The sequence below is a fragment of the Anas platyrhynchos genome, chromosome 15, assembly GCF_047663525.1.
Source record: "Anas platyrhynchos isolate ZD024472 breed Pekin duck chromosome 15, IASCAAS_PekinDuck_T2T, whole genome shotgun sequence".
In the NCBI taxonomy this organism is placed as follows: Eukaryota; Metazoa; Chordata; class Aves; order Anseriformes; family Anatidae; genus Anas; species Anas platyrhynchos.
Genome location: NC_092601.1, coordinates 16553681 through 16678113, shown reverse-complemented (window position 1 = coordinate 16678113; position 124433 = coordinate 16553681). Strand labels below are relative to the sequence as shown.

Genomic DNA, 124433 nt, shown 5'->3' with positions numbered 1-124433 from the left:
AAACCTAGAGCTGCCAGTCAGGAAACCCACCGCGTCCTGCGCATCCCCCTGTCCCCGCGCCCCAGCCTCGAGGTGGATCGTGCCTTAGAGATGCAAACTCATCCCATGCCCGTCCCGCCCCGACCCCATCGCTCTGCCCCCGCGGCAGCACCCCTGTCCCACCGTCTGCTGCATTTTGGGCTGCTGGCTGGTTTGCCTTTTGCTATGCCACCAGGCGAACCACGCCGTGCATGGGAAGCTCCCTTTGCACAGAGGGAAGTTGGGCAGATGCAGCTCACTGCTCCCTAAATCCTGGCACTGTTTCTTATCGGTGCTGCGGGAAAGGCTGTACCCAACTCGGGGGGGTGCAGGAGGGTTGGGGAGCAGGGTCCTCAGCAGCAATTCGGCTCCATGGGCTCGTGGCTCTTTCCTCTGGGGGTTGGAACTCAGCAGCGTGTGCCCAAATATCAGCAGCGCAGGCAGGGTTTGTCCTCTGCCCCCATCTCCAGCTCTTTTTGGCCAAGAGGAGCCGCTGCCCCCTGCCTACCCCTGCCGCACAGCCTCTCACCATCTGGATGGGGTCCCCACAACATTCCCTCCTCCCTCTTCTCCCACCCTTCATCCCACAGCTTCACCCCCGCAGCCCCACGCTGCCCACCCAGGGGCTGGGTTATTTTTGGCTTCCCCTAACCAAAAAAACGCGGTGAAAAACCATCCCTACCTTGGGCACCACTGGGAAATAGCCCGCTGTTTTGGCACCGAGTGCCCCAAACGGGCTGACCCCAAACCTGGGGACGTGTCGGGATGTGCCATCAGGTGCTGGCCACGACATTTGTGTTTCCAAGACTGCAACCATGGGCACCATCCCATTGCTGGTCCCTTTGCCCCTGGGGGGGATGGTTTTTGCCACCCGCTTTTTGCCCCACAGCATCTGAGGGGGGTGGGTGGGCAGGGCGACAGGGGGGGCGGAGAGATTTTGTGTGCGCACTACTTATTTATTTTTTTAAGAAAAAATGCTTTTAAGTGGTTTTAGGTTCTTTTGAATAAATAATAACTGTGTAAAAAGGTGCACATCTTGCTGCTGTAGGATTCTCAGAGGGTTAATTTCTTTATAAATATATATATATATATATCTCACAGTAAATATTTGTACAAAAATGAAAGAGAAATAGAGATGTCTTTAAGTAAATTATTGCTTTTAAAGAAACTTATATGATTGTACAGTGTTACCTGGGAGAATAGAATAATATATACAGATGTATTTTTAAACTATCGCATAGGGGGCCATGGGGGGGCTGGGAAGAGCCCGGAGAGGCCAATTTGGGACCCTCCCCAGCTCCCGTTCACGTGCCCCCTCCCCAAACCCCGCTAGTGAGGCTCTAGCTCTGGCGAGTCGTCGTATCTGCACTGTATAGTCCTCGTCCCGGCCATGGGCGTGCTGGCACATGGTGTATAAATATTATTTTTTGCCTACCCGTGAGTGCTCGGAGCTCTTGGGCGTTTTGCTGCGTGGTGAAGGCTGCCCGGGAGGCTTCCTTCTGGCGGCTCCTTGGTGGTTTTATCACACGCAGCGTCAAAGAGAATGGGGGAAAAAAAAAAAAAAAACAAAAAGAAGCCCCAAAGCGGTGGGTGTTCCTGGGAGGGGGCTGAAAACGCACGGGGATGCTCTCAGGGTGCGGGGTTTGGTGTCTGAATGGAGTGAGGGCAGAGCAGGACCTGCGGGGTGGGAGCTCAGAGCCAACCTTGGGGGGCTCATCCCCCAAAACCGCCCCCAGCCCAGGCTGCTCCTTCCACGGAGCCCCCGCTGGCGTTACGCTCGATCCTTGCAGGATCAGGGGAGCGACCCCGCTAATCCTCTTGGCCAGCACCCCGCACAGCTCGCCCCTCGCCTCCGAAGAGCACCCGCTGCCTCCAGAAAATGCTCGCCCCGAGCCTCCCCCCGCGGCCCCGTGCCGTGGCACGAGGTGTCCCCACTCCCTGGGGTCCCCGGGAGCCGTCGGGACGAGCCTTAGCTTCTCATCACCGAATTTAGTGCACTTAGTCTTTAGGGCTGGGACAATCACTTTAGCGCTTAACCTTTCGCGACGCGGTGCCTGCTTGACCTTCAAACCTTTTGTAGGAAATGAATTCAGAGCCACCTTTTCTATCTTTAATAAGGCAGAACAAATACGTTTATTTTTAAACCCTCCTGCTCTTTCCTTCCCTCTCGTGCTGACAACCAAAAGAGCCCCCCCTCCACCCCCCCCACCCCACCCTTTGCCATTTCTCGCACGCCGAAACGCAGCGGGCGGCCGGATCCTGCTCTGCCCCCAGCCCCAATTCAGGGATGCTGCCACAGGGGGTTGGCGCAGGGCCGGGTCCGGACGCCCACCAGCCGTGCACATCTTCCCCGCCGTCCCCTCCCGGGTGGGACCTCGGAAAAAGCCCCATCTTTTCCTCCCCCCACCCCAAAAACGCTCCTGGGGGCACCCCCAGGCTCAACCCCAACGCGGTTTGGGGACCGAGGCAGGCCACCGGTTCGCACGGGCAGGTTGGCAACTGGGAGCACTGGTTTCCCAGTGCCATAAAAAGGCAGAGCCCGTTCGCTGGGGCTGCGGTGCCGTGCAGCGGGAGCGAAGCTGATGGATGCAATGGAAGTCTCTGTACCTTCTCCACCTCCGGTGTTTCTCTGTCTCATTGCACATATATTTGAGATATATGTGGCAATGTATATATATATTTGTAAAATGTATTTCAGATGACAAAACTGGCCAATTTTATGTTATTTTAAATATATTATATATATTATATATAAGTCTCCAAAAGATATAAATAGACTAGAGAAAATAATATAAATATGTAATAAATGTATTTTGATCTATTTAAAATATCTCGCGTCATGCTGTATATTTTAAAGATTGCAGGGACTTGTCTGGCTGTAGCATACCTGAAGTGGGATTTATCGGCTGTCAGTTGTCACAAATATATTTAATACCTGCAGCAAACTTTGACCAAGCTTTAGGGTCAGTGGGACAGCGCTGCCCAGAGCTGGCTAGGACAAAAATGGGTGGGTTTTAGGAGTTTTTAAGTAAATGCCCATCTGATGCTTCTAGCTAGGAGCAGAAACCCCAAGTTTAATGTCAGCCCTTTCCAAGGGGAGGGAGCTGGTGCCTGGGAATGTGATGGGATTATGGGGTGTGCAGGGCACCAGCCTGATGGGACAGAAAGGATGCTGAGGACGCATCAGCGAGATGCACCAGCGGGTTTGTGCGGCCCCAAATCAGCTGCAGGGAGCGGATTTGAGCAGCTCAGCCATGCAGGGAGCCCGGAGATGGGAAAACCGTGGCTGGCGGCCGGGCAGAAAGAGCCCAGTCATCCGAAGCTGGCCCAACAAATCTTCCCCGAGCAACCTTGGCCGCCCTTGAGCTGCACGAGGATCTGTTTCCTAAGGGCACTGCCTCCTCCAGGGATGCCGTGCCGTGTCCAAGTGCCAGCTTAAATGTCTTTAGCAGGATGTCACGGGCGGAGGAAGGCAGAGGGGGCGTGCGGGGCACGGTGTGCAGGGAGGTTAATAGCCTGGTGGATGGGGAGCCCCCCGGATTAGCCATCCTGGCTCCCCCTCCTCGCTTTGCTTCTGCAGGGAATGCTGCTTGTGTGCCGAGGTCGTCTCGGAGGAGTTAATTCATCATCATTTCTCCAGCTGGCCACCAAATGAGGCTGGGCAACCGGTGACCGACAGCTTCCAGCTGCCGATGCTGGGCTGGGTCCGGCCGGCTCCTTCCCTTCCCCCACTGGGAGATTTCTGCTCATCAAAAAAAAAAATAATAATAAAAAATTATCTCTGCCAGCCACTCGCTCTAATCACCAAAGGTAGGGCCTGGGCTAAGCATGATTTAAGAGCGCAGCCTGTTTAATTTATCAGGGGGGAGACTGAGAGGTGACTTGATTACAGCATTTGTCATGGGCAGAAAACACTGGTACAAAGAGGTAACTTAATCTACCAGGGAAAGGCATAATAACAACCTCTTCCTGGAAGCCCAAGCCAGACAGATCTATCTTAGAAATAAGGAGCGATCTTTTAATAATGATTAGCTATTAGAACAAGCTACCGATCTCTGTCTCTTAATGCCTTTAAATCTGCACCAGATGCTTTTCTGGAAGCTTTGCTCTTGCTGAGGAGCAGAGCAGGGCTAGTTGGGAAAGGTAATGGGCTGGTACAGGCACACAGGAGGTGAGACAGAAACCTCCCTGCTCTCCTCGAAAACACAGGCTGGATTTTTTGGGGAAAAAAATGCCCCGGGGAGGGCAGGGGGGGGTCCTGCAGGCTGGTCCTGGGGACGAGCCCCAACCTCACCAAGCTCCTGTGCCTCTGCTCCCAGTTTTTGCTCCCCCCCTGTTGCAGCGAGTCCTCACGCACTACAAAAGCCATCGCTTCGTTTGTGGAAGCATTTAATGATTCGGGAGCCAGCAGCTCCCTGGGGACGGTTCGCACTGCCTCGATAATTCCTCCCTCGGTGGCTGCTTGTAGCAGAAATCCCTGGGGAGCCGAGCTGACGCTGGCACCGCAGGAAAGTGGCTACTGGGAGGCTTGGTCCTTGCTTCAACTCCCACTCCGACCACCCTCATCTTCAGGGCAGGCAGGGGCAGGGTGTTTTTTGGCAGGGATGCTAGCGAATACCCCAGGGATCGCTGATGGGCTGCAGAAGGGAGGCTGCGCAGCTGCCAGAGACATTGGGGCTCTTTCTTAGATGACAAGCTCTGCTTTCGATAATCAAGATGTCTTTAATTGCTAAAGCCCTCTCTTCTCTTACCAACGTAGCAGGCTGACCGCCCTCCTGCCTCTTTCCCTTTGGTTTCAGAGGACCAGAGCCCTGCAGATTTCTGGTATTTTTATGCCCTTGGATGGGCTCGGCTCAAATATTCCTCCACTGAACCCTGGGTGTGCTGAGCCCTGGGCCAGGCAGGGAGCAGGCAGGAGGGGCTGTGAGCCTCTGCTAGCTCAGGATTCCCACCAGGATGGGGCTGGTGAGGGGCTGTGTGCTCTGTGCTGTGTGTTTGCTCTGTGCTGTGTGATGTGGCAGGGCTGGGTCGAGCAGGATCACCCCCGCGGCTGTGGCTCCTTCTTGCAGGCAGGGATCAGTCCCATGGGCTCTGCCATCCAGCATGGGCATTACCATGGGTGTCCGACTCCTTTGGTTCAGATCAATGCCAGGCAGAAGCTTTCTGAACCCAATCCCTCATTTCGGAAAGGTGGAGGCAGGAACCTCACCCTGACCCCGTGGCAGCGCAGCTCCTCCGTGCATCCCGGGTGCACGCATCCTCCCTCCTGACCACACTGCAAAGCCCAGACCCTCCAAACCTCTCCTCCTTTGCTCCCAAATTGCCCCTGCACCAGCCCAGGCACCCGGGAGCAGCTCGGGTACCGCGGGGCGATACCCAGGGATGCTCGCTTGGCGCTGGGGGTAGCCATGGCAACGGAGCAGCATCCCTGCTCTCCTGCCAGCAATTTGCTTTTTCATCCTGCATTAAGGTGGACCCTCGCCGGCTCCTTTCTCCCAAGCCGAGAGCTCTCCCACTGAGGGTTTTGCTCTCCAGCTCCTCATCTCCCATCTCACCCCGTCCCACGCTGGTTTATCCCTGCCCCAAAAATGGGGTGCTGATGGGGAGCCGTCCCCTGCAGCCTGCGGGGTGTCCGGGAGCACGGCGCCTGGAGTTTGTCCTTAACACACGTTTATGAGTGTCAGTGGGACAAAATTAAGGGTTTTCCTGAGAGTTGTTGCTAAAAGGTCGCTGTCAAGGTTAAAATCTTAACTACTTTTATTATTATTATTATTTTTAATTGTGAAAGGCCTCTGTTCGTAACAACCCACTGGCTTATTAATATGGATCGGATTTTTCAGTGCTGGATGTAATTATCGCCCGTTAAGTACTTTGTTCACCTTTCACATTTCTCTCCGCCTGGGGAAGGCAAACACATGAGTCAGCGTCCCTTTTTCTGTCGGTTTTAGGCAGTTTCTGTGACAAGCCGGCATGAATCAGCACAACGCTGCCAAGTTCAGGTCGCAAACGCTCGCCACGAGGCTGCTCCTGGAGAACACGGCGCGTTAACGCAGGCGAAGGAGAGACCCCTCCCGGTCCCGGGCTCTGGGGAAAACCCCTAAACCAACAGATTTTGGAGTCAAATCGGGCATGGTGGTGCTGCTTTAAGGGAAGATGCTCAGGAGGGTTTCTGATCGGATATCAGGGCTGCGGATGGGGAGGGAAGAGGAGATATGTCCGGGCTGGCAGAGCAGAGCCCTTTCCCCAGACACTCAATGCTTCCCCTCCAGCTGGCACGTTCATTTTGGCAATTCCCCATCAGCGTGTAATTAACCCTCCCCTCTTTGCTGCCCGATGACCCCAAGCAACCCATCTGTCCCCCAGGCTGGGGCATTTTTTGCTGTCCCCTTCCAAAGCAGGGTCCCTGCTTGCAGCACCCGCGCGGGGTCTGGGATGGGGACACCGGGCACTCGGGGACATCATTAGGGTGCCGAGACGGGGGTGACCCCGTGGGGCTGGCCCTGGCAGCCCGTTCTCTGGGGGGGTGGCACCCCTGCCTGGTGGGCTTGCTGTCCGTTTGGGTTCGTGGCTGACTCAGCCCCAGATGGTTGCTGCGAGCGCTTATATAACGGCGTGTTTTGGTGGGGGCCGGGACGCGGTGAGCGGCGAGGAGGTGGGCGCGGGGGCGAGGGAGGGAACAGAGCTAAAGATAAGCCTGGCAGCTCTGGCACTGCTTCGCCAGGCCCCCGGGAGCCGGCAGGGGAAAGGCGCTGGGGATCGGGCGCTGAGCTCGCAGCCACGTCCCCTCTCCCTGAGACGGAGCTCAGCATCCCTCTGCCAGCGCCGATCCCCTCCCCAGCACAGAAATCACCCCCGTTCCTCAAAACTTTTTAATTTTATTATTTTTTTCCCCATGTTCCCTCACCTGGGAGCCACCAGGGAGTGGTTTTGCCCCGTCCCAGGGCTGCACCAAGCTGCACAGAGCCCCCCGCAGCCTTCATCCCCACCGCTCTCCTCCTCCCGCACCTGCCGACCAGCACTGAAGCGCGCGATTGTACCCGAAAACTGATGTTTATTTCTCTTAAAGGGATGTTTTGGGGTGACCTTTGACCTCTGTAGAAGTCTTCCTCTTTTGCCCAGTTTACAACTTCAGCGTAAACACAGAGCTGACCCCTTGTTGTTTTTATTTTGGGAATTTTATTTTAATGCTCTGGAGATTTGCTAAATAAAAAAATGATTCCAACGTGAAGGACGTGCTGGGTGATGGCTTTTCTCTTAGAAAAAAAAAATTGGGCTTGGGCTGGGCCATGAATAACCACAGCCCCTGCTCCATGCTGGGCAACCAGTGCACAACCCTCAGTAGCGGGGCTGACCCCAAAACCCCAGGGGTGGCTTTTATTTGGCTGGACCTGCCTCTGGAGGAGAATTCCCCAACCCTGCTGGGGCTGGGGCTGGATTTGATCCCCAAACACCTTCCCTACCCTTCAGCAGGTGCCTGTTGGCCAAGCACACGCATACGGAAGCACCATAAAGAAGTTTTGGAGGTGAGCCCTGGAGCGAGGCGAACCCGGATGCCCCCAGTTGGGTTTTTTGGGTATGGGGGGCCACCAGGAGCAGCCCCCGGCCGTGTCCCACCAGCTCGACGGCTCCGTCCGAGGGCTCCATACGGCAGCAGGGCGCTGATGCCGTGCGGGGGCGACGGCAAGAACAGGCGCTCGGTGTCGGCAGGAGGCAGGAGGAGCTCTGCGGGCTGGTGGCAGCGCTCAGATGGTGGGGGGAAGTCCGCAGCTCCTGATAATTAGGAGAAAGACTAAATAAATCGCTTCGGAAAGACAATGTGGGTTGGGGGGGGGGGGGAGAAGCTCAGCGCTGGGCTCCTGCCAGCCGTGGATTTGCAGCGTGCTCCCTCCCACGCTGGGTGGGAAGAGAGGGGCTTCGTCCCCACGGACAGGTCGGGGTGGCCAGGCTGAGGGGCTGCGGTGACAGCCGGCATGCAGGGGGCTGGCGGTGGCATCGCTGGCCGTGACAGCACTGTGAGGATGGGTAGGGGGGTGTCTGGGTGCCCCCTGCCATGCAGGTCCCCTCATTGCCCCCCCAGGACACGTCTCCATCCCGCAGCCCCTGACACGGAGAGGACTGGCCTTACGGGGAGTGGGGATTACGCTGCCAGGGTCTGACCAGCCAAAAATTGTTAAAAATCAGAATATCCGTAGCTCAAATCCAGCTTAAGAGTCAAACCAATCAGCCAAACCATCTGCCTCGCCATCGAAGATAATACTACTTTTATTGTTTCCGTAAGCTGCTAAGCAGCTTTTCAGCAATAATAAAAATAATAATAATAAAAAAAAACCCTCTCTGCTGGGACATTTGCTGCGATGGGACAGCACGGTGTGGTGACAAGGGGGATATGGTGCCTGGGGGACAGCAGGGACGACGCTGGGGCGCATGGCATTGCTCCCACACCACGGGGAACGGCTGCTGCCCAGCTGCCTCCCCAGCAAAGCGGCTGCTGGAGGGGGGGGGGTCACAGCACCAGCTCCCCTCCAAGACATCCCCAAAGGTCTCGGGAGGCTCTGGCAGCCGGGGGCGATGCGTGACAGCCTGTAATCGGAGCCACCCTCGCCGCTGCCCACCTGACCTTCTCCCAGGGGTATTCTTAGCCCGCCGAGAGCAGCCGGGCAGAGCTGCGAGCTTTCCATCTGCAAGGCGGCCCCGGCTGCGGGCCAGGCGCCGGGCAGGGGAGAGGATCTGTGCCTGATCCTCCCCAGCCTCAGGGAGAGGCTTCGGGCCACCCTCCAAACCCATCCTCTGCCCCTCGTGCTGCCCCTTGCTGCCTGGGCTGTCCCGTGGGGGCACCTGCCCCAGGTTCCCCTCTCCAAAGCCCTCTCCTCCAGCAGCCTCTTGGGGAAGACGAGCTGCGGGCCCTATTCCCATCTCTGGCTGCTCCTCTTTACAATAGCATCACGAATTTTCCCTTAATGGCATCCTTCCTGACAAATAACACCCCCCACGGAGCATGGATTTCAAAGCAGGACGTTGGTGGTGATGGAAAGGCCCCCGTCGTGTTGTTTGCCCCATGCTGAAGGAGCAGGACCCGTGCCTCAGTTGAGGACATGTCTGGGGTGAAAATTCATTGCTGCTTGTGGTACAACTTGTGAGGTGAGAGCAGGAGGGCTTCGTAGTGAAACCAGCCCAAGGCACTGGGGTTCTGTATCCGTCCTGGTGCCTGGCTGCTCCTCCTGGCTCTGCTTGGGATGAGCTTGCTTGGAGAGGTTATTGCGCAGCAGAACACACACCTGAACCAAAATCAGGTTGTCTTCACGTGGAAATAAGGAAGGAGAAGAGCTGTTGGATCAGCAAAGGCTCCAAAGGCTTCCAAGCTCTCATTTTCAGTGCCTGGCCCTTCTCTTCCCCAGGAGAGGAGTGGTGCTGCCAGCTCCCTGTGTCCACCAGCAGCCCCAGGGGGGCTCTGGTCTCTGTGCCTCCCCCCAAGGACCCTCTTGGACACTTGGCTCCTTTGTGGAGTCCCCAGGGCCGGCCCCATCCCTCCCCACTGCCCGGGGCTCACCCAGGGCTTGCAGCTGGCAGCCACACCACCGCCTCCTAATTAGGGAGAGCTGCAATTAGTGGCACACCAGCACAGTGAGAGAAGCCCTGACCTGTCAGTCTCGTCCGCCTCATAGTGTTAACCTATGAGGTCCCTGACACTTCCCCAAAAGGTTTGAGCAGGGCACACATCTCGCTCCCAGAACTGATCCCTCCCGTGGGTCAGCTCAGCATGAAATGCCTGCAGAATTTCACCCTGAGGGTGAAATTTCCTACAGGGTCATTTCCTACATGGGGACACTGCCGGGTGATACCCACCAAGGTTATTTTGTGTGTGCCTTTTTGTGCTTTCTCCATACAGAGGGGCAATGTTCGTGTTGGCAGTGCCAAGGAGGGCAGTTCTCTGTGCCTGTCCCCCTTCTGCTGCGTGTTTCCAGCCCTCTGCATGAACACAGCCCCTTTCATCTCCACATCAGAGATATCCAAAACCAGCATCCAGGGAAACGCAGCTGAAAGGCACCGGCAGGGTCAGTCCCTTGGCGCTGCGTTAGGATCGATGCAAGCACTGCCGGAGGGGTCTATAGATTTCCATATGCCACAAGCCATAAAGCAGCCCCCAAAGCCCCTGCGTCAACGCAAATCATCTGCTGTGTACATGACAGCGAGCCACAGAAACCATGCCGAGCAGCAGGCAAGGCCAGGATTTGCTCCACATCCACATCCAAAGACCTGCTCCGAGCAGGTCTTTGACTGCTGGTGCCGTGCCTGGGCACCCCGATGCCATTTCCGAGATGCTGGCAAGCACCCCGCAGGAGGAAAGCAGCGCAGCCAAGCCTGGAATGGCCTGCTGGGGAAGAGGAGGCTCCTTCCACACGTGCATCACGTGCTGGGATTTATATAAAAGGGCATTCTTCAGAGGCTCGCAGCCTGCAGCTTGAATCCCCCATGCTCAGGAGAGCCCCAGGTGCTGCTACGGGGCACTTGGCTCCCTTTGGGGTCAGGCTGGAGCTGTGCAGCAGGTGACACGGCAGGGTTCATGGTCACTCGTGTGTGTGTCAAGTGATGCTGCACGTGCCTCTAGCACTGCCTGCACCCCCCACTGCGGCACAGCACCCTGGTCCCTCTCCTGATATCTAGCTTGTAAAATTCAGGTTTTGTTCCTTGTGTTCCCACGTCCCCACTCACTGAAAAAAAAAACAGCCCCATGCACGCCCCAGCTCCCCAGACCCCAGTGCAGCTCTGCTTCCCTGTGAGCTTCCTTCAGCCGTGGCCACTGCTGTGCGCTCCCCAGGCTTTGATTAACTCCAGGCTCCGCTCTCTCCGCAGCCCCCTGGGAAATAAAAGCCTCCGGTGATGCACATCGAGCCTGAGGTTGGCTCCTGGCTGTTGCCAGCTTCACCCACTCCTTTTAGGGGTTGAGGGAGCAGGAGGCTCCAAAAATCCCTGCTCAGGACCAAGGGCAATCCAAGCACCTCATCTGAGCACCCCTCAGGCAGGGCACGAGCATGGACCCAGCTCCTGCCCTGAGAAATTTGAGTTTCCCTGATGTATCCCAGGGACCCTACACATTTATTGTGTCCAAGCCTGCTGAGATTTGGCCTCCTAGATAAACTAGCTAACACAGAAGTTGTCTCATCTGCCAGGCCGGTGGCTCTTCTGGGATGGGATGGGGCTCTTGGTCGCTGCCCAAACCCAACCTGGGGTGGAAACCACAGGGAAAGGAGGAGGCAAGCTCGGTGATGGAGACTGCACCGGTCACTGGGAAGCTGGCCTTCCCCCGCCACCACCTTTACACATCACCTTGGTCACCTCCCTTAACGCCCATGATTTAACTTCCCCAAAACCTGCTTTCTGGGCCCTAAATCCACTGGTGTTGACTCCCCAGGCCAAGCTGCAGAGCCCCGTGCTGCTCTCCCCGCTCCGCGGTGCCAAGCGCTCCTCGGGCGCCGTCACCTGATCTCCGCATCCCGCTCCAAGCCCGGACAAAAATAAATCCGGGAGCGCTCTGGCAAGGCGGGCACAGGCTCAGCCCATTGTTCCAGCGATAATGCTGGTTCCCAGTGAGTGATCGAGCAGAAATGCAGATCTTCCCCGCGCCTCGCCAGCCTCCAAACCGCGCCTCAGCCTCCAGGAGCGGCCGGAGGCGTTCACTGCCCTGCAGCCCTCAGCTGAGCAGAAAAGGATGTGTTGTTTTTTTCCCCCCCTGTGTGAATTATCTCGTTGATGGAAAGTTCCTTCCTTGCGGGCACGGCTGAAGTTTCCACACGGATTGTTTTTTTCTTTGGGAGCTCATTTAACTGGAAGGGGAAAAATGCCCTCACCTTGAATGCCGGGAGGGAGAGGTCCGAACCTCCAGCCCCCAGTGCTGCTGGGGACATCACCCCGGTGGGGCAGCATCCTTAAAAATGCAGCTACAGGGAACTGGCACCTCCTTTCAGCCACGTCACTTCCAAGCATATAGAGAAAGGCCCATGGAAGTTCACAACAAGACCTGCCCGACTCATTTTAGTTGTGACCTCAGGCAGCGGTTGGTGCTGGGGGGACACCATGAGTCCCCATGCAATGGGGAGGACTGGAAATTTGGGGTCTTCCTCAGCAGCCAGCCAAGACACCTACAAGTCACCTCTTCCCTGGAACGTGCTGGGTTTCCACGTGCCCTTGGGGGTTTGCAAAGTTTTCCTCACATCCCCGGTTCCTCCGGTGATGCTGAAAGTCTCTGCTCAAAAGGATCCTCTCCTGCCACCGCCGCAGGCACAGAGCCAGCCAAGCTCAGCCCCTTCCTAGACCCTGCACGAAAAGCCCTGTGAAGGCTTTGCCACAGGAGCCTCCTGCCAGCAGAGCTGAGACGTGGGCTTCAGCTGCACCTCCTGGTGCTCCAGGTGGCCAAGCGCCTTCCAAGACCCCTGCCCGGAGCTGGAGACATCAAAGTCCCCCCCCACACGCACACTCCTTCCAAACAGCCCAGCGTGCTCATGGCCTGGCGTGGTGATAAAACAGGAGAAAAAAGCAGTGAGCTGAGAGAGGAGGCTGCAAAAACAGAGCCGTGGAGAAAGCAGGAGCACAGCCCCTTGGCATCCCGTCCCTGCTGCTCCCCTCGCTTTGGAGAGCGCCTCAAGCTCCGCGTGCCTCGGCCTTAGAAAGGGACGGTCCCCTGGAGCCTGCGGGGCCCCATCCTGGCCACGTGCACGGCGGTTTGGACTTCGGTGCACCCATCGAGGAGCCTCCCGTTCCCACCACGACATGCCAGGGAGAGCACAAGGCACCAGGGGAAGCGGCTCCCCTTTCCCAGCACGGCCACGGGACAAAAGCCCAGCCTGTCCCCATCCCATTTTGGCTTTTACACCCCGCTCCCCCAGGCCTGAGATCCCTCACCCCCTCCCCAGGCCATACCTGCTGCTTCTTCTGAAGGCGTCATGACTTCACTGCCTATTTTTATCCAGCCCACTGCTAAGTAAAAGCAGAGTTGACACTGGCTTTTGTAGAAAAAAAAAAAAAAAAAAAAAAAAGTCATTTTTCTTATTGTGTGGGAAAAGATCCATGGGTTGGGTTTTCTTTTTCTTCCCCCTTAACTTGGAGATCTCCCAAAGCAAACAAGTGCGGTTAACTGGAAAATAGGATGATTCACCAGTCCCCTGGGCAGATGGTACCCGGGTCCTCTATTCTCCAGCTCCTGGCAAGGGAAAATGCCCCCTGTAAAACTTAAAATAGACGATCCTGCATTCATCACGGGATCTGTTTCGCAAAGCCGGCGTGTCTCCAGTGACCTCCTCCACACACCCACACCGCTTGGCTCGCTCTGTCCTGGCGCACCAGAGGGGTACTTTGGGGTCTGTGGGGTACTTTGGGGTCTGTGGGGACAGACTGGGGACACGGGAGGTTCCCAAAGGCTGCAGCCAGCCCGGGGATGCTCAAAGCCCAGCAGAGCTCTGGGTGACATCCCCAAAGGGCTGGAGCAGCCTGGAGCTGCCCCAGGAGGTGCTGTGGCTGTGTGATGTGGATGCTCGTCCTTGTGGAGCATCTGCTGCACGATGCCCTTGCTCTGGGGTGCTGAGAAGGTGCTGACACATGGAAAAGCTGCCCGGGAGGTCCCCACGGGTGACCAGAGCGATGGAGCAACATTTGTCTTCCCCGCAGCCTCCGCTACGTGCCACGTGGAGATGGTTTCTCCACGGAGTGACCCAAGCCCCATATGGGCAGGGCGGTGCTGCCCTTCCCGGAGAGCCAAGGCCTGTTCCTATCTGCCCTCTCCCATGGGCAATGGGATCAGGCTCGTTACATCTGATTGCTTTCCCCTTAAGGACACCCAAATTTTGGCCTCCCAGACAGCAGGGCTGTCACTGCAAGGTGGCCTCGTCCTGGGGGCATCCTGAGCCAGCCATGGGATTTTGAGGGGCTTTGGGCATCGCAGCCCCAGAAGCACATCCCGTGGGGAGGTGTTGGCCGTCACCAGCACCCTGCTGAGTCCTGGGAGGTGGAAGAGGCTGGGGAGAAAGCGGGAGCTGAGCAGATCTTGGGGTGACAAGCCTGAGCTGCTGGATCCTGCGCTCAGGCTCTGCCTTTCCCTGCCCGGGCATTACAACGCACAGGAGCCCGATGCACAGCCCGAGAGGCCAAATTCCCAGCACTTTAAAACTCCCCCTTGGAAGCTTTTTGGCTGCTTGAGGCCTGGGCTATTTCTGGCGGCACTCGGCAGGGTGTTTTTCTCTTGCTTGGTAGCGAGGCTGGGCTGAACAAAGCGCTCAGCTCTGCCTCCTCGGGGACAGCCTGGCCGGGGCTGGCAGTGCCACCACGAGCCCGGGCCCCCTGCCCGCTCCCCAGGCCAGGGACGATCTCCCTGAGATCTTGAACCACTCATTGCGTGAGCCACAAACACAGAAAGTTTCTTCCTGCCTCTCGCCCTTAAAGCAGGACTTTTCAACCCAAAAAAGCCGCAGCCCCCGCTCTTCGCAGCGGGTCTCGTGCCGCGCCCTGGGCTTTCTCCTGCCTCGCTGCTGGAGGCAGATCAGAGCCTGCTGGGCTGCACAAGTACTTCAGCTCCTAAGAGGGCCCTTGGGACAGGAAGAATGAGCTTTTTTTTTAAAGCCAGCCAGAGTTGATAAGCCTCAAAACAAGTGGCAGCCGATAGCGGCGTCACCTCGGCCACGTTGCCGCAGCTGCTCTGGGCATTTTGATCAGCGTTGCCCTCCTCCTGCTGCCTCCGTCGTTTATTCAGAGGCACCCACTCACCCCCCTCGTCCCTCGGGGTAGGCAGCGACCTGCTGCTCTGGTACCCACTCCTCCTCCCCTGCCCACATCGGAGGCTGTGACAGCCTCCTGGGCCACCCCTGGGCACGCCCGGAGAGGGATTAAGGGGAGGAATCCCATTTGTGATGCCAAATCAAATACCTTAAGTCGTGCTGTTTGAAGAAAAGCAGCAAAAATTATTAAAAAATATACTTTTTTTTTCTTTTTTTAAAGGAAAGAAAAGCAAGCACGACCCAGGTGTTCTGGTTTGGCAGGGATGGGGGCACCCTAGGGGCAGGAGGTGCTTTATGGGGTGGGTGAGGGATGGTTTTACGGCTGTGATTGCTCCTCTGAACCCCGTGCTCCTGATGAGGGGCTGGGATGTGCCGGCTCTGCAGAAGGCTCGGATTTTGCACAGATGTTCGACAGAGCCAGGGTGTTGAGCATCATTCCTCCCCACCAGCTCATGTCTCTCCGGAGAGCAAGGCACCAGGACCCCCGGGCACCCACACACCTCTCTGATCACCCCACAGGAGCTGCTGCCTTCACCCTGCCTCCCCCTCACCTTATTCAGAGGTTTCCCCATGCAGACCCCAGCACATTTTGCTGCCACAAGACCTGGGCATGCAGGAATCCCCCCCCAAAAAAAGTATCACCCTTCTGCACCCGCCTCTCCCCTCGCCTGCCGTTCTCCATGGAAATTTGCAGTTTTTTCCCCCCGAGAACAAACCCTGCCCAGCACCGGGTCTGGCTGGAGCTGCCCCGCAGCCCTTCAGCCCCCCGGCACCAATCCATCTCCGGGCTCAGTGTCACGAGTGCATCATGGAAAAGGGTATCGATCCCGCGAGGTGGTGACTTAATTTGAGGGCTCTAATGAGGCAGTGATTTAACCTCATTGCGCAAAGGTAAGCGGAGCTCTGGGTGCCCTGTGCCGGGGTGAAGCTGGCTGTGCTGTTGCCCAACTCTTCATGCAGGAAGGTGCCTCCAAGGACACGTCGGTTTTAGGGAAGGGCTGCTGTGGAGCCGAGCCAGCACCTCGTTGTTCCTGGGGCTGGAGGAGCCCAGGCTTTTGGCCACGCTCACGGTCAGAGGGGAGCTGAGATCCAGCACAGCCCCGGGAGAGCCGCATCAACGTTTGCTCGCTGTGTGCTTCCTTCCAGCTCCTGGCTTCTCCATCCCCACCTGCTTCTAAGAAGGCACTTAGCGTGGAGTTAATGCACTGCCTGAAAGCAGCACATCCTGCTTCACCATAGGGCAGAAAACCCAGGGGATGGCGCCCATTAGGCAGACTGAGAGTCTCCACCAACTCCCTTCACATCCTGGTCAAGCCATTTAATTCGATTTCCCCATTAATGCGCCACACTACCAGGAGCGCCCCTCAGCCCTGAGATATTTGCCTTCTCTGTCCCCAAACCGGGCAGCTTTGCTCTGGACGCCTCCTTTGGATTTCTAAGGCTCTTGGGACGCAGCCAGGGCAGAGCTGGGGCTCCCCAGGATGCAAACATTGCTTGGAGTGGGACTAGAAGTGTGAGGGGGATCAGCCTGCGCTGTCCCGTGGCTCACACTTCCCAGGACATCCACCAGCAGCTCAGCTGTACAAACCACCAGGACGATGACTCCTGCTGATGGCCGTGATTTTCCAGCCACCCCGACCAGAAAATCACAGTGCCAGGCTGTGCCATGCTGAGCCCAGCAGAGCCCTGGGCTTTCCCGGACCCCTGAGACACCACCACCACGCTCTCCCCCCCTCCAGAAGCATTTCCTCTCCTCGGCTGGAAGCAGGTGCAGGTTCCTGATATCTCTCCTTTCTGTCCACAAAGGAAACGGGGCGTGAGAACAACCCTGTGCACAGGCAGGGTAACAGCCCTGCTCCCACTGATCCGCACCGAGACCCGCGGGTGATTCTTCCCTGCTCTTTGCCGGGCCTGGGAAAACGAGACAGAAAACAAACGCTTGCATCTCCCTGAGCCAAGGATCCCGTCGATGTCTCAGCTCAACCTAACAGCAAGGATTCCCTCCTCCTCACAGCTGGTGGAGGCAGGACACAGGCACACTTTGCGACGACTGTTCCAGCCCCCAGGACTGTCAGTGCGGCTAAAAGGGGGTCCCAGCACGTGCAGAGTAGGATATTGCTCTTGCCAGTCGTGGCAGGTGGTGGTATATTTGGGACATCGCAGAGCTACGTTGTCTGATGAGTTCTTGGTGTAACCAGCCTCAGCATCGTGTGCAGGTACAGCCTCACCAGGTGCAGGTGGCTGGAAGCAGCATCCCGAGGTTTGGGCGCTCTGCCCAGCCAGGTGTGAGCATCTTCCTGGCTCTCCTGCTCCAAGAGGTGTGGGCAGTGTGTGTGAACCCCCACGGAGAAGAGTAGCACACACCAGGCAGCTGCAAGTGAAGGAAAATAAAATAAAATAATAAAATAAAATCCTCCTGGAAACTAGGAAAGAATTGTAGAGTAAAGGGAAGGCGAGAAAAAAAATCTCTGCCTTCCAGTCATTCAGGCAGGTACCACCTATAGCAAACAAAACCTACAAAACCTGGGCAATTTTCCTGTGCCCGTATATGAGATGGGATGAAATGAACCCCACGAGAGGAGCAAGGAGGGATTGCTGCCTCCACTCCTTCCTCCCACCCATCCCCAGCTGGCAAGGACAGGGAGCGGGGCTGGTGGCCTTTCTCCAGCAGGGACTGGAGTCCCCCTGCCAGCAGCAGCTGGGTGACCGCTGATCCCGACCCCGTTGTCTCTGCACGTTCAGCAGGCAGCGAGTGCCTCCGACACATTCTCTCCCAGGCAGCCTCCCCTCACCGCCTCCTGCGTGCGGGCTCGAACGTCACCGCGCGTGGAGGAGAAGCGGTGGGCTGGGGACCGAACTTTGGGCTGCGTGGGAAGCTCCCCGCACGCAGCAGGAGGGGCGAAGTTGAAGGAGGATGATCACCGGGATCCAGCAGCTGAAGACACCCCAGGATCTCTCCCGTGAGGAGATGATGGGCTGCTCTAACGGAGTGGTTAATGGCAGAGCAATGCCAAAAGGAAAGGTTGGGGGAAGCAGGGAGGGGGGGAGAGGAGAAAAGGAGAAAGAAAGAGGCTGGAGAGCTGCTGTCCCCTGCCCTTTCCCACTCTTTGACATGCAAATTACATTTTCCTTTCAAGGAGCAATGAAAAACCTCTCCTTCTTGCCAGGGCTTGGAGGGAGCAGGCTCAATCAGACCCATGGGGTAACTGCCCCCTGCAGCCAGCCCAAAATCTACCCCAGCACCGACCCCATGCTCCTGCCTCTGTCCCCATCAACCCCCATTTTAAACTCAGTCAGCACTGGGATTTCTTCGCAGCCACAGGAATTGCAAATAGGTTGCCGGGAGAGATGGATGCCAGGGGAGAAAGGTTAAACAGGCTTTGCACTCCGAGGGAAAAAAACGAAGGATCCAATTCAGCTTTGCAGTTTCTAAAACGGTCTCATTAGATCCTGACTGAAGTGCACGCAAGCAGTTTTGGCAAGGAGAAACAAAAGTCCTGAGAGGAGCGAGAGGAAGGATGAAGGAACAAGAGACAGGAAAACTGCACAGGTTTTCAGTCCCTGACGTTCGCTCGTCTCTCTTTTAATGCCCAAGCACTTTTCTTCACAAGGCACCTTTGGGAAAGGTAGGGGACGGGGGTGGGAGATTTACTACTACCGGATTTCTCAACAGATCCCATTAAATAAAAAGAATGAGAGTGAGGAGAAATTCCCAAGGCGAGAAAAAATCCATCATTAATTACCAGCCCCCCCCCCCACCAACGGGTGGGTTGGAGTGGAGATGTTGGGCTGAATTCAATTACAGAGCCGGTCAGAATGGGGCAGGAAGATGTGGCTTCTTTCACCGTGTCAATTAGGGGAGTGACTGGGAGCGATGGGCTCTGACCCGTGAGCCCATCGTGCTTCCATCCGGCGCTGCCTGATGGCTCCGCGGCTCCTGCGGGGAACATATGGGCTCTGGGCAGCGCAGGGATGCCAGGAGGCATCTTAGCAGGCTGGGCTCTCGCTAAAACCGAGCCTTATGCCCTCTGCAGAAATTGCTGTGCTCTGCAGGAAGGTGGCATCGTTAATGGTAATTAATTTGTAGGCACCGTCCTTCTCCCTCGTGTTACCTGAGCAGGAGGGAGGGCACGGCTCAGCTGCGTTGCTGAGCTTGGTGCAGCCCCACAGCCTGCTCCTGAGCTCTGGGTATGTAATAATTGCTCAGGTACCTGCTTAGCACTTTGCTCAGGGAGCTAGGGGTTGGCTGGCTCTGTGAAAAGCGAGGGAGACGTTTTCCTGAGGTGTCTGGGGACTGCAGATGTGCCTGGCTGATGGCAGCAGGAACAGCCCCAGTCACCTCATCAACAGGCATTGATAGAACCAAAACCCAGGATGTGCCCTGGAATAGAAAGAATTCGCTAGGTGATGCCTTCAGTGCAAAGCAGGGGACGTGCGTCAGGGCAAATAAACGGGAAAAGCCATGAAAACTGGAGAAGAGCAGTAAGGGAATCCCAAGCACAGCCCCAAAACACCTGTGCTGGGCACTGACAAAGCAGGGCAGAGGTGTGAGTGTGGCTGCTTCTGATTCCTACTGGGTTCGGGTGAGCAGGAGAGTGTCCTTTATTATATTTTTTTAATTTTTTTTTTTTTTTAGGACCAGAGCACATCAAAGGAGCCTCCACTGCATTGCCATTCCTCCTATCTGGGGTAACCTGCAAGTCCTCCCACTTCCAGCTCAGTGCTCTGATCAAAGCGGTGTCGGTGCTCTGTTCCTACCGACACCTTTTCACACTTTAAAAGGATCTCTCTTTCTCCGGATTTCCCTTCAAGGACTGAAAACATCCTTTCTTCTGCTCGTTCCTGCTACATTCCCTTTACTTTGAAGACATTTATGTTATCGAGCAGTCACCATTGCAACAGCTACAGCTTAGTTCTTACCATCCTGGACCCACCATGCCTGACCAGGTCACAGGATGCTGCAAGCTGTTCCAGAACCACCTTGGTGTCCTTAAAAATTCCTCCAACAACAAAAAAAAAAAGCAAGAAAAGTGAAGCCCAGAGGTCAGATTCAGCATGGCCCAGAGCACAGGAGTCCCAGCGCTCTCCATGGACCAGCTGAAAGCACCATAAATTCGGCAGGAACAAAACCTCTTTCCGGGCATACACAGGCACGTCTGTGTGGCTCGAGTGCTCCTTTCGTCTTGGTGCTAAAGTGGAGTTGTGTCTCCCGGGGAAGGAGAGCCTCTAGAGATGGGCTAATTGATGGTTCATGGCTAGTTAATGGATAACTGCTAATTGGTGGAAGAGGCTGAGCAGGGCGGTGGGAGGTTGGAAGAGCTTCTCCGAGGCATTGGGAGGGAGGAAGAAGCCGAGAGCAAAGGGTCTGTGCAGTGTCGGGCAGGGATTTCTATTTCTTGTGCTCTTGGCTTATTTATGAAGATTCCTGTGTCCCCCATCAGTGATGAAATGGAAAGGACAGGCTGTGGCTCTAACAGACACTCCAGGAAAGAGCAAGGATGGAAAACACCATGTCCCTTCTACCTGGAAGCTTTTGGGTCCTTCAAATCGCTTTTCCACCCACTAGAGCATCCTCATGTCTCAAGGCACTCCCAGCACCTCTCCCTTCCTTCCCAGCCTTCCCTGAGGCTCAGAGGGTATCAAGAAGGCCTGGAGCTGAAAGAGAAGCCCCTAAAAAACGCTCTCCTGCCCTAATCAACGGGCTCATTCCCACCAAGAGGCTGTGGAGCCGCGCTCAGCCGCGTGCCAGGGAGAGCTGTCAGCGGGAGGGGAAGGAGGGAGAGAGGGAAGAGGCACGTGCTGTGCCCGCTGGCGCTGACTAAACCCGCAGGCTTTGTTTGCTTGGTCTCTGCAGCCCTCATAAAAGTCAAATGAGCTTCCTCGCTCGGAGCCAGGGCTGGGATAAGTGAGGCAGAGGGGGGCCATTGCCTCCTGCCTCTCCCTGTCTGGGGCCCAGGGAGTTATTTCGGTGCTTGCAGGAGTTCCTCGCTCTGCGGCTCCTGCAGTGCTGTCCCTGCAGGAGCAGAGTAAAAGCCATTAAATGGCCAAAACCCAGATGCCCCGAGAGGCTGTGGAGAGAGATGAACTTCTGAAGGTCCCAGCTTGGAGCTGAGCAGGGACCGAGGACACACAGAGAGGAAGGAGAGCTCACGTCCCCTTCACCTGCCCCTTCCCAGCGCCTCCTGCCAAGACGTGGGGCAGCAGAAGCCCCAGACAAGGAGGGTTTTGGAGCAACGAGGCACTCAGCACAAACCCTCCTGACTCCGTTCCTCCATCTGGGTGCTGGAACAGCAGCAGGAGCAGCAATTTCTCCCATCAGGAGGAAGGGAAGGAGAGGGAAGTGCTTGGCAGGGAGGTGTAAAGGTGTAAATCATATTTTACAAGGGCCCAGGCAGTCCAAGAGACAAACCCAACGGGAGCATTTAGTGACAAAACACACTCGGTGTCTAGAGGGTACAAAGCTACAGTGGGGACCGAGCGATCTCTGCCCCACCGGGTATTTGGATGCTGGGAGACAGCTCCCAGGTAACACGTGGGGCTTTTTATTTGAAAACTGCTCCCTTTATTATTATCTTTCCTCCCACTGCAAGAGGCAAGGAGAAAAGAGACAGGGAGAGGGAGAGTCGCTTGACAAGCTGAAAACTTTTATGGGGGAAAAAAAAAAATTGAATAAGTGGGAAAAAAATGAATAAGTGGGGTTAAAAAAAAAAGAATTAGAAGTACAAGTCACTTTGTATGGAAGGAAAAACAAAGTCAAAAGGCTCAGGGCTGAGTCAGTGTGTGGCAGGGCTCGTGAGGGAGACTCTTGTCTTTTGGAAATCAGTAATCCGAAGGGCTCTGTGTGTGTGTAAAGTTATTGACTGACTGCATTATACCCACTTATCCCCCATTAAGCAGCAGGCTTCAGTTTGATCCCAAACAGCGAGGAATTAGAGTAAGCCTACCCTGCATTTCTAGCAAGGTTTCCATCCCCGAGGAATCCCAAGAGCTTTGGCAGCCCTCCGGGGGAGGCAGGACTGAGAGGCAGGTGCTTCTGGGCTGGGGGCTGGAGGGAAACCCTCACGCTGCTGCTAAAAGCTCTCGCCTCTCCCTTATGCAAGCAGCGAAGGAAAGGTTTAGCTTCCAAGGACAGAGAATATAATTAGCCTACCTCCCAACAACCAGCAATTCCCTTCTCCCAGCTCAGCTTCAAACAAATCATCTCTCCTCCCTTCCCTGCCTAGGTCTGCTGGCTGTGTCTCCGCACACCCGAGCGGTCTGGGAGGGACACGGGCTCAGCAGAGCACCGGGATTTTCAGCGGTGGAGCTGACTTGCAAAGTTTTTGCTCCTTTCTGCCCCCACTTCGGTTTTCCACCCCCTCAGCTGCACTGATGCAACTGCCTGTGGATCTGTGGGGAAATCAGACCACATAAATGATCTTTTTTTTTTTTTAATTAAATCCTTCATTCTTTTTTTTAATTTTTTTTTTTTTTTTAAGATACATTCACTCGCATCACTTCAGCAGAACAGGTCCCTCGCAGCCCCCCAGCCTCAGAGCAGCACAGAGATTTTTGGGAAGAGGCTTCCAGGGGTGAAAAGGAAAGAGAAGGAGACATCAGGGACCCTCCACCAGCTCCTGCTGCCCCGGGGTTCTCTGCTACAGACCCCCCCCTGTGCTGCATTGCCCCGGTGACCCCTGCAGCCTCCACTGAGCCAGCTCCATCCAGATGTCCCTGCAGCTGGCACAGGGGCTGCTCGGGCTCTCTTGCTGCAGAGATGCTTTGCTTTGTGTCCCTGGCATCCCTGCCACGAGCCAGCTGACTTTCAGCACAGCAAAGCCGCTTTGTAATGGATGCCACTGGAACTGCTGCTTCTGGTGGAGCTGAAGAACCGGGCAGCTCCAAAGGAAAAGGACACTGCAGGTCCCTCAAGGGGAAACGGAGTCAGCTGAAAGCGCTGAAATCACCCCAAACCTCTAGGGCAGACCCAGGGAAAGGCCTTGAAGGAAGAGGTGAAATATTTAAGTGTTTAATCCCTGCTGTGACAGCAGCTGTGGAGGTCCCAGCACCTGCACCCTGTGCCTTAGCTGTCCCCTCCCAACACCGCTGGGATCCTTCCCTCCTGCTGCCACCCACTGCGGTGGTCTTTGGCCACGTTGCCTCTCCCCAAATCATCCATCTGGGAGCTGGGCTGGTTGTGCTTGTTGTGTTGAAAACAGCCGGTGCTCCAACACCAACTGGTCAAAGAGGGATCTGTCAGACTTCCCTGCGCACCCTTCTGCACCCTCCAGCCCGTGCGACTGAGAGGCACCTCGTTCATGGGCTCGACACTGGGTATGACTTAACCAGCTGTGACAGGGGTGAGCCTATTTATAGGAGGAACTCCTAATGCTTCTCGTTCAATGTCATGTTTGGGAAAAAGTAAAAAAATGAAGCACGAATGACCCCTGAATTTCTGCCTCCGCTAATGGAAATTGCAGCTGCTGACCTGGCCAGGACGGGCAGCGTTTAGCCAGCTTCCTCAAGGTCACCCAGAAGTTGGCATCACAGCCCAACTTCCCCACTCTGAATCTCCCTCCCCTCTTGGCTTGGCACTCCTGAAACATTTCAGGTCTGGATGCACACGCACACACACTCCCTCCATCTCCCCATCCATGACAAAGACTTGGGCTGAGGTCTGCAAATGAATTGTTGGGGTTTCTTGTTTGTTTTTTTCCCCATAGGAAAAAATGTGTTATTTCTTGCTTTTTTTTTTTCTTTATTTATTTTTTTTTCCTAGCATCCCGAGGGATGGCTGGCCACATATTTGGCCACCAGTACCAGCCCTCTCAAAACCTCTCTGGTCATCTCCTGCCTTGCTGGGCAGCGGCCAGGAGCCAAGGAAGGTGCACTGCTCTGTGCTGAGCCGTGCCGGAGATGGCACGCGTGCATCTCGAGCTCCAGGTGGCTAGGATGAGTCAGAGCCAGTCGCCTTTTTCCCTGCGGTGCAATTGTAGCGGGCCCTGACAGCATCAGCTGGCTTCTATCATTGCTCCACATCAGAGCTGTCAGTCCTGAAGACAATGGAAGGTGTGTGGAGGGGGAGGAATTGAGCATCTCCGCGCTCCGTTGGCTTCCCAGAATGATGCCAAAGTGGCGAGCAAAGAGTTTTTGATTAGCAGCCTGCTGCCGCAAGAGGATTAGCGAGGACGTCAGTGACTGTGGCAGCACTGAAATTAAAAAGCAATACTTCTGGAGCTTCCTCCGCTGCTGTTTCATGGGGAAGAGCTTGACTGATGGTGGGGAGAGCTCGGGAGGGCACGTAGCCTCTGCAAGTCTCACCTGTGCTCTTGGCCCCACGCATGGAAAAGGTTTTTATCAGATCTGCTGGCACAAGGGGGGTGTGCAAAGGGCCGGCACCACCAGGATTCAAGTCTCCCCCGTGCAAATTCACCTTCCCCTGTGTGTAACTCAGGGTGGGAGAAATTCCTCTCAAGCTCACATGTTGCCGTGGCAGTGACAAAGAAAAAGCAGGAAAAAAACCGACTCGAAAAGCACGGCCCGGAGGCATTTAGCGAACAAACAAGTGAATGAAAAGATCAAATCTTGCCAGCTGAGTTCTGTGCGAGGAGAGGGGGGTGGCTGTGCCTCCCTCAGGCATATCACGGAGTCTCCCGTCCCCCGAGCACCCACGTGGATTCGCAAACTTGTGCGCCGTGTCCCGTGCTCCTCCCTCGCACCCGGGGGTAGCTTCCTGCGAACGCCCACGGCATGATTCGTTCTCTCCCTCGCATCCCTCCCCGGCGAGATGCCTTTGGCAATGCTGGCAGCTGGTGGGCAATGCCCGGGGTCTCTTTGCCAGCCAGCTCTCTGCCTCGTTTCATTGCTTCTCGGCAGACTTGCAGCTGCCTGTCGTCTCTGTCTTGTGCTTACACACTGAATTCCCCCCCAGCGCAGAGATCAGCTTTTTGTTCTGTTTGTAAAGCACGTAGCACGAGGACTTTGGTGTGTTCTAGACACTAGGCTTATCTCCTGAAAGCCAGAGGTAGGGAAGGCATTGCTATTTTGGTTATTTTCCATTTACAGAAGCTGGGTTCAAGGCAAAGTGATTCGACAAAGGTCCCTTGCAATCTGTGAGCACTGTCAGGACAGAGTCCATTTCTCCTGGATCTCAAACCCATACCTGCAGCGTGAGTCCACCCTTCCCTCCAGCACAGAATTTTAAAAAGTCTTATTCCTTAAAGTACATGGCGCTGAGGCAGTACGCAATATAAATTGGCTTGGTGTGCACAGGGCCAGGTACGATGGGTTTCTAAATTAAACCCTTCTATATGGAACGGTGAGACAGGTGTGTGAGAGAAGATACCTCCAGCCTGGACAGCTTAATCAGGAACAAACACTGCCAAACAGGCCAGAGAGAGTCATTTTGGCAAGAATCCCACTGTGTTGCTGCAAAACAGCAAGAAAATGGCTGTTGCCTTGATGATGCCATGCAAGGTGCTGTGCCCATATTACAGACATACTCACGTGCTGTGTCACCAGGCTCCTGTGGCCTGTTGCAGTGACAGAAGTGGCCAGCTGGCCTAGGGCACCCTGTCCTAGGGACCCTGTAGGGTCCCAGCCTACGAGTCCCCATCCAGCCCCCCCAGGTAAAGCGCCTGGTGACGGCTGAGTGGCATTTCACCTCCACAGCATCCCTCTGGAATTGACACAGGGAGGAAAGAACACGCTCAGCATCAGGACAGGAGCCATAAAATAAGCAGAAAGGGAGGAAGTTTAAAAATTAATCAGAGCTTAAAGTGCTGTCAGGGTGCTCCACCTCTCTCCCTACACAGACACACAGCTATCACCAAGTATTAAAACTGATTGACTGGCCAGGTCAGGGTAGAGAAGTTGTGATAATAAGGCAGTTTCCCAGTAATTGGCATAGACTAAGAAAAATCCTTGTGCCAAGCACCCCGTGCAATGAAAAGGTACAATATATTCATCATCCGCTGGGCCAGGGCCAGGTTAGCTGAACAAAAACTCTCAGCACAGGACAGGCAAAAGCAGGCTTGGCCTCCCTTTGGTAGGACCATGCGAAGCCAAACCTGAGCAGCTTCCAGAGCGTGGCATTAAATTCTCCTAGAAAACAATTTGCAGATCTCTCCCTCCTCCCCTGTAACTAGTTCCTGTTCCCGTGCTATGAAAAGTTTGGTTGTCTTCTCCTTTTTTTTTTTTTTTTCTGGCTGAATCTTTCCACAGCAGTTAGCTGCCATGGTGATGGAAGTTACAGAAATTAGTAAGAAGAAGAGTCATAATTAACAATTGACTGACAGTCCCATCTGACCTGAGACAGCAGCTGAAAGCTGCCTCCCACTTCAATCTGCTTGCCACAAAACAGCCAGGAACACACAGATCTGCTAGCCAAGGTGGCTTGGCTACTTGGCTGTGTTCCTGCGGTGGCTGTCCTCGGCTGATTTGGTGCTCGGAGCGCCGGTGGGGATGTGGCACCATTGCCCTCTTCTGGATCCACATCCCAATCTGCTCCCAGGTTTGGGGGATGTTGCTGTCTCACAGCGACAGCACAGGGTGACTCCAAGGAGGATGTTTTGTAGGTCACCATTGGGACCTCAGGCAGGTGCCCTGCAGGATTTCACCCCAGGATCCTGAAGTTCTCCTGCGTTTCTCCTCCCAGCACAGTGACTACGCTGGGTGCAGCTTTACAGATTCAAATGGATGGAGAAGGGAGAAAAACTTCACCACTTAGCCACCAAACGCACCGCTGTTAGCTAAGATGCTGGGGCTTCAAAACCTCATGAGAACAGGGAGATTTCAGGCTCAAATGGCAGGAGATGTGTGGTTAAGCTGAAGGACTCCTTGCCACAGGATATTGCGTGAGCTAAAAATGTATATAAACTTAAGGGAAGTCTGGAAAACTTTGTGGAAGAGAAATCCATAGAGGGTTGCTAATTACATAGAACTTCTGCCCATTTATATAAGTTATAGTTCCAAATGAAATGCATATTTATGGAGGAAGAGTCTTCCTGGCCCTTCCTGGGTACCTGCTTTTGGGTTATATATGACAGGATACTAAATCAGACGGCCCTTTGCTGACCCAGTATAAGCACACTTCTTATTTTATGAATATGGAAAAGCACACAGATCTAATCAGGGGTCAGGTCCTGAGCTTCTGATTCAAGGTTTTATTCAGCTTGAGGCAGGCAGAGACTCAGTAATTGCTCAGCGACACACTTGGGGCCTGGCCCACCATCAAGCTCTTGAGATCTGGTGTTTTTGTAATGCTCAAAATTATGCAGAAACTGCACTGTTTTATATGGGGAAGAAAATTAGCCAGACTCAGCGAAGCATGTTACTTACGGCCTGAGCAAGGCAGTTTTTCACACTCAGCTGGAAAGCATTTCTCCCCTCGTCTCTCTGCTGGAGTACATGCGATATGGCAACAAGGAGCATCAAACCTAATTGATGCCCAAAATTACGGGGCCGTTGTCAACATCCAAGGACTGTAAATAGGCAAAAATTGGGGTGCAGAGCCCCAGGAAACTGGTGAGGAGTTTCAGTAGCTTGTCCCAGAGGCAAGAGCAGGTTGATGATAGCTGTTAATGTATTCATGTATTTCCCAAACAGGGAGGAAAATGGGAGTGGGCATCCCCCCCTCCCCTCTGATATTGGGGAAAGGAAAAATCAGGAAAATTGTAAGTCCCTGGCAAAAAAGTAAAGAGAATGACGGGTGAGAGAGGCAGGGGATGTGCGAGTGCCTGGCACATGGAAGGAGAATGGTTGACCCTGGGTGAGTGGGTACAAGTGGGGACATGATAGGAGGGCACATATATCCCCTATCCAGGGATATAGGGAAAAGGAGGGCACACAGACCTCTTGGATCAAGGGCTGGATCAGAAGGTTGTAGGGTGTCTCTGATATTGGACTGGCAGACTGGGACTACTCAGAAAAATATGAATGGAAAGCATAGTACTCCAATTCCAACACAGTCAGCCCCAGCATGAAGCTCTAAGTCTTAACAGTGGGTTAGAAAGAGAGAAACCCACAGCTGGGGTATCCCAATGTCATCTCCGATGGGTCTCTGCCAGATGAAGACCCAGACACTGCACTGCAGAGCTCTGGAGAAGACCCTGTGAGATGGAGATTTCCCTGTTCATTTTTTAAGGGTGATAAATGGGATAAAAGACAAGCAGCGCACAGCACGCATAAAAGACCCTCTTTAGGGTCAGGATGACCAAATGCATGGCAGGTAGATCGGGGGCCAAGAGTCAGAATTCCTGACACCTGTTTAAGCTTTGGCACGTGCAGATTTATGCAGGCCAAAATACGTGCTCTGTTCCACTTTCCTGCTTTCCAGTGAGTGTAGCAGTTGCTGCCTGCCCTAGCAAAACAGCATTCTCCATTCATGTTTGGGGAGCTCCTGGATAGCAGAAACCATGCAAGTGCAGAGCATTATCTCGTCAGCATCCTGCAGGAGCACACCAGCAACACTTAACCTCCCCTCAAATCCGGTGGCAGGTCACAGCGATTGGTGGGTCCCGCATGTGTGTGACTGTGAGTCACTGAGCATTACTGATCTTCATATTAATCTATTGTTGTAAGTGACTTGGAGCTGCCTACAGACAATCCTTCAGAATACGGAACAATGGAGAGCCTGCACATCTGAAGAAAGCCTCCTCTGCATGGCATCTTATTGCCATCGTAACCAGCATAAACAAGAGCAATTAAGACAATTTCAGAGCATCACCTCCTCCCTCTGGGGTCTTAATGAGAGCACGCTCAGAAGGGGGCTGAAGAAGAAGCAAGCAAGGGCTGGGAGTTGGCTTGTGTGGGAAAAGAAGGGTAAGAGAGTTTTAGATTCAGAGGGTTGCTTCCTCTCCACCCCATAGCATAACGCAAAGGGCAAGGAGGGGGAGAGATTAAAGCATCTCTGTGGTAGATGGAAAAGCTTCAGAGAAGCAGAGCTTTGCTGCTGCCTAACCCTCACACCAGGAACCTGCATCTGGAGAAGGAAATTTTTGCTGACATACCCAGGTAACTAGAAGTAGCCAGAATGGGTGAGTGCCATGGGCATCACTCCGTATAACAGGGTTCAGAGCCAGAAGTCTTGGTAGAAAAGGGTAGGATTGGACTGACGGACTTTATAAGCAAAGCATTAGGAAGAAGCTCTTCTAGAGATGCTGATTATCCATCCCAGAAAATAAAGACAAGCCTCAACACAGTGCTGTTGGATTAGCATTTGGGTTGTTTGCTCATGCTCTGTAAAGCTTTGCTATATGCTGGTGATCTACAAGCATTCAGATGACTGAAAAGCTGTTTGTGGGTGGCTATGCAGTGAGGAGAGAAGGGAAATTGGGACACTCTCCTATGAGGAAACTGCCAGGCAATGAGAGCTTATGTATTAGAGGAATTAATAAATACTCCAGGGAAGGAGAGAGGATGGCTCCTATCAGCTTGGTGATGACACCTGTTCTTTTGGCAATCTGGCTGCTTGCAGGGGAGAAGAAATGGATGGAGCTATAGAGCAGAGCTTCTCTTAAGGTACTGATGTGATCTAACACTGCAGGAACTATATGATTTTCAATTTACTCTTCTCAGGTTTAAGGCAGAAGTCAGAAACTAGGCTCTGGCATTCTTACTGTGTATAAATAGCCCTGATGGAAGTGTAACAGGAGCTCAGTTAGGTTTTACCCAGCACTGCAAATGATATATCATAGAGTCAAATATTTTGAGGATCACACATCTGGTCTGATAACCTGTACATAAAATAGCCATAGGATTTCATCCAGCTACTCTTGCAGCAAGCTCCCTAGCTTCTATTTAATGTGTGTGGAATGACAGCCACCCATGCCTCAGGTGGATCACTGAGCTTACCCTAGAGCCAAAATGATTCCTTCCATTCTCTGCAGAGACAATCTTTTCCTCTTATCTTGAAATTTGTTATCACAGATTTGATTGTCTACTAAAAAAAAAAAAAAAATGTGGCACTTTAACTTGCAGAGAGAAGAGAGGAGCTAAATCTGAGACCTCTTATCTGAATCTTCCTGATGCCTAAGTGCTGGATAATTGGAAATGCTGTCTGAACCATAAACGCTGTTTTGCTCAGATTTTGCCAACCTCACACAGACTTCTCCTTTCTGCTTTCCTAGTACATCAGAACCCCGGTTCTGGGATCTCAGGAGATACCTGAAATTTTCTGACCTTCAACAGAGAGAGACTGTACAGAAAATTCCTATAAGCCAGCAGGAAATTAGTTGCAGTTTGAGAAACCCACTGGCTCTGTGGTCAGGAATTGTTCAGAAGCAAAGCTTCATGCAGCCAAACTACATGGACCAATTTTCCCTTAGCTAAGATTTTTGACAACTGTATTTCAAACCCTCTCAGTAAAAGACTTCATATCATCGTGTGGGTCTTTTGGATGGACATGTGAAATAGCCACACCACTGTTAATAGCAGTTCAGGAAATTGGAGCTATTTGATGTGGTCCTTCTTGTCCTGTGCCGGTTCTGTGTGCATCAGACTGGATGGGTGTGCAGAGCTAGAGTCCACCTGCAAAAACATGAGTGCACAAGTAGGAATAACTGTTAGAGGCTGCTGATGTTCAGGACAAGACAGCTTTCCCCCATGGATATCTTGTTTAGGTACTGCCTGGGGGGGAACTAGTGAGCACTCAGCAGTTCTGAACATCAGGTTACATATTTAGGAGCCTCGTTTCAAATGTCTTCTACAAAACAGCAAAAATGCCATTTGACAGAAAAACGGTGAGATGTGAACAGCTGAATCTGTTCTCTCCCACTGACTCACCCAGGGACGTGGAGCAAGTCACCTTATTTCTCCATGACTCAAGTACTCCTCTGTGAAATAAGGCCAACAGAAGAGCGGGTGCAGCATTTTCTGTAGCGCCCTGGTTTGTACCTGCTGATCTATGTGTCTGGCTGAGCTGGAGTACACAAGAGTTTTCAGTTCAGAAGAAAGGCCTGTAGAGACATCTGTGTTAATTAACCAGTGCTTTATAATTTGCTGATATCTGGAAGGGCAGAGCAATGTTTTTGTTGTTGGGATGATGACCACTGTTTTCCTTATTAAAAGGAAATTAAAAATAAGAAGCAGTTATAATTATCATTTTGGACACCGTTCCAGTGGCATTATTCTCAACAGGGTGTCAGGATCATAATGTAGTAGCCAAGTGAATGCCACCCTACAATTCCTTTATTCTCTGTGAGCCAGTAAGATCCCCGCTATCTCCTCCCCTGACATCCAGCCTCGCATTTCCCAGTAAGGCCAGCTCCCTCTCTCTGAGGGCCATTGTAACACTAACAAAGGCAGCCAAGTGGTATTGTTAACATCCAGATGATGGAAGGGGACATGGAAAAACTCCCCACTTCTCTAGAGATGAAAACACTCAGCTTGCACCATTCCAGAGGAAGCGAAGAATTTCCCAGATAAAGATTTATCACCGTCCCCGTCTCCTGCTCTAGGGCCAAGTGCTGTTGCTTGTTCCAAGCTCTCCAGTTTTGCATGCTGCTCCACGCAAGGAGGAGAGAACCTGCCTTTGAAATCCGCTAGCCTTCTGCATTGAAAACCAAATGAATGGTTTTGTTTGGGAAAGGCATTCGCTGGGATTCATAAAAAGCCATTGTCGACGTGACAGGCCTTGTTATTGACTCGGAGCCAAACCTTGAGGTCCTCGCCTGAAGGATCAGGAGGGCTTGAACCCAGAACTGTTATTAGCCTTGACATCATCAGCTCCTGACATGGGATAGTTTTCCAGTGAACTTGCTTGAGATTGTTTAGAAATGTCAAGTGGCCGAGCCACAAGGGCACAAGAACGAGGTGTCAAATTCGCCCAATTGAACAGGAGAATTTCAGTCCTCCCCTTTGCTCTCGTTGGCGATGGCAGGGCTGCTGACAGCGTACGTCAGGGTTACACGGCGTTATCAGACCTCCTCTCGGCGCAGCCATCCCTTGTCAGCACAGTCCATGTGTGAGATCCCTGCTAAGCAGGAGCAATGGGATCCCTGTGGAGCCTCATAGAGCACTTTTTCAGCCCTAATTGCATCGTGGTGGATGGAGCTTGTACCAAACCTGTTTAAGCAGAGGATGGACTCTGTGTCAGCTGGACAGGGGCCTACAAGTTCTGGTTGTGTGGTAGCATTTTGCCAAAGGACACCCGGTGTCATGTCACACTGCCAGCTTTGAAGTCAGGAAAAGAGAAGGGCGGAGGAGGCTAAAGAAGCCAGATAGCTGCAAGCAATCTGGCCTACAGGTGCAGCAATCCCCGCAGGTTTTCTCCTACTTCACAGAGGCAAGAGTTCAGTGTTTGAACCCCAGCTGAGGGAAGAAAGTGTGTTAAAACCTCTGGCCAAACTCTCCACACTGGGACCAAGCACAGCACTCTCTGTAATACTTGCAGAGTACTTCAGCTCACCAGGGTTTAAATCAACCTCCTCAACATCCTTTTCCTTTCTCCACGGTCTTCACTGCTTTCAGTGCTGCCAGCTTCCCCTGGGTACACCCACAGCCTGCATTAGACAGCAGTCTTACCCCTGTGCTCATGGACTCAAACCACCACTCTGGGTGTTGACACTAGTCAAGGCCTAACAAATCTACCATCCACACCTCCCAAAACCATATACCACAGAGGCGCCATTAGCCGGTCACAATCACATTGTTTCAGGCAGTTAAAACCAGTTCCACTAACAAAAATGATAAGGGATCAGAACAGTTTCTGTATTGATCATATACCCACCTATCCATCCCATCATCTCTCCGCATTTTCTGCAATCCTCGAGGGCACCACTTGTTTCTGTGCTACAGGAACTCATCCAAAATGCTTTAAGACCCCTAAATTAACCATGGAGGATTCACCCCCCTTTCCATCAGGGAAAAAAAAAAGTTTAAAATTCCAGGGGAGGGCTGAAATCTACCCAGCCGATTGGCTGGAAGATGCCTTCTCACCCACACGTCCCGCTCGGTAACATTTCCAAATATTTTTGAGCAAGCAGAAAACAATTGTGTTGGAGGGGCAGAGAGGGCCTGCTAATACCCTATCGGTTTCACATTCCCAGGAGAGTTCCCAGCCCACCGATGTGCTGTCCTATATCAGGCAATCAGCCTTCAGCTGGAAACTTTACCCTGGCTCTACCTATTGTCCAACGTTTTCCTTCCTGCCAGATGATTGGAATCGCACCAGTTGTTAATTTTACACCTGCTGTTTGTTAATATCCCTGGGTGACCTTTCCGAGGACAGCTAGCAGAGGGAATTTCTCGGTGGAGAGATGCACATACGTGCATGTGGGAGCAGACAGAAAGGGAACAGGAAGGGGCCTCCCGATGAATGATGAGGGATTAAAATAGTTCTTGCTGGGGCCAACGTGGGATATTGGACGGCAGGAATGGTGAAGCGGATGTTTAAAACAGATTGAAGTGTTGATCTAAGCACAGAGGGCAAAATAGTGTTATCAGATCCCTTCCTCTTTGCAGCTCCCTCCTTGTGCCCAGTCTGCTGAGCAATGCCACCCGTGGAACTTCTTACAAAAGAGGAATGTCTCCCTGAGATGCTGAAGCCAAGGTCTGGACAGCCAGAAAAGTTTTTAATTTGGGAAACAGAGAGGCATATCTGCCCTACGGCCCTATTCATCTCTTCCTTACCTTGGTGTAACTGATCTTACTGCTATCTCTGGAAGTTATTAATCACCAGGAGAAGGATGTGTCAGTGCAGCATGAACAGGAAAAACCATTGGCTTCACAGTCCTGAATTCTAGCTGGTCTGAGGAAGTCACAGGTGCTCAGATATCACTGCAACCAGCTTTGGTACTCAGATTAGGTTAGACAGATCTAGCCCACATTAGAACTGCACTCTGGTTATTAAAAATGATTTACGGGATCAGTGGAGAAATTGGCCATGGGCCGTAGCCATGTCATCTCGAGGTCTCCTACAGCGGGCAGGTTCAGGCCTAGCAGGTACTTGGCTGTAAGACGTGGAGTTAATATATATGCAGGAGCAGGAGATGGCACATTTCTCTCTGAGGGAATACTGAGTATTGCATAAACGTCTCAACACAGTGGTGGATATCTGCTGAGTGGTAGCAGATGCTCAGGGACAGGCAAGCCTGACCCTTGCGGAGGAGAAATCACTGATGTATCAACACGATTCTGTGTGAGTGCTGCTCAGTCTCAGGCCTCCATCCATCCTTCCTGGTACAGCAGCAATCAAACAGCAAATCAAACAGCAAATCAAACAGCAAATCTTGCTGTTCACACAGTTCCTCTGCCCTCTAAACAGGTCAAGCACAACCCAGACAGAAAAAGCCTTCTCAGAGCTAAAGACCAGGTCCCAAGCAAGCTGGAGGGGCCTGTGGCAGCAGCCCATGACTCCTGTAACTTGTCACAGCAGCAGGATGAGGGTACCCTGTGCTCTTCTACATGTGAGCTTGCAAGTGAAGTTCTAACCACACCTAAGCCAGCTATCAGCCCCACCGCATCTTGTGCAAAATGGGAGATTTGGGAGTTGGCCACTTCCCAGATTGAAGAGCACCATGCCAACAATCTAAATTCCTGCTGTTTTTTGACCCCAGAGGACATCGCTCACATCTCCTCGCCAGGTGTGGAAGACAGAGCTGTACCCTCAGAAAGCCTCTCTACCAGGTGAGTGATCTCAACTGGCCTGTGATATGGCTCTCAGAAGAAAGGATGTTTCTGACTTAATTGTTTTGCTGTGGAGCTCTTGTGACTCCTGTTCCTGTGACTTTCAGGCCAGCAAACCATGACTTTCTAAATGCTCTTGGCCAGAAACTCACTCAAATGCACAGGCAGCTGCAAACAGTACAATGCACCACAGGCAGCATTGGAAGCGGTCTCCGTGTCAAGTTTCTCCAAACGCCAAAAAAATAAAGCCTTCAGCTCAGTGAAACCCATCTTTGAAGATCAGGGATGGCAGATGAGCTTCTCTACACAGCTTTACAGACACACAAGCAGCCATCTGCATCTCTGGATCCAGTTCTGTCCTTGGCCAACTCAGTTTAGGAAAGATTTTGTTTTTCTTGGGCTGTTTTTGTTTACAGCTGCTTGACCGAGGCAGAGAGTTCACCAGCAGATGAATGCAGCCCAGGCTCTCCCAAGTGTAAGTTCTCCAGTGAAACATCTGGCTACAAGGCAAGGTCATATGGGCCTGAAATGGAAGAGGGCCACAGTCTCTCCACAGAGATGCAGCCAGCTGGGAAAAGAACAGGCTTTTCTGGGTATGTTTGAGCATTAGGCTGGGAAAAATAAAAGAAAAAGAGGGAAGGATGCTGCAGAAGAGCCAGGGATCAAGAGGTTGGTTCTTTTATTGGTTAAAAATCAAGACCACCCGAATTGCTACATGAATTGCTGAGTCTTATTTAGCAGGAATTGAATTGTTCCCGAACTGGCAGAAGGTCTCTTCAAGTCCCTCATTTTTACATATTTACCAGTGTACATACATGAGCTTCTTTCTTTCCCAGTGTCCTGGAATTACCTCAGGTAACCATGAGAGGTAGATAACAGAAAGAGTGGCTTCTCAAGCAGAAGACCCTCTTCCCACTCTGCTCTTTCTATTATTTACCTCTCATGATTGCACTAGAGCTGGAAGGACAAAGAAAGGTCTTGACCTGCAACCTACCACAGATCCTGATTCCTTTTTCTTTTGATCCTAAGTTCCTTAGGACAAGGACCACCTGGTCCTCTGTGTTTGTACAGCAGCCAGCACTGCTGGTGCCCACGTCAGTGTCTGGTTGCAATAAGGACACATAACAACATTGTTCTTGGATGGTGCAAGAGCTCCCGAGAACCAAAGAAACCGTTCAGGAAGCATAAAGAACGAATCCTTCCCTGCAGCCCCAGGAAATGTTAACAGCAATCTAACATCGAGGTTTTCTTTGTTTTTAAAATGAGTCTTGTTGTTCCTCTGAAGGAGAATCAGGATAACTCCCATGTGAACCTAATGACCAGGCAAGCACACACAACGCCTACAGAGAAAGAGCTTATCATGGAGACACAGCGGGAACTGTTTGGTGTGATTGATTTGTGGACTACCAAAAAACAGCAGAAAAGACTAAATTCACCTTATAGTGCTTCTACTGCACAAGCCGACCAATCATAATAACAATAATCCCTAGTACATGATTTTCACAGAGAAATAGGTGAAGAATAATTGTCTGTTTCTGAGCTCTGCCTCCTTTAGGTACCTTCACTAAATCTCTCAGCCTTTTTTTGTGCTTGAGCATCCTTCTCTACAAGGATAAGGACAATAGCAGACACTCACCTACTTCACCGGGTAATGAATGATTCAGATAGCTCTCATCGACCTCTTCAAGTCCTATACACAACATCCGATGTGTCATGCAGCCGTTCGCATCAGCCAGAAAGCTATCGGTTCTTAATGGGACTGAGTTTCAAGGGTGATGGACAGGGCAAAGCCTGTGGAAGGACCTGGCCTCTGAAACTTCTTCCTCTGCCAGCTCTGTCCAAGCTGGGACTGGTTTGCAGCAGGATCCACTTTCCTGTGGGGGGAAGCAGGGGGGGAAGGAAAGGGAGACAGCTCGCACTGAGCGTGTGACTGCTATTGCATCCGGACGTCAGGGGCAGAAGCATCTTTTGAGGCACAGCACATCAGCTGCTGCCTTCCTGCACCAGAAATACAAGGCTCCAAATCCAAACCTGGAAGCCGACCAAAATACCGAACAATCGTCGTGCTTCTCATGTGCATAATCTGATGCCTAATTTGCACTGCTTGTGTATCTTAATCCCAGCTTTCCAGAGCTGTCCCATCCCTGATCCCACCAGCAGACGGATGACATCTGCCCGAATGAAAGCCACAGTTTCACCCTACTCAGATGTTTCCCACCAAACTGTTGGACTGCAGCTGTTGGGTACAGTTGGATGCAGGCCCCTGCCTCGTACAATCTTTGGTCTGAAGGCACAGATTTCCTTCCACAAGCTTGTTACCATTTCAGTTACCCTTCAGGCTGCCTGTACTTGAGCAAGCTCTGACCTGGAGTCACCGTGCTCCGGTGAACACAATCAGCAGCTCTGAGCACACAGAATTGCTAATGTTTGCCTGGCCTGGAGCACAAATACTGCCCAAAACCTCACAGACTATCCACTTATTGAGTCGTCTGTAAGGTACATCTGGATTGGAAATTTATTCAGACTTGTTAGGGAACCCAATGTAGGCCATTTCTCACTGAGCACCCACCTTCAAAAGATTGCTCGTAACCCTCCTAAAATCCAACTTTCTACACCCCTCATCCTATAGGTAGGATCCAAAGAAAAGAGGCATTTGCTCTGACAGCTGGTATCTGCAACAGTATTAGTGGAGTAAAATGAAAACCGGTCCCATGCTTTTACCAGAAAGTCTCGGGGATAACCCAAGAAACCTATTCCATCCCCTAAATAACAAGAGCAGAGAGAATCCCACCCTCTGCTGCCATCCCTGTGGCTCTCATTCAGGAAGCACCATCCCTGATCCGAGACCAGGGTACCTGAGGGTACCTGTGGGTGCCCCTCCATCACCTACTCGTAACAATGGTTTAAGGGTGATGACAAAACCTCCAAAAAACTGTGACCAGGCAGCTGAATGCAGGCTCAGCTGCACTTCCATGGGCTAGGATCACACTCCTGGATCGCAGCGTAGCCAGCCCTGAGCTTTCACTGGGCAAAATCCTCAGCTAGGGAAACAGTCCCCATGAGCTTGTTCCCTCTCTGGTTATTCACAGCAGGGATAAGTAAGGCCTCATCTATAATCACCTAAAAACCTCACATGATTCATGCTCTCACAGTACAACAGCTGAGCACGCTGCAGGATACACAGCAATATACACTGGTGATGCACCATTACCCACTTTCCCATCGCAAGCCCTGTTGAAATGCTGCCATCAAATTATTTCAACTGATCAAAGTAGGAAAAAAAATAGAATATTAAAGCCCCAGATAACAAATTAATAAGAATAAAAGCATGTAGGTGAGAATTAAGAAGGCATTAACATTCTGATGGCATCTGCTGCCTAAATTAAACTACAGGAAAAAAAAAAAAAAAAGGAAAAAAAAAAAAAAACGAGTTCAGCTGACGCTCAGGATCAGGACAAATAGTTCTCAAATGGAAATTACAGTTTTGAAAATTATGCACCAAAAAAGGATCCAATTTAGGACATTTCTGATTTGTGAAGTTCTTTCTCCAGGTGGGGATCTCAGGCTTGACTGGAGGGCTGGCAACACGATTGGCAAGATGCTGAAGTCGCTCAGTGCCTGCATCCCGCAGCAGGACCAAACTGGCCCATAGCCCAGCTGGGCCAGTGTCTGGTCACATCTCCAGTCCCCGTGGGGCTCTGTCCCCTTTTGGAACAGGACCACAGGGTTTTGGTGTGTAAAGTGTGTTTCATTCATGCAGACACCGACATGGAAAAGGAGGAGGAATTAGGCCTCGATTTTCAAAGGAGCTTAGTGTTAAATTATGTGGATAAGTGCATCTGTAATTTACATGAGCAGTTACTGTGACAACTAATAGTGAATGTCATAAGTAGCCAGTTGAGCATGTAATGACCTGAGTTATATGCACCATCATGTCTCCTTGGCACACCAAATTAGGTGTGCATACATATTTTGCATGCCCCAAAGGACTCCTAGCTCAGCAAAGAGCCCTAATTTCACAGCACAAGCCTGGTCTCGGCAGCCTAGCACAGCACAGACAGTTCATGCGATGCAAAGAGCTGGCACAAGCTCCACGGCCCAGGTTGGAATGGATCCTCAGACAGCTAATTAATTTTTACTGCTCCTTTGTGAACTGTAAATTACCCTTCCTTTCCTAGATTTCTGTCCCATTTTTTTTCCCTGCCTTTCTCTAGTGAAGCAGTAAAAAAGGAGAAGTGCCAATAATGGGCTCTCGTCGTGATAAAAGCAGCCACCGCTCACTCGCACATTGAACAGAGCTCTGCTTCTGACCAGAATACAAAGGCAAGAAGCTGTCCAGAGATAATGACTTTTCCTGGAGATGGGAGGATACAAGGGGTATTAAAAAAAAAAAAAAAAAAAAAAAGGAGAAGAAAAAGAAGGGGGGCCATTGTTTGTTTTTCCAGGACAAACACAACCAAGCTCCTCTCTTGTATGGGGTTAGAAACAAGATAAATAATCCTCACTTAGAGAACAAATTCATCAGTATTGCCTGCGCAAGAGCGAAGGGAAACTGCTTACCACGCTGAACATTAACAGCCTCCCCTTCCCACTCGGAGAGGAAAGAAAAGCTTCTCTCCGAGAAGGAGTGACCTTCAGACCACACACACACCGCAGCCTTTAGAGCAGCCCCTGAGCAAGTGGTGCCGGAGCAAGGGTGGGCAGCTTCTTTTCACTGCGGCTGTGACCCTGCTCAGCAGCTCAAGCTGCTGACTTTCTCCTTGAATCTTTGCACCCTGCCAAGGGAAGACGGACTAGGATAGACAAGACGTGGTTCCAGCGCGTTTTCTTTGCTGATGCCGCCATCCTCCAAATGTGTTACCCATCGGAGGCAGACACAGCTGCGGGGAAGAGATCGTAACACACCTGAGATGAATTGCGCAGGCTCTGCTGAAATTCGGGACTGCCTCAGCATGGTGAGAACCACCACTTCAACCTTGTGTCAGGACACCAGTATCTGCGTTAAATCTGTGATAACAAGAAGATATGACTGGAATTTTCATGTGGTTGCATTTACCAAAAGCCCCTTGAAAGGCCACAGCCGCAAGAACATATGGAAGATCTCCGGGTCCATGCTGTTGGGATGCTGCAGGAATGAGAACACAGCATTTCTGGGGTGCCTTTACGGGGCCCTCAGCATATTAGGTACTTGTATTGCAAAACACCGCATTCCTCAGCTCTGACAGAGCCTCTTTTATCTCAGCTGCAGATTCCTGAGTCGAAATCGCTGCCAGATGACTGTACACAGCGAGTTAATGGCCACAGAACCTGAGCGCCTCTTGCCTCAAGTCATTTATCCACAGCATCAGTGACGTTATCATGTTCAGCCCATATTTACTACAGCTACAAACTGATTCAGAGAAACCTGGAGTACAGGATTAATCATTTCTCTCGGGATGTTGAAAATGGATACCAGAACGGACTTCCAAATTAGGCATCTAAAAGTCCTGCATCTCCCAGGAGAGCCCCATTACATCTCCCCACTCGTTCTAATGGAATCTATACTATGTGAGCACGGCTTTGCCTCCCACCAGCCCTCCCTGCATAATTAGCCCCAGCTCAGGCTGCTGCTTTCCTTAATGGCTGGAGAACCACTTTCTTCAAGCTGCTGAGATGTACAGAGGAAATGTTTACTGCAAAGTGCAAGCCAACCACAGCCAGTGGGTCTGGGCCATGGTGGAGGGATACAGAAATGGCTTCTTCATTTTTTTTTTTTAATTTTTTTTTTTTTTTTGCCTCAGAAATAGAACTCACTAAAAATAGCAGTTCCTCAGGAACAAGACTGCCTGAAAATAGCTGTTTCTCAGGAGCAGGGCTGGCTGCTTCTGAAAGAAGTAGCTATTAATGTATAATTGTCCCTGAGGCTGGTTTCTGAGAAAATGCTGTACATACAGAGGGCTGTAATGAGATATGTTCACAGGCGGGAAACATAGGCACCCCTCTCTTGTCAGAGGTCCTGTAAACTCCAACAGCTCACATAAGTTCATTTGACTCACAGATCTTAGTCACAGCTCCATCACAGCACTGGGAGGTATTTTCCTCCGTACTGGTTACAGCAGCACTTTGGGCGGCTGTTACTATCTAGACCAGTGAATGACAAAACCTCCATCAGCTGTAATCAAACTACACTGGTTCTTCTCCCAGGACTTAGAAAGCTTTACAAGGTGGAGCCAGTGCTGTCTTTCCACACCAGGTCCAAGAACTTTGTGGACTTGCGGATTGTGCAACCTACTTCCAATTTTCTGCTCTTCTCGGCACTTCGTTTTTCCAAGCAGATGCTCCAGGGCAATAAATCTTCTGAAGAATGGTCCTACGGTTCTGCCACTATGGTTTTGCTTTATAATGAGAAAAGAGAACTTGCTTGTGAGATTCGTTGATTGGTTGGTTATTCCCTAAAATGTCTCACTCACCCCTCTCATCTCACCAGGAGTTCAACAGTTCATTTCTCCTGTCTTCTTTATCCTTCCTGGCACAACCAGCTGATGCCTGCATAGAGGCCATTCTCCTTCTCTTCTTTCCTTCACGAAAACTCTAGATGATGAAAAGAAATTAAAAAAGATCTGGAACAGGTGAATTTTGCAAAGTAGCAGCTTTATGGAAACAGCAGTGCAGATGAAGTACCAGGGACTTTGACTGATTGTTCTCCTTCTTTCAGTCCTACACCAGTGCCAGAAATCTGTGTTTAGAACACAGTTGGGTCCCAAAGGCTGGGTAGGACTGGGCTGTGTTGTCACTGGATGGGAATATGTAGACTGCTTCTTCCAGGCTGTGTTGTAAGTGTTTCTTCAAGTAGTATCTCTCCTCTGTTCACTGCTGACATGACACTTTAACAGTCTGGTAACAGCAGAAGCAGCCTTCAGAAGGAAGTGTGAGGCTGAAGATCTAGCCACCAAGTAGCCCAAGGCAGCTCTTTCAGCTCAAGAAATTGTTCTCCTGACTAAATTGCAGCAAAGTAAATGGCACTCTGCTCACAATTACGGCAGGCTGCAATTTTCATTATGGAAACTACCTTTAGTTCTGGGGGAAGGTTTACATTGCAGTGTGCAACAAAGACGGGCATTCCCAGACTTAATTTTAACCCAGTTTGCTTAGGAGGGAGCACCAGAGAAGCTGCAGCCACACTGATTTCACATACCCACAATTGTGGGAAACTTGTAAAACACAAACTACGTGGTGCCAGCATCCTGCTGCCTGACACGGCCAGGCAGAACCAGAGCAGGTACACATCCCCCTGCCACACAGCCGTGACATCTCACCGCTCTGCGAACTGATCTCTCCCTTCCCTGTTGCTAAGTGGTATTGTTATATAATCTAAGCTGCATACACAAAAGGAAAAATCTATAATATATATAAATATATATACACGTATTGGCTGTGCCTTTTAATTTGTTAAAATTTTGGAAAATGCCTTGGGACCCTCAAACCAAATAGCCCATGAAAGACAGACTGCCTGGCATCGTTTCTGCTTGGTAGCAGCAGGGCGAGGATATTTTGCAGCTCAGATCGGTTTGATTAAACAAGCATTTTGTTGCAGCCGTCATAGAGCGCTCATTAAAAAATACTCTACATTTGTATAGCATTTATCATCCAAGAATCTCATCATGTTTTACACAATGTAATTAATTAAACTTTACAGCTCCCCTTGGAGAGGGATAAGGAAAAGGAGAGTTGCTTTAATCCATCACTGTAAGGCAGCAGACACTGGGTTAGAGGGAAGCAGCTGTTCAACAGCATGCAGCAGCTCCAGGACAAGAAGAGAAGACTCCAGGCAAAGTCACCCAGGGAATGCACTGCACACCTTGTGTTTGCCTGAATTGTGTGCTTCCACTGCAGCTTAAATCCCAGCTCCTGCAGAAAAGAGCGATCCCCCCCAGACCTCAGGTTTACAGCTGAGACACCTGCAGCACGGCACGCCTTGTCTCTGCAAGAAGTATGCCACCTATTGAATACCCAGCACGGCTAAAAAAAATAAAAAATAAAAAAAAAAAGGGCAGCACAACCCTGGCCAGGACCGAGAGAGGCAGAAGACACAAAGCCACGCAGCCACAAACTGCCTCTCGCAGTGCTGGAATGCTGTGCAAGCTGCTGCTTAAAGGGGAGGCAGGGTAAAGTCCCCTTAATCCCTCGCTTACTTCCCTCTCCCCTCCCCACCAGTAAATCCACACCTGTTAAAGGTCACCCTGAAATGAAATGTATTCAGGCGCTGCCGCTCCAGCTTGGCTCCCCGTCCCTGCCGCTCGCAGCCCCCCCCCTAGGTTGGGGACGGGGGTGCCCTCGTGACCTGCTTGAATGTCAGAGTCGCAGGGCTGAAATCCCACCCGACTCTTAGCTGATCTTTGGAGAGGAATCTCTTCCTCACCCTGGCTTTAAGCTCCTTTCTCGCCGAGCGTATGGGATAACAGGCCCACTGGGCAAGCCCGATTAGACAGATCGGTTGTGCCACTTCCACTGCCTTGCAAAAAGCTGGAATCTGAGCCGGTGCAAGTCAGGAAAGGGGTGCAAGGCATCGCTCGTTTGGGAGCAAAGTATGACAACAAAAACACAGAGATATGTGTGGGGAGAGAATGGTGAAAATTGCAACCCCACAAACCTCCTGATTTCTTAGTGTCTTCTCAGAAGATGCTTAGCTCCCTCACTGAGCTTCTTCCAAGATGCAAGCCAGCATCTTGAAAGAAAGAAAAAAAGGAAAAGTACATGGATTGTGCTGGAGGAAATGATGGTGGATTCAAAGATGGTAGCAAGGTGATTTTTTTAAGCCTCCGTCACGTTATTTAATTGGTCTCCAAATCTTTCCAAGAAAATATGAGGCCTGTTCATACAGCTGTGCTTCTGGGCCATTCACCTGTAGCCCAAAATGGGCACTTTAGTAAGCTGAGGTTCATCACACATGGTGCTCATGAATGGAGCTCTGCTTGCACAGATGGGATGTGTTCTTTGGGATTGATACCACCATGGTGCTCCCAGTGGGTACACCTCTTTCCTCTTTTCAGCATGAAGAGACTGATTTTCACTGGTCCTTGGTTTTATTTTCATGTTTGTGTACGGGAAGCAGGCAGCCTCAGATACAGCTGTCGCTGCAGCAGATTTATCTTAGTGAGAATTCCTGCTTTGGCTTTGCAAGTGTTTTAATTAACGTAAATTATTTTACTACACTTTACTACTGATAGCATGTAATTATCTCCCCACAGGTATAAATTTAGCTAACCAGACGGCTGATCAAAGACCTACAAAACTAGGTACTTCTGCAACTGACACCAGATACAAGCGAAGGCTAGAAAGACAGGACCAAAGGAAGAAGGAGAAACCCCCTCCCCAGTTCCAAACACAGGGCTTAAATTTCCCCATTTAAAAAGATAATCATAACATTAACTTACACATCTTCTCAGAGAAGCATGAAGATGCATTGATACTTAAGTGCTGTGAAGGAGAAAGGAGCTATGTGCATGTTAAACTGTTAATTATTGGTAAGCAATCTCCTTTGCAAAGTGTTTTGAGGTTGACTATGGAAAATGGCTCTGTAATAACACAGAGCAAGCAATCCGCTTACAGTCATAGGTTAATTCTCTCAACTGCTTTTGCTGGGTCAATCCCTAGGTATTATTATCTGTGCAAGGGAATTCGTTTTCCTGAGGAAGTCTGGCCATGGAAGAGATTCCAAACTCCACACCCATTTCTCATCCTATTCATTTCAGCAGCCTGCTTTCCACTGCAAGCACATTTTTAGATGAATGAGGTTGAGATCTATGCAGAGCAGCTGTACCAAACATCAAACTGCTCATACAATTCAAAAATAACAGGTTGGATCAGGCTACCTGAGATGCCTGTACTTTTTCTCCAAATTACCAGTTAATAAACATGCATCTCTCCCTTGAGCTTCTGCAAGTGCTTGTAGCCCATGATTTCTTTTTCTCTTTGGTGGCTGCAGCCGCCTAACCTGTGCGAGTGGGAAGACACCAGATGGAAATAAATGTTTAGGAGCCAAGAGGCATCCTATGCCAAACCGCATGTTTCAGAACTTTATCTGTCCACTTGTGTAGGTTTGATCCTTTATTAAAAGCACTGGGTGCTTTGTCATCAGTTTGAGTGGGCGTAGGATCAGTTAGGTAAATCCTCGTCTCTTGACCTTCCTGAAGGCCACTCTGTGCTACTTTATACACCTATGGATAGTGTCTGCATGTTACTATAACATCACTGACCACCAGTCCCAGGTGAGACCCTTAATTTTCAAAGGGTGGCACACAATGAAAATATGATTCCAGCCTCTAAGATCTTATATTCCAAGGGAGGTTGTGTTATGCTTTTTGTTTCTCTTTTTTTGGTAACTTTAAGGAAGGTAATGAAGAGTGTTACTTAACTTTTCAGCCCACAACTGAATCTTTGGAATAGAAGAGGCAATATTATGTGTTATATTTGCCACTGGAAAAAGGAAGAGTCTTTCATATTTATTGACGTCCTTTGCAAAATACTTTTTTTCTCTTCTTTTTTTTTCTTTTTTTTTTTTTTTTCTTTTTTTTTCTGAATGACGTACTCCCTATTATTTCCATGCCATTACTTATAAATTTCACAGCATTTTCTGGAGGGGTCTTCAGCAAGATGAAAAACCTCAGGGCAACAGTCCATTAGGCTTTTATTTTTATAGGTTGGGTTAAACCTTCTTGAAACTGGTATATTTAACTGCATTCTTTATTTAGGGTAGCTGAAGGAGACATTAAGTCCGTATTTCCACCCACAATGCAAGATTGCTCAAGTACCTGAAGGCTCTGAGAGGACAGTTCTCGGGTAGGATGTTAAAAGGAAAGAAGGTTTTGTGTGGATGGACAATATGGTTCAGGTGGAGGAGGAGACAGAAAGAGCATGCTGAAACAGTCAGGGAACGGAAACTCCAAACAGCCTGAATAATCACTGATACAAAACCTGGACTGAATACAAGAAACAGAGGGCTACGGGGTCACGATGCTGCCTGGAACAGGTGTGGAGCTATAAGCAAGGAAACTAGCTCTCAACTGTGTGATTTCTTCTGTGTTCAGGAAAGGAGTGCCATGGGCATTCTTGTAAGTAAACAGAAATACATCAGAAATACCTTTCTTCATCACCTCGCCTCCTCCAATCTGGATCAACCAACAATACCTTGAATTTTGGCCAGGAGCACAGGTCAAAGGGAGGAAACATGCTGCAAAACCTCCCACACATCTGTACCATTTAACTCTTACTGCTTGGTTTGGGATTAAAATGGCCTAAAGAGAAGGACACCACTCCCTTAGTTGACCAGAGTGGGCAGTTCAGGCCAAGGTTTAGGACACTGCTGTCCCTAATTGCTTTGGAGTTGTATCCTTTTTATGGACTTCCATTCCTAGCGTAACAAATCACACTTCCCCAGGCCTTACTATAAGCAGTTTGAACAACTCTGTGTGCTCTTCTACTCTGCAGGGAACTCCTTAAAATGAAGCACCTGCCATTGGCTTTTTTCCTGTAGGTGAGTTAATCTGCCTTGCATGAGTAATCCTATTTACAACAATAGGTTGCCTTGCAAGAATGAGGGAAGCAAGTCTGAAGCATGCTTCTATGCAAGTACTGTAAAAAGGCCACACAGTAGTTCATGAGGGGACACTTCTGCAATAAAACTACAGTTACTGGTAAAGTGCAATAACAAAATAAAGAATAATTTAATAAAGGGATTTTTAACTCATTTAACAGCAACTAAATTCAGAACCCTCTCTTTAAGTGACCAGGCACACTGTATTCTCCTAATCCTACTTTCTGTTAATGAGGAAAAGAAAAATAGCAGGCAGTAATCTACTCCTCCTGATTCTATTTTTATGTCACGGGAGAGCATTATTCATGTAAATAAATCGATTTCAGTAAGATAAAGGATCAAAATACAAGCTGGACATCTAGACTGGCCTCGGAGTAGGATGCCTAATAGAGTACCATCTATGTAGAAATGACAGAGGTCCCATGCCACAACTCATTTAATACCAGGTAACACAAACCCTACAGATTAAATGCAAGAATTCCACAATGGCAGGAGGAAAGCATGTGGAATCAGACTCTATGACCTAAGGGAAGTAAAAGCTTCAAAGATCGGGAGCTCAGTGTTTATGTAGGAGCCCCGCAGGCCCCCTTCAGCATCCTTAATTTTGTCTTTATCATCTCCGATCCATTCTAACAGCCCCCCGCGGGACGGAGATTTAATATCTAGGAGGTTGACCCGCCAGATAGAGTGGTGGATGCCTGCTCCCCGTTTACTGCTGTATCACTTTGCTTTTCGGATCCAGCCCAACGAATGGCAAAATTCTAATGCTGTTTTATGAAGAAAGATGCGATTTGAGTAAAGCCTCTAGAGGTCAGGCCGGCTCGCAGCCTCCCTCAGCAGAGGCATTGTGCTGCGTGCCAGTGACACCTGCTGGAGCCCACCCCCGGCCGGCTCCTCAGGTGCCCCTCGGCCCCCAAGGGGGTCTGCGGGCACCAGAGCCCCCCCAAAAAAGGCAGAGGGTGGCGTGAAGGGGATCCTGGTGCCCCCTGCCCTCTGCGGGGAGGCAGGAGGTGGCTTCACCCGCACAGCCTGGTGCTTGGCCACCTCCAATGCTCTGGTTTGAAGCTCTACTTCCATAGCCTCCCCTTTTGGTCTGTGACATCCCTCCAGGGGAAGAAGGACCCTTCATGGGTGCTGAAATGGGAGCACGCAGCCGTTTTGGCACCTAAACCGTTGTGTTTCCACCTAAAAGCTGTGGAAAATAGGGGCTGGGGTTCCTCCTCCACCTGACAAGACCGCATGAGAGGGCTGCTTACCCCAGCGACCCCTCACAACCCACCCTGCAATGTATTGTCATAAATAGGATATATTTGTACGTGTGTGTGTATATATATTTGTATATCTGTACGCAATGTATTTTAAGTTTACACCCAGGTGTGTGTTATCTATGAATAAACATGCACAGCACTAGGGCTGCAGCTCTGGGCCCCACACTGTCAGGCCTCAGCCCCGTGCCCGTGGCAAGCGAGGCTACCCCCGCAGCCCACACTGCTGGCCACGCTCCATCCCTCAGGAGGCAACACGGCGACTCGGTGACAACGGGCTCGGTCGCGACATGACACCCCCTGAGGGAGGCAGCGGGGGAAGGGGGGGGCAGAGACACACCCAAGATGGCGGCGCCCCCTCCCCCGCTTCCCTCCCGACCTTCTTCCCGTGAGCCTCAGCGGCCCGTTCCCGCCTCTCCCCGCCTCAGCGACAAGATGGCGCCGGTGCCGGGTGAGTGCCGCGGGCCGCCAAGGTGACCGCGGCCCCCGCCCGGCTCCTCGCCCCCTGACCCTGCCTTGTTTCTGTGTCTCTGTCCCGCAGTGCCCCTCAAGGACATGAAGCTGATGGACGTGAAGCTGGGCCAGCTGCCCACCTGGCTGGCCATGAGGGACTTCACCCCCGGTGGCATCGGGGGGGCCCTGCGCAGAGGTGAGGGGGGGCCGCGGTGTGTATAAACGGTATTTGTGAGTGTATAAATATCATTTATGGGTGTATAAACGGCATTTTTGTCTGCATAAACGTTGCCTGCTGCTGCAGCAGATGTTTGCAGTGGCAGGCTGCAGGGTCTGCTTCACAGTTTTTGTGTTGTTGAAACCTCGCCTCACGCAGTGCCCTGTTTGGCCTTTGGTAAACCTGCTGCTCGCCTGGGCTGTGTGTGCCAGAGGTTTGTTTTCAGTGACCCTTCTTCTGTAAGGAGGAAATAAGGTCACCACCACGTTCTCTGAAGATAAGTAGGGACACAGGGCTCCTATGGATCGTTTAGCAAAAATTTTGACCAATGCCTTTGCTATAGATGTAGATATGCCCTTTAGGCAGACTTAAAAATACCAAATACAAGTATCTGTGTACTGCATATATAAGTATTAAAGTATCTATGTGCTGCATATATGTTAGTATTAAAGCATGAATTAATTCCTAAGCAGCTTGAGCTTGTGAAGTCATTGTAATGTTTTGGGGAAAATGATAAATAGCTCTATGTTAATTTTGCTTAACAAACACACCGGTTGCCTTTTCTCTGACTTGATTCTGAGACCTTTGCATGTTTCATCTGAAACACTTTCCTGGAGGCCTGTGAATCCAGCGTGCTTCTTTCTGACACAGGAAAATACACAGCCCCTCTGGCTGCTATGAAAACCGCTTTTCTCCTACACAGGGTATGAGAGGTATTACAATAAATACATCAATGTGAGGAAAGGGGGCCTTGGTGGTATCAGCATGGTGCTTGCTGGATACGTTGTCATCAGCTACATGTGGAGCTACAGTCACGTGAGTAAGTAAACGCTGTACAGCTGAGTGTGCACAGGGCAGCTTGGAAGGTTGCTTGGGGCAATTAAAACAGCAAACCTGTTAGTGCTTTTAGAAATTAAGTGAAAGACTGTGCTAACCATTGCCACTTCAATCTAAGACTGTCTGTGGGCAGGCAAAGCTTGTTTAGCTCTAGAGCACCTGAATAACTTTTAATAGATTATTTAAATAGCCAATATTTTCATGTGATGAAGAAAGTGTAAATCTTGTTGCCTGTCTGACCTGATGGTGCTTAGAAACTGCACTTAAATTTCTTCTAGAGTGCTTTCTTTCCTGTAGCTTCAGTATTATTTTTCTTGTGACTTCAGTAAAATTGACTTGTTTTACATTGATACAGAGCACGACCGTCGCAGGAAGTATCACTGAGGCATGAATTTCAGAAAGTGAAGGTGCAGCTCCTGACTAGACTTGGCTACTGGAACAGTTACCCGACAGGAGACATCAGAACTGTTCATAACAAACTCTGTACTATTATGACCAATAATAAAGTGCGTACACTTTACACCCACTGAGCTGAGACTCTCCTAACTCACTTGTTAATTGTGCTGCGTGGGTTTGTCTTCTCAGCTTTATGTCCCTCGAGAAGTTCAGAGATGGCTGGAAAATTGTCGGTGTGCTATCTAGGCTGCAATATGAACTGGGGAAATTACTACAGCTGATTGATATTGATTCATCTTTAACTATGTGATAAGAAACAATCCAATACTTTTTTTTACTTCTAATGACCTAAGTGTTACTGATTGGACAGCTTGCTAAAAGGTTATATTTTAATTTGAAAGAAGAATAGCTGAGCTTTAAGTTTTCTTGTGGCAGATAATTTCTGATTCACAGTTTGACTGTCACTTGGGACTGGAGGTATTAGAACAATTTTTCCACTGCAGAGCACTTTCTGAGATCAGTTTTAGCTTTGTTACCTCTGTTAGCCTATCAAAACTCCAGCTACTTTCCTTACTAAGCAAAGCTGGAAGGTTATTTTGGGTGGGTATAAGCCTCAAAGACCACTAATATAATGAAAGTCCGTGAAAAAAGGGAAAATCTTTGCTTATTGACTTAAAGGCAGGGGTGAGAGTACGTGTACAAATGCAAGTTAGAGCAGCAGCTGTGTATTTGTCCTTTAGCTTCCTCGTGCACTTCAAGCGAGGGCATCTGAGTGCCACAGCACTACCTGCTGAAGCTTGTGACCAGCTGGGTGTTGCAGGTACGACCTGCAGTGTGCTTCTGTCAATAGGAGTAAGAATGAAAACCACTTGTTACGGGATACAAAGAATCTCTTCAGCTTTATCAGTAACAGGAAGGCTTTCAGTTTCCAAAAACAGCAGTTCAAGGAGTGAAGACCTTAAACTTCTCTGGACTAGATGGGAAAGGGAGCTAGACACTGAAGGGTTTGTTCCTTTTCATACATACAGGTAACACATCTCAGTGTGGCTACTACTCAAAATCTGGGGGCACAAGGTGTTATAAAAACTGTTTAATGGTCTGTCATACCATAGTCACTTAGTCTTGAAACTTGTATTTGGACTGACGTAATATCCACAATAAAACAACAGCTGTCATTCAAACCAACATAGGCTCTGGTCACCTCTCTTATATAATCATGTTACTCTGTTTAAAAAAAAAAAAATCATAGCTTTTTCCATCAGTACATTTCAATAAAAACAAAGTATAAAGGCAGCCAGCAAATAAGAGAGGGGTTAGACTCAATAAGGCTCACGTTGTAGGTGCAAGTTTTTTTTTTTGTTTTTTTTTTTTTAATTCACATTTTGTCATTGGCCCTTTTGAAATACTCTCACAAAATGAATGGGTTTTGGCTTGGAGTTTCTCAGAAGAATGTTCTACCACTTCTAGATGCAGTGTTCCATAAAACTATAGAGCTCCACTTCTTGGGTCTTCTCTTGGCTATGGAAATACTTGCTCAGTGTGAGCTGAAGGGCGGGTGCTGAGAAAAAGCTCCCCTATTCCTACACTTTAAGCTGTGTTCATTTCCTACCTGCTTTGCAAATGGAAAATGAGCACAGATGTGAGTTTCCTAAAATATTGCTCCTCATTGTCTGGCTAACCAAAAGAAATGCCAATTTATTATCCCCCAATTTGTTTTCACCCAGAAGATTAATTTCTAACCTCCAGTATAGCAAGAAACATAGAAACAAAGTTAAGTGGACGAGAGTTTTGCAGCCTGGTGTGTGAGGCCTTAAGTCAGCCACCAGGACAGGTTTATCGGGATCTAGGAACACGACTTTGCTTTGTAAGAGCTATGGGACAGCAGAATTCCTGCTTCCTCACTGAAGGGAAGGCATTTCAAGTGTTAATTTTCCCAGTCAGTCTTCCTGCTTCCACAGGGAGGGCTGAAACGCTGCAGGTTCTCCAAAGAGAAGTGGCAGAAGGAAAACACTTTAGAGAAACACTGGAGTTAAGATGAGTTTACGTTGAACGCTGCACCGGTGAGGGGTTTGCATATCTATTTGCTTTTAGATCTACCTTTCAGCAGGGCTCAATGAAAGTAGACGGAGGCCAAAATCTATTTTAAAAAAGGTTAAAACATAAAAAAAGTTGTGGACAATTACAAAAATCTTGCTTAGCAGCAACCAGCCTCTGACCAGTTCTTTCCAGTAATGGCATTAAAAAAAACAACCTGATTAATAGTTCAAGAAATAGTGCTAGGCAGAAACCTTTTCTCAGTGTTAATAGCTCCCTTGCGCTCTTCTTTCTGCTCTTTCACTGTCCACTGAGAAAGGCCAGATGTCCTTTGGTGCATCTGTTGGCATAATGACCTTTTTCACCACACTAAAAAAAGAAAGAGAGAGGTAAGTTAGGACGGAGTTACAGCTTTTTCCTCCTGCTGCCTTTAATAATGCAGCCAGCAACTGTTCAATTCCAAAACTTTATCCAGGTATGGAAGATGCAGGTTCAGAAGTGAAGCAAAACTTGGTGTCCCAAGGGTCACCACGACTTATGGGCTGCTCCCACTCCTCGGAGCAAAAGCTGCTGCTGTGCTGCGATCAACCTGGCACCACATTATTATAACACACTGCAAAGGAGACGGATCTCAGAGAGTACAGGGCTGTGACACACAAGGAAAATTTCAACGTTTGAGGCTTCCAGGACCACTCCACCTGATAAGCACTGTGACACAGATATACTGGGGGCTCTGCTAATCAGCTATCCTAGATTAGATTCATGACTCTGCACCTTAGGGCTACTCAAACACAGAGAGAAACGTCAGTATCTGATATTACAGCATTCTCCACATACGTAATTTATTTGCTTCCTTAAGTCCTAGCTCTACGCTGCTCATTTACTGGAGATGAAGTACAATAACGTAGCCTCGGGCAGAGATGTGACTTTTGAAACCTGCAGTTGCAAAAAACGGGAAAGGCAGGATGAAAATTCTCTGTGCTTTCTCACTCACTGTAACATTTTGCTAGTTCCAGTTATAGGAGCTCACGTCTCTGAGGCTGTCACTGTCACAAGATGCCTTCAGTGGAGTGGGTTTATGTTGTCAGCATTTACTAAAACTTTGTTTTGGAACTGAATAAACAGCTACTAAAGGTTTTCAGTGAAATGGATCCAGCTTCTTAAATACCTTTGTCTGGTCACAGTAACTTCTACCCAGACAAGCACATAAGACACAAAGTTGGCACACACAATGATGTAACTGTCAAAGATGATGGGAAAGAAAGGTGGTTGTTTTTTATGTGTTTTTTTTTTGTTGTTTTGTTTTTTTTTTAAATCTTTTCTAGTGGCTAGGGTTGTGGCTTTCGGGGAAAAATGAGCAGAGATGGAAAACCGATTGTGTCAAACTATTTCCCATGATTCTGAATGAGAAACCAAGGTGAACAGTTTATTTTTTGGTTTGACAGTGAGGGCTTGCTGAAATTACAGCTGAAATACTGAACAGTCTGAAACAGAACAGAAATTTCTGTTCATATCTGAAATTGAAATATTCAGTATCTGTTACTCACAAGGACCTTCCACACCAAAGTCATCCCCAGTCTCTGGGTGTAAGCAAATTAACTTGGCAGATAAAACTAACATTAATCCTTATTTTGAAGCATACAGTTTGATCGTCTCCTTTAACCATCATTGTGGTAGGGATCCTGTTTATTAGCAGACAAACTTAAGTATGTCCTCCAACAGTCTTAACTGGTTCTTTATACTCTGATACTGAGCTGGCAAACCAGCAGTATCTAGGTTTAAGAACTCAATAATAACTCCCACAGCTATATCCACTCGCTGAAAGTGCAATGTTTAATGAGCAGGGCACGTTTCACTGTGAAAAAACCCTTTGCAAGACCAACTCCACAACCACACCAGTCCATTTCTTTGCCTGTGCCAAGCAACCAGCAGCAAAGCAGTGTGAGGCAGTCCAGATGAATTACCTTGTAACAGGTTACTTGCTCCAACGGCCGGGGTCCTCTGTTCCCAGTGTTGTTATTTTGAGACTGCATGACTCCGATGACTTGGGGCGTCCTCTGTTGGTTGGGAGAAGAGTTCTGACTCGTTAAGTGCATCAGGCATGATGACCTTTACGGTTGTTATTTTGTTAAGAAGAAAAAAAGAACACCCCACATATCGAATGATCAATTTTCTTCCAAATCTATGTGTGGGTGATCTGCCAGCTGGAGCACCAGAGAGAAGAAATCAAAAACTGAGGCTTACAAAGCCCAGCAATCCTGCTTTTTCTCTGAAAAGCAAATTTAGAGTTGGTTTAGGCTGCTAAAATATCATTGCCATCACCAAGAGATGTCATGAAGATTCCAAAAACTGGCAGATTGCTGCACAACCACGTATGATGTGCTTCTAGGTAATGCAGGAGTGTTCTGTGACTAGATTTTCATGTAAAGCTGGAGCAACCTTCATGACTATAATGGCACGCAGGGCTGCTAGCTGCTTAATTCTTGTGTAGCACTTCCCCTCCTTCCAGGCAGCCCCCTAGGTAACAGAACTGCCACTGCTGGCCTCTGAGCTGAAAATTGTAACAATGACTGAAAAAGTTGGCCAAGTTGAGGGGAGAAACAGAACAAAGCAAAACGCCATGCTCCCAGGACAAAAGCAGCAGCAATAATCAGATGGCAGACATGAGAGGGCTGGGAGGAAGGCAGAGAAGGGGCAGTGCTTCGTGGTTCATTAGGATTTTTCTCTAAGTCCTTATTAAGAAAAGTATATCACACACACAAATAAAATAGGAGAGGTTTTCCCTCATTTAGTAAGTGTTTCTCTACGTTTTTCCAGGCAAGTCAGATCCAGGAGTCCAGGTATCCTGTTTTGACCATTAGAGACTATAACATCTTCTAAAGCAATGTTTTGGGGGTGGGTATGAAGGGGAGGCAGGGAAATTGTGTACCTTTTGCTGTGTTTGTGTCGGCTGAGGCAGTGGTGGTTGTTCTGTGGTTCCCATAGGCAGTTCAAACCGAGGGCTGGTTTAGACCGAAACAAAAAGATTCTCAAATCATATGCCAACATTTTACCATCAGCTCAAAAAACACCGAAAAAGAAAACAAACATTCAGCTAATTAACTTAGGTTCATGGGAAACAGGCCTCCCCCTCCCCACTTCTCTTCACATTTTGATGCTCAGTACTTATGCATGCTAAAATGCTAAACCAGTACGCAGCATCTCCCTCTAGCTGTGAAGTCTTCTGGAACCTAAACCCATGCAATCTCACTGCACTGATGGCATCCGAGCACCACTCCAGACGCCTACTGGTAACAAACTCCCTGAGGAGCCCCAGCCCCATACCCTCCAAGTGAAAACACAACAAACTAAATGTTGGCCAACTTTCCAAACCCATTGGGAAGCACTAGAGCACCCTCATTTGACATATATCAGATCACGGAGGAAACGAGATTACAGGACAAGCCTGGAAACATACTCACTGCATGAATTTACAGGTAGGTCCCTCTGGACAGAATCCTACTAGGTAATTCACACAAATGACTCTTCGAGTGTGTCGGTGTCTGCAGAGGGGACCTGCAACACAAAGCTCCATGGGTCAGGTATCATAAATGTGCACAGCAGCACTCACTAGCAGCAGGTACACAAGCAGATCGTGCCAAGAAAGAATGGCAGCACCCTACCCTTGATTTACAGCCAGAGAAGCAGCAACTACACAACATACATACCATGTTTACAGAAGCCTCTGTCATACCAGGGACAGTCTTTGATCTTAGATTCCGGGTCGATGTGCAAGAATGGGCATTCTTTGTTACTGCATTCCCCTGTACCAAAGGCAAACACACTTCTTAGTCAATTGTACGAGTTCAAGACTAAACCGCTCCTAAACCATTACCTGGATCGTGTAGCTCCCACAAAGCTGTTACCAACATTTACACGTTCAGGCACAACAGTCTTACTGCCTGCCTTAACCTAGGGGATGAACACCAAGCACTCACCCCCAGTGAGCCAAGTTCTACCAGGCTGGATTGTTTGTGTGTGCTTTTAAAAACAATGCAGAAACTGAATTTGAAAGAGCAGTCATGATAACAAAAACCAAACATATAGTGCACCAAAAGTGTGGAGAAACTACAAATTGCGCACTAACCTCACAATCCAAGGAAACCTACAAGACTGTAAGTTTCTGACAGCAAGTTGCCTCATTATGTCCAGATCTCCAGAGCTGGAAAGCAAGTGCATAAAAGTTTTGCACCCCCATTCCCTCTGCTGCTCATCAACTCCCCAAAACAAGAGTCATGCAAAGACCACCTGCTCAGCCTACTCAACTCATAACCAAAACAGAAAATAAAGAACAACACCCAGAAACAACTTTGAACTTCCCCCCTCTTCCCCCAAGGGACAAGCTCTTGAGAGAGAAGACATCTACAACGCATGGCAGACTTAGGGGCATGAGATGAAGCGCTAACCAGATCTGAAAAGCTCCAGCCTAACAGTATCAGCAGACTAAGAAGAACTGCAATGTTCTGAAGACAGTACAAGAAGGATGTACCAGGATCCTCTTCATCAGACTCCCACGCTTGCAAGGAATGCTAAGTAGGAGCTACAATGCCCCTTACCAAATTTGGAGTAGAAGTAACACTCAGGCATCTTGGTCATGTCGTACTCGTGCAGAAACTCGCACTGGTCTCCCTTTTTGCACAGTCCTCGTAGCCAGTGTTTGCAAACAACTGTCTTTTCCCCGCTGATGTGTCTGAATGGGCACATGCCTCCTGCAGAAGGATGGGGTGAGCAGAAGGAAAAAGAACAATTAAGATCTGCAGCACGAGCAGGCACACAGCAGCAACAACACTTCCCTCGCCTCTGCAAGAGGGGCTTCAGAAGACTTTACTTTTGTTTATGACTTTAGCATTTAATGGCAATGACAAAACAGGGACTTGCAGATAAGTCCTATTTTACCCTCTAACGAAGTGAGCAGTGTAGTGTCCAGCTCTTAAAGCTGACAATCACAACCCACAGCTACTAATACAGACACAACCACACAGGCCTGCTTGTGGTAAATTCAAGCCTTCCCTTACTGGTAGATTTTCTCATTCATCTCCCAATTCCCACCTCCTCTCCCCCCCCAAAAAAACAACAACAACAACAACACCCAAAAGAACAACAACAACTCCAAAATAAACAAACTATCACTTCACAGTTACTGGAGTTAATTCAGTATCCTTCGTTTTTATGCTCAATCTTCGTTACCTGGTGCTAGCAAATCTAATTTTCTTACCCTTCATATGTGTTTAACAATACTGGACAGACTACTTGCCTTTTCCACAGGCCGCTTTTAAAAAAAATTCACAGACAGCTGCACCTGATTCTGTGGAGAGAACAAAGAAACATAATTAACGGCAATGAACTTTTGTAGCAACTTTCAAAACATTTCCTTTCCCAAGAAGCAGTCTGGTCCTCAAACCCAAAAGAAAAGCAACATTTTGGTTTGGTGAATTTATTCTCCTGCATGAATGCTTTGCTAAGGTCTGGCCGTCACAAATATCTCTGTTCTTGGTAAATACACAGCAGGAGAACTTCTGCTAGGTTGGTGGTGCGTGTTTGAACTTTCAGAGATTTAGGTTTTGCCTCTGCTGTTTAGTCAGTCACTGCAGTGAAACTTGTGCTCACAGTCCTGGCAACTACGGCCTTGTGTTCTTTGCCCAGAACAGCCTGAAACAATCATCGGGGTGTCACCCCTTGCTGATCACAACAGGAATCACAGCATTCAAGAGAATTAAAACACAGGAGTATTAGCCTAGTCAGAAATCTTCAACAGATGTCCGAGTCTCCCTAGGCTGCTTGTGGCGGGCTATGAGGCTGCAGGACAGCCTTGTGAGACCAGGCCACGAATGCACCTCGAGATGAAGCTTCCCTGTCACCAAAACACCTCAGCTACCTGAAGGGAATGAAACAGAGGGTGCAGAAAAGTCATCTTTATTCATGTTAAAGCCTGAATTTCCATTTTCTAGGCCAGTGCGGTACAAATTAAGGCTTTCAGCGGGGAGAATGGGAAAAAGAGGTGGTCTGAGACAAAATGTGGCCTCACAGAGAAACCTCCCTGGGAAAGTAGGAGAGGGGTGGGAGCAGGGGGAAGGGAAGGGAAGGGAAGGGAAGGGAAGGGAAGGGAAGGGAAGGGAAGGGAAGGGAAGGGAAGGGAAGGGAAGGGAAGGGAAGGGAAGCCCCCCCGAGCCCCCACGCACTGTCCATGCCGGGAAAAGGCAGTGGCTGCGCCCCCAGCTGCTGCTCGACGGCCAGCTCCAGGTCGAACTTGATGTGGTCCACGCTGGCGATGAGCTCCTGCATGGTGGCAGCCGGGGGGCGACGGCAACGGGAAGGAAGGGGGGGAATGGTGGGGGCCGGCTGCGGCCAGGCCCGGCCCGGCCTGGCCCGGCCCAGCCTGCTCCGCTTCGGCAGCGCCTCGGCTGTCGGGGAGGCGGCGGCAGCGCCGCTCCGCGCCGCGCCGCCCGCCTGGGGATGCCGGGAGCCGGCCTCTGACCCTCGCCTCACAGCACCGGGGCCGCCCCTTCCTCCTCCTCCTCCTCCTCCTTCTTCCCTCCTCCTCTTCCCGCGCAGGCGCCTTGAGGAGCCCTCCCCACACCTCCCCCCGGGGCCGGTTCTCGGTTATCGGGCTCCGTTTTCCCCTCAGGGTCCCCCCGCCATGAGGCACTCGCCGCTCCGGTTCCTCCTCGCCATCGCCCCGAGGGGCCGCGGGCAGCCCCGCGGTGTCGCCTCAGGGTCCCCCGGTGTCTCTTCAGGGTCCCCCCGTGCCTCCTCAGTGCTCCTCGGTGCCTCCTCGGTGCCCTCCGGTGTCCCCTCAGTGCCCCTTGGTGTCCCCTCAGGGTCCCCCAGTATCCCCTCAGTGCTCCCCGGTGTCCCCTCAGCCCCTCACAGGATCCCCCCCAGTGTCCCCCCACAGCTATGGGGTCGCAGGGCGCTGAGTTCATCACCCGGACCCCCCCACAGCAAGGATCAAGGGGAAGGAGAGGGCTCGGGAGGCTGCAGGGAGGAGGATGATGATGATGATGATGATGAAGGTGTGGAGTTCGGGACGCTCTCCACCAGGTTTTCTGCTAGGAAGTTCTACCACAAAGCCACGCCGCGGAGCCGGGACTTAAAGCTGGAAGAAGAGGGAGAGGAGGACATGGGAAGGAAGCCCCGACGTGGGCCCAGGAACACCCCGTACTGGTACTTCTTGAGGTGCAAGGCGCTCATCAAAGAAGACAAGGTTTGCTCTTTGCTCGTTTTTGGTAATAATATTTAATTGCTGCCAAACAGAGCGCTCTTGGGTTAGGATTAGAGTAGTTCTGTTGGAAAAGACTTGCAAAGTTCATGGATTCCAATTTTCCAACTGCTTCAGAGCAAGAAGTTAAAGTTGTAATCAAAAGACGTGCACACATCCTGTTTACCTGAGTTCTGTTCACACCACTTTCCTACCTAATTTTTCCCTTCCCAAATAGGAATGCGGTTAACTAATCATTTTTGATGGTGTCCAGACAGTGACTTCTAGAAATTCAGCCACTCCTCAGTGCTGTCTCCACTCAATTAGTCCAATGTCCCCTCTGGCAGTCATGGCTTTAATATTTTTATGCCATCCACCTCTCATCCCAAATCCCTGCAACACCATCTGTATCATCTTACACGCTTCATTCATATCTTTACAGAAAGCAGCAAGAATTTGTGAGGAATCCCGTGCTCTGTAGGACTTCCACCACAATCTGACTACAGCTGAGGATATTGATATATTGTGACCGATTCTGTTGCTGCCTCGTAATGGATTTTCCTTTTTCCCATAGCTGGCAGAGGCTCTGGAGCTGTTTGAGGTGCAGATGCTGAAGGAAGAGCGAGTGCAGCCGGAAGAAAGCAATTACACTGTACTAATTGGTGGCTGTGGCAGGGTTGGCTATGTGAAAAAGGCATTCAAGCTCTACAATGATGTACGTATGTTTATGTTCTCTGCTCTCTCAAACCTTAAGTTTTCTCAGCTAAAACTGTTTTTAACATTTGGTGTGTTATTCTCTCTCCAGAATGCCTTTTAGTGTTTACATCTTCTTAGCCTGAATTTTTTAAAACCAAAGTAGGAAATTCTAAAACTCTTTTCCTAAAAAGTTAGTCCTGTGTTTTCTTGTCTTCTCTTAGATGAAAAAACGAGGCTTAACTCCCACCGAGCCCACATACACAGCCCTGTTCAACGCCTGTGCTGAATCACCGTGGAAAGATTCAGGCCTGCAAAGCGCCCTCAAATTACGGCAGCAGCTAAAGAGCAAAAACCAAGAGCTGAATCTGATAACTTACCATGCGCTGCTGAAAGTCTGTGCCCTGTGCTCAGATCTCAGGATGTGCTTTGACGTGCTGAAGGTAAGTACGTGACTTTTCTTGTGTCAAGTGTATTCTGCTGCAGTTAAAGTTCCTGGGCTATAATCTGTAATTATCTATACTTAAAATGTTTCTATTGCATTGATCTTTGGTTTCATACAATAAAATCCAAGAATGTACAAAATTTAAGTAGATAAAATGAGGCAGCTACAGGCCTAAACAGAGGTTGGCTTTGAAACTGTGGTCAGGTGTCAAGAATTTATTGAACAGTTTTTGGAGGGCTCACAGCTATTGCATCCCTTTCCTTCATTTTGAAGACCCATGTATTGGTATGTACCTTCCTTTTAGAGCTCTGCAGCAGTTTTTCCTCAAAAAGGCCAGTCTAGGAGTTGCTAAAAGGCTTGCTATCCCTGTGCCCAAATTCCCCATAGCTCCCATAAGGAAGAAGCTAGGATCTATGCAGGCATTTCAATTTATTTATTTTTATTCTGGAGCAATCGTCCTGCTCAGTGCTGAGAGCTCACCCTATGCTTTGTTGTTAACTCTGTCCCCAGAAGATAACAGCAGCATTTGAGCTTCACAGCTGGCTACAACAGACTGTTTGGGTAACTGGGAAGTTCAATCCTCTCTTTGCTCTCTCCTTTTTTTTTTTTTTTTTTTTTAGGAAATAGTGCAGAAGGGTCATGTTCCCACAGCTGAGACCTTCAGCTTCCTTCTCATGAGCTGCATAAAGGACAGTGAAAGCGGCTTCCGATACGCCTTACAGGTTTGTCTTTATGGACTAAATAAGGAAAATACGCTTCTGTACAGTTAACTTGTCATTTCAATGTATAGAAAACAGCAGGTTACGATGAGCTGATGAAATCAGGAGGAGCTCAGCACCTCCTAGGACAAATTCTTTAAACTAGACTTCCATCAAGACATTCTGTAAGCTGGTGAGGTGCCCTGAATGATGTCTCAGGGCCGTACTAGCTTGAGGTGGCTGCTCACTGCCCACTGCCACTTCACCTCCTTGTGCCGTAAACGTGCTTACAACCTGCTAGAAGTGCTCCTGCTGTTCACTGTTACTTACATTTGATGTTCATCTTCCCCTCTGCAGGTTTGGAAGCAGATGGCTAAGCTTGGAATAAAGGCCAACAGCCACACGTACAACTTGATGCTGCGTGCTGCTAGAGACTGCGGAATTGGCGATCCGGTTGTGGCCTCCCAAGTACTGCTCAGCCCCGCTGATGGGAGCTCACCTCAGCTAAGGCTTGCACCCGGCACACAGAAGGTGAAAAACCAGAGAAAGAAGGGATTGGAGGGAGCACCTGCTGTCCAGCTGGACGTGGAGGCCATGGAAAAGCAATTATTTCAGCAGAGTTTGGTGCAGCCTGAAGAACTTATCAGGCAACAAAGGAAAGATGTGAATGATACAGAAATGAAACTAGTACCAGCTGGTCTCAACAGCAGCACTGAAGCATTGGTGAGAGGAGATCAGAATGAGCTAGAGCAGGACCAAGCGTGCCTAAGCCAGAAACTGCATTTGTGCAACCTGCCCAACTTGCTGGATTCACGGGTTCCTGATGCAGCTGTGGTCTCCTTGGGGACGGTGGCCACGCCATCCCACAGACTGGCTCTGATGGGGGACGTGGAGGGCTTCTTGAACAAAATGAAAGAGGACAACGCAGAACCCAACATTAAAACGTTCACGTTACTGGCTGAGCTGGTAGAACCCCAAAGCCCGTCAGAATCCTCTCTTCTGGCACTCCTGGATGAGCATAAAGTGAAAGTAGACGTGACTTTCTTTAACACCTTAATAAGGAAGAAAAGCAAACAGGGAGACCTAGAAGGAGCAAAGGTAAGGAAAAACCCAGAACCAGCCTCGTTGTTGCCTTCTTGTTTCGGGCGTCCAGTTGTGCTGTGTTTCATTGTGACACCTGCTTCTCTGTCCACAACAGAAACTGGGAATCTGACACTGCTTTCCACTCAGCAGTGCTACAGCGAGGCTTTCTGGAAACCGATGTCCATATTTGTATCTTGCAGAGCCTGCTGCCAGCTCTCGCAAAGAGGAGCCTCTCCCCTAACCTCCAGACGTTTTGTAGCTTGGCAATTGCTTGCCACCGAGAGAAGGATGGGTTGCAGCTGCTCTCAGATTTGAAGGTAATAAAAATAAACCTCTACTGCTTAGGGTTCAAGCTGCAAAAAGCAAGAGGAGCGTTAATGCTTCTAAAAAGTCCTGCTGAGGTTTCTAGGGTGTGATTTAATTCCCTAAACACACAGCTCTAGAGCAGCTGACAGCCCATAGCTGCGCTGGGATAGGAGAGGGGTCAGGGGAAGAGAAGGTGCTGGAGCAAGAGCTGTGCTCCTTGTGTGAGAGGTGCCAGAACAAAAAAGGCAAGCAGGAAACCCTGTGCTAATTGGCAGCTAATTTGTTGTTTCCAGACGTCCGGAATAACTCCCAACAAGTACATCTACAGCGCCCTCATCAGTGCTGCTGTGAAGCAGCTGGATTACAGTTACCTCACAGAGATCCTGCGAGACATGAGGAATAATGAAGTGCCTCCCAACGAGGTCATCATACGCCAGCTGGAGTTTGCAGCACAGTACCCACCAAAATTTGACCGGGTGAGTGGCCATGGCAGGCCACGGGGTGAGGGACACCACCGAGGGAGGGGAGGTGTGAGTGCCCAGGCTTCTTCCTTTGGGTTTGTCTGATCTGGTGGCATTTCCTCAGCAGCTCTTTACCTAATAACAGCCTGTAGCTGCTGCATGCTGGTATTACGAGCTCTGTTCTAATCAAATTCTTTTTTTTTTTTGTTGGCTTTCTCTTTGTAGTATAAGTCAAAGAACCCCTACCTGGCGAAAATTGACGGCTTCCGTGGCTACTACCACCGGTGGTTAAAAGTCATGGCAGGAGAGGAGACGCCCCACCCCTGGGAGAAATACAGAACAGCCAAACGGTCAGTGGGGGAGGATAAGGAAGAGGATGTGCAGGGGAAGCTACGCCAGGATGCTGCAGCTGACAGCTAGGTCCTGCGTGTTCCGTGTGCTGGAAGAACTCAGAATTCACTCCCTTAAACTGCCTCCATGTAGGAAAGCTGTTTTGTAGTTCCAGGAACCCAAGTTCTTGCGATAACCACTAAATAAAATATTTTTCCTCTGTTCCAAGGAGAAGCAAACACATTTCCAGTGAGTTTCCTTAAGATACTTAAACAAATCACTTTAAAAAACAAACACACAACCCCACATCCAACAGGAGAAGAGGGGCACAGAGGAGTTTTGCCAGAAGACTGCTCCGGTCTCTCAGGAAAGCAGACTTTATTTTAAAATCAATGGCTACACAAAAAGCTACTCCAAAACAACATCATCCTTTGTACCTAGCATCCAGGCAAGCACGTTGCTGGTTTAATCGCAGTACAGAGCTATCCAATCACGCAGGAGGTGGGTATAATTGCACTCACAGTCCACGGTGCAGGACGAGTTCAGAGTTCAAAAGGAAATATTTGGGTCTCGGTGCTTCACCCAGAACAACCTCGGCATCCACAGTGAGTGCATTCAATGATCCTACCCTGGAAAGGAGACACAACAGCGATATTTCAGCCAAGTTCTGATGAGCAGGCAGACCCCCCGGCCTCAGCCTCGCTGCAGAGGCTGTGTTTTGAAGGGGTCTGTGTGAAAAGGCTGCCTACAGCCCAATTTTATACAGTTTTCTACACTTTAATAACTTGGAGCAACCACACGCCAAAGCTGGCAGCAGCTTTAAAGCACCCAGATATTAAATCTACCAGCAAAAGGTAAAAATTGTTAGAGCTAAAGGAAATTACCAGAAGGAAGAACATTCCCTCCCCTGCTGTCCCCGACCAGGGGGAGCTTAGAAAGGGCAGAAGGGCAGGGAGAAGCTGAGAACTTACCACTTCCAGCTTGCTTTTGGGGACCCTGCAGATGCAGTTGGTCCCGAAATTGGTGTCCCGCGTCTGGATGCAGCGCAGGCAGCAGAGGTTCTCGTAGCCCTGCTTCTTCCACTTGGCAATCAGGTTCTTGTCGGCATATCCCTCCTTGATGCAGTACTCATAGAGCTCTGCAAAGAGCAGGCGTTATTAGCAAAAGTAGCTCCCAGGAAGTGTTTGAAAACAGCACGAGGAATTTCTAGCAGTGCTCACGAGCTGTTAGAGCCACGCAGGGGCCAGCTTTCCCTCCGCCCTCCCTCCCTTCATCACCCCGGTTTGGGTGCACCCCCTGGCAGACACCTCACCAGGGGGAGGCATTTGTCCTTCTCACCTCTGCTGATGGCTTTTCTTTTGTAGAAGAGGTCAAAAATGTAACGTGTCTTCTGGTGGTGGATTCTGAAGATAGGCCAAAGCGATTCCACTTTCCTCTTCCCCTCGTGGGGCTCGGTCTCCGCTGGGAGGAAACAACAAACATCAGATCCCACCAGATTTCAGCCGATTCTCCCAGATTTCCACCTTCCTCTGTAACATTAGAAACTGCTCCAGGAACATTCCTGACTTTAACAACTTGGAGTTAGGAATGAGCTTAATGGGAGAGGATTCCAAGGAGAAGGACGTGGCCTGGCAGGGTCCCTTTAGAAAATAGAAGCTAAATTATGAGGACAGGAGGAAGGAGGTGACCTGCAGAGGGACGGAGCTGACTTCATGGCTGATGGATCTCGTCGGACCAGAGCAACAGCACGGGCAGGAGCTACCGGTCCCACTGCATGCATCGGTCACGGAGTGCCCCACAACAGGCGCACTCCAGCCCTCTGCCCGGTGACCCAAACACACCCCAAAAAAGTTCAGGACAACCCAGGGCTCGCCCCGTGTTCGGGGGTGGCCAGGGTGTTAAGGAAAAGCTGGTTTCGGGGCCGTTACCTTCCCGCATCTTCTGGTCCAGCTCATCCAGCGTGGGCTCGATCAGCTCCCAGCCGTCGGGGGGCGGCTTCCTGCTGCGCTTCACCTTCGGCATCGCCGCGGGGACGGGGATGGGGGGGGAAGCACCGGAGTCACCGCCTGTCCGCTCCCCTGAGCGGGCACCTCGGATCCCTCAGAACAGCTGCAAAGAGGCAGGGGGGAGGCTGCGGGGATCCCGAGGGGCTCCAGGGTGTGGCCAGTGCACCCTGGTGCCCTCCCGGTAACCTCCCGGTGCCCTCCCGGTACTCTCCAGGTACCTCCCGGTACCCCCGGTACCCCCTGGTACCCTCCAGGTACCTCCCGGTGCCCTCCCGGTAAACCCCGGTGCCCTCCAGTGCACTCCCGGTACCTCCCCGGTGGCCTCCGGTGCCCTCCCGGTGCCTCCTGGTACCCCCCCAGTGTCCCTCCGGTACCTCTCAGTACCCTCCGGTGCCCTCCCGGTGCCCCCCCAGTACCTCCAGGTACCTCCAGGTACCCCCCGGTGCACTCCCGGTACCCTCCCGGTAACCCCCCGGTACCTCCCCGGTGCCCTCCCGTGTCCCCCGGTAACCCCCCGGTGCCTCCCGCGGCCTGGGGCTGCCACCGGGACGGTTCCCGTTGACCCCGGGCCTGGTCCTGGCCCTACCCTCGTCCCGCTCCCGGCCCCGCTCCGGTCCCACTGCCGCCCGTGGGGTCCTCTTCCCCTCTCCGCGCCGCGCTGAGGTGCCCACCGCAGTGCCTGAACAAAACCCTCCTTTCTCCACGCCCTTCCCCACCGTTCTCCCCTCCCTCAACCGGGACACCGTAACAACTCTGCCTCAGCCTCAGGGCCGCGCGCTGCCTTCTCGTTTCGCACCGGGAAAAGACGCGGAGCGGCGGCGGGCGAGGAGGCGCCGAGCGGTCAGCCCCGAAGCGGGGGCCTCGCGGGGCGGGCTCTGAGTGGGCGGAGCGGGCTCCGAAGGGGGCGGGGCGCGAGGAGGGGGCGGCTTCCGCTTCCGGGTCGGCGCTGGGGGCCGGGGGGGCCGCGCTGCAGCCGCCATCGCCGCGATGCCGAAAGGAGGTGGGGGCGGGGCGCCCGGTTCGGGTTTAATTTCATTTTTTTCCCTTTAATTTATTTATTTGGGGTCTTTTATGAGGCGTTGGGGGCTGGGCCGGGGCAGCAGCCGCGGGTCGGGGCTGGGCCGGGGCCCCCCTGAGGCGCTGGGGCCTTGTGGAGGGGGGCTGGGCGCTGGGGGCTCCCCTGGGATGGGCTCAGAATGCCGGGTTTGGGTTTTTTGCTATTTTTCGTTATTTTTTGTTATTTTTGGGGGTCTGTGTGGAGCCGGGCGTTGGGCTCGGCGAGCCCGCCGGGCGTCCCCCAGCTGGGGCTATTCCATGGAAACAAATTCCGGATTATTTCATTTTTTTTCCACCCGTTTTAATGGTTTGAATCGGGATTTAATGCTCCGGATGGACCCTGCAGAGGCGGAGCAGCTGCCCCTGGCACCGCACCCCCCCCCCCAGCATCTCGCTGTGTCCAAATAGTGCCCAGTGCGGGGGGCTGGGCGCTTCCCCTCACTGAGGTGCCCGGGGGGCAGCCCCACGGCTGATTCTCTCTGATTTGTTTGTTTGTTTCCAAGCTTTTCTGTAAATTAATTCATTTAGAGCAGCTTTTCCCCCTTGTATGGCTGTATCCAGCCATCAGGCTTCTGTCTTCTCCAGTTTGATCCTGGTGTAGGGTCCGGGCACGAAGGCTGCCGGCAGCTGCTGAGCTTGTAGCGGGCGCTGAGGCAGGCCAGGTGGATTTTCTCGGCGCCACGTGGGGTGTCAGGTACCCTGGCGGTGTTCCTTTCGGAGCGATGTCACTTGCTGGGCAGGGATGTGACGGCTCCGGCGCTCCCTTGGAGCTTGAGTTCCCCACGTGTGTCAGTGGTGCCACGTGGGGCGGCTGGGAATGGGGAGAGCAGGGCTTGGGGGGCAGCAGTGCCCTGGTTGTGCTGGTGGGGGAGTGCCCGTGAGCTTCCAGAACTGATTGTAGAGATCTGTGCTCCCTGCCCTTCCTTATTTAGTGCCAGAAAACCATCTCAGGGGGGGCTCAGTAAGGCTTCAGAGGGGCATTTTGAGAGAGTTTCCTCCATGGCTCAGCTTTTACCAAGCTAAAACATACGAGAATTGGTCTGTGCTCGTTTTCTGAGCCAAAACTGGTCAGAAAACGAATTCCCAAAACCCTCGAGGGCTGCCTCAAGAAGCCTGACAAACGCAGCCAGGCGTGGCCGTGACGCAGGGTCGGGCAGCGATGGGTCTGCCCCGTAAGGAGGGACATCCACGCCGTCCCTTTCCCCTCTCCACACCGTTTGGAGGTCTCGTTGTCCTCAGCAGGTGGGAAGGGAGAGGAGCAGGAGGCTTTGCGGGCTGAAGGATGCCTGCAGGAGCAGGGCTGCCTCGCACGAGCTGCTGGGCTTTTACTGATCTCGCCCAGCGGCTGCACCCTGCACTCTCCAGCTTGCTTTTGCCAGCAGCTCTCGGCTCTGACGACAGAAGCAGAGCAGCCGCCTGCAGGACGCATGAAGGGCTCCACAATTCCACGGCAAAACCCCCAGCATCGTGCTCTGGAGAGCCAGGCGGGCCGCCCAGCCAAGCCCCCTCTCCCTTCTGCCTGATGTCTGCCGCTCGTTTTAGTGCTTTATAAGGGAAACCAAAAACATGGAGGCTCCTTTTACGAGTTGCTCTCACTCCCATTCCCGAAGCTTTTGTCCAATTGGCTCCCCGGGCTCCCTTGGCACAGCCTCAGCTCAGGGAGGGGCCGAGGAGCTGGTGGGAGCTGCTGCCACCACACGAACGCACCGGGATCCCTGCCGGGGAGGGAACAGGAGCAGGGCTGGGGCTGGGAACAGCTCAGCAGCCCGGGAGGGGAATCAGAGAAGCCACAGGCTTCACCGAGAGTGGCAAATCCACTGTGACTCTTTTTTTTTTCCTTTTGAATTCTGTTTGGACTTGTCCTGTGTGTGCTGAAAATGCAGAGTGTGTGCTGCAGGAGGAGTCAAGCTTTTTGGAAGCTCATCGCCAAACCATTTATTAATTCTTTTAATTATTTTTTTCTTGTACAGGTAGAAAAGGAGGCCACAAAGGCCGGGCAAGACAGTACACGAGTCCTGAAGAGATCGATGCGCAGCTCCAAGCAGAAAAGCAGAAGGCAAGGGTAGGTGCTTACTGTGAGAACTCCAGGCTTGATTTGCAGCTCACGAGACGTGTCAGCTCGCTCACGTGTCGCAGATCACTCTGTCAGTGATCACAATCTGAATTCTGAATACCGGTGCCTGGGGAGGCTGCAAGGTGGGATCCAGTCGAGCTCCTCGTGGAAGTGAGGCCAGGCTGACCGTCTGTCAGCAATCTGAAGGTTAAAGGATGAGGACGATGGTTGTACAGCAGCTCTAAACGTCTTTTCCTCCCGTAATTCATCATTCTGGTCTTCAGCATAAGCTCGTTCCTCACTCCTGCTCTGCAGCTAGGCTGTGGAGAAAAGGGGCTCACGCCCTGACAGCTTTCATTTCTTGAAAACAGCATATTTGACCCTTTTCTACTTTTAATGAACTAAATTCCTTTGACTTCTTTCTTTACACACGGTTTTCTTGTTTGTCTGTGGGAGAAATACCAGATTTTTCTGGTGTGAGCTTTTTTTTGTGCATTTTAACCCCCAGCACGGGTCTGTAAGTCCGCCTTCCCCTGCAGCTATTGGGCTGGCGTTACAAAAACCACGGCTGCTTTCTGCAGCACTTGCTCTCTTGCGTTGCCAAATTACCCCATGAACGATGCCACTCACTGCTCTTCTCTGAGACTTCCTGAAAGTGCTGCCTAAGCCTGAACTCACGATTCCAGCTGAAACCTCACGGCACTGACTGCAGCGGGATAATTATACCCTGTGTAGGAAACACTGATGAGTAAATCCCAGAAAAAGATTACCCATCCAAGCTGCTATGAGCCATATTGTTGACTCCTTTTGAATGTTTTGACCAGCTGTAACTCGAGATGATTGCGTGGTTTGCTGCTTTGCCAGATATTCCGACTTTGTGTCACATTTCTTACCCTGTAACTCCTCTCGGTTTGTTTTCTGATTCCACCGTCCTGGCTTCATGCCATCCTTGCAGTTACTGAAGCCACTCACGGTTCTGCTCCTGTTTTCCAAAAGGAGTTCAGCTTCTTACTTGCACGATGTCATTCACAGACTTTGAATTCACGAGCCTTTTCTCCATCCAAGTTGTTAATAAAAATACCAAGTGGGAACAGAACAGAACGAGCCTCGGCAGGGCCCCACGTGAGATGTCTGTCTGCTTTTATAAAAACAAAAACACAACAACCCTCAGAGGACTGCTTTTTGAGGATTTTTTTCTGCTGTGATCATCCCTAGCACATAGTGATGGTTACATCCAGCCCAGTTTTATTAGGGGAAGTTTGTAAACACTTAAAATTAGTCCTCCTCCTGCCCATAGCCCCTCTGCTTTGCCTGTTGCTCTGGTTAAGGATATTTAATAATGGTAAAGCAAGCTCTTCACACCCGTGTTAGTTTCCCTAATCTTACCTTCTAATGATTTACAAATTAATTTCTAGACACTGATTAGTAAAAGCTGTGCTGGAAAGGCTGCAATTTCTTGTATTTCCACTAGAAACACCGTTCTAGTTCATGTCTGGCAATTTTCTCTTTATTTTTTTTTTTATCTGGACCTAGGCTGGGATCCATCATGCCACATCTGAGTAGCTTCTGGTCCCTCAGAGACCGTGCAGTGGAAATTCAGGCCAAAATTCTCCTGGAGATCCTTCATTTGGGGAAAGTAAAGTGCCAGTTCTGTCCTGTACAATAGTTTTCCTGGCCAGTTATGTAGAGAGAGCAACAGAATTGCTTGGAGGAGATCTGTTGGGGCAGGTGATGCTCGCTGAACCGTGGTGAGAATGAGCTCTCGTTCTGGTAGAGTGAGGCAGCCCTGGTGGGCCGTGTCAGGAGCAGCAGTGCTCGGAGCTGCGCATCATTCCCCCAAAATGATCTCGTTTAAGAGTACCTGGGAATTTTATTGACATGTTTTCTTCCTGTGATTTCTGTAGGAAGAAGAGGAGCAAGAAGAGGGAGGCGAAGGAGCAACAGGGGACCCCAAAAAGGACAAGAAGTCTTTAGATTCAGACGAGAGTGATGAAGATGATGAGGACTATCAGGTAGTGCTATTCTCAGGGCACGAAATGCATTTGCTTGGAGTTCTCTTTCAGAGCTATCTACAGTAAATCTTTTATGGAATCACTACTTCTAGAAGCCAGGAGAAAAAAAAAAACTTATTTGACTACATTTTGTCCTCAGAGTGATAATTTTTGTATTTTTAAGTGAAATGCAAAGGCAAAATCATCTTCAAAGAACAGTGAAGATGTTTGGTAGTTATAAATCCTGGCTCACAAATGGTTTTGCTGTCTGATGGTGAAACCACCTTGAATTCTACTTTTGGGGTGTGGTGCAGGGTATTTGATGCCAGAATATGGCAGGACAGAGCTTCTTACCTTTCCTCTTCTTCTTAAACCTTAGCAAAAGCGCAAAGGCGTGGAAGGGTTGATAGACATCGAGAATCCCAATCGTGTAATTCAGACAACCAAAAAAGTAACTCAGCTGGACCTGGATGGACCCAAGGAACTCTCGCGACGAGAGCGGTGAGTTTTCCTGCTGCCTCGGGGGGAGCTGGCGTGGTCCTGGGGTTTCACACATGCTGCTGGCATCAGCTTAGTGTGGAGAAGTGTCTCCCTGCTGCCTGTGCGTTGGTGTTTCAGGGAAGCCCTTAATCCGTGTTGCCCTCTAAAGCTGACACTGAGCAGCAGCAAAGAGTCAGGCAGGATTCACTTCATTTCAAAGTATCTCCTTACAAACTTTTCAGAATTCCTCTGTTTTCTGGGAGTAGCTGTGTCTACCCCGGGGCCCGGCAGCTCGGCCCGATGTGCTGAGTGAAGTTTGTTGCTGTGAAGCAGACACAGGCTGTTTCTCTCCTGAAGTTTAATGCCAAAAATCAGATGTAACCAAAATCCATTAACCAAAGGTCACGCTGGGGTCTACTCTAATCTTGCTCCAAGAGGTGCCCTAGTGGCAAGTAGCGGTTTCCCAGACTCCTGGGTTCGTGGTGAAATTTGTGCCTGATGAGTAAGATGAGAAGCCAAGTTTCATCTCCTGGTTTCATTTATTTGGAATAGATCGTTTAAGTTTGATTAGTTGGGATAGATTCCTTCAGCAGAAGTACCCTTGAGGTGTACTTCTGGGAAAAACGTTACAGTGCTGCGTAGCCTGGGGCTAATTCATTTGACCTCGCTGTGTATCAGTGCTCTTATTTAGCTGAAGGTAGAAATTCCTCAGCTTCTCATCATCCCTGCAACAGATGTAACGCCCTTGAGAACTGCTGACAGGGTCCCCCAGCCTGTGCAGGCAGCCCAGCTCTGTACTCAGCTTCCTTCCCAGTCAGAAAACCTCCCCTGGTGTCTGTCAGTACCTGGATGCTCACTGGGGTTCTGTAATTGTTGCTGTGTTTCGCTCAAACAGGGAGGAGATCGAGAAACAAAAGGCAAAAGAAAGATACATGAAAATGCACCTAGCTGGTAAAACAGAGCAAGCGAAGGCAGATCTCGCCCGACTAGCCATCATCCGGAAGCAAAGGGAAGAAGCTGCCAGAAAGAAAGAAGAGGAAAGAAAAGGTTAGAGAACAATTAATCCTATTACTTCTCTTTTTGCAATGGCTGTGCTGCCGTGAGGTATGGTTTCTGCTATCACACATCGTGGTCCCTCGTCTCCTGAGACCGCGTGGTGTTGCTCAGTGTCCTCGTGACTCCTCTCATCAAAACTAGGTTCAGCTGGCTCATTCTTATCAAGCTCTAGGGTGTCTGAATAGGGAGCAGGCAAGAAGAGAAGGGAATTGCTCGATACCCACATTGTCCGCAGCCTCCCAGGCAATGCTAGCTCTGATTTGGGGATTTATCAAGTTCCTTCTGCTGGATGCACGCTGGGGATCCAGGCTGCACGGTGAATTCGCAGCTCTCCTCCCCTGTTGGGATTTCCTCTTCAGCTCTGATAGACGAGAACCAGAACCCTGATGGCTGTGTTCCCAGTGACATCCACAGGGAAATTTGTGCGTCAGCATCGGGGTGGTTTGGGGAAGCCTGAAGGGAAGCCAGGGACAGGGAGGGCTGCTCCCACTTAGCCTGGAGGGAGCAGGACTTAGTGGGGAGGGTCAGAACCTTTCCCCAGTTAATTCACTGCACGTGGCTAGCAAGAATTCAGTCTCGGGGGCTGCCACCAGCTCTGATGCGTGCTGTGAGACGCTGACACCTCTGTTCTTTCCCTCCTCCAGCAAAAGATGAAGCGGCGATGGCAGGTAAAAGACTGCAGTCCCTGTCCCTTAACAAGTAAGCGCGGGACGTGCAAGAGGAGGAATCGCCAGGAAGCCGTGCCTGGTGCCTGCCAGGAACTCTGTCGTGTTGCACACCACAGGTGCCACGCAGGGTACACTGCGGCACCGAAGCCACCTCCACCTCCAAGAGACACTGACGATGTGTTTGTCTTCATCCTGGCACAGATTTCCATTTGGGGTTAGGGGCAGCTGCTATCTTCGGTGCAGAACTGTGCTGAACAGCAATTCTCTGTAACAGTTTGAAAACCTGAATGTTTTTGCTGTTTTTAGGATTAAGAACTCATAGATTGGGGTGGGGTTGGGGGGGGAGGGGGAAGGGGCGGGAGGGAGCTGTGCGGGAGGGGAGATGCTTTAAATATTAGATTGCAAGAAAATAGATTGTGGGGTCATTGCGGGGTGGGGCATATGGGGTGGGGAACTTTGACTTGCTCATGAAAACCCAAAGGATAACGTATCTGGGGAATCCTTTCGGGCAAACGGCCCATAAAATTTCGCTGCAGGGTGTTGCAGTATAACCGAGAGCCTGACTTCATGGACATCTGGAGTGCTGTTCCTTCCCGTTTTCATCCCTCCTCTCTTGCAGCCGGTCTCCCCCCTTTTCCCTCCTCTTCATTATTTTGTTTCTTCTCCTGATTAGGGATAGTGCCAGTTTTTAACCACATCATCCTTTGTTTAAAGGAAAAATAAAAAACATCATTAATTGTATCAGACCCAGATGGGGAAAAAAAAAAAAGCTCGATAAAGGTGAAAAAGGAAAAAGAAACGACAAAACGTGTATATTTGGCTGATTAAAATGTAAATTATAACTGCTCTCTCCTTGTCTCGTGTGTGTGTGTGTATGTAAACGAAGCCGCGTGTTCAGGCGGCTGCGATGCACGATGCGGTAACAGCCTGGCGGTCTGGTGACTTCTGTGGCTGCTGCTTTGCCGTTTCTCTGCTCTCGGTGGTGGTGAATTTGGCTCAGGGTTCGGGAGCTCTATCAGCAGGTGCAGCCTGAAGGCAAAAAGCTTTTCCTCTCCATCTCCTCTTGCACAATCTCATTGCGGCAGTGGAGCAAACGATTTTACCTTCGGGCTGCCGCCTGGCCCAGTCGGTGTGGCAGGAGGGACAGCTGAGGATGCAGGATGACAAATGCCACCATTTATTCTGTGTGACCCCACCATCCGTGCCCATCTGCAAGGACTCTGCTGGGAGGATGTGACAGAGATGTGCCATAGGGAACCTCACTGAGCTCAAACCACAGGGGGAATTTACTTTTTTGGTACAGGGAGGCTGGGTCAGCTCTGCACGGGGATAAAGGCAGGAAAAGGCATGAACCCAAAGCATGATTTGAGAGGAACTCTTGCCTGGCCACCTTTTCCAAGCACTTAATCTCTACTTGATGCCCTGTGCCCTTGCCCTTCGTTTACCACCTGCAATCAAACCCTGTTTTGAAATGCACAAGTATTTATCCACTTTTCTTACAGCTTCTGAAAGGATCCCATCTCCTTGGTGCTCAGGAACAGCAGAGGGGCTTTGTTTTCCTTCTATGATCAAGGACTGCTGGTATCCTGAGTGAGAGCTGGATTTAGCAGCTGGGCACACTGCAACCAAAGGTGCCAGCCAGCCGGTGACACCGAGCTGAAAAGGGCCAGGTTGGTTCAGCTTAAAAAAATGAAAAAAAGGAGCAAAACCATTGTTGGATATACACAGGAAAAAAAAAATCTCTGCTTTATTTTTTTTTTTTTACTTCTTTAAGCGATGTATGACCAGCATCAGTTAGGATGGTAACAAAAATAGTAAAAAATAACAACCGAAACCACCTTTATCTTCGTGTTAGAGCAGCCGCGGGGCTGGCTGGCAGCCGGGGGGAGCGCGGGCGGCTCGTGGGGGGCTCGCGTGGCGCGGGGACAAAGCAGGCAGAGCAGCGGAGCAGGGGTGGGCTGGCGGCCGGACACCTTCCTGGCTGCCTCCTTCATTTGATTTTGAGATCCTTCAGTGCCGACTCCAGGCTCTGGAACGAAACGAGGGGTCGGTGACCGCCTGCGTGTGGCTTTCCAAGGCAAGCAGAGCCCTGGGGGTGGGTGGGGGGTAAAAGGGGGCTGTCCCCTGGGGTGGCTGCTGCTGGAGGACCCAGGAGGTCCCAACTTGGTCTTGTTTAAGCCCATTTTTCAAGCGCCGAGGGCAAAATTGAAGCCAGGAGAGGGTGCTCGATCCCTGCGCAAGGAGATGGATGCCCCAGCCTGGCTGGCTACACCCCCCCTCTGATGGTGAGCAGGAAAAGTGCCCCCCACCAAGCCCCAGCTCGAAGGAGATCCCAGCCAGGACCCCAGGGACACGACGCCCCCTTCCTGAGCGCACCGAGGGGGCACTGATTGCAATTAGAGCTCTGGCTGATGAGGGTTTGGCTCTGGATGCTCCCAGCTTGGGGGGGGATCATGGGGACACCTCACCTTGACGTCCCAGATGCTCATGCCGCCGTCCATCCCCGTGGTGCAGAACTGCGAGCAGTTGGCTTTCCCCCCCGCCAGCACGGAGATCTGGCTGTGGGGCACAAAGAGGCAGCGGGGGGGTCAGCCTGGACCACCCCAAATCTCCCCAGGGATCCTCCAGGGATCACAGGAGCACATCCAGGGGATGGTTCTCTGGGTTCAGCACCCTCAGGGTGACCCAGAGCCAAATCTGTCCCCCCCAAAGCCCTCCCCGTTGTGCACCTGATGCTGTTCTTGTGCACGGTGTCCAGCGTGGCGTTGGAGGTGTCCGAGCTCGCTTTCTTATCCAGGTTCTGGAAGCGCTCGCGGGCGGTGAGGCCGCGCTGGGAGCTCTGCTTGGGGACGTCCAGCTTCCCCCCGAAGGTCAGCGCGCCCTGGCCCTCCTCGTAGGTGAACAGCATGGGGTAGCAGTCGTGGCCCTGGTGGGGGGGGGAGACACAGCCCCGCTCAGCACCACCCCGGTGTGATGCCCACCCTCAAAGCCAGCCCGGACTCACCGCGGCCACCAGGCTGTTCTCGGTGATGAAGGTGACGGCCAGGAGGGGAAGGGTCTCGGTGCAGAGGGAGGCGACGCTGCGAGGGAGAGCAGTAAAAAGGGAGAAAAGGCCCTGTGCTGAGCCTGGCACAGCTCGTGACACGGGTGGAAAAGCCTCCTCCTCCTCCTCCTCTTCCCTCTCCATCCAGCCCTGCTCGGTCCCCACCTCCCCATGCCACCTCCATCTCCCCATCACTTTTTGGGGAGCCCAGCTCCCCAAACCCCCTCAGCCACAAATCCCCACGCCCCGTAGCCCACCCCATGGTGGCACCCACGGCAAAACTCCCCCCACGAGCCCCTCCCCGTGCCCCCCAGCCCTGCTTACGCCATCTTCTTGTTGGCGTCGGCGAGGCAGAGCGTGCTGTCGTGGCTCACCCAGGCCACGCGGGTGCCGCTGGCCGAGAAGCAGATGCTGTGCACCCACCCGCAGCTGCTGCTCGACTCGAACATCAGCTCCCCAAAGGGCATCTTGGAGCCCCACGGCGTCGGGCTCGGCCGCTCCTCCACCTCCTTGATGTAGGCAGAGAAGATCCTGGCAAGGGGAAAGAGAGAGAGCCGTGAGGTTCCCCCGGCCTCTGTCCCTTGCTGTGTCGGGATGGGACCCCCCCCTGCACCATCCCTGGGGTCCCCCCTCACTGTCCCCCTGCCCCTCACCGGCACTTGAAGTCGCAGGAGCCGGCAGCCAGGAGGACGTTGTTGGGGTGCCAGTCCAGGCTGAGCACCGTGGAGCGGATGGGCTTCTTGATGTGCTTGCAGACCCACCTGCGGGGAGAGCAGCGGCGTTGGTGTCCCCCCAAAATAGCCCCCGGGCACCCCCCCTGGGCTGGGGGAGGGCTGGGGGTGGTCAGGGCTCCGGGTGTCCCCCCAGGAACTGCTCTGGGCCACCAGGCTGTGACAGCAGCCAGGCACGGGGAGTGCAACAACCCCAGCAGTGGGTTTTGGGCACCTTCCTCCATCTCCCCGTCAGTCTCCTCATCTACGTCCTCCTCCATCTCCCCCATCTCCTCCTGTATCACCTCCACATCCCCGTGTCTCCTACCACCCAACCCAACCCAACCCAACCCAACCCAACCCAACCCAACCCAACCCAACCCATCCATCCATCCATCCATCCATCCATCCATCCATCCATCCATCATCTCATCCACCCACCCCTCCCTCCCTCTCCCCACCCACCTATTTCCCCCATCCCACCCCAAAGGACCCCACGAGCCCCCGGCCGAGCCCCACCAGTCGTTCTCCTGCTCGAAGTAGCAGATGGAGATGAGCCGGGAGCCGCTGCCCACAGCGAATTTGTTCTCCTTGGGGGACCACTTGACGCAGCGGGCGGCCCGGTTGATCCGCAGGATGACCAGGGTGGGCTTCCAGACGTTGCCCTTCAGGGTCCAGACGTAGGCGTTGCGGTCGGTCCCGCAGGTCACCAGCCGGTTGCTCTCAGGGGCCCAGTCGATGCCTGGAAGGCAGAAGGGGGCGGTGGTGGCACAGGGGGAGCCGTGGGGATGGGATGGGGACGGGATGAGGATGGGCCACGTGGGGATGGAGGCCACCTGAAGGCAGAGATGTTCTGCCTGCTCTCTGACCCCGAGTCCCTCTCTGTCCTACTCCTCCATGCCGTGCCTCCCACCTCTTCAGATCCCAACCCATCCCATCCTATGCCATCCCATCCATCCTGTCCCATCCCAACCCATCCCATCCCTCCCACCTCTTCCCAACCCATCCCATCCATCCTGTCCCATCCCAACCCATCCCACCCCTCCCACCTCTTCCCAACCCATCCCATCCATCCTGTCCCGTTCCATCTCATCCTATCCATCCCACCTCTTCCCATCCCATCCTATCCTATTCCATCCATCCCATCACATCCCTCCCACCTCTTCCCATCCCATCCATCCTGTCCCATCCCACCTCATCCCATCCAGTCCCATCCTATCTTATCCCATCTCATCCCATCCCATTCCATCCATCCCGTCCCACCTCTTCCCATCCCATCCATCCTGTCCCATCCATCTCTTCTCATCCCATCCCATCCTGTCCTATCCTATCCCATCCCTCCCACCTCTTCCCATTCCGTCCCAACCCATCCCATCCTATCCCATTCCATCCATTCCATCCCATCTTATCCCATCCCTCCCACCTCTTCCCATCCCATCCCATCCTATGCCATCCTATCCATCCTGTCCCATCCTGTCTCATCCCATCCCTCCCACCTCTTCCATCCCACCCCACCCCATCCCATCCCCGGGCACCCTCTGACCCCCTGGATCAGGCCCAGGAGCACCACACTCAACCACCTCCCTCTCCACCCTCTCCGCCACCCCATCCCGAATCCTCTGCCGCCACCGTGTGGGGCTGGGACCTGGCCGTCCCCATCCCCGTCCCCATCCCCTCAGCCCCCGGTTCTCACCCGTCACCTGCCCGTTGTGCTCCTTCAGCTCGTGCACCTTGCTCCACTTGGCGCCGTCCTTGCGGTAGATGTGCACCTCGTGGTTGTTGGGGCACAGGGCGATCTCTGGGGAGGGGAGGGGAAACAGCAGCCGGGGCAGGGCCCCCACCGGGGTCACAGCTCTGCTGGTGGCGGGGACAGGCTCCCTGTGTCCCCAGTGTCCCCGTCACCCTGGCTCGGTGGGGTTTGCCCGGCCCCATGGGCCCTAAAGCGGCGACGTGGTCCCAGGGGGCCCGCAGGATGGGACGTTTTGGGATGTTTTGGGATGGCTGCGGGTGCTCAGCCTGGCTCCATCCTGCCCCGCCTGCCCGGCACAGAAAGCCCTTTTTGTTCTCTCCCACATCCCCCGCTCCGAGGCCGGGAAATGCCATCGGCCATGAATCACCCACGGAACTCCTCCGCTCCTCTCCGCTCTCCTCCGCGGCGCTTCGCCATCCCTCCCCGTGCTGACACCCCCTGCGTGGGCTCCGTCCCATCAGCGGGACCGAGGCAGGGAAGGGGGGACACCTCCCGTCCCCAAAACCCATCCACGGCAGGACCCACATCCCCAAATCCAGCCCCACACCATCCTAGGGGACATCGCTCAGCCCCGGCGGGGATGCGGGGTGCCCGTGCCCACCCCGGTGTATTTAATGATTCCCTGAGGATTTGGGCCCCGGTGTGAGGAGGTCCCAGTGGGGTCGGGGTCGGTACTTACGGGTCCGGTCCTTGTTCCAGGCGTGGCAGCTGATGGGCTCCAGCAGGAAGCTGTGGTAGGCCATGGCGAGCTCGCTGCGGGGGGGACGAGAGCTCAGGATGCTCCTCGGGCCACGGGGACAACCCCAGGGGGACACGTCCCCTTTCCACCCCCCAAAAAAAAAATTCCCCTGGAAGGGGCTTCCCAAACTCACCGCCTGCCCAAGCAAGGCCAGGACTGACCCCCCCCAGCCCCACAATCCCTGGCAGGAGCACAGAGAGGCCGGAGGAAGCGGGGGCTCCCTGATAACGCCCTGATAACGCAGGAAGGCAGCGAGGGGACGGCTCCAGGCCACTTCCAAACCACGTCGGCACCTTGGCACGGCCAGCAGCCACCCGGGCACCCCGAGACCCCAATGCCAGCCCCGAGACCACCGTGGGGTCCCCGGGGTGCTCAGCATCCCCTCCCTCTGCCTGCTCCACCACGCTCCCTCCCCGCCTCTCATTTCGGGACAGCCAAAGACGCCGGGCGGCGGAGGCGCCTCCGTCCCATCCCGTGACTAATCCCTTCCCCTGGCCGCTGCCAGGAGCTGTGGGATGGGGCGGTGGCACGGTGCTGAGCTCCCCGTGCCTCCCAGAATGGTGCTGGGGGCAGCCCCTTGGCCACGGGGCTGGGGTAACGCAGCGAATTTGGGGGGCACCCAGGCAAAATGTTAAGGGGGGAGGGTTGGTCATGGGGGTTTTGGTGTTTTGGGAATGCTCCCAGAGCATTGCTGGTTTTATTCCGGCAGCTGAAAATCTGGCAGGGGAAGGAAAGAAATCCCTCCTAGCTCCGTCCCTTGGGCGGAAAGAAAATCTGGAGCTCCACCACCTGAGAAATCCCGGTGGTGATGCGGGGTGCGCACCCTGCCCCTACACCCCCCCCAAAACACCCGACCCCACTGGGGATGGACGTGGGCATCCCCCTGACCCAGCCCCATGGGTGCTGTGGGGTTTCAGGCACCCATGGGTGGGTGCAGGCCCCCCCCTGGAGCTCCCCCCTCGATGCCTGTGAGCCTCAGAGGGTTTTTTTGCCCAGCTGAGCACCGCCACCAGCACCCGGGCGTGAGCCTCGCTTGGTGCCCCCCAGCGCACCCCAGTGCAGCTTCACCCCAAAATCCTCGCCCTGAGCCCGGAGGAGACCTGGCAGCCCCCAGGGGGACGGAGCCGCACCACGAACACCGAATAAAAGCGATGGACGGGGGCCGTGCTGCTGGATTGCAAAAGATCTGGAGCAGAAAAATGTGCTGCATGGGGCTGACAGCGCTCCGGGGCGGGAGGCAGGGGCGCGAGGCATCGATTTCCTGCTGAAATGTGCTGTAAGGAAACAGCAATGCCTTTTTTTTTTTTTTTTTTCTCTTTTTTTTTGGTGGGTTTGGATGCTCCGAGGCCTGGGAAGCTGCCTGCTTCTCCCTCCCTCCTCCTCGCTGGGCTCATTTTTCACGCTCAGCCCCAGCTCTGCCGGGCAGGGCTCCGCTGCCGAGCCGTCGGAGCAGGGAGCGGAAGCTCTCAAGAAAGAAACTCGGCTTTCGGCCGCGGCTGCACCCGTCAGCAGCTTACATCTCCTTCCCGCAGCGGCCGGGCTGGCAGCCTCGCTGCTCCCCTGCTCACGTCCCAGGCAGAGCTGTGCAGGGAGATGCCCCAAAATTCGGGGCTGCCCTCGTCCCCTGCTCCCCCTGCTCAGACACAGAGGCTCTGGAGGGAGGGAAGGGGCTTTTTGGGGAGAACAGAAGGCAGGACCGGGGCTGCCGCAGCTGGGTTATCTTCCCCACTCAGCCCCGAGGCGCCGAGAAGTTGGGAAACATCCTTGGAGGAGATAACCAAACCTTGGCAGGGGCTGAGCAGGAGGAAGCCGCGCGCTGGAGCTGCTCCGTTTTCACTTCTGCCCGAGCCACCGAGCCTGGCGTGCAGCCACCGGCCCCCCCCAGCACCCCCCATCCTCTGCCAAGCCCCGAGGCCGAAGCACGGCCCCCCTGAGCACCCTTCTCCTCCCCGTGGTGCCTGCGGGGTGTCACCCATCCTGGCACAGCCATCCCGGGGGGGACACCCGTCCCCGCGCCTCGCTGTCGGTGTGGGTACCCCAAGAGCCAGCCCGGCCTTGGGGGGACATCGATGCCCCCCAGGCATGCAGGGGGCAGTGAGGGGCAGCTCCGACCCTCCTCTTCCTCATCCTGGGCAAAGCTGGAGGCTGCTGGTGGTTGGGGAGGCGAGGACACATCGCCCCCAGCTCCTGCTCTGCTGCCCCCAGCCCCTCCGGGGGCACCCTCCCCAGCACCCCAAACCTCCCCAGCCTCAGACAAGACAACAACCCCCAAAACTCGCCACCAAAGCTGGCAACAACCCCCCCAACCACCACCACGGGGACAAAACCCAGCGGCGAGGCGCTGCCTCAACCCACCCCAGCCCCAAATTGGCTCCATCCCATCAGGGCTTCGCCCCCTCCCCAAATTCAGCAGCCGGGGCGCGAGGTGCCCCCAAGGCGCAGCCGCACGCACCCGGCTCTCCCGACAACCTCCCCGCTCCTTACCTCGGAGTTCGTGGACTCTGGGCAGTCGACACGAACCAGGCAGCAGGCAGGGAGCGAGCGAGCGAGCGAGGGGGAGTTGCTGGCTGCCCCGCCGAGGCAGCCCGACTTCCCTTTTCCTCTCCGAGAAACGCAACCACTTCCTCAACGTGGGCGTTGGGGGAGCGCGGAGCTGCTCGGCGGCCGCCCTGCCCCTGCCAGCACCGAGGCCTCTCCGCCGCACGTGGACGTGGCTGGCGGCCACGCTGCCGCCCCGGGATGCTCCTGGAGATGCAGATCCCGGAGATCCCACCTCGTGCCAGAGCCCACCCGTGGGGAGAAGCGCGTGGCAGTGGCGCACGGGGAGGTTTGGGGCTCGGCAGGACCTCGCCGTGCTGGGTGCCGGTTCCTGCATCCCGCTGGGCGCAGCGGGACCGAGGCGGTGGCACCGTGCGCCTACGCCCCCCCTGCACCCCTTTATTTTTTCTCCTGTTTCAGGGCCAGCTGATTTCAATCCTGTTCTCCGGGAGACTCCTAATTAAAGAGCTGGGAAAGAAGCGAGGCTTCAGCTCCTTGCTGCCCTGCTGCGAGCTGGGTGAAGGCACGCACGGGGACGCGCTCCCCTCTCACCCCAAAAGTAACCGGGGAGGGGATGATCGCATTGCAGAACCGGGACAGCAGCACATCAGGGTCTCACAGGGGGAGGACAGGGTCCCGGTGGCATTTCCCAGCTGCAGGAGGTGGATGTGATAACCTCGTAGTTGTTAAACCACAGAATTAATCCCCACATTACAGGTTAGCCATAAGTAAAAGCTCTGCAGGGTGGCACTGAGCAGGTAACTCATCTGTCCCCTGGTCCTAAAGCCCATTAGCCCCCTTTCTGAAGTTTTTCCTTCTGCCTGCAAATTTCCTCCAGTCCTTGCATGGCTACAAACTGCTCTGAATCTATCCTCGACCAGGGGAGTTCAGGCTTTTCCAGCATCCCACTGCTCAGCCCTGCAAAGCCTTGCGCCAAGAGCAGCAGCTCTCTGAGCAGGACAGGAGGGGACAGGAGGGGACCTCACTGCCCAGCAGAGAGGAGCATCACCCTCACCCCAGCACCGCCTGCAGAGCACGTCCTCATCTCCCCTGGCATTTCCTCGCTGCTTCTCGAGGCTGCTCCTGCTGTGGCTCTTCCCTGAGCCGCGCTGATGAGCGCAGCGAGCAGCCTGCACCGGAGACCCACGGGCTCCGAGCTCTGCTTGGGCTTCCCCGGGGTTTGGCCGCCCACGGGGGATTCAGCAAGTGCTGCCGAGCCCGGGGAGGAAGGAGCAGCCCTGCTGGATCTCTCCCCAGCTCCCACTCGAGGTCTGACTAAACCACGTAACTGCTTTCACCACCGCCTCCTCGAGCAGAAGGATCCTCCTGCGCCCGCTTGTCGTGGAAAGCCTGGGGCCTCTGCAGGAACACCCCCTGGGCAGACAGGGGAGATGCCAGAACGTTTTTTTTTTGCTGGGAATGATTTTCGAGGGGGGAAAAAGGGATGAAAAGCGGCAGTAATTCCCCATCTTTTTGTTCGGAGACGCGGAGTTTTCAGACAGGCTCCTGGGAACAGTCTCTGGCATCCCTGCTCGCGCGCAGCCCCGATCCCTGCCCCTAACAGTCTGCTAGCTGGCGCGGAGCAGCGAGCATATGCAGCCAGCAGCCAGCCTGTAATTAAGACTGCAAAACCACCAGCTTTCTTGTGAAGTTGCTTTCAAGGGCACCGTTAACCCCAGCACATACAGCAAGCACGTGCTAGCGAGCCTGGTGCTGCAGCTAGCTAAAATGCAGGGGTGAATCTTCACCATGCTGGACACGAGGACACCCCGAGGGGGTTAGAGATGAGGGAGGAAAGTGAGAAAACGGCAGAGGCCAAACAAAGCAGCTGCCTTCACGTGGGGTGGCAGCAGGACACGCTGCCAGGCATCACCTCCAGCCCTCAGCCAGCACACAAGGTGCAGAGCTCTTCCCTCCCCACCCACGGGACGGTTTTAAGGTGAAATAACGCCTCAAGTGATGGTTGTTTTTACTCCCCTCGCTCTGTCCTTTGCTAACATAAAGATCTCCGCTCTGGTTTTAATCGCAGATTTCTAGCGGAGCCGTTTCTCTCAGACAGTAACCTAGGGCAGTTTCATCAAATGTCAGTTTGGTGGCTCCTTTTACCTCCTCCGGCTCGTTCATGCAGAAAAAGAACACGGCAAAAATTAGAGATCCATTTTCTTCACCATCTCTTTAGATGATTTTTTTTCTCTTTTCTATTATTTGAGCCACATCCTTGAGAACACAGTTTTTACTAGATTTCTTGGAAATTAAACAGCACACATTCAAAAATGACTTCAGAAACAAAATCACTACTTCCTGTGAGATTTAAGTGTCTACCACTGTCTGCAGAGATGAACAAATCCAAGACCATGCCCTCTGTCCATCCTCCAAGGCTGGCAGCGTCACTGATCCAGAAGACATTTAACTCCATTAGTGCTATGTCCCGGCTGATAAACCCAACGTCCCCCAAATCATCGTACACAGCAGACCACGAGACTGCAAGCTGAGTAAGCAGTTAAAACAGCCGTTATTTTACATTTAGAAAGGAGAGGAAATTGCAAAGCCACATTTGATTGCCAGGGGAAGAAGGTGGGAGACAAAAGAAAACCGAAAGGAAAATAATCCGTGCCCTGCATGCAACAAAAGCTACACCTGAAAAGGATGCAGCTCTGTGAGGGACATGGTTCACTCAGAACACGAGCAGTTGTCAGCTTTGTGAGCCTGCCTGCCACCCTTCCTTTTCAATCACTCAGAGCTAAGAAATGAGCAGTGTATGAAGAAACACTCCGGTTCCAGAGGAAGTGGTAAAATTTAGTCATTGGGTTGTGTTTTTTTTTTTAAACACACTTCTGCATTTTCAACAGAAGTGACAAGTCTTAGGCCTTATAAAGCAATGCTCTGAGCCAGGTAATCCCCTCCCAAGCACGGCCTGAAGCGAGCCTCAAGGCAGCAGTACAGTTAATCTTAACTGGACTGTGTGAATAAAATAAGTTATGTGCCTCAGCGAGCTACCAAACCGAACTGAGCTTCAAAAGACTGTCACCTGGAGACAAAGGATCTGTGCAGAAGCCAGTGTGTGCTGTTACCTCTGTTAAATGTGCTTCATTTCTCCACCGGTCATTATAAACACGGAGCTTTATGGGCTGAGCACTCAGCTCTAACACGACGTGCAGGTCTGTGCAGCTTCATGGGCTTACAAAGTGATTTGCTTTTTAATTTGTCTTCCCTAAAGATCCGACTCAGCAGATTTTCACCTCACTTTCCACACGCAGCCTTCCACACCGTATCCTTGGCACCACGCTGTGAGCAGTCTTTGTACAACTCCCAGAGGTACCTACACACAGTTCTGGTCACTTGCCTTTGTAAAACCACGACCCACTAAGCAGACAATGAAAAAGACATTCAGGTTAATTTGCTATTATTATGACCGGAGAAAATGCCAGGCAGACAGAACTAAGAGTCAGTAGGACAAAACTGCTCATCCTCAAAGATCATCACCTCAAGGGAACGATTCCCCTGAAAGAAGCCTCGCTGAACCTTCACATCCAGATCTTCAGTACTTTAGATCTTCATCTGTTAACCTGAAACTTTCAGTTAAGATGAACTCTTCCTGTTTTAAGGCGATAAACCACCAGTTCAGGGGGTTTCTACACTCTTTATCTGAGTTCATTCCTGTAACATCCTTTTTAAAATAACTTAATGAGCACCGAAACACAAAGGATCTGTTTTTCTTTTTTTTATTATTATTATTATTTCTAGCAGACAATTTACATAAAATTCCCCTTTTAAGTTAGTGATTCATAACGTCCTGCAATAAACTACTTAAGGAGCAGCTTTGGTAAAGAATGGAATGAAACAACCAACTGAAAAAAATAAAAAAGAACAATCACAGCTGATTTTGAAACCAACACAATTCACCAAATTTAGATTCAAAAGAAAATCTGCCAAGCTGTATTTTCTCAGTGTTTCCAAATATTCCACCTTTCTCCTCCCTTTTCGGGTTTGTGCAGATGTGGGAGCTGCATTCTGTCAAGCAGTTTGTCCTGCTAGATCACGGAAATCCATCTTTACATGATTCGTAGACCTTGAATAGAAGACTCTAAGGTCTTGAAAGAGAGAAAATTTTAAGTCACAGCCTGCTACAGTATCCAGTGTCAAATAATTCACTGTGAAGGGTGATGTTAAGAAAAATAGAGCAAAACAAACACAATACTTGAGATTACTCTCATTCAAGAGCCAGAAACCACCATAATTATTAATTTCAAACTCACACACATAGACCAATGGTTCCACCCCCTCCCCCTGAAACTGCATTCAGACAGTTCATATATTACCTCAATTTCTGATTTGGCCCCTGTGCCCACCACAGCTTTTTGGTATTATGTATTATAAACAATTATTTTCCTAAAAGCCAGTGCACAGCCTGGGGAGGCCAGCAGAGACCTCTGTTGGCCAGTCCTTGGCAAAGCAAGCAGGTGCATTAAATCCTTTTGAGGTTTTGAATACAATGCGTATTTTCTAATGCTTTGAGGTAACTTTTAACTACTTTGATGAGTTAATTAAGAGATGACAGGGCCCTGTTCTGCATAAAGACAGTAAGCAGAGTCCAAAAGGACAGGAGCAAGAAGGGACAGTGGGCCTTGTCATACCAATGATCATTCCAGCCCGACTGCAGCTAAGGTATGGGTTGGAAAAGGAAATAATTAGTGGGATTCCTACAGGGACATTAAGAGATCCCATTAAAAAAATAAGTCTGGATCAGCACCATCTGCTAAGCAAAGCATATCTGCATTTACACTGAATCTTGAATCTGTCTTCCTTATGCAATTCACTAATGGTCTTGATATTCCGGGCTGGATTTCCTACTGCTAATAAAACTCACATTAGGGTTGAGCCCTGGAGGCTGATCCTAGAGATCAAAAAAAAGTCACCAGTGCAACCAGTTCACATAAACATGGCAGTAAAAGCATACCTTGAAATCCCAGATGGTCATTGCTCCATCAATGCCGGTGGTGCAGAATTTACGACAATCTCGTTTGTCTATCTCATAAATAGACACTTGGCTGAAAACAGAGAGCGAGAGCTGTAAGGCAGACACCCATTCCAGAGAGCCAAAAAGCTGGGAAATTTGGGCTGAATTCAACTCCTACTCTTCCAAAGGGAAACATGAGTATAAGAGAGCTTATGCTAGATCTTTGGTACAATGCTTCAGAAAAATAAGCAGACAAAAAGGATGCTGAAAGCTCTTTTATCGCTTGGTGGCTCTAGTCTAAACATTTTATTTGGAAAAAGACAAATTGCTTCAGAAACGTTAGCATCCTCTGGGCTCGTGTTCTTTTTTAAATGCAAGGATATTTTACTCGATTAACCTGAATCAGCCCTTTTGATAAATAATGCATACAGAAATAACAACTGAAGTAAGTTGGTATGTGAATTCCTGTTTCAGGTGAATACTCCTGACTGGATTTTGCAGTACTACCACCCTCTTGTGAATTATTTACATATTTGATAAGATAAACTGTGTTCAAGTTACAGAACACATTAAACACGAGCAAACAGAAGTAGCATGCATGCAATGTTAATGATTAACTTTACAAGCTTCCACGATTCCCAGAAACAGGCAGCTGTCAGTGAAAGGCTAAAATGGGAAGGGGATACCAGCTACACCCCTATAGTATGGCAAATTCAAGCTCTCATAGGTTTTTTGGTATGTCCTGTGAAACCAAAGCGATGAGGAGAGCATTCCTTCCCCTCATCCTGACGGCCAAGACACTCACGTTATACTGTTTTGGTGCAGTGTCTCCAGGGTAGTGTTACGATCTTCTGTAGTGGCTCTTTTATCCATATTTCGGAAGCGTTCCATGGCGGAAATATTGCGCTGGATGCTCTGTTTTGGAATGTCTAGTTTCGAAATGAAGGTCAGCGAGCCACGGTCATCACAGTTAAAAAGCATCGGGCAGCAATCATGGCCCTGCAACCACACGTCAGGAAAGCGTGAGAAGAAACACAACCACCACAGCTTCTTTTTTCTGCTGCCGTTAATTACAGAAATGCAAAGACTGACACTACGGGAGATCTTGCTTGTTACTAACTTTACAACGCATGGTGTTTCTCACTCTCCAAAATCCTAAAACGCTCTACAAGGAGGAAATAATAGACACTTACAGCTGCCACCACACTGTTCTCAGAGACAAATGACACGCTCAGGAGTGGGAGGAACTCTGTTTTCAGCTGCGAAACCCTGAACACAAGAACATTTGTTAGAGGACTTCAGTGAAACCTCACATCTTTGGCTCCAACAAAAAAAAATTAAAGAGACTGTTCCCACACAAAGATTATTGAAACAGAAGTCAGTGTAGCTCAGTTGTCCTGAGGTGACACCAGAAGGCTGCAATTTCTCATAAAAAGTTTTGACCTAATAAAGTGTCCTGGAAGTTCTATTAAAAAAATCAACTTTTCCAAGTGAAAACATCTAGTATTGTGTCTAAACTGTGGCCAGAATTTAAAAAAGAATACCTGCTCCCCCAAGTTTCAAATTGACAAAGCTATTAGTTTGATTTGCAACAAAAAAGCACTTGAAGTTTTAGTGTTTGTCATCATCTTTTGAGGACAAAAAAGCCTGTATGTTAAATTAGGTCATTTTTTGTGGTTTTTATAATAAACGAGAAAGGAATTCTAGAACTTTATACTTAATTACGTCCTTAGCCAGGTACTTACACAGCTATAGCCATCAGAACCATAATTCAAAATTAAGCACAGCAATGCCTGAATGACCCACCAGGTACCTCTGCTACCAAAATCTAAGTGGAATCTCTTCCTTAGTTAGAAAGCCACAGAGACTGAGAAGTTATCAACATCAAGATGAGGAACAGAAGGAGAAATTGTTAATAAAATGCTTTGCTGGATTAGAAGGCGTAAGTAGAAACCCTGCAGCAGTGTCTGAAGGACAGTGGTCGGAATTAACATTTCATGAAATCAACAAATTATTTCCCAGACCCTGACTGGACACAGGGCCTTAGTTATGGAGCGAGCATGTTTCTGCAGGTCACTCGGATCCATTTACAAGGAAATAATTTGTTTCCAATATCACCAGTAGAACCCTTTTTTTTTTTTTCCCAAATGCTTTTCTCAACCCCCCTTTTTTTCCAAAATCAAATGACTGTGTCCTCACTGAAGAATTCCTAAAAGAAATGAGAATTATATAATCTAAAACTCTACAAATTCTACCTTATTTATGTAGGCCTCAAAGAGACTCCTGGAACGTACGGTAAAACTGTCAAAACTGGAAATAGCAGTCACAGCTTCCCTCTTGTAGCTGCGAGCACAGCATTCCACATACTGCTTCTTTCTAGTGTCAAACATTTAATAGCCATCAGAAAGAGCATACTTACATCATATTTTTTGAGGCATCAGCAACTGACACAGTACTATCATGACTGACCCAGGCTAGGCGGTTACCGCTGGCAGAGAAACTGACACTATGCACCCATCCGCCACTTCCAGCGCCCCCAAATTCGGACATCAGCTGCCCAAAAGGCATTTTGGAGCCCCATGGTGTACTGGCTGGTTTTTCATCCACCTCCTTAATGTAAGCAGAAAACACCCTGCAAATAAAAAAATTCTGCATGAACACAGATATTAAAAAAACCTCCTGGGAGCTGCATATACATTTCACATTGCGAGCAACTAGATGCATTCTATTTCTACCAAAATAAAATACTGTATTATCTTTCAGCAGCTGGGAGGATTCAGTAGACAAGGAGAGAAAACAACAGTACAAAGGGTGTAACGTATATAGGTTTCTCATAAATACTCTATTTTTTTTTTACCTCTCCTTGTTTCCAGAAGATGGCACAAAACCTCACAGTTTCCTTACGTTTTCCACTCTGCTAAGATTTCCCTTTCATCCTTTTGCACTGCTAATGAGCCTCAGAGTCAATTCTTCAGTTAGAGGAAAACCAAGAGGTACAATCACAGAATCATTTAGGTTGGAAAAGACCTCCAAGATCACCCAGTCCAATAATGTATAACTAGACACTAATACAAACACCTAGAAAATTACCCACATTTTAAGAATATTCACTTCTTAGCAGGATTCCAGTGAAAAAAATAAAAAAAAAAAGATGTTCAAATGCCAGCAAAGGGGCTCTGAACTACCTTAATCTGGCTCATTACTGAAGGAATGCCTTTAAAACCTGAAATACCACCATGTTTTTATAGTTTTTTTCCCAGCACTACAATTTTCAAGATATGTTTAAATAGAAAGCCTCCCCCTTTCATCAAATTCCTTCTGCATGATTCAGACATGCCACAATATGGTGTTCTCCACTGTTACCATGGAAGTTACTAGGACGTCACAAACATAGGATTAGAGTCCATCGAACAGGAGGAACAAATGAGCTATGCCATACTACTGCCAGAGAAATATTTCAGTAAAAAAAAAAAAAAAAAAAAAAGCAATCAAACATTCACAATTGCAGTCAAACACTAAAAGGAATTATTTTATAGTGAGTTTAAGGAAGCGTTGCTTCCTCTACCACCACTCTAGTTGTTTTTTTTTTTTTTTTTTTTTTTTTTTTTTTTTTTTTGTTATTTTTGTTTTATTATTATTTAAATCTTTTACATGTGTGGGGTATGCACTTCAGAAAGTGCCTATATTCAGTTTATTCAAATACAGCTGATCATTTGGTACATGAAGGGTTTAACTGCAGCTATATTAGGTACAGATTTTCAGAGAATTAAGTACAAAATTATGCTCAGCTATATCAGTTTAAATATAATCTAATGGTAATCCTTCAACAAATTTACTTTTATAGAGCCGTCTGAAAGGATGGTTCTCTTAATGTATGGAAATAGGACAAGATGTTTAAAGCAGCAGCCTTTGACACCAGGCAGAAAAAGCATTCCTAAGTAGTGAGAGACCTTGAAGATAACTATTGGTTTAAAAAAAGTCTCTTCACTTCCTCAGCTTGAAGGCCCCAGCCTTCAAAGAATATTGGGAAATGATTTTCATTCCTGCAGCAATGTTGTTCAAGCAAGAATATAAAATTCACACCTATATGGTGCTGTTAGCTACATGTATTACTAAAGACAAATGTAAGAGGAGCTCATCTAAGCCAGCCACCAAAAAAACTGCTGAATACCTATCAACTTGGAGTCTCTTCTGCCCTCCATTCTTTTTCCAAAATGTCTCCCACTTAGCTGCTTATTAGCTGGCAGTGGCTCTGGCAGATCCACTGCATGATTTAATTCAGAACCACCTATCAGAACAGATGCATACTTCAGGCCCAGATGTCTTTATCATCTTTAATATGTAACTAAACATTCCCTAGAACTGTTCTGGAGATCTTTATTCATCATTTAGCAGAGACAATATTCTTTCATGGGCTTGGGGAAACAAATGAAACAAGCTCAGTACCAATCTCAACTTTCCCTTTCTTCCTTTAATATTCCTGTATGGAGATTTCTATACTAAAAGCAGCAATATTATTAAATGGTTCATCCTATGGTATAATCTAAATGAGAGCAGAAGGTTTCCCAAATGTTTTAAACCAAGATCTGTTTTCATGTTTTTTGTTGTTGTGGTTGTGTGTGTTTTAAATATACAGCATTTTCAGACAAAAGATGTAGGACAGAATGAGTTTCCTGATGGGAAACAATAGACAAAAGTAAGTCTTCTAGAAAACACACCTAGAAAATTGACAACCATGTCTTGACTTTCTTCAAAAAAAAAAAAAAAAATTAAATCATAATGAACAGAAAATAATTCAATTCCAGTTTCTCAAAGTAGGGAAGAGGAAATAATCAGGGATCCAATGTACGTAATAAGCACTGAACAAGGCTTGGAGACAAAACAGCAGAAGTCCAAAGTCAAAGACAAATCAGCTGACCTAATGTCAGAATCCCAAGATGCTTTATGAACACACATGAAAAAAATTGCCCATGTGAATAGCAGCTGCTTCTGGAAGATGAATGACTACTTTTTACATCACATTTTTTTAGTGAAAGGAAGTGAACATTCACAGCTTATTTAATTAAAATTGGAGATAAGGCAGGAAAGGGAGACAGCTCTCCTCTTCTTGCCCAGCTGCCATTTAACCTCTCTCCTTACATAAAAAGGTAACAAAGGATTGACTGTAGATGCACGTGCTTCATTCTGAAATAAGGAATGCAATAGTTGGTCCCACCTCCCCCTCCCACTCCTTCTTAGTCATTTTTAGTACACACTTTGAAGCTTTAAAATTGCCCTATTACATAAAGAATTTAAGAAAAGCGGCTTTCGTTATTATTCAAGGTACAAGTGGTTAAGTAAAATATGAATTAAAAAGTCAACCACTCTGCATACAGTTCCCCATGCAGGCTTTGGTGCAGCATCCCCAGTCACAGAGCGCAAAGCATCTCGCAGAACCTATATCCCTCATGGTGTAACTTCACACTCAGCTTGAAAAACTACCCCATCCGCCTCACGTGCCCATCTGCTTATACCAGCCTTCTTCCTAGCGTCCTGCAAAAATGGTGTTTTGTTGCACTGAGTTACAGGTGGATGGATTTCTTGACCTCACTCAAGATATGGCTGCAAGAATGTTAGCACAGGAGAAGTGGAGTGAACAAGCGACTCAGGGAAGAGAAAGGTCAGGTACCTCCTCTCCAAGCTGCAGCATTAGGATATGGCTTTTAATACTCTAAATAATTAGTAGTGGTGTTTTTCTACAAGATAGCACCTGTAAGTCTAATTTCAGACTAACGACTCAGCACTCACTGCACATATAATAGTGGTACTTCCGTGCACTGCTAGTAAAGAAACCCGCCAGTTCACTGAATTCAGGTGTGCCCCAAGAGATAAATGTTAGTAGCCAAAGTGTGCATGCAGTAGCAGCCAGGTCAAAATCTCTTAGGCTGGACATTTTATTCTGGTAATGACATCAGTATGTGCTGAGCTGTCTTCTATTTTGATAGCAAATGTGTGATCAACATGCTCGTGTTACTGACCAGCCCGTAAACCAAACTCATTTACTGGTGCTTTATTCTCTCTCACCTGCACTTGAAGTCACAGGATCCAGCAGCCAGCAAAACGTTGTTGGGGTGCCAGTCCAGGCTGAGGACAGTGGAACGGATGGGCTTTTTAATGTGCTTGCTCACCCACCTAATTTAAAAGAAAAGAGAAGATTTATAGATGAAAATATTTTACCTGATTCCCCCAAACCCAAGAAATATGCCTCAAAAAGATCACCTCTTGCCAATGACTAAACACATCAGTTTAGCACAAAAACTCACGTTATGCCCAAATCCTTCATATTCCCTTCTACAGTCCATGAACTCTACGTGGTTATCTAAATTAAAATTGTGAATACCACCAAACGTTAAATATACATGTCTTCCTCTGAATCCTTTTCTCCTTCTAACTAATTTTTATAACACATCATAGTGAAGTCCTTAACATAGTTTTGCACAGCTTTGACTGTGATACTGAGCTAAGGAGCATTATTTTATTAGATCACTGAGTACACTTCCTCTCCAGCTCCTTCCAAGAAGTTTTACAGTCACCTCTCTTGCTTGCCAACTTTTCTACTGTTTAATAGAACAATAGTTATAAAGCCCAACACATAAATGGGTGAACTGCCAACGATATATCTCAATTATTTCAAGTATAATAAAAAATGGTTTTGTTTGAACCATTTACAAAGTAGTAAGGAAATCTGTTATTCACTGGATGGCTTTTGGGATAATGGTGATTTTTCTTTGAATTTCCTTCCAACAAGCAGAAGCAGTTTTAAGGATCACATTAAATTATTTGTCTTCAGCACAGGAGGGGTTTGATTCTTCTGCAGGCAAGTGAGGCAGAAAAAACATTAATAACTGAATATACTGGAAAGCAGAGAAGTCCACAACAAGCTAAAGAGAATTTTGCCAATGGTCTCATTGTTTAACATCTCCATATGGGAGAATGCACACAGAACTCTGGGAACAGAGACCTGTGTTTTTATACATTTACCCAAAATAATAGATACTTAACATCCTGATTTCACCTACAGGTGATACAGTAAACGTAGCTCCAATATGTACAGCTATAGCTGTAGATCCATTAAAGAGCAGAAGCACTACATTAGGTTTGAAAGAGGAAAAGAATATCAATGGTAGAAATTTGTGCTAATCCTGTCTGAAATCTATGAACAGTAACAATAGATGACAGAACGGGTAGGTGACAAGCTTGAACATCTTCTAATAGACCACCCTGGAGATAACTGACAGACTTGAATTCTTTAATGACAATAAGTGATCCAAAATAATCAATATGGAAGACTTTACTCATTCTGGAAAGGGTGTGGAGCAAGAGAAAGCACTTCTTTTTTTTCAACCACACAGCTGTGCTAAAGAAACTTCTACTCTGCAGAAATTCTAGCACTTTTAGAACAGCAACATACATTTATGGCTGTGAACAAGAACACACCCATGCCAACATGCAAAACCTGAGAAGAGGCCAAGTCAAAGGCCTGCAGGTGCTACACTACAGAAAAGAAGTAAAAATCCTTTTCCCTAGGATGTAGAAGTCTATGAAAGAACTGATGAGGTCTATCCCCCCCTCTGTTTCATGAAAATTTTGGAATTATTAAAAGGGTAACCTGGTTACTACCACTAATCACCAGGCTTTAGTTTTCCCAAGCTGACCTTAAAGGTAAAAATGGAAATAAAGCAGCTCACCAGTCATTTTCAGATTCGAAGTAGCACACAGATATAAGTCGAGCTCCACTTCCTACAGCAAATTTATTCTCCAAGGGAGACCATTTCACAAAGGTGGCTGCACGATTAATTCTCAGGATGACAAGCGTTGGCTTCCACACGCCGTCTTTCTGACTCCAGACGTAGGCGTTACGGTCGGCTCCGCAAGTTACGATGCGATCGCTTTTGGGAGCCCAGTCAATACCTGCAATTCAGACCTCACGTTAATAATCTTTCCCATTTCTACTGTTTGCTTTATAGTAATTCAAAACAGAGAAAATCTTGTAGCCTTCTCCCACAGAGACAGTTAATAATGTTACGTTACCATTCCCCTTGTTCGCTTATTCTCCAGGTACCATTTCTAAGCGTTGTGGATATCACGTTCTCCATCTAGCTTTCATCAAAATCACAGCTCCTGAGTTTCTAGATTCCTCAGAGAATTTGCCCGCTAAGGAAGCCAGCTCTGACAGCTGGCCAACAGGTGGAGCTCTGCAGACTGGCTAAAATCCGTCCACTGGCACTCTTCAAATCACTGATTTCTTCTGCAAGAGGCTGTTGCAAACAGCCGAAACCCAGCAATTCTACAGCTCTGCACAAAGCTCTAGCAGAGCTGTCTGCGCAATGCCAGACCGCAGTCACGATCTAAAAGTTTATATAACGGGGTGTTTTTCGCCCAGTTAGCAGTTATTGATCTTTATGTACTGATAAAATCCTTACATTTAGTCCCTGCTATTTAAGCTGTGAGAAAGAAACGTTGACCAAGCAAAAGAAACAAATTCAAAGAATAAAGCCAAATGAAACCTTTGAAAAACCTGCCATTGCTTCTTTCCCTTTCCTCTGCACCGAAGGACATTCTTAACTGGAAACTCTCAGGGCAGCATTATTTTTCATCTTTCTTTAGCATCCGTATTTGAGATGCATGGTGCAAGCCTTAACTCTCCTGCCACAAAATTAGATTTCGACTGTTTTCTGTGTTCAGTATTAAAAATCCAATTCTGAGACAGCCTGAAACCACAGTTCTACAAGTCAGTCTAGCACTGCTTATGAAGGAGAGACCATCGAGCCTCTTTTTATCCTACCACCTCCCCTGCACCAGCACCAGCGTTCTGATCTGTTGGCAAGTTCAGATTTTTAACTTAGCAGGAAACTAACCCTGCAAGAAGAGTGAATAATGTTCTTACTAAAAGTGAACAGAAGCAGCTCACCACCAATCCCTGAATCAAGACACAAAAAGGCCAGATTAGGGACCTCGTCCCTTATGATCAGAAGTCAGAGTGGCAGCAGCCTCCTGTCAGAGGCAACAGGCAGTTTCATCAATCTCTCTCCTGTGTCTAACCACAATTTATGTCCACTCTTTAAGACAACACAGCACGTAGTATTCCAAAGGTACATGCCTTGCTGGAAAGCAGTGTGAGCTCTTTTCCCAAGCCATGTCTATTTAGCTTCTCTCTAACACCAACAAGTAAAAGAAAAATGCAGAAAAACATCTTTGGGGAACAGCATGTCATTTGTAAATTCAGCCAAGTGGCTCTTCACAAAAGAGCACGTACAGTTGTGCTCTGACAGCAAAAACCAGACAAATTGAATAAAGGTCCTGCAAAATGCTGTGGGGCAGACAGTTTTGCCCATTAGTGAGTTGAGAACAGAATAAAGGATATTGCTGTTTTGGGCAGGTGCTTGTATTAATTACAGTCACTTCCTTAGAGAATAAAGCCCTCATAAAAGGATCTCTCACACACACAGAAGTAATATAAAAGACTACCAAAGAACAATGACCTTTTAAAACTAACACCTTGTGACTCGTTGTGGCAGCCCTTCTTACATTTTCATTGGGGGCTCTACAGATACCACGGATCTGCAGTGAAACGTGCTCACTGAGTGTTTGCCTCAAGTCCAAGACTGAGCGCTTCGAGTGGAATTATACCTCAGAATTATACGTTCCTTGGAAGACCAAATTTCTAGCTACCAATGACTAAGTGTCAAAATATGAATTATAATCAATACAATCTCCTCCCAAACATGGGCAAAAGAGGCTTTTTTTGTTATCTTGCTTTTCACTTTGCAAAGTCAAGCCAGTTCTTAGAAGTTTTCTTTCCTCATGCACCTGACTGGAAAGGTGCTCCTCTTTTTGCTCACTGAGGATGCGAATTTTTCTGCATGAGCACAAAGAAAGGGAAAGACTGTTTCTCTTGGCAGCTGCGGTAATTAAAACACTTATCAACCCATTGCCAGAGTGCTGTAGCAAAGAGGAAGGAAAAATGTACTGATATGAACTTGGTGCAATGAATCCCTACAAAAGGATATTTATTGCTGTCGGAAACCAGAAACCAACACTTGTATAATTCATGAAGTTTTGAGCCAGCACTCGAAAGGGAGCAGCATGTACCACCAGGAGAGTTTATGACACGACCAGATTACTTCAGGAGACTGAACGCTTGATCTCGTTATGTTATTGGGTATGAAAAATAAACAATAATTAAGAAAGAAAGTTTCTGTTTCCAGACATTTTGGTAGAGTAACTGAGGAGAGCTTTTCTTCCTAACATTCACAGCACGCAGTCCAGGAAAATGCTGCAAAACTCTCCATAAAGTGGGAATGCCAACCTATAAAAAGATCTACTTACTCAACACTTGCAGATTTCCTGTTCAGATGCTCAGCTGGGGAAAGCAGGGGGCGGACGCATTTAAAGTCTGGCACAGCGCGTTGTTCTCTTACCTGTAATGTGTCCATTGTGCTCCTTTAGCTCGTGAGCTTTTACCCACTGGTTCCCACTCTTCTTGTAGATGTGGACTTCATGATTATTAGGGCTAATGGCGATCTCTTGAAGAAGGAAAGAAACACTTTAGTAGTACAGAAGGCTTTTTAATACCATTAGACATGGAAAGATATATCCTTATACTATACACATCATACTTTTCCAGTCTAAAACCTGTCTTCTCAATTTTCAGGATAATTACATAGGTCTTGTAACCAAATGGCTAGCATCCCTGGATAATATCAAATAATCACAGTTTTAACAAGATCAGGAGTATACTGAACAGAAATACAGAGCATTTTCATCCAAATTTTAGTAGAAAAATATGCTATTAAGGTTAAAGAAAGTAAGGGCCAGGTCAAACTCTCATGAGCTGCAGACCAATAGGCACTAGCAAGTCTCTAAAAGCTCAGTTTTAGAAGACTGTAGCATGCTTTTTTTGATTATAAATGGAGCGCTTAGCAAGATCAACACTCTGACGAAGAGGTAAGAACAGGTGAAAGACAAAATTAAAACCAGCATAGTACTTACGAGTACGGTCTCTGTTCCACGCATGGCAGGTGATTGGCTCCAATAAAAACTGATGCAGAGACATTCCGAGTTAAAGGTGTTCCTATGTTGCAAAAAGTGAAAAAGCTGAAAGGTGTAAAAGTGAAAACAAAACTCTTCAAAATTTAATAGTTATCAGAACAAAAATCACTCTTCATCACAAGGTTGCTCCAGCCCAGTATAATAATTTAATGACACTTGCCCAGTAAATATGCTAAGACCTCTAAAGAGCTCCTTTTGCCACACTTTGATACCTTTAACAGGCCAATAAATTTTAACTGTTTTGCTCACTATAATTAATTTGCAACTGCTCTAAGATGCCCTTGCTTCTTGGGATATCCTTAGAGACGAGAGAAGAGGTTCTTATGAACAAAACTAAAATTGTGGAACTACAGTATTATAAATAAATAGATCTAGTGACTTATCTCAGTGAATTGAATCAAAATCCTGATACGTATCAAGGCTCCCAGCACTACGGTGATCTCTATTTTTGATAGGAAAATAGGGAAGTTAAACTGATGTGTCCAGAACACTGATGTGTAACTATAATCTGCTGATATGTTATTTGATTTTACATGTATCCTAGGGAAAAATGACTAAGATCAGTAATAAATTAATTAGTAATTTCTTCAAATTAATCCTAGCACTTCACTGTTTTATAGTTAGGATTTTGCCCCCACGAGATTTAAGCAGTGGAAGAACAAGCTGAGTTCTTCTCATCTGTAAATATATATATATATATTTTTTTTTTTAATCTAAATACCTATTTTTTTCTTTAACTTATGGCTGTAAAAGAGACAGTGCTGAACATCTGCAATCGGAGGTGCACTGCCAAGCGACTACAAAGCTGTTTAAAATACCGTATCGTGTTCTATGTCCTGCGTTAATCAAGGGCAGCATGCAGGGATGGAAGATAACTCTGTAAGGACTCAAGGTCACCTGTAATAATTAAAACGCGCATAGCTCAACGCATACAACACAACTCGGATTTATCAATTCCTCCTTCCCTGTATTCCACTCATTTTCAGGGCAATTTCTCCTTGGCTGATGGTACAAAGTCTTCTTCCCCCTACATATGCATCTAAAAAGAAAAATCTCTGTGATGTCACTCCAAGACATCCACACCCATTACAGCCTGAAATTACAACATAGCCAAGTATGGCCATGTTAGCAGAGGGTGGAGACTTCAGGACAAGGTAGGAATTTGGAAGCAAACAGGAAATGAGTGGCAGTCCAACAGAAACTCAGGAGTGAATGAGAGATGAGTAAGCCCGTAAGGAGCCGAGCAGTTACTATCTCTCCGCTAGTTTAATAAAGAAGCTGAAAGTGCTGAGTCTTGGGGTCAGATGATACAATACCTCACCAATGCACGCAACTGGAAAGGTTTTTTTCTTTTTTAAAGAAATCAAGCACTGTTATTCTAAAGAAATCTGACTTACAGTTACACACTAAATGTATTCTAAATATAGCTTTTAGCTATGTGAGCTTGAAGTCCAGTTCATGATTTTAACTGGCATGGTTTTCATTTTTCTTCTAATCATCACGTTCTACAGATCAAACACAACTAGTAACTACACGCAGTCCTAAGCAAAATTATTATTATTTTTTAATTAGTGTGAGAACACTGACATAATCCGAGTTACCTCTGACCTTGGGCAGCCATGATTTGGGATTCCGTGTGTTAATATAAGCAAAACACGACTGCAAATTGCGTTTTCCACGATCTCGCTTTAGCACATGCCAGCATTCGGTAGCAGTACATTTCCATATACAGGAAAAGTTGAAGAGCTGGGCGACCAACAAGGAATGCTCAGCCTTTTCTACTCTTTCTGAAATAAAATGTAAAAATATCCCATCTCCCCTCCCCAAGGAATGCAGCTATTTCAAAACACTTTCTAATACAACCCTGGTATTTATTTCACAGGCTGGCCCTATGCATGAACACCACTGTCCCCCCCCAATAACTTCTAGCTCAGAAATTTTTAGTCCCTAACCTACAGGCTGATCCCAAAGCTTCCATCTAGCCAAAAGACATGACCCCTTCTTGTCTCAAGCACCAGAACCTGTGGCAAGCTGTCTTCTGGTTTGGTAACAGGTTCATAGAAAAAAGCAGTGATGGTAATCAAAAAAAGCACATTTTTTTCATTCACCTGGTCTGACAGTTACAACAGGATTTTCTTTGGGAAGATAAATGTTTACAAAACCTTACAAATTGCATTTCACTAGAAACGTGAACTCACATTTCGCTAGAAAGCGCAATTGGCTCTATGATTCTTGACATTTCATCTGTGGTAACCCCCCAGTATTTCCCTATCAACCAACCTCAGCATCTCATTTAGGAAAGATACAGTTATGACAACTTTGTTAGCTAGGTATTTAATGCAGCCACCCTGATCTTTTTTTCCCTTTTCCAAATGCAAAGCTAACTGTCCTTGAATGTCAATTGCTTTTTTAAAAGGGGAGAGAGCAGAAGCCTTGCACCTTCACACAGCACAAGCGTTTTGAGCATGCAGGCCGAGAAGCTGGAGGTCGGGAAGCACAGGACTCAGCTGCTGTCAGCTCTCAGCGGGGTGCAAAATCTGTGGCACGAGGCCATCCCTGGACAAGCGGCGGGCAAGGATGCTGATTCAGAATTAGAGACAGCGTACGTGTGTGTGACAGAGAGCGAGGGCGAGAGAGGAAGAGAGGGAAGGGGCTCTTTTTAGACCTCACCTCTTTTCAGAGCACCGAAGCCACTTTCAAACAGGGGGAAGAGAAGCACCCCTCAATAAAGGGCTGCCTCCTGCTGCTGTCACTCCCTCCCCAATCACCCAGCGTAGCCTTCCCACGGGGGTGACCCCTCGCGGGCCAGCCCCACAGCACCCTGAGCGTTACAAAGCTGCTTTGGGAGGGGGGGCGGCTAGCTGCGGCCCTGCCCTGTTCTGTTCCCACAGGAACCGAGGGTGAAATGGGTCAGGGGGCTGAAGCAGGAGGAGAGGGGCAGGGATGGAAACCGGGGCAGGAGGGTCTGGGGAGGGGCGGGGGGCAAGGAGGCTGAAGCAGGAAGGTCATGGGGGGGGGGAAGGACGGTGGCAAAAGGGTCGTGGGGGGAATGAGGCCGAGGCAAGAGGGCCGGGGGCTTGAGGCTGAGGCAGGACCCGCCCGGCCGAGCCCCCCCCGTGAGGAGCTGCCCCGTTCCCCCCCCCACAGCCCCCAGCCCCTCAGGAGGCCTCCCCCCAGCCCTCCCCTCCCCTCTCCTCTCTTTCCCTCAGCGGCAGGGCCGGGCCCGGCCTCCCCCCAGGCCCTGAGGCGCCTCCCCGCCGCCATCCATCCCCCCCCCCCCCTCCTCAGCACCGGGCCGGGGGGGGGCCGACAGCCGCTCCCCAGACACCGGGACTCACCTGAGGCGACGGAACCGGAGCGGGACTCGCGGACTCTGGGCAGTCAACGCGACTCCGCTCCGGGAACCGAAAAAAAAAACACGAAGAAACCGGGACGGGGGCGGCGGAGGCCGAGGAAGGGGGGGGGGGCGTTGGGGGGGGCGGCCCGGTCCTGACAAGGGAGCCAGGAAACGCGCTCTGCGCATGCGCGCCCCCCCCGCCCGCCGGCCGCGCGTGCGCCGCCGCTGCGGGGGCGGGGGCAAGGCGGGGAGCGGCGCGGGGCTGAACTGCGCATGCGCGGGGTGGAGTGGGGGGGGGAGTGGGGGGCGGAGGGGGTGCGCCTCATGCATAGACACAAAGGGAGGGGGCGCATGCGCAGTGAGGAGTGAGAGCCCCAATGTTAATTATCATAGAATTGTTAAAATTGGAAAAGACCTTCAAGGCCGTCTGGTCCAACCCCCTACTACCAATGTCACCCGCTATGTCCCCAAGCACCAACCTCTCCTCAAACACCCCCAGGGACGGTGACGCCACCACATCCCTGGGCAACCCGCCTGAGTGCTCCTTCTGAGGAGAAATATCTCCTAATTTTCAACCTGAACCTGCCCTGGCACAACCTGAGGCCATTTTATTGTTGATACTTTCCTGGACACTTCGCTATCCAGAACGCCAGCATCCCAGATATGCAGCCAGCATTAAAGTAGCACACGTTCGTGATCTCAACAAGCATTATTCTAATGGTCACTGCAACGGGACAAGGCAGCAAGGTGGAGATTTATGGGTGAAAATGCACTTTGGATGGTCCAATTCATCTGAAATTATTGTTGGCTGATGCTTGCACTCAGCCTGTGTCAGGGGAGTTCTGACACCTGGTTAAGCCAGATACTTAATTAAACAAATAACCCCTCGCCTCCAGGTTTATAGGATTGGACTGGTTAGGAATGAAAATAAGTTTCTTATAAAATACTGAAGTGGGCCTGGCAATGCTTTTTTCTGGTCTCTGAGGAAAATAAAGAGTTTGTAAGAAGGTGAATGCCACCCAGTGTGGCCTTGTAGTGCATGAATTGAGCCAATCTCATGTCCTCTTCTGGCACCACGACTGGGCTTGCAGACAGGGGTGAGGCAGTGCACGTCATATATCTTGATTTTATTTTTTTTTAGTAGGACTTATGACAGTGGCCTGCAGGATGTTCTAATAATAAACTGGAGAACCAGTTTAGGTGATACTGCTCTAAGGGAGTTGCAAAACTGGTTGAGGGAAAATGTACCTGATGCCAGTGCTTGTACGGGGAGCTACCCTGGCTCCATTACTCATCCGCAACGAAACAGGCAGTGTAATTGCTGTATTTGAAGGTGGGATGGAGTTTGAGGCTGTATCAAACAACTAGAATGCAAGATGGGAAGTCTACAAAATAAAAAAGGGATGCAGTTATTGACAGGTGTGCTGCTGTGTACTCCAACGTAACTTCACGGTTATGAGATGAGGAGAGCTGGGCAGCTGGCTGTGCTGCAAGGAAGGATGGAGGGGCTGCTGTGGGTTGTGAGCTAAATAGGTATCCATTTCCTTCTGCTGGAGAAGGTTTGAACACCGTGCAGGTCCCTATAGGTATGAAATCTACCAGTAAGATGCGTGCAGGAAGCCATCCTGCACTGCTGACCTGTGCTGGAAGCGTATGTCCAGCACTGGGCTCCACAAGAGATGAAATTGGGATCACTTGGAGGAAAAAATGGCAATAATGATATAGTTTTTGAGCACATGACTTTTATAGAGCCTGTTCAGAGAACAGAAAGCTGCGGAACAACGTGGTGAGTCTTCAAATAGATAAAAGGCTGTTGCCATGAGGAAAGGAACAATTTGTTCTCTTGTGTCCACTGGGGGTAGGGTGAGAAGCCATAAGCTAAAATAACAGCAAGGCAGATCTGGGTTACAGTGAAAAAATGTTTCGGTGATTCCTTTGAACTAGTCATGCGCTGTGTTGGACCGCCTTGGCAAGACGTGGGCTCTTCTTAGAGGCTTTTAAGAACAGATCAGACAAATATGTGCCATAGCAGCTAAAGCCCAGTGTAAGATCTTACATCGAGGAAGGAGGTTAGATTCGATGGTCCCGTAAGCTAGAGTTGCTGTGGTTCTGTAACCCCAAGATACGTAATCATTGCAGCCCTTATTGGCTTAACAATAAAACTAGATCAGCTGCACAGATTAAAGATACTCAACTAGGCCAAGTAAAATTACGTAACAGGAATGAAATTGCGTTTAAGCATGGTTTTATATTTTGCACCAGATGGGGTGAAAGTATCTAAATGAGGAACTCTGCAGAGCTTTTACGCATTAAAGGCTAAGGCCTTGTCTCCAGCATAGCTTTCCAGAGAATTTTCCACCTTTGTTCCTGCTGTATTGCTGATGCAATTAAGTGGTGGTAATCCAGAAAGGATGCCAATGTTTCTTGAGATTAAGGCCTCACTGGCTAGGCTGAACTGATCTTTGTAGAAATAGTTTAGATACAAGCTGACCTCAAGATATACTCGAAAAAAAAAAAAAATGAAATGGAACATCCTTTCTGTTTCTTTGTTATTTGTATTTTTTAAACAGCAAGTGCATGCAGTTGGTACCAGCTAGCCAAAAAGAGGTATTTTGTAAGCGGGCTGTTAGATAAGTGAACGCGTATTTGTGGATTAAAACACTTGCCTTGAGAGGCATTCTAGATGTGTATTATCCACCCCAGCAGTTTCCAATGCAGAGTATCATATCATGCCTGGTGCTTAAAAGGACAGAAGACATGTCACTTTTCCTAAGTGCATTCCTTGCATCTCTGGAACTGCCATCTAGATGCTAATAACTTATCAAAATTTAATTTGCATCAGTAATATTCTTGAATTGTCGAGAACATTTGTCTTAAGATCAGATGAAGCCACTGGTGATCTAAATAACTGCAAATTCAGGACCTCTAAGCATGGAAAGTCAACGTGTCCAATTGTCCTGCTGGTTTTGCTGTTAAATACAACGTCCTGCCTGACAACTGTTTTACCTTTGTGCAGTTTGTGCAATGGTCATAATGCAAAAAGAAGGAAGGCAGGCTGCTTCCACTGCTTGCAGCTTGATCGGCCTTTCACTGTGCAGTCTTCCTGCATGCTGGTTTTCTAGGAAATGCCGAGTTTGATGCTGACTGCTTTTTCCTCCCTGCCAGAGGAGATCTGTGGTGAGGCAGGTAGGAGGCTGCGTGCTCAGGCTGGCTGCCCCGAGGCTTGGGCTCTGAGTGACCACCTCTAGAGCAAAGTGTCAACTGTGTGATGCTTGGCAGCACCTGCCCTGCTGTTAGCCTGCTGTACAAAGGTTATGTGCCTAAATGCATTTGTTCTAGCTGTCCGGGCAGGGCTTGGTGAATAATAGCAAGGTGATAGTGTTCACAGCACTGTGAACAACTTCATTTTTTTTTTACCATACAATAAGCTTTATTAAGACTATTAATGAGACAAATTATTTGCAAGAGACATTCCAGATCACACCTTCTATCGTTGCCTTAAAATCCAAAGATCTGTGTTACTACGGATACTTTTCAAGTAGTGATGATGTTCTCTGTTATTCAAGGTATACTTGAAGTCTCAGGTCTCACACAGGTAACTTCTATCTGCAGGTTGTTGCACACTTTTTCAGTCTCTCCTAGTCTCCTCGTGCAGGCTTCTTTGCAATCTCACAGCTGTTGCTGTAATCTCTAGCAGTTTTTCAATGGGTGGCTCTTGGCAAGGTGCTCAGTACTCTGGAAGAAACAAGATTAAAGCTGTAGTGCAGCAGCATCTCATTTACCTTTCAAAATCTTGCTAGAAAGAAAATAAAATGCTATAAAGTTGTACTGGGTCTGGCCAGGACGGAGAACTTTCCTCACAGCAGCTCTCATGGTGCTGTGTGTTAGATTTGTGACCAAAACAATGCTGATAACACACTGATGTTTTAGCTGTTGCTGGATGGTGTTTGCATATCATTAAGGCCTTCTGTGTTTCTCACTCTGTTCCCCCCCAGTGAACAGACTGGGGATGTTCAAGAGGTGGGGATGGGACCTGAAGGTACCAAAGAGATGTGCCGTGCCATGTAACGTCGTGCTCAGCAATAAAAAGGGGGAAGAGTGGGTTTAGGAAAATCAGCCTTCTTTTGCTCAGGAACTTTCTGTGCCTTGGTCTGCCTGGGCAACGTGGTGAGTGATTGCTTTTTCATCACTTGTTTTGTTTTCTTTCTCTATTCTTCCACTTCTCGTTTGCTTATTAAACAAGCTTTATCTCGACCCACAGGTGCTCTTGCTTTTGTTTTTCCCTTCCTCTTCCCCTGTCCCACTGGGAGAGCGTGGGGTGGGAAGGAGTGTGAGCGGTGCTTGGTTGCCTACCAGGGTTAACCCACAACAAGTGTGTAGGCACGTTCCCATCAGACCTCGCCGTGTAAAGAAATCCATTCGTTAAGCAACGATGTGCAACCCCTTGTTTTTTTCCCCTGGAGGGAGGCAGAGAGGGAGTAGGAGTTAGGTGGTACTTGCTTTGTGTAGTTTTGTCCCTTCCTTCCCTGCTAGGCTGCTGGGGTGTAGGGAAGTGTCCTGGAGAACCGTGCCCCCCAGATGAGGGGGACTTTTTCCTAAGAGAGGTCCTTGCCATGCAATTCTGGTACCCTTAAGAAGATTTAGCTCTTAATGATATTTTTTGCAAGTAGTAGGATGCTGCTCATTTCCCCTTTCTGTTTTACTGTTAGTGAAAATACATCTGTACCACTCACTTGCCATTTCAGAGCTTATTTCCATGCATGAAAAGTGACAGATTCTCCAAGTCTGTTTGTAGGGAACTGCATGAATCAGTTTCAAGAACACACCTATGCTTTCTTCATCTCAGTTCCACGCCCTTTTCTGCTCTAATAAATTCATGACAGGTGGTTCAGATATGAGCTCCAGCTTCAGAGCCGATTCCTGAACAACTGACAAGGAGGACGAAGGTTTAGGCACTCGGATGATCTCCCCAGAAGTGAGCCCTTTGCTTGCTGAGGCACAATTCCTGGTGTGCAGTCTTAGAGCTGACTCAGCCACCCCATCCCTCTTCTCTGTGTCATCTAATTTGTGTGTGATCTTCCCCTACGTGGACAGGCTTTGGTTGGCCTCTTGTGCCTGTAGCAGAGATATGATTTAAGGAGATAATTGTTTGCATGAGAAAAAAAAAAACTGTCTTGGAATACGTCTGCTGTGTTCCTTCGGTATGACAGCAGGGTGAAGAATATGATCATGGCCCTAAAGAATGGTAGCTAATTGCTGTGATTTATATGCCCAAGTATGAGCACAATTACTGGAGACTGTGTTTGAGGTCAGGAAGTGGCTGCGAAGAAGGGAGGGGAGAGGAATTCTTTGTGAAGAATGCTGCATGGTTTGGGGTGAGCGTCCCCACAGGGGTGTTTGAGGCCACAATGGCCCTTATGCCTACAGGGAAGCTATCAAAGTGGACTGAATGGTGACGTCCTGCAGTGGGTGTTGTGGAGAGAAAGTGCCCATGGGGCATGAGATGTGATTGTGTGATGGAGCAGCAAGCTAGAGCAGGGAATAAATACAACTGTCTCAATTAGACTCTCCAGGTTTTCAGTTCTGCAGCTTCTCCAGCTATTCCTGCACGTGCTGGTTGGTTTTGTTGCCATGTTTTTGTGGAAGGTCAACTCGCTGACAGGCCTCTTGTGCAGAATTTTCAGTCTGCACATGGTGTTTCTATTCAGAGTATAACGCGATATCCAGTTCTTTGATCTGAAAAGGAGCAGTTAGGATAAATAATCACAGAAGGGGCCTGAAGTGTTGATATGGAATTGTGAGAATCAGAAAAAAGAAATAGGAAGATGGTGTCTACCCTGGGAGTTTGGAGGTGCTCAAGCTCTAGGATTTTGTTGCAGCCCAAAAATAAACAGCAAGTCCTACCGCTGCAGACAGTACCCCTTGCAAATCTTCCTTTGTGGCTGCAGATCAGCTGCTGATACCAGTAGCTTGTTCCTGCTGTGTTCCAGCACCGTAAAGCTCGTGATTGATGAGTTCTGCACAGGGCACAAAGTGCTGCAGTTCTCTTGCGCTCCAGTGGACTGAGAGTGTCCTACGTGCATCTTTTCCGCCTAGTCTGGTTTTCCTTTTCCCATTTTCCTTCGGGACGTGTTGGTTGTTAAATGGAAACATTCCTTTTCAGATATTTGTGCTGAATGTGGAAACTGAGGTGCAGGAAAGAGTTTCACAGTTGCTCAGCTGGAATGAGCTGTCTAATATATTTGTACGTGTTTTTCTTAGACTCGAGTTTTGTGACGGTTTGCTTTTCTTCCTTTCAGGCCTAGCTGCTCAGCCTATTCAGTATTAAATTACAGATTTTTGTATTGCCATTTAATCGTTCTTAATTTCTTTCAGGTTCTTGCTGTGGTCCTGCTCTTGACATGGCTCTTTTGCCATAAAGGAAGCCCATGAGGAAGGTATGGAACAGATTGACAGCACAGCTATTTATACAGAGCACTGAAAGCTAGATATGTAGACCCAATACCTGTATGTTGCCTTCTGAGATACTTTGCCTCATTAACTTTTCTGTGTCATAGGCTGCCTTTCTGGAGACTGGATCCATTGAACTCAAGGGAAGTAATCCCAGCTGACTTGGACAGCTCTAAACCAGGTGACAGCATGCTCACTGGAGGTAAGCAAAGGCATTATCCCTGTCTATTAAGTCAATAGCTTTGGTTCTAATAATACTTTGAGCTTTGATTTCTACCCTTCAATGGAAAGAAGGTGGCTTAAAATTGCTATAGATGGAAAGTAAAGATATTGTCTGAATGTGCTTAAAGCAGAAAGGCAGGAGGCTCATCCTCGCTCAGGGAGGAAACTGTGCATTAAATCCATAGCTAGTTATGATATTTTTGAAGTGCCAGCTGTCAGTACAGTGCCAACGGAGCAATCTGCTGAGTGCTGGCAAGTTTTCTCCCCTCTGTGCCAGTTACGAATGCCATTGACTAGCTAGAAAGGGAAGCCTGCCTACTCTTGTGTTGGAGGCCTTAGAGGTGTGATGAGTGGAATTGTGCAATAAGTGAAAGAAGGGATAACGAGAGAGGAAATGGAGGAATTCCTCAGGGTGCCATCTGTGATGTAGATTACGAGAGAGGCATAGAGGAAGTAGATTTCTTTTGTGGATTAATTTTGCCAAACTGCAATCAGTGAGCTAACAAGCATTCTGCTTTTTAGGATCATAAAGAGCAATGCAACAGCTAACATATATAATCAGCAGTATGCCCTACAAATAAGAACTGGAGAAAAATAATGGAATATATACCTCAAGGTTTCTAGCTACCAACATAAAGGGCAGAAGGGTGGGGAGGTGACTTGCATCAGCCACAGCTTTCTGTGCTTTCTCATCAGCTTTACAGTGCTTGCTGATGACTTCCTCATGTTCATTAACAGTGTGCTGAAGGTCAGATTCTAGCTTGCATTTAATAGCAAGCAGACTATTTCTAGAGGGCAGGAAGAAGTCCTGGAGACCCAGAATACGTTAACTGCTCAGCTCCCAAAGTGGTTTGCGGATAGGTTTTCTGCAGTTTGTTTTTCTCTAAACTTTTGCACTGTTAAGCCAAGTGGGATTCACCCCCTCTGTATCTGCATTACGGAACATTAGGACCTGCATATTTATTGTCATGTTAAATGAAAGCTAAAATAATGATGCACCTCTGAGGCAGAGATAGACTGTGTTGTTTATGAAGTCCTCGAGCCTGAGTCTGTTTTACTGGATATTTGTGTGTATGGATTTGATTATATATACCAATATTATTTATTTCCAAGTGAAGCTGCAGTAGCAGCAGCTGGCTTTAGACCTGACTGAAACCGTGTTTGATTGCAATCTCAACAAACGAATGTAGTTTCTGCTCCAGAATTTATGATATGTATGTCTTTTTATCTCATGGAAAATATGAGCTCCACAGCTCGTTTAGTGCTTACTGTTTGCTGATATGAATCATTGGAGGACTGTTGTTGCTGTAAAAATAATAATAAAAAAAAATGAGCCCCACTCTAAGGAAGGAGGACTACAAGGGCTTTAACAGAACAACTGCATTCTAGCAACACGCCGCTCTCTAGCAAAACAACATCAAGTAAATGTGCCATTGTGTTCCAGAACACTGCGCAGGTTCTGAGCTTTATAGGTGCCGTATAACAAAACTTCTAAACTCCAAATTTAGCATGGAGATGGCAGTTCACTTGCTAAAAATGTGTTCTTTCATCATCAGTCAGTTGTAAGTAAATGAATTGATTGCGTTGCTAATCTATTTGAATAAAAAATGCATTTATGACCCAATTTTTATAACTGATGTCCCTTAATTGCAGCTGAGAAACGCTTTTCATGGTATCAGTCCTTTCCAGAAGTTATACTTTCTTCCTTGCAAATATGAGCAATGTTTCCTTTATGGAAAAGAACTGCAGGCTGTAATGGTGAATGTTAAAGTGGCTTCTAAATTCTATGCACACAAAAAAAAAGACGGCAGGTATGTCATTTCATACTGCAATCTGTAAAATTTCACTAAAATGGATCTTGCTGTGGGCTACGTTCCATAGAAGAAATCCCAGCACCATGGAAACACAGAGCAAAATTGTGGTTTCATTGGAGGCAGAATCTTACGCTGTCCTTTTTAAGGTAGGGTTTTCAACCTCGCTGCCCTCCAGCCCAGTCCAGTCCGTACTGCTTCCAGCTCTGGCTGTAACAGGCTGAGGTGTTGTTCCTGCAGCTCCCCATGCTGGCAAGCATCCTCATCCATTTGCTTCCAAAGGTCCTGAAAGCAGATGAAAGATTAATGAAAATAATGAATGGAGAGGAAGCTGAAAGTTGTAGGAGGTCTCCCTGCAAAGCTCTTTTTTAGGGTGATGCCTTTTTTTTTTGTTGTTGTTAAAAGTGCTCGATCCCAGTATCGTATATGCCTGTCATATGACTGTAGCCACACTGACTTTAAGAGAAGTATTTCAGACTTGAGACTGATGTAACTGAGGATGGGTTAGGTTTGTGTCTGTATATACATAGTGTAATTAGAGGGAGAAAGAAAGAATCTTTGTTACTCTTTTAGTTACTAAAACTGGATTTTTGGCAGCAATTATATTACTTTATTCCAGCAAAGAGTCTGGCTTTTTTTACTAGTTTACTGGGTTTTATTTTTGAAATGAAGAGCCAAAGGAAACTCCTTAGTTGTACTTCTTGGTTAGTTTCCAGTCTGTTACATGGCTATACCATTCAAACAACAAGTGCAGTGGATCCATTTCCCCTAACAGCACAACTTTTCTTGTTTTAATTACATACAGATAGATCTTTGGGTTTCTACTTTGACAAAAGCTGACATTAATGCTTATCCTGTGTAAGGTTTGTCAGAACTACTGCAGGTTGAATTGGTATGACTGGGAGAACCAGGGCTTTGGAACAAATTGATTTTATATTCAAGATGACAGTCTAAACAAGAGTACAAAACCTACTGCTTTGTTGCTTAAGCTATAAAATACAACTGGCATGCTTTCCCATTCAGGTACCTGCTTACATCCTCTCCAATTTACCCTGAGATGCTGTTGCAGTTTATTCAGTGTCTTGACAAGCTCACTGTTATTCCTGTTGGCACGATCCACTTGGATTTCCATTTTGTTCTGGTCAGTTTCCATCTCCTTGAGCCTAAGAGCTTCAGCATGCCCTGTCACTTCAGCCTCCAGACTCACCTGCAGAGACTGGGTTGCATGCTGGTGATTTTCTGCGGAGTCCAGTGAAGCATATGGTGCAACATTCTGTTCTGTTGACTCTAATCCAGCCTTAGTATCACGTTATTGCCCACCAACTAACAAAAACACAGTAGCTTTCCAAAGCTGTTCGTAACTGTGGTACCAGAATTTTGAACTGAGCCATTTACGAACACATTTTAAATAGAACATGACAGCTTTCAAATGGCAGCTTCAACCTGAAGCAGTTCAAGCTGAATGAAAATCAGTTTACTTTATTCAGCCTGTAAGGAAATATGCAACAGAAGGATGAATAAATACTCTTTGTAGGGTTATACACACACCACCTTCTGGTGGAAGGTGAGCAGTAGGCATTGGACCTGCCTGCAGCTCTCACATCTGTACCACAGGGCACACTCTGCCTCCTCCAGTGCCACCTGCAGTTCATCCTTCTCAGTCTCCAGTCTCTTTATCTTGTGCAGCTCATGAATGCTGTTCCCTCCCTTCCCCAGCTGATTGATCAGAACCTTAATTTCCTCTAGGGAAGAAAACAGATATTTCATATGATAGGTTTATTTCAGGACCGTGAACTTTACCAAGTGCACCAGACAGATTCTTTGAATGGAAGTGGCATGAAATGGTTCCAGTCACTTTACATTAGCTGCCCTTTTTTTTCATTGCTAAATATTATCCTGGATTTCTGAATGAGCCACACTAGCTGCATGTGTTTGTGGAGGCGGAAGAATGAAGCCCATTAAGTCACGAGAAATTTCTTCCAGTTTTTAACCCAGCCTTCCCCTCTCCCCCTTTCAGATGGCTGCTCATACAGAATGGAAATGGGACTCTGCATCATCTCTGTGCAGCAGAGTGCGGCTCTGTGCCAGGTGATGGAGGGCAGAGCAAAGGGTTGGGGGAGGTAGCCCAGAAAGCCCTGGGGCTGTGCCAGAGAGTCCATCACTGATTTCTGTTGGCTGCAAGGGCAGCAGATTGTAGCATCTTCAAAACATTTACGGTGTCATCTTTCAGCCTCCTGTAGAAGATCAATTTTTGTAATTTACAGAAGTTAAAAAAAAAAAAAGGCAGCTGCTCTCCCTATATAGTAAGTGGGGAGAAGTGATGCCAAGAGGGGAGACTCTGTGCAGGAGTTTAGCTGACTTCCTTTGAACTGATTTCTGGAGATGCCTAATTCTCCTCACTGAGGTTAAAGGGAGCTTCATCTGCTTAGAGTAAAGGTGGTGATTGTAAATCGTCTTTTGAGGGAATTGCTCAGAATTAGGGAGGATGCTGGCAGCTGGAATTGGGACTTCAGCTTCTATTGTATTTAAGTCTAATGAAGTAACCAGTTTGTTATCACCTTACGTAGCACTCTGGTGATGCTACGTGGCCCAGCTTGGAGTGATGACCTCCTGGTATAACAGTGAGCACAATCAAGCTGCTATTGTGATCTTGTTTTGGGGGTTCAGAAAGGATCTTTCCAAGTATTGTCCCAAGAGTCAGTTCCTGGAGGCAGCACACAGGTGACTGTTAGTATCTTGGGTGAACTGGGTGCTGGGGTGAATGCAGACCCAGTCCCAAGAGCAGAATCTAACTTGTGACTTCAGTGCTTCCAACGTATGTTGCCAGGGAATGAAAAGCACTGCTAGAAATAAGAAAACTGGAATTGGTGCTAGCAGATACCATAGGAGATAAGGAATAGCTAAGTAGGAATCGAACGGCCAATGATTTGCAGAGGTTTTTAATGTCAAGCCAGTACTTACCATGAAGGGCCATGTTCTTTCTTCACAGATTCCAGGTGCTCCAAGGGTTTTTCACAGCCACTCTTAAGCTCAGAGTTTCCAGTCAATGCACATTCCTTCTGCGAAATATTCACTTCCACCTGCAGCTCTTCATATTTTTTGTTGCCCTTCCACCAGCATCTTATTAAAGGCTCTCTGCTTCTTGTCCAGGGCAGCACAAGCGGCGTTGGCCTGGAAAGATAAAGCCAAGCATTCACTGGACACAAGTTTTCTTTTCACTTCACTTCTCAGTGTGTCCTGCCAGCTAGTCGCAGTTAAATTGGCAGCCGCTCTAATGACTGGCAGGGTTTCTCGTGGTCACTCTGAATGGGTGATTAAAATGTTTACAAGGCTTTCTTTCCTCACCATTAGGAATTTAACAAGATCACCCAGTTCCCAGCAGTGTGATAGTCTTCCTTGCTCCTGTGGTTATAATGATGCTGCTGTGGAGCAAATGTTTTCCACTTCAGATATTCCTTGTGCAGATGTGCTGTTAGTAATTGCCTGGGTTGATTAGTGTGACTATTTCAAAGACGATTCAGTTACAAACAAGATGTTATTCAAGACTATTTTAGACCGTGTTTAACTGCTTGTCATGAAGGGAAAGAATAAAGGTACATTTTTCTTTCCTAGGAGCTTTTAATCACAAATATTCTACATATCTTTATGATCTGCACATGCGTTCAGATACCATGGTGATAAGCACACCACAGGAACCAAAGAATAAAGGACTGCTTCATTAAAGAAAGTGACGGTGAAACAGATTTTCAGCCCAGCACTGTACTGCTGTATGTGGGATTGTCAGCTCTTGAGACCTGTTCTAAAGCCAACTGCAGTCACTGGCAGGAACCCAAGGACTTCAGTGGATTTGGAGCAGCCTTTGTGCCTATTTTAAGTAACATTTTTATTCAAATGTCCCACAGTTGCACTGCTATTCATGCTCTTACACTAGCACTAGCAAGAGGAGAAATACTAATTTAATGAAGGAGCATTCATTGCTGGTGTTTAAGCTACACGTTGTTTAGATCTGCTTTGAGCGTGGTAGTTAATAACCAGTGGCCAACCCACCGGTACTGCAACACTGCAAAGTTCAAAGCAGGATATCATTATCCTTAAAAAGAAGATGAATACCTTGCCTTGCAGTGAGGGAGGGCTTTTGCTTCAGCTGCACTCTTGTTTCTGGAAGACAGTTAATGAGTTTACAAGAAGCATGCTGAGTGCTCCTAGGAATTTGCTGCGGCTCTCATCTAGGTTTATTCACGAGGTGATAAATCTTAGCCTTGCTTCTCAGGGCCATACAGATTACTGTGACATTTGATAGAGATATCTTAAAATACTAGGAAATAAGGGATCAGGGAATTAACAGAAAGACTCCAGCACCAGATCTTGCTCATCAGGCTTGTGCTGGATGCTCTTGAATGGCTGGCTTTCTTGCCTTTTCCAGGTTGAGTGAGGTCCTCCGCTTCTGTCTGAAGCCTCTGCTTAGTTTTCTCTGGGCTGCCAACACGGGCTTGGACTGATTCAGCTGTCTGCTCTGCTTCCTGAAGCCTCACAGCCAGCATTGTCCTGAGGGAAGGAGGGCAGAAATATCTTGGTGAGTAAGTAGCTCATGGAGTGAGGAGTAGTAGAAGTCAGCAGCTGTCACCTCCTTGAGCGCTATTGCTGTTTTCACCAGTAATCTTGGAAGCAATCTCTGAAAAGGGAATGAAAACTGCTACTGGGATGTGGCTGGATCTTCCCTTCCGTGTGTGGATGAGACAGATCAGGCTGCAGCTCAGCTCTTTATTGCTGGATTGTTACCTAGTGATAGACTCCTCCACTTCACATTCAGATATCGCAAGGACTGGGGTAGCGTCTAAGAGCAAAGCAGCTTCCCTCCCTGTGAAGATCTGTGCAACTAAGGCAGAGATGTAGGAGCTTATTTTGTCTCAACTTGTTTCAGGCTCACAGTGAAGCCCTCCAGGTGTCTTAATAGCAACAGGAGTTAGGACTATGTGAAAGCATCTTTATGTTAGGTCTGTTAGAGAGACTGTTACAAAGATTGGCTGAACTTCTAGCCTATAATACTAGATCTCAAAGTCCAGGTTGTAATGGATTTAATCTGCTTCGGTGCTTTCTTTATTGTTAGGAAATGCTAGTGGCTTTTGTAGGGCTGTTGGAGTAAAGAAAGGCTATTCAACTACAAGCATTTATTGGAAAGGTTCAGCATTGGTTTTCTGTTGTTAGTGTACAAGTGTTAGGGCTCAATAGTCTCTGTTTATTATTGCAAGTATTTATTTTTTCTTTTCTCTTAGCCAGAGCATTCTACTTCCTTTCTCTCTTAGCAAGTTGAGTTCCAACAGATCACGTCTGTAAGCTGTGACTCAGCAGCTAAACTAAATAATAAACCACCTTAAGTCCTGTCCCATTCTTCCTGAAAGCTGAGTGCTCACCTTGTTTCTTCCAGCTCTTTGGCTCTTGTCTTGTATTTACTCTTCCAGATTGTGATTTCAGTATTGAGTTTAGAGACCAGGAACCACGGTTCACTTTGCTCTCCTCCTTCTCTTCCAAATGCTCTTTCATCAGGTCCAAGTCCTGCTTGGCGTTGGCCAGGCTTACTGCAGCAGCCGTGCAGGATTTGAGATAGTGCAGCCATTACGATGCATCTGTCTGGTTGGATTATGGATGCACTGACCTCACTGCCCTGAGCTGGAGTGTTACACTTGAACAACTCAGTCCTGGACCAGCTAGAAACATTTCAGGTTTCAAAATATCTTCCTGGTCAGGAGCCAAGCGTCTGTTCTCCGTACCTGCTTTTTTTTTTTTTTTTTTAACTGTACTGCAGTAAATTGAATTGAGTTCATATAACTGAAAACAGAACTTGGCTTGTCATCGTCACTGTTTTCTCTGCAAGTATTTCAAAAGAATTATGACAGTAAACCCATTTGGTGATTGTTCTGAACACAGAGAGAATTCTTGCCAAGCTTTTGATATGCAGGTGCAGCACTTGAATTATTCTTTGGAGATAAGGAAAAATTTCCAAGACAGACCTGTCAGACAGAGACTTGAAATACTGATACATCTTGAGCCAAACACGCGTGACCTATGCAAATAAACTGCTGTACAATCCACTGAACAGACACTGGACCGAGAATCAAGAGGTGTGTGTTCTGCTCTTTGCTGCTGACTCATGGGAGGCTGTCTTATTTCCATATCCGTACAAGGCTCATGCCCCCACACACCCCCATCACGATTAGCTGGTGACAAGCCCAGGGATTAATTTGGATGAGAAAGTTTCCCTTTGCAAGAGCTGAAACAAAAGATTCGTTTCTCTGAAGTGGGGAGCGTGCAAAAGAACAGGCACTGCATGTCCCAGGGGAGCAGCAACCTGTGTAGGCAGTTGGTGGTCCCCAGAACCTTTGACTTTTCATCCAGCAGTCCCTTGAAGTTGTGTACCACACCTGAGAGTTGAGAGGGATCTTCATGTGGACAATCTGGTTAATCTAGGTCAGATCTTCCTTGTGTGCCTCGCTCAGCTGTGAGAAAAGCTCATAGGGAAGCAGGAGAGGAATTAATTCAATCTGACTCGAGAGAAAGAAAAGTGAAGGTAGAAGGATTGGGCAGATTTGCTAAAGGAGGCAGAGCAGGGCTGCCAGAGTTACAAGAAATGCAGGGGTAGAGTAGGACCCAAGGGAAGTAACATTGCACAAAGCTGTCAAGGAATTTACCTTGGAGCCTGATGGCATTAATTTCAGCTTGGCTCTTCTCCACCTCAGCCAGCTGGGCCTTGGCTTCAGACAGGTTATCTTCCAGCTTGTGAACATGAGCCTGAGTTCAGCTGTAAGAGAAGGCAGTCATATGATGCTGAGTAAGGCTTGAAGGGCCCAAATATCCTCCCTCCGTTTCAAGCTCGGTTTATTCCTGTTGGTTGTAATTATAAAGGGATGACTAACAGGCAGGGGGAGTGCAAATTGTCCCAATCTTTAGTGAGGGGGACGCCTGCGCCATCAGCCAGGGTGGGCAGTGCTCAGTGCTAGCCTGAAAATCCAGAGAGCTGGATTCTGCCTCGCACTGATGGTTGGAGAAATTCCTTCATGTCCTCTCCGCCTGGATTTCTGCAGAGTGCTAACACCGAGGGCACTGATCTTTGCTTTCATGACCTGTTTGCCCATCTCCAGCTTGGCCTTCACACGGTGGGCTCTCCACAAGCTCTGCCATCTCAGCCACAGCATCTGTGTGCCTCCTGCACGGGGTAGAGGCCGTGGCCTCGCTCAGCAGGGCTGCCTCCTCAGCTCAAGGAGCGACTTCGGCAGCCCAGCTTCCTGCTTGCAATTCTGGTAAAGCTGAGAAGGGGCCAAGTGCGTGTTGTCAGCTGAGGTCTGGCAGCCCTAGAGCCTCAGAAAGGCTCTTGGGGATGCTTTGGAAGAAAGGCTTCTGGAAGCCTTTTATTTAGTTTTAATAGGCTCTTTATTTGGGACAAATCCCATCTTTGGTATTACTCCATTAGCAGGTTGGTGAGTGGCATCTTCCAGAAGGATTAACCATTTCTAGGCCTTTCTGCTAAAGCAGAGTTTTCTCCAGACTGCAGGTCATGTATTTCTCTTGCAAAGTAATAGAAAATGGACCAAACAGTCCTGCCTTGTGTTTTTACTGTGTGCTTCTGAATTGGCAAATCTAACAAGTCTCAGATCACCTTCCACTCCAACTGCAGAGGAACATGAGAGCCCACAGCAAATTTCACAGAGCCATTGGTGCTTTACCCCTTCCAAGGTCCACAGCATGAGGGGAAGGTAAGTCAGGACTCCAGGATCTGGCCTGCTTATGAGCATGGAGAAACTGCTGAAGAAGGGTCATCTTTAGAAAGTCCCGGTGATGTGTGTGTCACATCAGATGCTGGTGTATGGGAAGCTGCCTGACCTCGGGGCAGTGGTTGCCTCTTCCAAGCAGTCGGTGAGATCATGGGGCAGATCCTTTCCTTGTTTCTCCACCTAGTGGGAAAGTGTGGAAGAAATTCTCCGCCAAAGAGCCGATGAGTACTTAGAAGCATAACCACCTTGGGAACTGTGGCAGTGTGAGGTACAATCAGAGGGGGAACAGGAATTCTCAAATGCAGGCCTCTGATGAACAGTGCTGCTTCTTGTATCACCGGACGAGATCCTCTACCTCCGTTTTCCCATCTGTGCAAGGTGTCTAACAACACCGACCTATCTCCTGATATGGTTGAGAATGAATTAGCTAGCATTTCTAAAGTGAATTGGAATGGAAATGTTACTTATTATTGATGCTATCAATCTGTATTAGTCATTAGAATGTGTTCAGAGCATTATATTAAAATATAACCTTTTGGGGACTAAATTACCTTCAGGCTTTTCCATTGTTAATGAATCTGATTATATATTTAACATCCACATCCTGGCAATTTGCTGAAGATTTATTAGAGTAGATCCGTCCACCACTATAAAACTGTAAAAGTAGGTGGAGTAAGTTGATGGCTGAAGCCCAGAGAAATGCCCATTTTCCCCAGCCTGCTGCACTCTTACTGGTGGGGCAGACCTCCACAGAGCAGCTGGCTTCTTCAGAGTCTTTTGTGAAAGAAGTAGTGTTTGCAGTTTGTAAGACTGAGTTTGCATAGGCTGAAACTGGAGTTCAATATTGTCCGTCTTATTACTCTTTCATGGGGAATTTTGTTTTTTAATTAGTAGTTTCATGCCTTTAGGCCTTTTCAGATATGTAATCACTTCCCTTTGGAGTTTTTTCTTCCTTAGAAAGATGCTGCTACCTGTGTTCTTACAGCACGCTTAGCTTCTACCTCTTCAATATGAGGGCCTGGAGAGCACACCACAAGCAGAGCAGGGTCTACAAGCAAAAGATGCAAGAGAAATTTGTGCAAATGCAATCAAGAGTCTTAATTTCTTCACTCTCCTCTCTATATGCCTGCTAGGTCTACAGGATTTTTTATTTTTTTTTCCTGGGAGAGATCTGCAGCTGGGAATACTAAGCCAAGAAGATGGGAAAGGCCTGGCCATGTGTCTCAGGAGACAACTGGAGTTATCTGTGGTATGGTTAGCTTCCTGTATTGTGTTGGGATTTGGCCATCAGGAATATCATCAAGCTGATTTGGTGACTTGTGGGAAAAAGATGCTCATTCACAGAAATTGCTGCAATGTAGGTTTGTGGGTCATTTTTTTGTTGCTGAGTTTTTGGTTGAGTATTTGGGCACTGAAATACACTGGATGAAAGAAATATTTGAATTCAGAATGGCAGCACTTTGCTTTCTTTGAGCTGAGGTCCCATTTTTGGCTTTTTTTACCACTTTTTCTTCCATGGTGAGAGGAAGAGTGCATTGCAGGAGCTGCTATTGAGGAGGGGAGGTCAAGATCTACCTGAGGAAAAATAAATACCATATCTTAGCTGGTTCTGTTGCTTAAGGGTTTACGGGGTGATAGGCTCCATTTTAACAGGACAGGTTTAAAAGCACCCCAGAAAGTGGGATTGTCTGTGTGCCTCTCTGAAGGACAAACACTAGCACTTTATTTTTTTTTCTGTCCACACTTAAGCATTCCAGTGCTCTTGCTCTGAAGCACAAGTATCTTGTACTCCCCATGGAGCTCTGTGTTAGGATTTATGTCAGCAAGTCCTGCCAGTGTGTATTAATGATTTTACATGTTACGGTAGATATTTAGCTTTTTAACTGGGTAGATTAGTGGTTTGGATAATATGTACTTGTAAATTTGTATTCTGGAAAGTTAATTTCTAAGGGGAAACTTGTCAGAGAAGTACTGGCAGACCCATTACTAAAGTAGTCAATAATGACATTAAAATAAGTTTAATTTGTGACAATATTTTGCATTTCTAAAACAATTTTTATCTGAGGATCATAAGGCCTTACATAAACATGAATCAGTTAAGCCTCATAACTTCCCGGTGATTATACACATTTTATATGTGGGTGACTGTGGAAGATGAATTATGAATATCAGACAATGAGTCAGAGCAAAACTTCAGAACAAAATCCTGTATTTCTGATTTGGCTTGTCTGAACAGCTGAACTGTATTTCTGCTTGTTGTGACGTTAGCACTGAAGAGATCGGGGTATGACCGTGGATTTTCCTAGTGACTTTCTGCTCCAGCAACATCACAGGGGTAGGGAAACACCAAGGCTACGGTGCACAGAGTTGGATGAGAAACTAACACTGTCCTGGCAATGGGCTGGAAAAATAAATAAATAAAAATAAATAGATTTACCTGAGGTGCTTCCTGAAAGCAGTACGAGCTTTGAACACGGATTTTCAACAGGCCTTGAGGGACTTGGTCCAGCAGTGACTATTTTAGAAGAGTCTAGCTCACTCTCAGCAATTCACAAAGCTCTTTTGGGCAGTGGCACAAATTGGCAACGCTTCGCTGTGCTGCCATGAGTTAATACCTAGAAAAACACAGTTGCCTTCCTGTTTGTGCAGCAAGCTGTGGTCTCTAAGCAAGCAGACAATGATTTTTTTCTTTTCCCTAGACTGGGAGAATGAGCGCTCCATTTTTCTTTACTCGCTCCCAGTTATTTCTGCCTGATGAACTTCCTCCAAAGCGCTCTCTTTCTTTTGGAGTTTAGCAACTGAGTCATTCTGAGCAGAGATCTGAAGCCAGAGTTCAAACTCTGTGGTCTAATGCCTGCAGGCAGGGAAGGGAACATCACACGGGTTTCATGGATCTCACAAACTATTGGCAGCATCAGGACAAAATGTCACTGGAAACTTGTATTTCTTTCTAAAGAATTTGAGATTCAGTTAATAAATTCTGAAACATATGAGACATCTGTGAGTTTAACATCCTGTGGATGTTAACACTGACTTCAGAAGAAGCAGCAGACAGCCACATGGTTGCTATAGTACAGATTTAAAACTTCTCCAGTTACATTAAATGAAAACCTATTCAGGTGCAGAAGAGGCAGAAGTATTCCCTAAGGCAAGATGGAGAGCAGTTACTGGCTGTGGAGGAGGAGGGGCGTTTTGTAAGCAGAGGCTTATCAGCACTGCCATGTAAAAGGGGTTTAATTAGTAGGGAATGGAGAGGAGATGCTGCTGTCTTTATGTAGACGGATCCCTAGAAATTACTATGAAATTACTACTGCGGTGGTAAGCATGTGAAATGTAGAATTAAATCTGTCTCAGGTTGACTGAGATACCAGAAGACAGTATCAAAAATTGTGGGGAGATAGCTGAGTGAATGTGAGCATCCCAGAGGGTGTTCCCTCTGGTGGAGCTGTAATGGTTGTCAGGGTTCAGTTATTTGGATAATGAGAGAGGGGGGAAGAAAAACAAAACAAAACAAAAAATACTGTCGTGCTTCATATATGCATTTCCTTCTTGGTTTTAGGCCAAGGTGGTCTCCAGCCCTTTGAAGTCACATTTCAAGTCCCTGAGCTCATCTTCCAGCATCTGTATGCTACTACTGACAGCTCTGTCACAGCTGGGATTTGGCTCGGTAGGTCGGTCGGTCCGTCTTTGATTTTTGTCATTTGGGGCAGGCACTCCTCAGCACCCAGGAAGTTCTCTCATTCTTTATGAAGGGATGGGAATCCAGAATGCACCCCGTGAAACACCTTGCTGTCAGGAGCAGGAGCTGCAGCAGCAAGCCTCTATTTGCAAGAAATGCAAGTTTTGCCTTGTTTGCAGAGTTTATGGAAGATTTCTTTAACATAACTTGTCATAAATGATCTGAATCTCTGTGACTCAGAGCATAGTCTCTGAATGTTTAGGCAATAAAAATGGGGTTTGTTCATTTGTATACAGACAGTTTCTTAAATAAGAGTTCTTATTTTAAAATGATGACACCCTTATTTGCCATAGACCTCGCTGAGCATCAGTGGTTGTCCAGGAAGAGAACTCAGGACTTGTGAAAACCATTCCTTTGCTTTATCCACGAGGCCTCCTGGTCTCCTCTGTATTCTAGGGACTTAACTGTATTTAAGATACAGACTGGGTGTCTGCAAACCTCACGCATCATTCCCATATGCTCTTTTTTTTTCATTCCGTATTCTGAAAATGAGCTTCTTACTGAGTCATTTGAGAAGCTGATTCCTTGCCTAACTGAATTCTAAGCCTTTAACCATCCCCTATGGATAACTGTCATCCTGCAGCTGGATGGTGAGGTCAGTCTCCTGGGTGAGAGTGGCTGTCTTCTCTGTTCCTTGACACATTCTTTGCATTGCTATGTCTCTGGTATGGTGCTTCTCAGCTTCTCTTCCTGCAGTTACATTTCCTTCTCCTGTTGGGCCCCATCCAGCAAAAGTTCCACCTGGAAGTAAAGGGTTCAAGCGATGAGGTTCCCAAAACAAACTTTTTCCATTATGATGGTTCCCAAAAACATGAGTATCTCGTTCAACACTTTCTTTCTTCTCAGCAGGAAATCATCTGAATTATCTAACCTGGGTTTAAGTGAAGAGAATCTGGGCTGGACCTGCCCCTTTATGCTGACAACATGGTCCCACTTCAGAGAAGTGCACCAAGCAGCTTTGTTTCAGCTGTTAAATGTTAATGAATAGTGAAAGCTTGTATTCCCATGTTCAGAACCTCTCCACCTCTCTGTGCTGTTTTTAGAAGTGGGAAGTCCAGGTCTTGAATTGCTAAGGTGTTCTCTTTCCAGTCCCTGGAGGTAGCAGCTAAGACTCAGCTTTCAGGGCTTTCTCCATTTACTAACTTTCCTGGCATTGATTTGGAAAGCAATCAGTCAGGCCCATTGCCCTATTAATAATTAACAAGAAAGTCACTAGCTTTCAGTGTCTTTACTCAAGTGAACATGGCTGCCCTTTTTTTTTTCTGGTGCTTATCTTCCTTGTCCAGACGTGCCAAGGTTCTCAGCGTCTGTAATTGCCACTGTTTAATTCCTCAGAACAGGACAACCTCGGAGTATTTTCCTCACCTTGCTGTACAATTTCCACCTGCCTCAGAAATGCAGCTGCAGAAACTTCTGGACATTCCTCTGAATTGCCAGAACGTGTGTGGAGGGGGGCTCAAAGTGTTCGTGCTCAGCCATACTCAGCAGAATGCTGGAGCCAGTATGTTGTCTAAATAAAATGGGAGAGGCTCAGATGCCCCTCAGTTCCTTGGTGTGTAGGAGTCACAGCAGTTTGCAGACATAGGAGAAGGGATGACAGAACCGAATCTGTTTAAAAAAATACTACTATGGTTGTAGGAATTGAGATTTCTCTGCGCTGAAAGAAACAAATGCTGCTCGTAAACAGGAAGCTAATTGAAAGGACATTTTTTGCTTCCTTCTCTTTCCTCTTCTCCATCCTGCCATTGCAGATGTTAAAGGCAGTGACTAAAAAGTGCACAGGCCAAAACCAAAATCCTGTGACTTTTAAACATAAGTATTGTAATTGACTTCCATGGGATTCAATGTATCACCATGTGAATTAGGGTTTCTGGATGGGACTAAGGCTCACATCCAAATTATAGAGATCCTCCAGTTGTTGGCCTTCAAAACCTTTTCCTTGATGAAACCCAAATATACCTTTGTGCTCTTTTGCAGGAGGAAACACACTAGTTTCAGTAAAAATGGAAAAAAAATACATATTAGTAATCTTGTGGTTGTTGACTTTAAGAACAAGGTCAGGGGCTGTGTCTGGCCCACTTTAACCTCCATCCATAATTTGAAATTTAAGGATGGAATAGTCTGAAGGAGTGATGAATGCTGTATAATTATTATAGAAGCTAGGAAATGCAGACTTTAGGTTCTTGCAAAAAGCAGAACGCTCCATTTTCATGCCTGTTACAATAGATACCTTCATTATGTTATGACAAAAACATATGTGCAAATTGATGATATATGCTGCTAATATTAGACAGCTACAACAGCCTCCTTCCATTTTCCTTTCTAGTCTTAAATTGGATAAGTGATCAGTTAGCAGGATTTTTGCCTGACTAAGGAATAGTAAAGAGCAAGTGAGATTTATCACAAAGCTTAAGGTGTACTCCATTTGCATTATATTAACTGTAGAGTCTGATTAAAAGTCAGGTTTGGGAGCATGTGTAAGAGAGAACATTATATGCATGAGGAAATGGGTTGCTGTAGAAACTCTAACTCTGCAGCTATATCTACACCAAAGGCATGCTGAGTCATAACTGCCATCAATTTATTTAGCTCCGTTTGGTAGGAGTAAACAGTACCTTGTTATGTCCAATTCTGTTCTTCTCCCCCAGGTCAGGGGAGTCAAGCGGCAGCTCTGATGACTTCTTACTGTTCACCAACCCTGGAGGGATTATGCTGGATTCAATCTCTGGTATCTAAAATAAGAAAGATGGGCATAATGATAAAAGAGCTACAGTTGTGCAGAAAGGCTAATCACTGCTTAAGATACTCTCTGGTTTAGCTTCCTAGCCTCACAGCCACGACACTGGCATACTGGTGCTTGTGGACATTTGTCTGTCTTTGCAAAGGGAAAGTTCTCAGAGGGGGATGCAGGAGTGTTAAAAGTAGACATTTATACCCACTGCCTCTCTTTTTTGTCTTGGACAAGATCACTCAGTGCACAGGATGCATATCTCTGTCATCTGAACGTGGAAGACATGGGTTCAGTAATAGTGTTGGAATTCAAACAGCATGACTAACTGCCTTTTCACAGCAGTTTTGTTTGCTGTTCACTGCCCTTCAAGTTCAATATATATTAGGTGGAAACTTACCTTCCTCTTCCCCTTTGCATCTGTTTCCATGGTTGATCCTGTGGGGGAAAAAAAAAAGGGTTGCTGGAGACAATGGAGCCGCAAAAATAATGGTGCCAGTTTGTCTAGTTAAAGGTCAGGTATTGGTCATGCATTTCCTAATTCTTTGGGCTTCTGTCACAACAGGAGAAGATTATTACACATCCCACCTGTAGTCATGGCACTGGGAGCACCTCTCAGACTCATGTTCCCTTGAAACTCCCAAGATGGTCTGTGAAGCGATGACCCGAGTTCTGTCATTGCTGAAGAAAGATTTCTGTTCAGCCCACCACAGCTTGTGCTGCAGGCACCGTGTGGCTTTGCCTGAGGATTGCTCTACAGTGCTAGACACCCACCAGACTGTTCGAATTCATTTGGAACAATGCGGTGGATGAAATGTGGGCATACACTGTGCAAAGTGTGCAGAACTAACAGGAGTTACCAAGGCTGGAGAGACAAAGCCTCCTCTTCTATAAACTCATTCACATTTCACGACTGAAAAACAAGGAGACAAACAAACAAAGCACAACAAGGTATGAGGTGAGCCCGGTTCTTCGTGGCCCAGGGGAACGTGCTGACATGCATGGTGTGAACCCTAGGTGTTCGTCTGTAGAAGGCACTTGAAGCAGTCCAGGTAAATGTCAGTTCGTGATTCTGGCTTGTGGTGTTATTTAACGTTTCCTTTGGGGTTACCATCATACAAATAGCTACCAATGACAAGACGTGCCATCCACCAGCAAGCCTGTAGGATGATAACAGCACTTTTATTTGCTGGGTGCACCAACCCCTAGAGACAGAAGCGTGTTACAGAGGACAGGCAGCACGTAATAGCCTCATTTCGGCTTATGCGAAAATTCCTGCATGGCTGTCAGCAATCAAGAGAGGGTGAAGTGGCAGCATGATGCATAATAAAAGCAAAAAAAGAATGCCTGAAAGGACTGAATTGAATTCATCCATACCCATATCAGTTGGCAGCCAGCTTTGGACGCCATAGAAATACTAATGCAGGACTTTCCCTGTAATGTATTTGCTCCCTTCACATGTGATTTTTCAGACCAAGATGTTGACAGGCCTCTTTAGATCTTTCTTGTACTGCTTCTAAGAGTCCTGACAGCTAGCGTAAGTACCATGACACCGGCTTCAGGAAGGTGTACCAAGTCCTTAGGTTGCTGGCCTGCATCTCGAGAGGCTGGGATGTAATTCTGTGCCATATCCTTCCTGTGTGACCCTGGGCAAGTCTCTCAGAGAGGTTTCAGTTGCCTGAACATAGTAAATTTTAGATGTGTTTAGGTATCACGAGCTACCTCTCCAGCAGGGTGCGGGTCTCTTCCAAGCCCTGTGTCATATCTTTTTGCCCCTTGAGGATGTCCCAGATACCCAAGGGCAATTTAAAAAGCTAGATGCCAAAGTTT

General features: G+C 48.9%; 7 protein-coding genes and 2 long non-coding RNA genes across 14 annotated transcripts; 4 read left to right on the top strand and 5 right to left on the bottom strand.

The window, feature by feature from the left end:
- The first annotated feature begins 47525 nt into the window (after positions 1–47525).
- ATP5MF (ATP synthase membrane subunit f) lies at positions 47526–49259 on the top strand. The gene is made up of 4 exons (XM_027468823.3): positions 47526–47673; positions 47764–47871; positions 48596–48712; positions 49085–49259. The coding sequence occupies exons 1-4, from the start codon at positions 47568–47570 to the stop codon at positions 49111–49113; spliced, it is 360 nt and encodes a 119-aa protein (XP_027324624.1). The 5' UTR covers positions 47526–47567; the 3' UTR covers positions 49114–49259.
- A 746-nt stretch (positions 49260–50005) lies between these two features.
- On the bottom strand, positions 50006–57647 carry CPSF4 (cleavage and polyadenylation specific factor 4). Its single transcript, XM_027468822.3, has 8 exons — positions 57378–57647; positions 56453–56503; positions 55755–55907; positions 54867–54962; positions 54621–54714; positions 54089–54161; positions 53124–53216; positions 50006–51528 (listed from the first exon to the last, which is right to left on the bottom strand). The coding sequence occupies exons 1-8, from the start codon at positions 57478–57480 to the stop codon at positions 51460–51462; spliced, it is 732 nt and encodes a 243-aa protein (XP_027324623.1). The 5' UTR covers positions 57481–57647; the 3' UTR covers positions 50006–51459.
- A 41-nt stretch (positions 57648–57688) lies between these two features.
- On the top strand, positions 57689–62655 carry PTCD1 (pentatricopeptide repeat domain 1). Its single transcript, XM_038186699.2, has 8 exons — positions 57689–58402; positions 58971–59111; positions 59314–59532; positions 60155–60256; positions 60590–61330; positions 61516–61632; positions 61915–62097; positions 62308–62655. Exons 1-8 carry the CDS (start codon positions 57836–57838, stop codon positions 62500–62502), a joined length of 2265 nt encoding a protein of 754 aa, XP_038042627.2. The 5' UTR covers positions 57689–57835; the 3' UTR covers positions 62503–62655.
- A 118-nt stretch (positions 62656–62773) lies between these two features.
- BUD31 (BUD31 homolog) lies at positions 62774–65200 on the bottom strand. 2 transcript variants are annotated; one of them, XM_072024138.1, is made up of 5 exons: positions 65176–65200; positions 64341–64521; positions 63751–63873; positions 63384–63550; positions 62774–63041 (listed from the first exon to the last, which is right to left on the bottom strand). In XM_072024138.1, exons 2-5 carry the CDS (start codon positions 64432–64434, stop codon positions 62991–62993), a joined length of 435 nt encoding a protein of 144 aa, XP_071880239.1. In that variant the 5' UTR covers positions 64435–64521; positions 65176–65200; the 3' UTR covers positions 62774–62990. The 2 variants fall into 2 exon arrangements, with proteins under 2 accessions (XP_071880239.1, XP_071880238.1); XM_072024137.1 differs by lacking the exon at positions 65176–65200 and adding an exon at positions 65005–65159.
- A 91-nt stretch (positions 65201–65291) lies between these two features.
- Positions 65292–72568, top strand: PDAP1 (PDGFA associated protein 1). The gene is made up of 6 exons (XM_027468825.3): positions 65292–65418; positions 67445–67536; positions 69432–69539; positions 69898–70019; positions 70894–71045; positions 71699–72568. Exons 1-6 carry the CDS (start codon positions 65406–65408, stop codon positions 71755–71757), a joined length of 546 nt encoding a protein of 181 aa, XP_027324626.1. The 5' UTR covers positions 65292–65405; the 3' UTR covers positions 71758–72568.
- Positions 72569–73441: 873 nt separating this feature from the next.
- Positions 73442–80642, bottom strand: ARPC1B (actin related protein 2/3 complex subunit 1B). Of its 2 annotated transcripts, none has more exons than XM_027468824.3 (10): positions 80449–80642; positions 77905–77978; positions 77169–77273; positions 75995–76217; positions 75419–75526; positions 75090–75296; positions 74727–74802; positions 74452–74648; positions 74191–74281; positions 73442–73751 (listed from the first exon to the last, which is right to left on the bottom strand). In XM_027468824.3, exons 2-10 carry the CDS (start codon positions 77966–77968, stop codon positions 73713–73715), a joined length of 1110 nt encoding a protein of 369 aa, XP_027324625.2. In that variant the 5' UTR covers positions 77969–77978; positions 80449–80642; the 3' UTR covers positions 73442–73712. The 2 variants fall into 2 exon arrangements, with proteins under 2 accessions (XP_027324625.2, XP_038042628.1); XM_038186700.2 differs by lacking the exon at positions 80449–80642 and adding an exon at positions 78098–78351.
- Positions 80643–84208: 3566 nt separating this feature from the next.
- Positions 84209–100100, bottom strand: ARPC1A (actin related protein 2/3 complex subunit 1A). 3 transcript variants are annotated; one of them, XM_027469055.3, is made up of 10 exons: positions 99889–100100; positions 96491–96572; positions 95920–96024; positions 93187–93409; positions 91523–91630; positions 87879–88091; positions 86653–86728; positions 86265–86458; positions 85460–85550; positions 84209–84593 (listed from the first exon to the last, which is right to left on the bottom strand). In XM_027469055.3, the coding sequence occupies exons 2-10, from the start codon at positions 96552–96554 to the stop codon at positions 84555–84557; spliced, it is 1113 nt and encodes a 370-aa protein (XP_027324856.1). In that variant the 5' UTR covers positions 96555–96572; positions 99889–100100; the 3' UTR covers positions 84209–84554. The 3 variants fall into 3 exon arrangements, with proteins under 3 accessions (XP_027324856.1, XP_027324857.1, XP_012955617.1); XM_027469056.3 differs by having other exon boundaries at positions 96491–96595; positions 99889–100088; XM_013100163.5 differs by lacking the exon at positions 99889–100100 and adding an exon at positions 99221–99596.
- A 133-nt stretch (positions 100101–100233) lies between these two features.
- On the top strand, positions 100234–112930 carry LOC110352836 (uncharacterized). Its single transcript, XR_011803603.1, has 3 exons — positions 100234–106324; positions 106445–106539; positions 112794–112930. It is a non-coding gene; the product is annotated as an uncharacterized lncRNA (long non-coding RNA).
- On the bottom strand, positions 107993–116166 carry LOC113845266 (uncharacterized). 2 transcript variants are annotated; one of them, XR_011803601.1, is made up of 4 exons: positions 115057–116166; positions 112785–112915; positions 111332–111541; positions 107993–108655 (listed from the first exon to the last, which is right to left on the bottom strand). It is a non-coding gene; the product is annotated as an uncharacterized lncRNA (long non-coding RNA). The 2 variants fall into 2 exon arrangements; XR_011803602.1 differs by lacking the exon at positions 115057–116166 and adding an exon at positions 113782–115043.
- Positions 116167–124433: the final 8267 nt, after the last annotated feature.

Bases quoted from the DNA above. Each gene is read 5' to 3' on its own strand.
- ATP5MF (XM_027468823.3), top strand. From the start codon at position 47,568: ATGGCGGCGCCCCCTCCCCCGCTTCCCTCCCGACCTTCTTCCCGTGAG. The intron at 47,674-47,763 runs GTGAGTGCCGCG...TCTGTCCCGCAG, and splicing joins CAAGATGGCGCCGGTGCCGG to TGCCCCTCAAGGACATGAAG. The intron at 47,872-48,595 runs GTGAGGGGGGGC...TCTCCTACACAG, and splicing joins CGGGGGGGCCCTGCGCAGAG to GGTATGAGAGGTATTACAAT.
- CPSF4 (XM_027468822.3), bottom strand. From the start codon at position 57,480: ATGCAGGAGCTCATCGCCAGCGTGGACCACATCAAGTTCGACCTGGAG. The intron at 54,162-54,620 runs GTGAGTATGTTT...GGTCTAAACCAG, and splicing joins CCTACCTGTAAATTCATGCA to CCCTCGGTTTGAACTGCCTA. The intron at 51,529-53,123 runs GTAATTCATCTG...TTCTTTTTTTAG, and splicing joins AGCAAGTAACCTGTTACAAG to TGTGGTGAAAAAGGTCATTA.
- PTCD1 (XM_038186699.2), top strand. From the start codon at position 57,836: ATGAGGCACTCGCCGCTCCGGTTCCTCCTCGCCATCGCCCCGAGGGGC. The intron at 60,257-60,589 runs GTTTGTCTTTAT...TCCCCTCTGCAG, and splicing joins GCTTCCGATACGCCTTACAG to GTTTGGAAGCAGATGGCTAA. The intron at 62,098-62,307 runs GTGAGTGGCCAT...TTCTCTTTGTAG, and splicing joins ACCCACCAAAATTTGACCGG to TATAAGTCAAAGAACCCCTA.
- BUD31 (XM_072024138.1), bottom strand. From the start codon at position 64,434: ATGCCGAAGGTGAAGCGCAGCAGGAAGCCGCCCCCCGACGGCTGGGAG. The intron at 63,874-64,340 runs GTAACGGCCCCG...GTTTCCTCCCAG, and splicing joins GGACCAGAAGATGCGGGAAG to CGGAGACCGAGCCCCACGAG. The intron at 63,551-63,750 runs GTGAGAAGGACA...TGCTCTTTGCAG, and splicing joins AAGAAAAGCCATCAGCAGAG to AGCTCTATGAGTACTGCATC.
- PDAP1 (XM_027468825.3), top strand. The intron at 70,020-70,893 runs GTGAGTTTTCCT...TCGCTCAAACAG, and splicing joins GAACTCTCGCGACGAGAGCG to GGAGGAGATCGAGAAACAAA. The intron at 71,046-71,698 runs GTTAGAGAACAA...TCCCTCCTCCAG, and splicing joins GAAAGAAGAGGAAAGAAAAG to CAAAAGATGAAGCGGCGATG.
- ARPC1B (XM_027468824.3), bottom strand. From the start codon at position 77,968: ATGGCCTACCACAGCTTCCTGCTGGAGCCCATCAGCTGCCACGCCTGG. The intron at 77,274-77,904 runs GTAAGTACCGAC...TCCCCTCCCCAG, and splicing joins CTGGAACAAGGACCGGACCC to AGATCGCCCTGTGCCCCAAC. The intron at 75,297-75,418 runs GTGAGGGGCAGG...TCCCCTTGCCAG, and splicing joins TCCTGCGACTTCAAGTGCCG to GATCTTCTCTGCCTACATCA.
- ARPC1A (XM_027469055.3), bottom strand. From the start codon at position 96,554: ATGTCTCTGCATCAGTTTTTATTGGAGCCAATCACCTGCCATGCGTGG. The intron at 91,631-93,186 runs GTGAGCTGCTTT...CTTTTAAATTAG, and splicing joins TTCGAATCTGAAAATGACTG to GTGGGTGAGCAAGCACATTA. The intron at 86,459-86,652 runs GTAAGTGTCTAT...GTGTGGTTGCAG, and splicing joins AGAACAGTGTGGTGGCAGCT to GGCCATGATTGCTGCCCGAT.